Source organism: Scyliorhinus torazame, chromosome 8 (assembly GCF_047496885.1).
Source record: "Scyliorhinus torazame isolate Kashiwa2021f chromosome 8, sScyTor2.1, whole genome shotgun sequence".
Taxonomy (NCBI): Eukaryota; Metazoa; Chordata; class Chondrichthyes; order Carcharhiniformes; family Scyliorhinidae; genus Scyliorhinus; species Scyliorhinus torazame.
The window spans coordinates 145780269-145923995 of NC_092714.1; the positions used below are offsets into that span (position 1 = coordinate 145780269).

The following is a 143727-nucleotide window of genomic DNA, read 5'->3' on the forward strand; positions in this document are numbered from 1 at the left end:
AGGTGCTAGATAGCAACATCTGCTATAAGTGGGGGGAGGGACCGCCTGTTTGACAGCAGCACAGCTGATCATAAAGAGCAGGCATACACATAAGTAGATATGAAGTGTGGGCTCCAACAGTCCTCCAAGTACCGGCGATCTGATGTCCCTGTTTCTGCCTGCTGCGGACCAGATTGTGTGATGTGCTCTGCAGATTGTGAACCCAAACCTGCTCGAGATCTAGGTCCCCAGAGGTGTGTGTATTGCGCTGGTGGATGGTATGGTCGTATGCTCCGATGGGTCTCCAAGGCTACTTATTTCAATTTCTTATCTGGATCTCATTCTTGCATCTGGAGCTCAGGGCCTTGCTAGCAGGTCCCCTGGGCTGCTTTCCAGGTATACCTATAAACGGAATAGAGAAAATGAGTGCATGGCAGAGGATGTGAAAAGAGGACAATGCATACATAGTGTTGGTGTCTGTGGGATGAGCTTAATCAGGATCGATCCTCACTTGCGTGTGCATGCCCACTTTCTCATCGCCAGTCATGGTCACCAGCCAGCGCAATGACACAATCCTCAAAGGGAACGAGGAGTTTATGTCAGTTACTTCTCTCCTGGTCATATCTCACACTTGTTATGTGTGTGTTTGTCCTGCAGAAAGTCAGATGGAGAGATGGTAAGCAAGGCGCATGTTAAGGCAGATGGTAAGAATGCCTGATATGGCGGCATGTGGTGCAGTGGTTAGCACTGGGACTGCGGTGCTGAGGACGCGGGTTCAAATCCTGGCCCTTGGTCACTGTCCCGTGTGGAGTTTGCACATTCTCCATGTGTCTGCGTGGGTTTCACCCCCACAACCCAAAGATGTGCAGGTTAGGTGGATTGGCCACACTGGATTGCCCCTTATATGGAAAGAAAATGCCTGACCTATGTGTGTGGTGAGTGAAGCCATGGACAGGATGAGGACAGGATGGGGGCTGGAGAGGATATGAGGCTAATAGAGTTGTGACGGTGTGTATGTGAGAATGAGTGGTACTGTCCCTTGAACTGGTATCATGTGAGATCAATGTAGTTTGTGAGGTAAGAGTAATGACATGTTGGACTTACCCTGATGGCACGGTGAGATCATTAATCATCTTTCTGCACTGGGTGACGTACCGCTTGTGCGGTGAATTTGCACTGACCGCTATTGCCACCGCCTCCCAAATCAGAGTGGCGAGGTTGGTGAACTTGCGGCCGAAGCGAGGGCAGAGGGCATCACTGCAGACCTCAACTGCGTCCAGCAGGCAGTCCAGGGAGATGTCACTGAACTTGGGAGCAGCAGTATTCTTCAACTTTAGGACCATCTCCTTGTTGCGTATCAGTCCTGGTGCGCGCGATTGTCCTTTAAATATGGCCCCCGGGACAGAGCAGCAGTGAGGGTTCATAGTGTGGCGGGCGAATCAGAAGCTGCCCACCAGTGTTCTGACGTGTTTTTCATGGACTAATATTTAATGATTTCTGCACTGGACGATACAGCATGAAAACCCAACATTGTGGAGGGCAGGAAATTCACTGTTTGCACACCCACCACGGCACTTAGTGTGCGAATTGGACAACTCCTCCCTCAGTGTGATGTGCAAAATTATAGAAAAGTTAGTTGTGAAAGATGCAAAGCGAGAGTTCTGTATATTCAGGTTCCACCAAAGAACAGTATTATGAGCATAATTCCCCATTGGGTAGCTTGCCGTAAGACGTCTAGCACAGAGGAAAGATGGGACAATTAGTTAGCATGCAAAGTTCTTTTTTAAAAAATTTGTTTTCAGGATTTGGGTGGTTACTACCCATCTTAACTTGTTGTGAGGACAGAAGGAATATGGAACTGGAGTCGCATGTAGGCCACAGTGGAAAATGGAGACATATCTCTTTCCCTGAAGAATATTCATAAACCTTTGGATTTTACAACAATCTCGCAGCTTTGATGAACATTTCCCTGCTGCTACCCTGCTCTCAATGCCACTTGGTGGGGTTTGAAGTCACAGCTGGAGAGATGCCAGCCCAACACCTCCATCAGGTGGGCCGTATCTGTGAGAGGACTCCAGAGAAAGGAAGTGAATGTACTGCTCAGGGGAGTCAATCATGGTTGTTCTTTTGGGCCTTGTCAGGGCTGGTCATGGAGTACCATTTGTGGAGGTGTGGGAGAAATAAAATTCCATCTGTCCTCTGAGCCCTTTGGATTTAATGGCCTTAAAGGAAAAGAGAACAAATGAAAAACAGGCTCTGTGTGAATGGCCAAAGCAATTACAATTTACTCACTCTGGGATCAAAACCATCAGGCCCTGGGGTTTGTCAGTCTTTGATGCCATTATTTTCTTTTCAAACACTTACTTCCTTGAGCTTTAGCAAGTTCCAGTCCTTGATTCATTATTATTTTCATTGGAATATCAGGTATATTATCCTCTTCCTGTACTGCGAAGACTGACACAATCATTATTCATCAAGACTGCCATTTCCTTATTTTGATTTGCAATATTATCCACATTTGTCTTCAAAGGGCCCACATTACCATTGGCTACCATTTTTCTTCTAATCTAATTCCAAAAATCTATTTGTGCTAATCTTGATATCCTCAAAATCAACACACCCTCTGATTTCTTTTGGAATGGATGTGTGATTTATTTAAGTGTGCTACACCTTTCAATTTTTTGCAAGGACACAGTGATGGGGCTAACTTGTGTGAGGCCTGTGCATGGCCTGTTGGGTTGATGCAAGAGAGCATTGCCCACAAGTTTCAGTTTGTATTCCTTTTTGCAACTTTGGCAATCATCATTGTGTTTCTCAGCCGGCTGAATCTTTGTACTTTTAAATGCTCTTCCCTACAGTTTCCTGTCATTTCTTAGTTCTTTTGCCAACCATGGCTGTTTTATTTGATAACACCTTTGACCAGTTTGCTGTTGTGATTTCTTGTATCATCTTGTTAAAGCTAGCCATTGTTGTATTTGGTCCTTTGTACCTTACAAAGTAATCTGCCAAACACTTGGACTTGTCCGAACCAGAATCTTTTATTGAATCTCGAGTGGTAAGATAGCAATCTGTTACAGAGCACGTTATCATGGAGTCTGCTTATCACTCTGGAATCTGCACCTAGCACTGATCATTCACAAGTATGTCTGATTACCCTCTCTATCTTCTTCTCAAGATGGCCGAATGTGTCTCACCTTATATGGAAGTCACTGGTCACATGACCTTGGTCTAGAGACTGCATGGTGTGTCTGCACCTCCACCTGCTGGTTGGAGGTTGCCCACCATCCATCTATGATATAGCACATAGGCATATCACCCCAGCCATAAAATAACTCAAAATTTAAGAAACTATGTTCACTTTCTCCTTTTTAAACCTAACATTAAATTCAATTACATCAGAACCACTGTCAGTTAAATATTCCCTTACTATTAGGTTATAATTAAAGCTGACCCTATGCTAAAGCCAGTCTGCCCTCTTTTTAGTTCTGTAAAATATTGGAGGGATTGGGGGGCCTCCTGCCAGCAGAGAAAATCCTGATGGCTGAGTGAATCAGTCATCGGGTCAAAAACGGGTTTCATGCTGGTTATGAAACCCATTGAGGGTCTTCCAGCCCACCCCAACGAGCTTCCCGACGGCCCCAAAAAGGTTCCCACCCAGACTCAGGGTCTGGAAGTTCTCAAGAACATAGAGACAGCCTCTTAAAAAAAACAGTGCTTAGAAAAACAGTTGCTCTTCTGAGTTAATGGAACCCCTGCAGAACTAGATAAATAAACAACCTTAATCTTCCTTTTGCAACTGCCTGGACTTGTCAATCAAATTGCTTTTAAAAATTGAATCTGTGAAATTGACTGTAAACAATGCAGTTCAAAGCTTTTAGGCTTCTAGGCATGCAAACAGGCTTCAACACTTTTTTTAAATTAAGGGGCAATTCAGCATGGCCAATCCACCTACCCTGAACATTTTTGGGTTGTAGGGGTGAGACACATGCAGACACAGGGAGAATATGAAAGCTCCGCCTGGACAGTGATCCGGGGCTGGGATCGAACCTGGGTACTTGGTGCCGTGAGGCAGCAGTGCTAACCACTGCACCACTGCGCCACCCAGGCTGGAACGGATTGTGTAAAAAACACTTCAAAAGTTTCCATCACATTACAGAGAATACGTTTACCTTCATCCGGCATATCTTTGAAATTGACGTGCTGGGAGACCGTTTAAAGGTTCAGATGGCAATACTTTCATTTTATTGTAAGAGAACTGTATTTTTGAGATGCTGATAGACTGTTTAAAGAGTTTAATGGCTGCAGATAGGAAGAGCAGCCAAACGTCCACCCATCCCAGGACAGAGCCCAGAACTTAGCCCGACCTCCGATGAAGGATCCTCCTCAGTACCCCGGAGGAAATTGTAGGGAACGTACTCATCTCCTTGCCACCCCTTGGACTGCAAGGTGCCAGGGGCGGGATTCTCTCAGCCCAGGCTGGGCCGGAGAATCGCCGGGACAGGAGCGAATCGTGCGACGCCGCCCCGATGCCAGTCAGTCGATTCTCCAGAGAGCGGAGAATTGGTGCTGTCGGTGTGGCACTGGTCGGGGGCCATTCTACGTGCCCCCGCCCCGGCGATTCTCTGCCCGGGATGAGCCGAGCGGCCGGGCAAAAAATCGAAGTCCCGCCGGCGCCGTCTAAGTGCGCTCTTACCCGACGGGACCTCGGCGTGCATGCATCCGGGGATGGCCTGGTGGGTGGGGGAGGGGGGTCTGACCCGCTGAGGCCTGGCCCGCGATCGGGGCCTACCGATCGACGGGCCGGCCTCTCAGGGTGGGGGCCTCTTTTGTTCCGCGCCGACCCCTATAGCCTTACGCCATGTTGTGTCGGGGCAGGCGTGGAGAAGGAAGCCACTGCGCATGCGCGCATTGGCGCTGGTCCCACTGCGCATGCACAGACCCGCGGCGCCCATCTGAAGCCGGCATCGGCAGCTGGAGCGTCGTGGGTCGCTCCAGTTGGCTCTCTGTAGGGGTCAGAATCGCTGCTCCTGAGGGCAGGTTGGTGCCATCGTGAAACGCGACGGCGTTTATGACCGTGTCAACACTTAGCCTCAGGATCAGAGAATCCCGCCCCATTCCTGTCTCTCAAGACTTGTACCAATTCACGCCAGCGGGATCTCAGCTGCAGCCACTGGAGCATCCCAGAATGCTGGTGTTTGGGCGTCCTGCCCGTAAATTACATTTGAAACAGCCTTAATGAGCTATTTGCATGTTCTCGCTGGGTCTGGACGTGAACCTCATCAGGATAGGCGGGGTGGGCTGGGAGACTTGCAACGTTTTGCCCGACACCCGATTCACCAGGCCAGCAGGATTCCCTCCAATGGCAAGCAGCTCCAGAGAACCCCCCATTGTTTCTGAAAACTACCTTGAAAACACTAAAGAAATCTGCTACTTTTCTGATTTGAGTTACCTTGTCCTTCCCAAACTATATGAACATTTATGTCTACCATTAAAATAACACTGGTTTTACTAGAAGCCTCTCTAATCACTGAATTAATACATTTTGTCACCTCATTGTTGCTGTCAGGAGGCCTATAGACAACTGGCACTACAAATCCAAGTCCTCTCTTATTTCTCAATTCTAACCTTTGTCGCCGTTGTTTGCTTGCTCTTACTGACCAACTTTGACCTGGATGTAGTACCATAAGTCACATTTGTAATTTCTTTTAAAATGTGGAATCTGAAATTGTTTAAAAAGGTTTGACAAGGGCTCTTAAGAGTTTGTACCAATTATAAAGAGATCAACAGTAATTTCCTTGAATAATAAGAAATACTGGCCCATGTGACCTGATAGCACTTGTCCTTGAGCATCCTGAGGTCAGCACGTATCCTATCCCTGCCAACCCCGGCAGTCACTTTATGCTCAATTGAGTGTTCACTGGCAGAAGGCGCGACTTACATCCACACTTAGAAGTGGGTCCCGCCTTTGAGAGCTATCAGCCAATCAGATTAGCTGGCAGCCCTCCAGCACCTCCAGACACAGCGCTACAGTGGCCAGAGTAGGCACTACACCGCTATTCCTCAGCCTAAGTCCCAGGCAAGTGTCGGGGGCATCAGGTCAGGAGGTAAGCTGGGGGGTGGGAAGGGAGGGCTGAACCTCCCAGGTCCCGGAGGGAAAGTGCCCCAAATATGAAGGGGCCTTCAGATTGAAGCGCACTCCCATTTCCAGCCTGAGTTAGGGCTTTCTAACCTTTTCAGTTTTCCACCCTGCTTTCACAGATGGCCACCAGTCTAAAAATTGAGGCTGGATGGGAAAAGGCCCTAAGTGGTCGGTTAAGGGGCTTCCTGCCACAGGCCCTGGCCATCCCTGCCTATCCCACCATGAAATAGGTAAAATTCTGACCCTGGAAGAAGTACTAGAACTTGATTGATGGAAACCATGTGGCCAGAAAAAGAGAGAAGACAGACAAATAATCTACTGCATAAAGAACAAAGGAGAGCTGCAGAAGAGGGGTGAACAGAGAAGGCACATTTACAAGAAGCTCAGTGTGTGTATGTGTGTAATACAGTTACACAGGGGGGAAAACCTGAACATGGAGTTGGAGCTAGAATTGTGAATTGAACAATTTTACCGCTGCTGCTTCAGTTTGCCAGACCATTTTCAGGGGCAGGGATAAAGGAGTCTCTGGGGAAGTGGCATGCCATTTAGGGAACAGCCGTCTCAGACAGCTCGAATAGAGTGGAGCCTACCTATAATGCAGGTGACATGAGGACCAAATCCATTGAGTGGGTAAAGTAAAAGATCCTACTTTCTGAAGGCTGAGTTGGAAAGACAGTAAGATTACACATGGTGCAATATTAGTGTTGGGAATGATGCAAATATTTGTAATTAGTGAGGCAGTCTTTCTTGTACAATTCATGTACAAGTTATAGTTTGCACTGATTGTAATTTGACAGTTAATTTATGTTTAATATACATGGGTTTTGATTTGTGCTGAAGTAAAAGATAAAAAGTGGAATCTTGTTGTTAATTTGGGGGTCATTCTGTAAATTCGGTTATTTTGGTTGACGGTTCCCTCATCGGGAATGTAACATTACCTATATTCTCCCTTACAAATGTTGTTATTGCATCTTTAATCAATAAAGCTACGCCTCCTCAACTTGCAGCTTGCTGATTCTTTATAAAGATCTTATAAACAGTTACTATCGACACAATAAGATTCAAGTGATAGTCAGAGAAGAGGAAGTGTGGTTCCTCTGCAGAAGTGAAACAACTCCTTACCGTTTGACCTGGGTTCATCCTGTAAATAATTCTCTCTCTAGTTCCTCCCTGTGTTAACTTCTATACCTACACTGTTTAATACAATAAGAAGTCTTACAACACCAGGTTAAAGTCCAACAGGTTTGTTTCGATGTCACTAGCTTTCGGAGCGCTGCTCCCCTCACTTCTTACTGTGCTCACCGCAGTCCAACGCCGGCATCTCCACATCATGTTTAATACAAGGCAGCGAGAAGAAAAGATAAACAAATTAGAAAGCATGAAATGTTTAATTATAAGTCATAGATGACTTTGATGGATCAGTGTATTTAAAAATGAATATAACAGATATCGAGACTCTTACTAAAGCAGCAACTCTGTTGACAGAATGGACCAATTTCTAATGGAAATGCAAGGTGCTGAAGGCTTTGATATTTATTCCGATTCTCTCTCTGCGGCACTTTTATTGCTTCTGTCTTCTGTGGAAATAAGAGTCAGGAATACAACAGCCCGTACATTTACAACAGTGAGATGGGAAGGGAGTGCAGGAAAAACCCGACAACCTGGGGATGATAAGGCTTTGCCAAATTTAATGGGAGGCTCTCATTAGAAATGTTTCTTCTATTTCTTGTCTGACACTCATGGAAATTCACATCTGGAAAATCCAGCAGCTGGAGGCCACAGCGGAGCCATGTGAATGATCACTAGCATTTGGATGGCAGGAGGGAGTGAGAGATCAGGGGCGGGATTCTCTATTCCCGCGGCAGAGTGTCCACGCCATCGTAAACGCCGTCGTGTTTTACAACGGCGTGAACGGGCCGACCCCACGACTAATTCTGGCCCCTACAGGGGGGCCAGCATGGCACTGGAGCGGTTCACGCCGCTCCAGCTGCTGATCCCGGTGCGAACTGGGCGTCACGGGATCCGCGCATGCGCAGTGGCGCCGGCACAACGCTTGGATGCACAGTGGCTTCCTTCAACACGCCAGCCCCGACGCAACATTGCGCAGGACTACAGGGGCCGGCGCGTAGGAAAGGAGGCCCCCAGCCAGAGAGGCAGGCCCGCCGATTGGTGGGCCCCGATTGCGGGCCAGGCTACATCAGAGGCCCCCCCCCCCCCCCGGGGTCGCCCCCCCCCCCCCCCCCCCCGCAGAGGCTGCCCGAGAATCGGTGGGCCGGCCGCATAGAATGGCCCCCGACCGGCGCCAACAGCGGCGATACTCCCCCGGCGTAGGGGCGGCGTGGCGCGATTTGTGCCGGTCGCGGGGATTCTCCAGCCCGGCCACGGGCTGAGCGAATCCCACCCCAGAGCTTGTGAATGGGAGACTGTCAATCATGGGAGGGGGGAATGAGATTGAGGCTGGAAGCGGGTGATGGGAGATTGCATATTGTGGTTAGAGCAGAGAAAGGCCATGATCAGCAAGAGGAAAGGCTAAATGTTTTTGTCGGGGGCTTGGAAAGAGCAACCCTACACTTTCCTGACCCACAGAGAGTGCTAGAAATTCCACTCATCTCTATGATGAGCCAGCAGCTCCCATCTCCATCTCACTGCTGTCTTTCCTGAGCCTTGAAAAAACACTCAGCAAATGTTAAATTTAGATTGGCCTCCGAATTTCACAGTGAAAATCTGGTTTAATGTTAATAAAGAGACTCGACTCTCGACGGAGGGTCATTCACTTGAGACAAAACCTGTTCGTGGAAAATTAGCAACAGCAGCCTATAAGATAGCTGGGATTCCTGGTTTCTACTTTACCCTGCCATGTAGGCTGAAGTAAGGGCGTCCTCAGAGTACAAACCACAAAGATGAGAAACCATTTCTGACCTTTGATCATTACAATGGAGCACCAACCATCCGTGGGCTAGGACTCCCCTTCCAGCATAGGTGGAGACATTTAGGAACACAAAGAGGCCATTCCGCCCGTCAGGCATGTACTAGTGTAGCTGATGACACCCAGCATCCTAGTATTTGGAGGGGCTTATTTCCAATACCCTCAGTGTGAAGACATGGGGCGAAATTCTCCGGAAACGGCGCAATGTCCGCCGACTGACGCCCAAAACGGCGCAAATCAGACGGGCATCGCGCCGCCCCAAAGGTGCGGAATGCTCCGCAACTTTGGGGGCCGAGCCCCAACCTTAAGGAGCTAGGTCGGCGCCGGACGAATTTCCGCCCCGCCAGCTGGCGGAAAAGGCCTTTGGTGCCCCGCCAGCTGGCGCGGAAATGACATCTCCGGGCGGCACATGCGTGGGAGCGTTAGCGGGGTTCTCTGCTCCCGCCCCTGCCAATGGGAGTTCCCATTGACGCCAGCCCACGCCACCGGGACTGCTGGCAGGACCAGAGAATCCCACCACCAAAGAATTCCAAGCATATTAAATAAATGGCAGCTTGCAGACACCGCGCATGTCTTTACTAATCTTGCAGCATTTTTGCACTGTATCAGGTTGTGGCTCAATTGATAACATACTGGGGCGTCATTCTCCGCCGGCGGGAGACTCCGTTTTGCCGGCGCCCGGGGGTTTCCCGACGGCGTGGGGCTGCCCCACAATGGGAAACCCCATTGACCGGCCGGTGTTACGGAGACTCCTGCCGGCCGGTCGGGGCAGAAATGTGGCGGGGCGGGTAGGAGAATTTCGCCCCTGGTCTCTGGATCACAAGGTCCAGGTTCAAGTTGCAGCTGAGCACCAAAATCAGGGCTACTGCTCCAAAGGCACAATCTTTTGAAGAAAATATTTCACTGAAGTTTTGTATACTCTCTTGGGTGGATGTCAAAGATCACACGGCCGTATTTCGAAGAGGTAGGCAGAATGAGATTTACAAATGAGGGTAAAATCAGAGCAGACAAGAGGTATCCTGCTATTATGGATCACCTATTGTGTTCATTCTTTGAAGTTCTTAACCATCAAAACCAACTCAAGTCTGAAGTCAAAGAACATAAGAGCCTTGGAAGTGAGATATGTATCTGCTGCCTGATTGTAGATGGAATCATTTGCTGATGTCTGGGCCAAATAAAACATGTGTGCATTTGTTCATGCATTAATTCATTAACAGCCTGAGATTCGACTTAGATCTCTGCATTGAGTTAGGTGACTAGGTAGCTGATGTGTATGGTTGGATGTCGTTTAGCTGAATTGGAATCAGAATTTGAATCGTTCCGGATCAAGTGACAGTTCAAGTCTGAGAACAGAACCAACTACTGCAGAAAGACATACACTGTGCCAAAGAAAATTGTGGAGGGAGTTGGAATTGTATGGAGCATCTTAGACAAATGATCATGAGTCAAATTTGAATCCCAGTGAAATGTAATACTGTTTACAAAACAGTCCATTTTGCAAGTGTAGCAAAATGGCCAGATTACTGCCAATGTATAAGCAAAATATTACATTCTAAAGTATCAGCCCACAGCAAATGAGGTTGCAGGCACTGCTTTGGAAACAGAAGAACGCTGTTTACTTGCAGGAGACTTCCTGGAACTGCTTACCGACTGGCTCTAGTCCAAGGCTCCAACAGACACGCACAGTGCAACTCCAAAGGACTTAACTCTACAAAACACTGCAAGGCTCATTTGGAGGTTCTACCGTTTGGATCATGTGAAAAATCTGCAAAACAATGCTGCTGCTAAATGCAGAATAGGCAAACTGGGAAACTGCGTCATGCTCATGTTGCCGTTTGTTTGGGATTTGTTCTACTGTAAGGGTAACAAGTTGACATTGATCCAACATTTCTTTCTGAAGGCATTTGATTCTTTTTCCTCCAGTCTGCATTTACTTTATGAAACTCTGTCAATCATATTTGTGATTTGGGATATTACCACATTGTAGCATTATTTATGTATAGGTGACTGACCACTCAGCCAGTTAGTGTAATAGTTCTTTTTGCCTCCTACAACTCAAACCCCTACCTTTACTTCACCACTAGTTCTCTCGATCGGACTACAATAGGGCAGCAGGGTAGCACAGTGGTTAGCACAGTTGCTTCACAGCTCCAGGGTCCCAGGTTCAATTTCCGTCTTGGGTCACTGTCTATGCGGAGTCTGCACGTTCTCCCCGTGTGTGCGTGGGTTTCCTCCGGGTGCTCCGGTTTCCTCCCACAGTCCAAAGATGTGCAGGTTAGGTGGATTGGCCATGATAAATTGCCCTTAGCGTCCAAAAAGGTTAGCTTGGGTTACTGGGTTGTAGGGATAGGTTGGAAGTGTGGGTTTAAATGGGGCACTCTTTCCAAGGGCTGGTGCAGACACGATGGGCCTCCTTCTGCATTGTCAATTCTATGAAAACCTTGGTGTTATAATTGACCCCAAGATTAGTTTTTAACCACATATCCGTCGCTCAGATCGCTTAGTTCCATCTGCATAATATCATCCAACAACACTCCTACCTCAGCTTAGCTGCTGCTAAGGCCCTCATCCATGCCTTTGCTACCTCTAGACTTGACCATTGCAACACACTGCTTGCCAGCGTCCTACATTCTACCTTGAGGTCATCGAAAACTGACGCTCATGTGCTTCCTCGTACCAGGTCCAATTCATACCTCACTTCTGTTCTCACAACATTGATTAAGTGACACCACCATTTTAAAATTCTCATCCTTGTTTTCAAATCCCTCCATGGCCTTTCCCCTCCCTATCTCTGTAAATTTCTCCCACCCCACAACCCTCAGATATCTACAGCAATGTGAGGAAGGGTAAAAATGGTTCCCCTATTCTAGCATTCCAGGTCTGACTGAAACAGGGTTGCAGTGAATTTAGAGGGCTTGTGCTTTGCCAATACTGAAGGAGCTTTCAGATTGTAAAGAATTAGCCAATCAGGTTTTCTTAGGTTAAACACACACACAAAACACACAAACATACACGCACACACACAAGGCACACAAACAAACACACACAGAAACACACAAAGACGCACACACAGATAGAATAAAAGGACAGGCTTGCAGCTTGTCTTAGTGAGGTGGTTCCATGTTATGGTTGATTTGTTCACCAGTGATGGAGCACATTTGTCACTTTTTATTCCCCAAAGGTCTGTCTGTGGTAGATTTCTCTTCTCAGGGTGGTTGCTTTGCAAATCTAGGCACAATACTATTGAAAGAGAGAGCAAAAAGCTTCTTACAGCCTTTTTCATGCAACATTCTGATCTCCGAATCCTCTCCGGATTGGTAACAGTCTCTTAAATTACCCTTCTGAGGGGGTCACATGACGTGAGTGCGGGAGCGGCTGCGCTTTGCAAGCTCTGCTCATCTTGTAACCCTTATTTTGGAGCACATTCCATATTTGTCTTGTCTTGGGATTGTGGTGTTGGGTGCTCTGGTGCACAGATGAGCCAACACAGTTGTATGTGGTACAACTCTATTTTATTATAACTCTTATAATACAGTTCGTTCTGGATACTCTGCACGTGCTGTCTCCCTAAGTGTGTTTGGCAACAGATGTGTCCTGGTTCTCCTCTGCAGCTAATACTGACCACCGGGGGTCGTGTCTGTGCTTTTATATCTTTCTGTCATTGGTTGTGGTGTTGTGTGTTCTGATTTGTCTGTTGGTGTGTCTATCATGATGTGTGTGTTTGAATATCATGACATCCCCCCTTTTTACAAAGATATGTGCCTACGTGGTTATAAATATAATTGTGTCGTGAGTGCATCGAAGAGTGTGTGTGTGTGTTGTGTACAGCGTGTGTATATGACGTAACTATTTACATGGGGCGATGTCGGGTGCGTCACACTAACAAGGTTGTACCATAACAAAACTTGGATGCGAGAGAAAAAAAACTTGAACATTGGTCTGGTCAGACGATATCTGGAACAATAAACAACAACAGGTTATAATACAGAAGTGTTTGACTTTTTGAACGTATGAACAGCGTTATAAGTCCAGTCTAATGGGTGACCGCCTCAAGAATGGGCTGGTCCTCAAGCCGGTTCAGCTGTGGAGATTTGGGGTCACACTGGTTCACCTTGGACTGTTGGAGGTGATGCTGTTGCCGAAGTCTCTACTTTACCATTTGTTGTACTTCGTGCAGTGCTTGGTTTTTTCATTCGTGCAAATATAACATTCAACATCTTTGTTAGTGGTGCCTTGGCTGTGGTTTGGTTCTGGTGGCGATGGAAGGGGCATGATCCGTGGCATCTCCACGAAGTCATCCTTGGGAACCAGTGGAGGATCCGGCGTGTGCGTACGGTTCAGTTGCGAGCGTGGAAGGCGGCGCAAAGCTTGCTGATTGCGCCTACGCACCAATCCATCCGCCCTGCATGCCAGGAACAAGGTGGAGTCTTTTTCTTTTTATGTTTGTGGTGGACGGCATCTTGTAGCCAATGGGTCGTCGCCATCGAAGTAGCACCATCACTAATATCATGCAAGGCGATGACTGTGCCAGATGTGGAAGTTGGCCGAGACCGTGTACGCTGGTTCCGGCCACCTGCTGTGCCGGAAGGGCAACTCCGCAGAGAAACGTCGAAGCATGTCGCCTTGGAGAGAGAATTGTTGCTCGCATCAACGTCTGGCGATGGCGCGAATTGGTGTGTCCATCTTGGACCGCCGGTGCTGGTTGCCATTGCCGACCCAGTGGGACTGCCACGCGATCCATTCCCTGTCGCCGTGGCATCCGCCGTCACCCTGAGCGTGCCATCACCGAGGCCGCGACACCGCCCGTCCGGAGCAAGGTCTGGTGTGCGCGAATCAGAGTCGGCGCTTGGCTGCTCCCCATCTGGAGTCCGGTCTGCCTTCCGTCGATGCCCCCCGTCCGGAGTCCCAACAGGTTCACTGGAGGCAGCCGAGATTCCCTGAAGCTGCACTTCTGGAGTCGGAACATGCAGGAATGCACCAACCAGTGGAGAGGGTCGAGCCATCGAGGGTGGAAGCGGTGCGCTGCCACCGCAGTCGTCAGTGGTCCCACCGTGATCGTCGAGTGCCTCGGTACGCACTAGGCGAGGTCTGTCACCTTGCACCTTTTGCATGGGAAGTGGGATGCTGTCGTCACTCGTCTCACATCCCGTGGATAGATCCTCATTAGCAGCTTGTTGTTCACTAGGGTTGGGTAAATTGTCAGAGTTTTCATCTGGTGGTGCACACCATGTCGGTGGACTGTCATTGTCTTGCCGTTGTCCTTCATTTGGGCTTTTCTTCTTTGAAATTTTAAATCTTCCCCCAGACATTGCAGAACCTTGTTTATTACCCCCAAATTCTCCCATAGGTATGGTCTCGAATATAGGATCCAATGTTTCTATCGACATTGTACTATTTTCCAAAGAACATTCCGTTTCACTTTTCTTCTCAGGTGCCTCATATGTATCTTTGTCTAATGTACATGCCTTCATGGTCTCTGGGTCTGATTTTGCTGGGACTGGCATGGTCACAGTCTCTCTTTTACTGTTCTCAATTGCCCACATTATACTCCCCATACATAACTGCTTAATCACTGGGGTTAGTGTGGTACAATGGATAATCGGGTCGACCTTATCTGCATCTTCACCATTAGTGGAAAGCACACTTGGTTCACTTGAAACTGCTGTGGGTTTTAAATTCGTTATCTGGCTACTCGATGTCGGTGTCCTCAGGATTCTTGCTCCAATGTTCTGCTCAATAATCAGTGGAGCGTGTATAGGTTCAATGCAATTAATGTTCCCCTCAAGGTTTGAAGAGTCATTACTGACTAACTGCTGGTCTCCGAAGTTGGGATTTTGCGGTGTTGTGTTGAAGGGAGACATTTGTCCCTGCTGTAGATATGATTCAGGTTGTGTTATTTCCATTACCTGAGGATCAATGTCTTGTCCATTTTTTCGATCCGTACTAAAACACTGGCAATTCTCAGTCTGCTCCTTGCAAGTTAAACATTCAATTAATTTCGTTAGCAAATCCTCAGCATCCTTCTGTGGCCGTGCAGCATTATTAATCTCTGTTCGGCTATAATGATCCTGAAGGTCAGCGCATAAACCTTTTTTCTTCGGGCTTGGACGAGGCGATTCCTTTGGCTTGTCTTCAGTTGGGCTTGAACAGTCTTCAGCGCTGTGCCCTTCATTGTAGCATGAGAGACCGTCATGTTCATGCTGCTGTGTAGTGGAGCATGGTAGGCTGTTATAGCCTTCTTGCTGTTCACGTGAGCATGGCAGACTTGCATCGTCTGCCGCTGGTTGGTCAGGAGAGGTTGCTAGACCCTCATGGTCTTGTTCCTGCAAGGACTGCGCTCTGGAGTCTTGCGTTCCTTCCATCGTGGAGTCCGTCCACGAGCTCTCTGTGGAGGCTTGTGACACTGGAGTCACTTCTTGTTCGTGCAAGGACTGCGCTCTGGAGTCTTGCGTTGCTTCTATCGTGGAGGCTGTCCACGAGCTCTCTGTGGAGGCTTGTGACACTGGAGTCACTTCTTGTTCGTGCAAGGACTGCGCTCTGGAGTCTTGCATTTCTGCAATTGTGGAGTCTGTCCACGAGCTTGCTGTGGAAGCTTGTGACACTGGAGTCACTTCTGGTTCATGCGAGGACTGCACTCTGGAGTCTTGCATGTCTTCTTTCATAGAGTCGGGAACGTTGAGCGGGACGTGGACCACGCTCTGTGTGGCAGCAGGGCACTCTCCGTGTGCTTGCACCGCTCCCTGTCTGTTAATGTCAGGCTGCAGCATCATCCGGTACTGATAAGTTGGAACGTCATATCTGCTGGATTGAAGATCCTCAAATCCGAAAAATGAATCCGCATCTGCGTCGGATTCAATGTGGGGGCCGCCAATGTGCAACACGAAAGGTTCATCCGAGTCATAGTCATATAGGACCACGGAGCTATCATTGGGCTCGCGAGGTCCGGAAACACTGTAAAGATCGTCATCGAAGTATTCAAGGTCGGAATCATCGGCTTGTGCGTAGGTAACTGCTTGTCGGAGGGTTCTTCGGAGGTCAAATTCATCTCCTGGGTCAATTTGCGGCACTGTGCTGTCATTCCAGGTGAGGGAAGGTTGTTTTACAGCTTTAACAGATTTTTGTTTTTTTGATTTGGGACGTTTCCCTTTTAAATTGGATTTGGGACGTTTCCCTTTTAAACTGGTGCAGTCTGGGGCCTCTGACATCCTGACGCTCGGTATGTAGCACGTAGGAAGCGACTGCGCATGCTCAGATCGCTGTTCCTTTACCGATGGCCGTTTTCTGGACTGCGCATGCGCAGCATCTCGCGCATGCGCAAACGAAACTTCCGGTTCTGCGCACTGCTCGCGCAACTGTGCTAGCGTGTTACCTTTAGCAAGATGGCCGCCGACCTCGACCCAGCCTTCTCTCAGGCCCGGGATTTCGGCCTCTGGGAATTCGGGCTCCGGGATCCCAGCCACGAGGTGAGTACTGCCGCTTTTCTTACCTTTACTTGCCGATTGGATTGCGTTTTCTTCACAGTACTTGGAGAATTTGTCCAGGACTGCCTGGTAATCGTACCTTTGCTGCCTCCTGAAGAACCTGAACCTTCTGAATATTTCTCTTGCCCTTGCACCGGCGATGGTGAGGAGAAATTCAATTTTTTCCCTATCATCCAGGTCTTGGAGTTCAGCTGCCACCAGGAACAATTCGAACATTTGCCGGAATCGCCGCCAGTTTTCGCGGAGGTCGCCGTGGCACTGGAGCGGCTGCGGAACCGGGAGCTCGTACATCATGCCTGGGCACTGCTGGTTGTCTGTGTACACGGAGGTATGCCGGCAGGTATCGATCCACTCCTGTACCATGTGGTGTTGGGTGCTCTGGTGCACAGATGAGCCAACACAGTTGTATGTGGTACAACTCTATTTTATTATAACTCTTATAATACAGTTCGTTCTGGATACTCTGCACGTGCTGTCTCCCTAAGTGTGTTTGGCAACAGATGTGTCCTGGTTCTCCTCTGCAGCTAATACTGACCACCGGGGGTCGTGTCTGTGCTTTTATATCTTTCTGTCATTGGTTGTGGTGTTGTGTGTTGTGATTTGTCTGTTGGTGTGTCTATCATGATGTGTGTGTTTGAATATCATGACAGGGATAAAAGTCCTGAACGGTGTCCCTGGAGGATCCAGCTTGGTGTTTTGCAAAGAGGAGCCGAGATAAATGACAGATAATCCTTGTTTGACCATGGTGGTTGGAGTGGACTGTGGTAGGGCCCAGTTCGCAGTGGCGTTATTAATGATGAACGGGCTTTCACCTCGGTGATGCTGTGTGCATCCAGATGATGGCCGCAAGTGAAAATGTTGTTCTGGATGAAGATCTCAGCTCTGTGGTGCAGGTCTTTAGAGCTCACTTCGAAGATTTGTGAAGTATCCTTGGGAGAATGGTGGAGGCACATGAGAGTCCTTACATTTGGAACAGCAATTTCCCTGGTAAGGGCCCGCTTTCAAGACATTGAGATCCTGCTGCAAGGTATGTCATTTATCCTGATGGTTCCGGGAGATAGGGACCACGCAAGGTCCTTGAGCCCAGTCCCTGCGAGAAGTGGGAGCCGATTGCCCAATTGAGTTTGAAGATTGACTGCCATGCTTTTGTAATCTTGATTTGGGGGCTGGGTGCATCAGGTCTAACCAAGCACAGAGAAGCCGATCTTCAAGACCTGGGGTTGGGCCTCTTGGCTCAGGCCCTATATTATCCTATCCCCGATGTTCATCGCGAGGGGTTGGCGGTGGCTGAGTGGGTCGAGTCATTCCCCTGGCCAGGGCCTAGGCTGCGGATAGCTTGAACGCCGGCCTAATGGGAGTTAAGGTGCTTCATTTGTTGGAATCCTTGAGACATCCTGAGGAGTGTTCATTGATTTTGTCTTGGCGTCGGCCTTCTTGAGCAACTTAGATGGAGTCATTATCCTGCAACTCTTCGAGAATCCTGGACCTTACTCTCTTGTGATTATCTTGTTGATTGTTTATTAGTCTATTATCTCCTGCAAGGACGTGCGGGATATGAGGACGAGGGCGAATGTTGACTGTTATCCTGTTCAAGAAAAAAATCATATTGAGTCGATTATGTGAAATGTGGCCTGTGCACAGTTTTATTCCTTTTTGTCACTATGTGTTATAATCCTTGTGGATATGGGAGTGGAGTGCCTTATTGACACTCCTTATCTTGTTTACAATAAGTTTGCCACAAAGAGAAAAGGAATGAAGGTGACCACACTCTGGCTTCTTACGAACACAATGAGAGATTTTATTAGGGATCATAGAGGTTACAACAGTGCAGAAGGAGGTCATTCGGCCCATCGAGTCTTCACCGGTTCTAGGAAGGAGCACCCTACTTAAGCCCACACCTCCACTCTACCCTTTAACCCAGTAACCCAACCGTACTTTCTTGACACTGAGGGGCAATTTAACATGGCCAATCCACCTAACCTGCACATCTTTGGACTGTGGGAGGAAACTGGAGCACTCAGAGGAAACCTACGCAGACATGGAGAGAAAGGGCAAACTCTACATGGACATTCACCAGAGGCTGGAATTGAACCTGGGACCTTGGAGTTGTGAGGCAGCAGTGCTAACCACTGTGCCACCATGCCGGCATATGGGATTTGCTGATACAATCTAAGATGGATAAATGAAGCCTGCGCAAAAACTCTCTGCTGACGTTGCTACACATCACTTGACGCTTTATTCTCTGAGACATAACACCCCTCCCTTTCTGCCACTTTAATACAACAACAATGACTTGACATTTATACAAAAGGCCCACTTATGCATTCTCTCTACATATATATACAACTTAATGAGACAGTTTCTCAGATGGATGTCGATTCCTTTTGGGTTGTATTCAACGTTCTGGAACCTGGGGCGTCATTCTCCGACCCCCCGCCGGGTCGGAGAATGGCCGTTGGCCGCCGTGAATCCCGCCCCCACCCCCGCCGAAGTCTCCGGTACCGGAGATTGGGCGGGGGCGGGAATCGGGCCGCGCCGGTTGGCGGGACCCCCCGTTCAATTCTCCAGCCCGGATGGGCCGAAGTCCCGCCCAGAAATTGCCTGTCCCGCCGGCGTAAATCAAAGCTGGTATTTACCGGCAGGACCAGGCGGCATGGGCGGGCTCCGGGGTCCTGGGAGGGGCGTGGGGCGATCTGACCCCGGGGGTGCCCCCACGGTGGCCTGGCCTGCGATCGGGGCCCACCGATCCGCGGGCGGGCCTGTGCCATGGGGGCACTCTTTCCTTTCCGCCTCCGCTACGGCCTCCACCATGGCGGAGGCGGAAGAGACTCTCCCCACTGCGCATGCGCGGGAAACTTTCAGCGGCCGCTGATGCTCCCGCGCATGCGCCGGGAAACTGTCAGCGGCCGCTGATGTTCCCGCGCATGCGTCGCATTTCCGCGCCAGCTGGCGGGGCAACAAACGCCATTTCCGCCAGCTGGCGGGGCGGAAATCCCTCCGGCGTCGGCCTAGCCCCTCAATGTTGGGGCTAGGCCGCCAAAGATGCGGAGCATTCCGCACCTTTGGGCCGGCGCGATGCCCGTCTGATTGGCGCCGTTTTTGGCGCCAGTCGGCGGACATCGCGCCGTTGGGGGAGAATTTCGCCCCTGGTTACTCATGACCTTCGAAGTGTTCTCTGATCCTTCAGTAGGAAGAGGCATACAAATTGGCCAGGAAAAACAACAGACCTGAGAATTGGGAGCAGTTTAAAATTCAGCATCCAGGGTCACTTCCTGAAGTGCTCTGGGATTTAGATTATCAGGCCGTGGGGTTTTATCAGCCTCCAATCCCATCAAATTCCCCAACACCATTTCTCCATTAATACTGATTTCCTGCAGTTCCTCCCTCTCATTAAAACCCTGTGTTCCCCAACATTTCTGGTACATTATTTGTGCCCTCCTTTGTGAAGACAGAACCAAATTATGTATTCAGTTGGTCAGCCATTTCTTTGTTCTCCATTATAAATTGCCCTGTTTCTGATTGTACAGGACGTACATTTGTCTTCACCAATCTTTTTCTCTTCACATACCTATAGAAACTTTTACAATCAGTTTTTATGTTCCCCGCAAGCATACTCTCACACACTATTTCCCCGACTTAACAATCCCTTTGTCCTCCTTTGCTGAATTCTAACCTGCTCCCAATTCTCAGTTTGTTGTTTATCCTGGCCAATTTGTTTGGATCTAATACTATTTCGAATTTAACTTGGTAAGCCATGGTTTTGCCACCTTTCCAGTTTTATTTTTGCGCCAGATAGGAATAAACAATTGTTGCAGTTCATCCATGTGCTCTTTGAATGTTTGCAATTGCTTATTCACCGTAATCAACTACATCACTATCCATCTTGATAAAGAATTCTTATCATATTATGGTCGCTCTTAGGGCCTTGCAACTTTAGATTGACAATTATTCCTTTCTCAATGCACAATACTCAGTCTAGGCCTGTTGTCTAGTTAGTTCCTCAATGTATTAGTCCAGAAAACCATCCCGTATACACTCCAGGAATTTCTTCTCTACAATATTGTTACCAATTTGATTTGCTCAATCTATATACAGATTAAATTCGCCCATAATTACACATGTGTCTCTAATTTCCTGTTTAATGCCATTCCCAACATCAACATTACAGTTTGGGGGTCAATATACAACCCCACTAACAATTTTTGTCACTTAGTGTTTTTCAGCTATACCCTTACACATTCCATATTTTCAAAGCTAATATCCTTCCTCACTTCTGTGTTAACATCCTCTTTAACCAGCAATGCAACTCCTTTTTGACTGACCCTCCTAAATACTGAATGCCCCTGAATGTTGTTCCCATTCCTGTTCACCCTGCAGCCATGTCTCCATAATGCCACCGATATCATATCCGTTTACATCTATTTTCACACTTAATTCATCCACTTTATTGTGAATGCTTCATACATTAAGGCACAAAGCTTGGGCGTCATTCTCCGACCCCCCGCCGGGTCGGAGAATGGCCGTAGGCCGCCGTGAATCCCGCCCCCGCCCCCGCCAAAGTCTCCGGTACCGGAGATTGGGCAGGGGCGGGAATCGGGCCGCGCCAGTTGGCGGGACCCCCCGCTGGATTCTCCGGCCTGGATGGGCCGAAGTCCCGCCCAGAAATTGCCTGTCCCGCCGGCGTAAATCAAACCTGGTATTTACCGGCGGGACCAGGCGGCGTGGGCGGGCTCCGGGGTCCTGGGGGGAGCGCGGGGCGATCTGACCCCGGGGGGTACCCCCACGGTGGCCTGGCCCGCGATCGGGGCCCACCGATCCGCGGGCGGGCCTGTGCCGTGGGGGCACTCTTTCCCTTCCGCCTCCGCTACGGCCTGCACCATGGCGGAGGCGGAAGTGACTCTCCCCACTACGCATGCGCCGGGAAACTGACAGCGGCCGCTGACGCTCCCGCGCATGTGCCGCATTTCCGCGCCAGCTGGCGGGGCAACAAGCGCCATTTCCGCCAGCTGGCGGGGCGGAAATCCCTCCGGCGTCGGCCTAGCCCCTCAATGTTGGGGCTAGACCGCCTAAGATGTGGAGCATTCCGCACCTTTGGGCCGGCGCGATGCCCGTCTGATTGGCGCCGTGTTTGGCGCCAGTCGGCGGACATCGCGCCGTTGGGGGAGAATTTCGCCCCTGGTCATTTTAGCATTTCTTGTCCCATTCCCATTATTTTTCACTGTTTGATTCCAGCCCTTGATTTATCCATCTGTCCCTGATTCCCTTTTCTGTCTTTATTTTTTGTATTTGATTCCCCCACGTTTGACTCCTTGCATAGATTCCCATCCCCCTGCCATTTTAGTTTAAACTCTTGCCTACCACTCTAGCAAATACTCCCCCTAGGACATCAGTCCCAGTGTTGCCCAGATGTAATCCGTCCAGTTTGTACTGGTCTCACTTCCCCCAGAAACCAGTCCCAACGGGTGGGAAGACGGTGGCGTAGTGGTATTGTCACTGGACTAGTAAACCAGAGATCCAGAGCAATGCTCTGGAGACCCAGGTTCAAATCTTGCCAGGACAGATGATGGAATTTGAATTCAATAAAAATCTGGGGCGAGATTCTCCAACCCCCCCCGCCCTCCCCCCACTGGGTAGGAGAATCACCGGGGGCTGGTGCGAATTCCGCCCCCGCCGGTTGCCGAATTCTCCGGTACCGGATATTCGGCGGGGGCAGGAATCGCGCCACGCCGGTTGGCGGGCCCCACCCCCCCCCGCGATTCTCCGGCCCGGATTGGCCGATGTCCCGCTGCTAGGATGCCTGTCCTGCCGGCGTGGATTAAACCACCTCTCTTACCGGCGGGACAAGGCGGCGCGGGCGGGCTCCGGGGTCCTGGGGGTGCGCGGGGCGATCTGGCCCGCGATCGGGGCCCACCGATCCGCGGGCGGGCCTGTGCCGTGGGGGCACTCTTTTCCTTCCGCCTTCGCCACGGTCTCCACCATGGTGGAGGCGGAAGAGACTCCATCCACTGCGCATGCGCGGGGTGCCGTGAGCGGCCGCTAACGCTCCCGCGCATGCGCCGCCTGGCAATGTCATTTCCGCGCCAGCTGGCGGGGCACTTCCGCCAGCTGGCGGGGCGGAAATCTGTCGGCCGTGGGCCTAGCCCCTCAACGTTAGGGCTCGGCCCCCCAAGATGCGGAGGATTCCGCACCTTTGGGGTGGCGCGATGCCCGACTGATTTGCACCGTTTTTGGCGCCCGTCGGCGGACATCGCCCCGATACCGGAGAATTTTGCCCCTGGAATTAAAGTCTAATGATGACCATGACACAATTTTCGACTGTTGTAAAAACCCATCTGGTTCTAACGTCCTTACCTGGTCTGGCCTACATGTGACTCCAGACACACAGCAATGTGATTGACTCTTAACTGCCCCCTCAAGGGCAATTAGGTAATAAATGCTGGCACAGCCAGCGACGCCCACATCCCATTAATGAATAGAAAATGTCCATGGATTCAGAATCCCTTCCCCTTGCACCATCTCTTCAGCCACATATTCATCCGATATATCCTACTACACGGTAGCACAGTGGTTAGCACTGTTGCTTCACAGCTCCAGGGTCTCAGGTTCGATTCCCAGCTTGGGTCACTGTGCGGAGTCTGCACATTATCCCCGTGTCTGCGTGGGTTTCCTCAGGGTGCTCCGGTTTCCTCTCACAAGTCCCAAAAGAAGTGCTGTTAGGTAATTTGGACATTCTGAATTCTCCCTCCGTGTACCCAAACAGGGGGTGGAATTGGGCGACTTGGGACTTTTCACAGCAATGTCATTGCAGTGTTAATGTAAGCTTACTTGTGACAATTAAGATTATTATAAGATATATTCACTGACCTTGACAACATTGCAACATCATTAAACTAGGTCTAGGAACCACCGGCATTGACCTCCATTGCTAACTTGTCCTTTTCCCTTTTGACCATGGGCCTGAAGAACCTTTGTCGGCACAGGACAGCTCTCTCCTTTCCATCATCGTCATCCAGGCCTCAAGTGCAGTGTCAGAAAGCCGTAGAAATAATAATAATCTTTATTGTCACAAGTAGGCTACATTACCACTGCAATAAAGTTATTGTGAAAATTCCCTAGTCACCACATTCCGGCGCCTGTTCGGGTACAGAGAGAGAATTCAGAATGTCCAAATTACCTAACAGCACGTCTTTTGGGACCTTGATGCCTGTAGATTGACCTCCCCTCCCCCACCCGAATATTGGCATGTACAGAATTGGAAGACTTCTCGATCCCCATTCCCACAGCCTGTTTAGTTTTGCCACATGCGCGACTCCTGCAATCCAGATTCTACCCCTTCAATGGCAAGCAACTTTTCGAACTGTCATTCTTCTTTGCTCACGATTGTAGTCAATGTGTTTTTTAAAACCTTCAGCATTGGCGGTTGGCCTTGCCCGACGTGTGTATGTGAGTCCAGTCCCGAGAATCTTTCTTCGCTCTCAAAGTTGTCTTCACCGATGTAGTCGACAATTTTATTTTCTCTTTTGTCCCTGAGTTTGCTGCAAAGAGAAAACGTACCCGCGCTCTGGATTCTTACAAACACAATGAGAGGATTTATTTAGAATGTTACTCATACAATCTAAGATGGAGAACTGAAGGCCATGCAAACACTCTCTGCTGACGTCACTACAGATCGCGTGATGCTTCACCAGCAGGGATGTATTCTCTGATACATAACAGAAGGTGAGTGGAGCTAGGGCAGGGTGATGGGTGGATGGTGGTGCTGGAGTTGGATGATGGGGTTAGTTAAGTCCTCATTGAGATTGAGGATAGCCCCTCCCAGTTAGAGCTAACCGTATTGTATTTTATCATTTTGTTTTGTTATTTTGAAATTAAGAATCCATGCCTATCCATGCCGATGCAGATAATGTATCCTGGGAGAACTGGGTTCCTTCTGACTCTTCCTTGAGATTGGAGTTTTTTGGGGATCGTTTTTTTGGAGATATTAGAATAGGAGGATATGAGTGGTGGCGCACACTGAGGTGGGGCTGGTTAATCTTTGGCTGGTCTGTTGAACAGAGAGATTGTTCTTAGTATCCTTCCTGTGATAATGGACAGTGCTGGGTGATATTTTTAGATCAGTCCAGTGCGTTCTTCCCTTCGGGTTTTTTTTTCTCCTTTTTTCTTCTTCTTCCTTTCTTCATCCGGGTGAGCAGGGTACTGTTACTAATCCTGGTCCGAACCAGTGGTTCAGGGGAGGTTCCCTGGTTCTACCGAGGGAGAGGGACCTTTCTTGCTCAGGCCAATAAAAACAAGAGTCACATTTGATAGCGAGGTCGTTTTCGGCTCTGCAGGCGCAGAGAAAGACCCCGCTATACACGCCCAAAACGGGACTCTGTCTTTTGTGCGTTTAACCACGCCCCGTACCTTTAAAAAAAAACATCCTTGTACCAATGCTCATCTAATTCTGGTCTCATGAGTATTCCTGATTTTAGTCTCTCCATCAGTGGGGGCCATATCTTTTGGTGCCAAGACCCTAAGCTCTGGAATTCCCACTCTAAATCTTTCCATCATTACCTCTCTCTCTTCCCTTGAAACATTCCTTAAAACCTATCTCTTTGACCAAGCTTTTGGTAATTTGTCCGAATATTTCCTTATTTGGCTTAGTTTAAATTTTATTTGATAATGTTCTTGTTTCCTTGAGTTCTTTTTATCCCTTCCTGGGATGTAGGTGTCACTGGCTCGGCCAACATTTGTTTCCCATCCCTAACTGCCCTTGAGTATATGATGGTGAGCTGCCTTCTTGAACCCCTGCTGTCCATGTAGTTTAGGTTCACTGACTGCGCTGTTAGAGAGGGAGTTCCAGAATTTTGACCCAGCGCCAGTGAAAGATGCGATATATTCCCGAGTCAGGATGGTGTGTAGATGAGAGGGGAACTTCCAGGTGGTGGTGTTCTCATGCTTCTGTTGCTCTTGTCCTTCTAGATGGTGTGGTCACGAATTTGGAAGGTGCTGTTGAAGGAGCATTGGTGAGTTGCTGCAGTGCATCTTATATGTGGTACACATGGCTGTCACTGTGCGTTGGTGGTGGAGGGAGTGAATGTTGGAGGTGGTGGAGTGTGTGCTGATCACGTGGGCTGCTTTGTCCTGGATGGTGTCGAACCTCTTGAGTGTTTTTGGAACTGCACTCATCCAGGCAAGTGGAGAGTATTCCATCACACTCCTGATTTGTGCCTTCTGGATGGTGGACAGGCTTTGGGGAGTCAGGAGTGAGTTAGGCATCATAGAATTTCCAGCCTCTGGATTGCATTTATAGGCACTGTATTTATGTGGCCAGTCCAGTTCAGTTTCTGGTCAATGGTAACCCCCAGGATGTTGATAGTGGGGGATTTCAGTGATAGCAATATCATTGAATGTCAAGGGGCGATGGATAGATCCTCTCCTGTTGCAGGTGGTCATTCCCTAACATGTGTGACATGAATGTTACCTGCCACGTAAATAGCCCAGTCTGAATATTCTCCAGGTCTCGTTGCATGAACTGCTTCAGCATCAGAGGAGTCACACGTGGCACTGAACACTGTGCAATCATCAGTGAACATCCCCACTTATGATGGAAGAAAGGTCATTGATAAAACAGCAGAAGATGGTGGAGCCTCGGACACTACCCTGAGGAACTCCTGCAGTGATGTCCTATAACTGAGATGATTTACCTCCAATCACCACAGTCACCTTCCTTTGTGCCAGCTATGACTCTAATCAGTGGATGGTTTTCTCCCTGATTTCCATTGACTCCAGTTCTGGAGGTCCTTGATGCCATACTCAATCAAATACTGTATTGGTGTTAAGGGCAGTCACTCTCACCTCACCTCTGGCATTCAGTTCTTTTGTCCATGTTTGGACTAAGGCTGTAATGAGGTCAGGAGCTGAGTGACCCTGTCGGAACTGAAACTGAGCGTCAGCGAGCAGGTTATTGCCAAGCCTGTGCCGTTTAATAGCACTGTTTATATCCTCCATCTTTTCTGGTCAGGGGTAGACTGATAGGGCAGTAATTGGCTAGATTGGATTTGTCTGACTGAGGTTGTACCTGGGCAATTTTCCGCATTGTTGGGAAATACCATTTTTCTTGTGAAGCACCCTTGTACATTTTATTACATGAAGGCGTCATATAAATAAAAGTTGTTGTTTTTGTTATCATCAAGAAATTTCAATATCCCACTTCCTATCATCATAGAATTCCTACAGTGTAGAAGGAGACCATTCAGCCCAACGAGTCTGCACCGACCCTTCGAAAGAGCACCCCACCTAGGCCCAATCCCCTGCACCATTCCTGCAACCCCACCCAAAGGGGCAATTTAGCATGGCCAATCCACCTAATCTGCACATCTTTGGAGTGTGGGAAGAAACCGGAGCACCCGGAGGAACGGTAAGAATGTGCAAACTCCTCAGTCACCCAAGGTCAGAATCTAAGCTGGATCCTGGCGCTGTGAGGTAGCAGTGCTAACCACTGTGCCACCGTGCTGCCCTATGATCAAGTCGAAATCATGAAATATATTCAATTCCTATATCAGTATTGATCCCTGGCTAGTTCACTACCAACTTTTCCTCTGTTTGCCCTTTGCCATCCAACTGGCTCACTTCTTCCAAAGAAAAATCTCTTCTTGGCATTGTTCAGTGGAATTTACCTTTTACAAATCCATGCTGATTTTCCCTGTACTGAAAGTCTACTTAGTTGATTTTAAATAGTTTTCTCACAACTGGAGTTACACTAACTGGTCTACCCTAATTGTCCTTTACTACCTTCCTGAACAGAGATATTCTGCCAGTCCCTTGTACAACTTTCAAATAGTGATTGGAAAATTGTGGCCACAGCCTCTGTTACCTCATCTCTGACTTCCTTTAACAGAAACGTCAATGCCCACAGACGTAGCCAGTTTAAGCTGGGCAAATTGTTTCAGAAACAATTCCACTACTCTTTCACTCACAATTGTTTCTAATCCTCCTCGCGTCCACTTGCATTCTCACTTCCACTCTCACTTGTAAACTCTGGTGCAAATGGTTGAATTTTCGCCACAGATGTGAGAAACAGATTTATTTGGAGGGTCAGAAACCTGTGGGAAACTGATTTGAAGTTCATATTTTCATGTGGGTAAACCTTTAAATTGTTACAGAGGCAGCCAGGCTTCCTGTCCATTTGGAGCATGCGGAGGTGGGATCAGAAGTGGGTCAAATGGAGGGTGGGACTGATTTAGACACCCCATTGCAGCAACATCACCGATGCTGCTGGTTGTCCTTAGGGAGAAATCTGCTGATTGTGCCAAAACTAGAGGAAAGTGAGATGTTACAGGTGAGCTGGCGACCTGGAATACATGGCAGGGAAACCCCTCACTCTATTGATGCCGACCTGCATCTTATATTGGAGACCATGAGCAAGACGTGAGAGGCAGGAGGAGGCCACCATGCATGTAGCAGGGGCACTTCTCTATTGAATGTCATCTCCCCCTACTTCCCATTCCTCCTCCTCTCCTGCATTCTCCTGCTCCTTCCCCAATGAGCTACCTCCCACTAGGGCTTCACCGTCTTCAAGGCCTCACTCCTCTGGAGGGAAGTGAAATGGAGAATGGAACTCTGGCAGTGCCACTCTGCCCATGCCATGGTGCCAGGCCGGCAGTGTCGAGGTGTCCAGGTGCCGGGGAGTGGCAGAGTACCATCCTGCCCACTCCCCGACCACACGAGGAACTCAATTCCCCAGGGAGATGCCCTGAGGTGCCACCATGACTGGTTCACAACTTTGTGAACCAGTAGCAAACGGTGCTTGGTTGAGGCCTCGCTGGGGATGCTAGTGAATCCTGGGCCCTGGGTGAATTGGGCGGGCAGATATTTTAAAATATGCACACCTGGATCTTGCTCAGCGAGAGTGAGACCCTGATCATGACACGCTGCAAGATTCCATTAAATCTCGCAAGACGTTTCGAGCATCGCAATTCCTAATGGAGGCTTCTCGCCAGATTCAATGGCCCCATCCAGACACCAGGTTGGGCGCGATGAGGCTGCTGAATTGCACCCCTTATTTTAGGAAGTTATTTTAGGTGGTGAATTTGTGGAACTCGCTGCCCCAAAGTGCAGTGGAGTCTGAGTCAGTAAATGGTTTCAAGAAGGAGATAGATATATTTCTGATTTTAAAACGGATTCAAGGGATATGGGTAAAGGTGGGGCAGTTGATTTGAGACCAGGAAGAGATCAGCCATGATCTGATTGAATGGTGGAGCGGACACGAAGGGCTGAATTGCCTACTTCTGCTCCTAATTCCTATGTTCCTACTTTGGCACCTCCCCTCTGATGCTGTGGCTGCTGGTCTCTGAGGGCTGGAGGACCCTCTAGCCTCGGGTTCTCCCCCCCCATATCATCCAATTATACGATGAGTATGCATCCTGACTGTTTATTGGCCAGAAGTTCAAAAATTGCATTCCGGCCTCATGCTCTGACCCTTTGGGGTCGGGACCCAGAACTGGGCCCAACACCGGGGCCTCGACCCCCCGATCAATAATCCAGCTCAGTAAGTCTGGAACACACCGTAATGCAATCCAAAGTATGGAAACACTGATTTAGATTAAGATGTTTATTCTAACATATGTCTCAAAAGTTTCCTGAACTGATTACATTGTCATCTAACATGTGGACAGTGCCACATGCTGGAGAGGGAGCTTTGAATTGGTCGCAGTTTTGTGTCAAGGACATGTTTCAGTCACAGGGACAGAACCTGGAATGACTTGGGTTTCAGATCAGTCTGAAAATGAGTCAGAAACTCTTCCAAATTTTGCAAAAGCGTCATCACGCGGCTCTCTCCTGATCTCAGCCTGGCTATTCAACACCACGTATCTCCAGAAAGGCAGGGTGGGGGCAGGGCAATTGGTGCTGCAAAGCCATTCAATATGATGCTGATGTATCTCCCACTGGTCACACCCAGACTGACACTGATAAAACTCTGGAGGAGATTTTCTTTGGTGCCCAGTACAAGGGGTGAGGAAATTTAATTTGTTTAACTAGCATGATGCCACAACTGAAATCAAAGAAAACTGCAGCAAATGAGGAAGAACATCCAAAACAAGCTGGGAAACAGCTATTTACAAACATTGGGAGCTGAATGCATTCTCAGCTTTCAGTCCTTTCAACGCACTGCATGAAAAGACAAAAATATTCTCATGGTTATTAACAGTTCCAGCCGACAGGAAACCCAGTGAAGTCTAATCAGAACCAGAGACCCAGGCTTCAGGAAGTTCTAAAAATAGACTGTGTATGACTCACAGCAATCCGCCCAATTTCACCTGTCCTCTTGCCTGGCTCCCACACAATCTTATTGCAGTTCTGGGCTCCGAGTTTGCGGTGCTCAATCTTCCCCCACCTTGTTGAATAAACAGGAATCACAAATGGGCAGTTCTGCACAATAAAGACTGAGTTGTACTGCGAGTAAGCCCTTAAAGGGCCGTCATGATTTGTATTGAAATCATGGATGACTAAAAATGCTACAGAACATCACATTGTGTGTTTGACAGGAAACAGAAGACTGGAGCTACAAATTAGAAGTTCTCTTGTTAATTATTTAAAGGATTAGGCAGAAATTGTTTTGAGTCCACAAAGGTTTAAAGCAGCAATGCGTACTGTGTTGAAGTTCAGCACTTGGGTACAGCAGTATTCTAATGAGAGTGACCCACAGTTCTTCCCTGTCCAGTTTTTTAACTTCTCAAAAAATGGTTCGCCAGAAAAATATTCATCGCAACAGTTTCCCTTTAAAGGATGTGTGAATTCGGCACAGTCTAATTTCCCTGCAAGGCATTTTATTTTTGCTGAATGCTCTGAATTCATAATTCTACATGACGAGTTGAGACCATAAACACTGGGTATGAGTGAATGGTTTCCATTGTGAATTTATAGCCCTAACTATCTTATTATTAGCAGGACTTTATTTTCTTTATGTCTCATCTGTGAGCTAACATGAGGACATGAAAAAAGAGCTGACGTTTAATTGGTGGAAAATGGGCCGAGTGCCAGCAGTGACCCCTCCCTGCTCAACTCCCAGAGGAAGTACATTGAACACACAGCAAACTTACCAATAACATAGCCTGTGTCTGGGGCACAGAATGCAAGCTCTACCTCATGATTAGGCTAAAAATACCAGCCTTTAGTCTGTCACTTCTTTCTGGTTGTTCCTTCCTCCCATCGGATAAACATGTACAGCCCACATCAAAGTAGCAAGTCTTCTTATTATCCCTGGTGTAGCATTTTCATTGGGCCCAGTAGAACTGTCAGTGTCTGTGGCTCTTTGCCTTCTTCATTCGTGGCTCAACAATTACTATTTAAACCACGAGATCATGCAGTGTGTATAATGCCTTTCATAACTTCAGGATGGTCCACAGTGTTTCCCAGCCAATTAGTTAAATATGAGGTGAAGGATTTGTCTTTACCTTGCAATCGCTGCTTGAATATGTAGCGCTCGAACTTCGGTGATATCACTGACTACATGATCAGAGACCAAATTGTTTTTGGAGTTCACTCTGATCCTCTGAGAGAGCAGTTACTGAAGATCAAGCATATGACCCTGCCAGTCGCGATTGAAACATGCACAGTGCATGAGCACGCTAAAAATCGCTATTCCCAGTACAAAACGGCAGAAAATGATAGACTAGCCTCCCACGAGGCAGAGAGTGTGCAGGCCATCTCCCGGATGCAGCGCCTCAATGTTGACGAAAGCGGCCATTTCGCGTGCTCTTCCCGGGGCCCGACGCATGCGCGATGCGAACGGGATAACGAAGCTGCCGAAACCCGCACTGCGCAGGTGCAGACATCTGAGAACCGCACTGCGCAAGTGCAACGACACACGGAGTGTCAGGACGTGTTCGATCTGTGGCACCGCCCATTTAAAGAAACACTGCCCTGCAAGAGGCAGGCACTGTTTAAACTGTGGGAAGCCAGACCACTATGCAGCCCTGTGCAAATCTGCACCACCAGTCAGGAGCCAGCGCTCCAAATTCCGACGACGGCGCATCCGGAGTGTGCAACGGCGCCTACAGGATTCTGATCCCGGCAGTGCAACGGATTCAGATGCTGAATGCCTGGACAACGCCTACCTTGTGGGCATTATTACAAAGTGTGAATATGCCACACCAGACACATCACAAGTCCAATCCATCCTAGCTGTCGATTCCGAGGACGAATGGTGAGCAGTGATGAAGGTCAACCACTGCCCCATCCAGTTAAAGCTGGACACAGGTGCCTCTGCCAACCTCCTCTCACAGGCGGACTTTAAAAGAAGCAAGAAGCCCCCCACGGTCCTTCCAGCTGCCTGCAAGCTCCTGGATTACAACGGGAATGCCATCACGGCACTGGGATCCTGCCATCTGAAAGTATCCAACCGACACACACAAGCACGGTTACGCTTTGAAATTGTGAAGCCGGACAGGGCATCCCTACTAGGTGCGCACTCCTGCAAGCAGCTGAACCTCATTCAAAGGATTTACACCATGACATCCTCCCATGTGGATCTTCAGGCCGGCACCGACAACATCCTCACCCAGTATCCAGATGTGTTCGACGGTATTGGCACGCTGCCGTATTAATAAAAGATTCTGCTACGGCCTGATGCCAAGCCAGTGGTCCACACACCACGACGAGTCCCTGCTCCACTGAGAGAGCGGCTGAAGGCACAGCTCAATGATCTTCAGCAAAAAGGCATCATATCCAAGGTCAGTTCGAAGGTGTGCGTAAAGAAGCATTGATCCCAAGGATCTCAATAAGAACATCATGCGGGAACACTACCCCATCCCGAAGCGGGAGGAACTCACCAGTGAGATGGCACACGCGCACTTCTTCACCAAATTGGATGCATCACAGGGATTTTGGCAAATCCAGCTGGAAGAATCCAGCAGAAGGCTCTGCACCTGCAACACACCTTTTGGCAGATTCTGCTACAATTGCATACCATTTGGCATCATCTCGGCATCAGAGAAATTCCATCGCATCATGGAGCAGATGATGGAAGGCATTGAAGGGGAATGTGTGTATGTGGACGACATCATCATATGGTCCACGACACCTGAAGAACATGTGTCCCGTCTCCAGAAGGTATTCCGCCATGTACATGCCAACGGCCTAAAGTTAAACAGGTCCAAATGTTGTTTTGGCACATCGACGCTCAAGCTCCTAGGCGACCAGATCTCCCAGCATGGTGTGTGCCTGGACACAGACAAAATCAAGGCCATCGAGGCGATTAAGGTCCCTGAGGACAAAAAGGCGGTGCTGCGCTTCTTGGGTATGGTCAATTTTCTGGGCAAGTTCATTCCAGACATGGCCACACACACCACGGCCCTACGCAACCTGGTGAAAAGGTCAACTGCCTTTGAGTGGAAGGCGGCAAACCAGACAGAGTAGCTGGAGCTGAAAGCGAAGCTCACTACTGCACCAGTCCTGGCATTCTTCGACCCGGACCGGGAGACAAAGATATCCACAGATGCGAGTCAGGATGGCATTGGTGCGGTGTTGTTTCAATGAGATGACACATAATCCTGGGCACCAGTAGCCTACGCATCAAGGGCGATGACGCCCACTGAAGCCAGATATGCACAGATTGAGAAGGAGTGCTTGGGTCTTCTCACCGGCATCCTCAATTTTCATGATTATGTCTACGGCCTGCCGACATTCACTGTCGAGTCGGATCATAGGCCTCTGGTCCACACCATCCACAAGCACCTGAACGACATAGAACAAAGAACATTACAGCACAGTACAGGCCCTTCGGCCCTCGATGTTGCGCCGACCTGTGAAACCACTCTAAGGCCCATCTACACTATTCCCTTATCGTCCATATGTCTATCCAATGACCATTTGAATGCCCTTAATGTTGGCGAGTCCACTACTGTTGCAGGCAGGGCATTCCACACCCTTACTACTCTCTGAGTAAAGAACCTACCTCTGACATCTGTCCTATATCCATCTCCCCTCAATTTAAAGCTATGTCCCCTCGTGCTAGACATGACCATCCGAGGAAAAAGGCTCTCACTGTCCACTCTATCTAATCCTCTGATCATCTTGTATGCCTCAATTAAGTCACCTCTTAACCTTCTTCTCTCTAACGAAAACAGCCTCAAGTCCCTCAGCCTTTCCTCATAAGATCTTCCCTCCATACCAGGCAACATTCTGGTAAATCTCCTCTGAACCCTTTCCAATGTTTCCACATCCTTCCTATAATGCGGCGACCAGAATTGCATGCAATACTCCAAATGCGGCCGCACCAGAGTTTTGTACAGCTGCAACATGGCCTCATGGCTCCAAAACTCAATCTCTGACGCCTTGGTTGCAGAGAATCCTGCTTAAACTTAGGAGGTATGACTTCAACTTGGTGTACACACCTGGCAAGGAGGTCATCATCGCTGATGCGTTGTCCCGCTCCGTCACCTCGCCCAGTGAGCCGCTGGAGATCATCCAGCACATCGAATCGCAGGTGCAGCTGTGTGCTAGCACTCTCCCGGCAACAGATGAGAAGGTAGTTCTCATCCGTGATGAGACAGCCAAGGCCCCCTCTTGCAGTGCGTCATCCACAACCTCCCAATGGCTGGCAGAATGGGCAGTGCCCACAATTTTACAATGTGAAGGATGACCTGACGGTGATTGATGGTATCCTCCTCAAGCTGGACAGGATTGTCATTCCGTTCAGTCTCCAGAGCTTGGTGCTGCGCCAGATTCATGAGGGACACCTGGGTGTTGAGAAGTGCAGACGCAGAGCCCGGCAAGCTGTCTACTGGCCCGGCATCAGCCAGGACATCACGAAAATGGTCCTGAACTGTGCTACCTGTCAGCGGTTCCAGCCAGCGCAGAGCAAGGAGACGCTCCAACAGCATGACATAGTGACTTCTCCATGGTCCAAGGTTGGCATCGACCTCTTTAATGCGAATGGTCGCGACTACGTATTGATCATCGACTATTTCTCGAATTACGCTGAGGTGCTGAAGCTCCCGGACCTCACCTCTCGGACCGTCATCAAAGCCTGTAAGGAGAAGTTCTCAAGGCATGGCATCCTAATCACCGTCATGAATGACAATGGCCCGTGCTTTAACAGTCGAGAACGGTCCATGACAATTTCCAGCATGTCACCTCCAGTCCGCACTATCCGCAGTCCAATGGAAAAGTTGAGAAAGAGGTGCACATTGTTAAACAGCTCATCTGCAAGGCCGCGGACTCTGCTTCCGACATACACCTTGCACTGCTCGCGTGCAGGGCGACTCCATTGTCTACTGGTATGTTGCCGGCTCAACTCCTGATGAAAGGGACCTGCGGACGACGCTTCCAGTCATACACCTGCCCAACCTGGATCACCTCCCGGTGCTGCAGAAGATGCAGCAGCTCAGAGACCATCAAAAGCAGGGCTATGATGCCCATGCCACCAATCTGGCCGTGCTATCCCCGGCAGACACTGTCAGGATCCAGATACCGGATGGAGGGTGGTCTGCCCCGGCTGTCGTTGTTCGACAGGCCGCGCCCCACTCTTATGTTGTACGTATGGCTGATGGCTTCATCTTGCGAAGGAATCGACGGGCACTGCGCAAAGTTGCCTGCCCGCAACACTTTCTCCACCATTTCTATACGTTCAATTGCCACCTCCTGATACCTCACACCACGAGGTCACCAGTCAGGCTTCCATCCCGCCTTCAAGGCACCATCGTTCCCTCCGCCACCTCTCCGGCGGTCGACCAGGATCAGACGCAAGCCTCAGAGACTGGACTTGTGAACATTTGTTTTGTTTGCTCTGTTCTGTTCTGTCCTCCGGCAGTCACGTTCACATGTAAATACATTCACATATGCCAACTAAACATAAAAAAAAGGGGCGATGTCATGATATGCAAACATGTAGCTAATGAACACATAGAATAGGACACGACCAATGAGCAGTCAGGACACTCAGCGGTGGTATCTCACTATAAAAGGGATGAGGCACTCACACCCCGCCTCTTTCCACAGACCAACATCTACAGAGTGAGACAGGGTGTATCCTCAGCATCACACCCAGCACGTGGCTCAGAGCAAGGCTGGTTCAGTTAGACTGAGTTACTGCATTTAGATTAGCAGACAGTCGAACTCATTGAGAACTGTGCTAATAGTTCAATAAAACACATTGAACTCACTTCAAAGTCTGGAGCATCTTTTACTCAAAACTGCATCAAGTAGCTATACTCATCCAGGCAAATGAACAGTATCCCACCACACTCCTGACTTGTGCCTTATCTTTGCCCTGACAGCACTGCGGGTGTATCTAAAACCACATGGACTGCAGTGGTTCAAGAAGGCAGCTCACCACCACATTCTCAATGGAAATTAGGAATGGGAAATAACTGCTGGTCTGGCCAGCAATGCTTAATCCCAAGAATGAATAACATTTTTTAAAAAACTTGGTTAACAGGGAAGACTCCCAACGGTGAGCAAACAAATTCGCTGATAGCCTCAATCCCCTCCACCTACCTACCTTCTCTATCTGGACCTATCTTCCTCTGGTAGGATCTTAGCTATGCTGCCTTTGGTAAAATGAATGGTTTGATAATTCAGTGGGTCGGATACCATGGTGACATGACAATGAAATGGATTGGAAGAAAATTAGTTTAGTAAGGTGTCAAGGGGCAGTCAAACCATAACGCTCACCAATCTGAATTGTTAACATTGTGGCCTCGCCATTACTATTTGTAGACTCTGCAGCATTGTTCTCACTGAGCATGAAGGGAGTGCACAGTCCAGGTACAGTAACATCCTCACTGCGCAGTTATGTCCCGCCTTGCTTTGCTTTGTAAGGGGAAACATTGTGGATTCATTTGGTGCGAGATTCCATCACTGCTGCTTATTCTCCCAACACGAAGCTCATGGGCGTCATTCTCCGCCGGCGGGAGTCTCCGTTTTGCCGGCGCCCGGGGGTTTCCCGACGGCGTGGGGCTGCCCCACAATGGGAAACCCCATTGACCGGCCGGTGTTACGGAGACTCCCGCCAGCCGGTCGGAGCAGAAATGTGGCGGGGCGGGTAGGAGAATTTCGCCCCATATTTTCCAACTGGGATTTAGAAGCCTGTTGCTGTTTCAGACTGGTCTCCAGAGATTTCCTTCCATACATGTACAAGTTTTACCTGAGGGAAGTTGTGGATTCAGAATGTAGAATTCCTTCCTCTTGCTCAGACTCTCCATTTTAGGAAAGGGAATTTTTCAGATTTAGATTGCATTAACATGCTGGGACTCAATGTGACACTTCACCCAGGCATAACTGTGAGGAGTGATATAGATACTTTTATTTTGTAAATACATATTTGATTCACAAAGATTCAGAACATACTCTTTCAGTTGTTCATTAATGTTTCTTGATCACACATTATGCAATTTATCTGCAGTACTTACAGTTTAGAGGAACGTAGGTCAAAGAAATGGACTGTAGCTCCTCATCAGTGATTTAATTTCAGATTCAGTGGTGTAGTCACTGGACTAGTAATCCAGAGGCCCAAGCCTCTGGGGACAGGGGTTCAAATCCCACTAGGATTTAAAATTCAATCAATTATCGAAATTTTTTTCCATGAAAATCATTCTTATTAAGAGTGACTGTGGAAACATGAATGTTGTTAAAAACCCATCTGGTTCACTCATGTTATTTAAGGGAAGGAAATATGCAAAATATGCCATACCTACTGAGCTGCCCTACCTGTGACTCTAGACCCACAGCAATGTGGTTGACTATAAACTGCCAACAAAAGGGCAATTAGGAACGGGCAACAAATGATGACATTGCCAGCGGCCCGCATCCCATGAAAGAATACATTTTTAAAAATATATTTGATTCATGGCGTATTGGTTGTAGCCTTGAAGTTATCGTTGGTGATATTAACTGATAAATACTCAATCCATTCACACAAAGTTTCATTTGAGAGACTTGCGCACTGAATCCAGTCGGACACTCTACTGCAGTACTGAGGGAGTCCAGCACTGCCGGAGGTGCTGGCTTTCAGAAGAGACGTTAGACTGAGGCTGCATCTATCCTCTCATGTGGATATCAAAGATCCCCATGACACTGAAGGGCCATGAAGTTCTCTGGATGTCCTGGTCAATATTTACCCCTCAACCAACATGACATGACTGAAACAGATTAACATATAGCTGATTGGGAGCTTGATTTGCATGTGATATTCCCTGCATTATAGCAGTGACTAAACTCCAAAAAACTACTTCATTGGCTGCAGAGTGCTTTTGGATATTCTGAAGTTGTGAAAGGTGCTTTAGAAATGCAAATTTTCCTTTTAATATTCACCTATCAGCTACTTTAGTGGAGGTATTAATTTAGTTAAAATAAGGAGCGGACTAGGAATGCGTGAGATAATTCCAGGAAGTGTGGGCTTTAAATAGAGTCGCGCCACCATATTCCTGATTTTCCAGTTGGGAGTTACATACATAGAAGATAGGAGCAGGAGGAGGCCTTTTGGCCCTTCGAGCCTGCTCCGCCATTCATCACGATCATGGCTGATCATCCAACTCAATAGCCTAATCCTGCTTTCTCCCCATAGCCTTTGATCCCATTCTCCCCAGTGCCATATCCAGTCGCCTCTTGAATATAGTCAATGATTTAGCATCAACTACTTCCTGTGGTAATGAATTCCACAAGCTCACCACTCTTTGAGTGAAGAAGTGTCTCCTTATCTCTGTCCAAAATGGTTTACCCTGAATCCTCAGACTGTGACCCCTGGTTCTGGACACACCCACCATTGTTAACATCTTCCCTGCATCTACCCTGTCTAGTCCTGTTAGAATTCTGCAGTAAACCCAATTCCCTGCCAAGAGCCCAGGTTTAGGGAACTTGGCCTATTTTGTCAGTACTTTTGCCTGGCAACGTCACTTGCCAGTCATGGTTAAGCTCCCGATTTTAAATGTAACATGGTTTTAGGAGGTGAAATAAGATTAATGTATCTTGAATATAAAAAACCTGGGCTGGATTTTCCGATTTTGAGAGTCAGTGCTGACGCCGGCGTGGGAAAGCTGGTGTTTTCCCACCGAAAAAATGGCACAAAACGGCCACCGATCCTCCGCCTGGTGGGGGGCTAACAGGCATACAGCATAGAGCCACCTGCTCTAGCTGCGGATACGGCTGGAGAATTCCCGGGTCCGTGGCCGCTCATGCGCACTGCGACGGCCTGCAGTGGCCGTGCCGTGCAACATGGCGCCGGCCGCGTGCGGACCCGGCCTCTCAAATAGTGACCCCCTTTGGTCAGGCTTGCCTCCACCGGACCACACCCACCAGTGCCCCCAGACCCCGCCAAAGTTCCCCCTGCCCGCGGATCGGCTCTCCCCCCCACTGTTGCGGCACTGGACTTAATCTGCAGCTGCCATGCCGAGTTCCCGGGGATGGAGCACGGGGGAGGAGGGCCTCAGGTAATGTCCTGAGGCCGTCCCGACGGCGTGTGCCATACTCTGCGAGTACGGCGTTTTGGAGGGGGCAGAGCATCGCAAAAGCGGCGCCGGCTCCGATTTTGGCACCAATGTGGATTCTCCGGCCGATTGCCGAACACGATTTCGGAGTCCGAGACTGGAGAATCCCGCTCCCTGCCTTGATGACAAATTCGTACCAGATTGGTGTAAAATGTGTAAATCAGCTTACATGTCCCTTTACGATGTCAGAGTTAATTATGACCACAAAACGTTCTTCTCCGACCCCCCGCTGGGTCGGAGAATCGCCGGGGGCTGGCGTGAATCCCGCCCCCGCCGGTTGCCGCATTCTCCAGCACCGGATATTCGGCGGGGGTGGGAATCGCGCTGCGCCGGTTGGCGGGCCCCCCTCCGGCGATTCTCCGGCCGCGATGGGCCGAAGTCCCGCTGCTGGAATACCTGTCCCGCCGGCGAGAATCAAACCACCTCTCTTACCGGCGGGACAAGGCGGCGCGGGCGGGCTGCGAGGTCCTGGGGGGGGGGGGGGCGCGGTGCGATCTGGCCCCAGGGGGTGCCCCCGCGATCAGGGCCCATCGATCCGCGGGCAGGCCTGTGCCATGGGGGCACTCTTTTCCTTCCGCCTTCGCCATGGTCTCCACTATGGCGGAGGCGGAAGAGACCCCCTCCACTGCGCATGCGCGGGGATGCCATGAGCGGCCGCTGACGCTCCCTCGCATGCGCTGCATGGCAAAGTCAGTTTTGCGCCAGCTGGCAGAGCACCAAAGGTCTTTCCCCGCCAGCTGGCGGGGCGGAAATCAGTCCGGCGAGGGCCTAGCCCCTCAAGGTTAGGGCTGGGCCGTTCAAGATGCGGAGGATTCCGCACCTTTGGGGTGGCGCAATGCCCGACTGATTCGCGCCGTTTTTGGCGCCGGTCGGCGGACATCGCGCCGATTGCGGAGAATCCCGCGAAGAGTTTTAAATGTTCAAGTTTTTACATTTTTGTACTCTGGATGTGGATAAGACTGGCATTGGTAAGGCTATACCTGCTGACTAACCCTAGTCATCCCTGAAAAAGCTGGTACCTTTGAACCACTGCTGCCATGCTGCTGATTGGATTCCCACTATGGTAAGAAATTCCAGGATATTGAGCCAGCAATGATGAGCACCAACATATGTCCGGATCAGGATGGTGTGTAATTGGAGATGTTGGTGTTCCCAGGACATTTTTGCTCCCGTCCTAGATGGTCATGTGGGACTTAAGTATCAAGCAAAAATATTTCAATTTGAGTGAGATGCTCCCAGTGAATCAGTTGGGGATGATGCTGCCCATTGTGAAAGAGGGTAATGCTGCGGCGAAATACCAGACGCAGTTCCTGTTTCGCGTTGACCGATTTTCTTGTGGGTTGAGGTGACAATCAGTTTTCTCTTGGTCCCTGATGCATTGGGTTATGAAAAGGGGAAATCATTCCATGTTCCTGCTCCTGATCCCTGTCAACTAATCCTGCTAAAAAGCAGCTATATACCGTCTGTATATTAACAATCCTGTGTAGCTGGCAGGAGTCAGAACTCTATTTCCTCAGGTTTGTTACACCAAAAGTTCTCTTGTCAGTTGAATGCCCTTCCAACCACACTCACTTTGTAAGCTCAGACATGTAAAGTCATTGGACTACCACGGGTGCCAGCACAAGTGCCCCTGTGTTAGTCAATGCCTATATAGGGCAGCAGAGTTAAGATTTTGGGATGATATGTACATTGACCTTTCATAATATTTGTCCGAATCATTATAAAAGAACACGGTGTACCCTTTTTAAAAGCCAAAATAACACCCAAATAATTGACATATCTCTGGAAACAAAACAACCAATCTTTCCCGAAGGAATTTTCTGTGTAGATTCCCCTTTCATTTCCATTTATAGCCCTGTTTGCAAAAGGCAATTACCTCAGGTGAGAAGGCACTTATTTCATTTATTTTCACCTCCGGTTAAAGATGTATCCACCTTGACGTGGCCCAGCAGAGAACTCAACAAATATATCCGACTCAAAGTTGGCAGATTTGCATGCCCTGCAGTCTTGACTTTGTGTGATGTGTGTGTCATTATCAGTGAGCTTTACTGGAATCTATGTTAAGGCCGCTGAAAGCACTGTCCTTTATTATCTATCTGCTAGTAATTTACCAGGATACTGCTGATCTGGGGGTCTTGGCGCTTCAGTATTTTAGAAATTAGTTGTGCATCGTGATAACTGCAATGATGCTGGAACTGTGGAGTTTTAAACAGCATAATTCACCATTAAGGATAAAGTACTTAAATGTAACCCATGAGTTAGACTCTGCGCCTGGGTTACAGCATCACTGAATTTATCTGAGTGTTTCATCATCTAGGCATATTTAGCTGAAGTGCACCATCTTGTGGCACAGGATTTAATTTGGTGCAAAAGATAATACTGGGTGTTGCTGTGTTTTCAATACAAACTGGGAGATTAAAGAGAGAAAATAAGTGATTCATTGCATGAATACCTCATCAGGAGACTTGTTATAGGAAGGTTTATAAATAATGTTTTCTCCAAAACCAGTGCCATTGAGCAAGATGAGTAAATAGCTCAGATTTGGGCTTCCCCTTTTTTATTGAGGCAAGTCCTTTGATTGTGGTTTTGATCTCCTCTGCACGCATGTCTACTTTCCAAAAGCAGAAGTATTGCCGTATTATTTTTGTTTAATTCCCCCTGTCCTCTCCCTTCCAATGTTGGGGTAAAGTTTTGAAGGGCACAGTGAGCTGTATCCAAGTGAAGCTAAGGATAAAGTTGCACTTTTGCACATCTGGCTCAGCGCAAATAATCTTCTCCAAGAGTCTGTATTTTCAATAGAGGTAAGTGAGCACTTGCTGCCAGTATTGCCTTGTTGCATTATTTTAGCCAGTATGGGGATGGGGAGGGCAGTTGCCTGAAGACTTATTCGATCCCCTCACACTGAAGGGTGAATATTACGATTGCTCTGTCCTGGTGCAAAAGAGCAGAATGTGCACCTGGCATGCACATATAGTTTTCCTCAGGGTGAGGCCCAAGTAGGCGTGCCTCACTGATGGTTATGCAATGGGAAGATTTACTCTTTCACAACCGCATACAGGAATCACTGGCTCAGCACTCTTTTCACTATCCTTGCCTGTGAATTTATTTTGACCATCCTTTAATGTCCTTAACTTACAATAGCAATGTTTTACGATTCTGTTACACTTACAGTACTACTGACCAATCAGGAATTCCATATCATCGGCTCAGTAAATTCTTAACCTGCAGGAACAGCTCGAATGGATTCTGTCATTGGTTTCCATGGCAACACTTGTTGCTCTCCACATCTAGAGAAAGTAGTCCCTGGGGAATAAAATGGTCAGAAAATAATTTTGAAAATAAATAGTGTGAGAATGTGAAGGTCTTTTGGGGCAGTGGCTAGCCAGAAGCTAGGTTCAAATCCCACCCCAGGGCTTGATTGCCACAGATGTGTTCATAACGTGTCCAAACAGAGTTCAACGCCAATTTGTAAATTCTACATTGGTGGCAGTCTGGTTTCTGGGCAGCCACGTGATGGGAAGAAATTGGAGCCTCTACCAACACTATTCATAACTACACTGTGACATGCAAATTAAAGTGCAGCAACTTGGGTTTGTTGGCTCAGTTGGTAGGATGACTGGTGAGGGTCAGATTGACTGGGATGGGTTCGGGACCTGCCTCCTTGCCCTGTCCATGGTGGAGCTCAAGGCACTGTGGGTCGGACCTGTAGAGAACTCAAGAAGTGAAAAAGAAATGCAAGAATGGCTTAGAGAAGGATTTGTGGGTGGACCATAACTCAAAATTAACATGGGAATGCTTTGACTCTGTCCCTGTTGCCAGTAGCAGGTGGCAAGACCCAAAAAGCACCTTCACAATGAGACAGAAATCAGAAGATATTAAGGATATCATGGTGCTCCTCAACATTGTTATAACTTTACCCATGGCTAGAGACTGCTTTCCCCTCTATAATGTTCCAGTAGAACGACCTGTGTAGGTCTTGTTACCCTGTATTGAGGTGCCACTGACCACTCCAAAAATTATTAATTTATTTCTGAAAAATGTCATTGGTCAAATATCTGCTAATTTTTGATTTAAAGGTAAAAATGAAAGTTACCTTGTCCAAAAAATTGCTCTACTCAAATAGCAGGTAGAGATTAACCTGTAATTGTTCATTTTGTGTGTAGCACAGGTATGCTTGTTCAGGGCTAATTGCACCATCAATGATATCATAGATTTTATCATAGAATTCACAGTGCAGAAGGAGGCCATTCGGCCCATCGAGTCTGCCCCGGCTCTTGGAAAGAGCACCCTACACAAGGTCAACACCTCCACCCTACCCCCATAACCCAGCAACACCACCCAACACTAACGGCAATTTTGGACACTAAGGGCAATTCATCATGGCCAATCCACCTAACCTGCACATCTTTGGACTGTGGGAGGAAACCGGAGCACCCGGAGGAAACCCACGCATACACGGGGAGGATGTGCAGACTCCGCACAGACAGTGACCCAAGCCGGAATCGAACCTGGGACCCTGGAGCTGTGAAGCAATTGTGCTATCCACAATGCTACCGTGCTGCCCTACATAGAATCCCTACAGTGCATAAGGAGACCATTCAACCTACTGGGTTTGCACTGACCCTCTGAAAGAGCACCCTATCTAGGCCCACTTCTCCCGCCCTATCACCGTAAACCACGGGCGCAATTCTCCCATCGGGAGACGAAGTCCCGATGCTGGAGTGAAAACCGGAGTGTTTCACTCCAGCGTCGGAGGTCGTTCGCAGCCCCCTATTCTCCCGCCCCCGGGGGGCTAGGAGCGGCGCTGCGTCATTTCCGTGCGCCGGGCCTTTGAGCCCCCCGCGTAAATGACGCGATCGGAGCCGCGTAAAGGACGTCACCGGTTGCCATCCTCCCCGCGGCTGCCCCGCATGAAGATGGCGGATCGATCTTGCAGGGCAGCGGAGGAAAGGAGGTCCTCCTTCAGAGAGGCCGGCCCGCCGATCGGTGGGCACCGATCGCGGGCCAGACCCCTTTTGAGCACACACCCCCCCTTGTAGGAACCCCCCCTTCGTCCGCCCCACAACCGCCACCCCCAGCGTTCCCGCGCTGTTCCCACCGTCAGCGACCAGGAGCGAAATTCTCCCCCAACGGCGCGATGTCCGCCGACTGGCGCCAAAAACGGCGCCAATCAGACGGGCATCGCGCCGGCCCAAAGGTGCGGAATGCTCCGCATCTTTGGGGGCCGAGCCCCAACATTGAGGGGCTAGGCCGGCGGCGGAGGGATTTCCGCCCCGCCAGCTGGCGGAAATGGCGTTTGTTGCCCCGCCAGCTGGCGCGGAAATGCGGCGCATGCGCGGGAGCGTCAGCGGCCGCCGACAGTTTCCCACGCATGCGCAGTGGGGAGAGTCTCTTCCGCCTCCGCCATGGTGGAGGCCGTGGCGGAGGCGGAAGGGAAAGAGTGCCCCCACGGCACAGGCCCGCCCGCGGATCGGTGGGCCCCGATCATGGGCCAGGCCACCGTGGGGGCACCCCCCGGCGGGGGGTCGGAGAATGACGCCCCAGGTGTGGATGGCGCCGGCGGGAACCTGTCGTGTTGGGCAGGCCGCTCGGCCATTAGATCTCCTAGCCCAACCAGGCCGGAGAATCGCTGCTCGCCCATTACCAACGGCAAGCGCGATACTCCCAGCGGCCAGCCGTGATTCGTGCCACGCCGGTTTGGGGGGGGGGGTAGGAGAATCGTGTGCGGGCGTCGGGATGGCATGGCGGCACCCCGGCGATTCTCCCACCCGGCGTGGGGGGGGGGGGGGGAGAATTCCGCCCCACATCTTTGGACACTCTGAGAAAACCCACGCAGACACGGGGAGAACAGTCACCCAAGCCTGGAATTAAACACGTGTCCCTGGCTCTGTGCTGCCCCGATATGGTTAAGTTTCCTCATGTGCAAGTTCCACCTAAATCAGAATGATTTACAGTCTAATTAAATATTCAAAACTCTTACGAAGAGTTGTACCCAGACTCAAAACATTAACTCTGTTTCTCTCTCCACAGATGCGTCCTGACCTGCTGAGTTTATCCAGCATTTTCTGTTTTTATTAAAAGTTAGTTCCCTGGTTTTTTTACACCAGCCCCTCCTGGACTTAACAGAAACATCTTGGGGATTTCCAGTGTTGTCCTGGCTTGTTCCAAAGGGAATTGATGGATCTGTTTTACTCCTATCCATAAATGTATTCTCGAATTCCTCGGCAATGGAGCATGTCAAATTGTTAGAAGTAAAAATTATACTTACCCTCCATTGTCGAGAAAATACTGTAAGTACTTTGGAGGCATTTTTCGATGTTAAAGGTGATCCTGCCCAAGGAATCTTACTCTGCCCCTTGTGATTCAGGATTAAGATACTACTTTAATCCATAGAATTCCTACAATGCAGAAGGAGGCCATTCGGCCCTAGAGTCTGCACTGACCCTCCGAAAGAGCACCCTACTGAGGCCCACCCCCAACCCTATCTCTGGAACCCTACCTAACCTGTACATCTTTGGATTGTGGGAGGAAACCGGAGCACCTGGAGGAAACCCACGCAGACACAGGGAGAACGCGCAAACTCCCCGCAGTCACCCAAGGCCGGAAGTGAACCTGTGTCCCTGGCGCTGTGAAGCAGCAGTGCTAACCATTCTTCCGCCCTTTAATATAGGAGTAAAGGAGAAATTGATACACACTGACATCTCAACCATGCAGTCTCCATTCAATAATCAGTCACCAAAAACTCACTTAATTAAAAATCTCATTTAAATTAAAGACTGAAAATGATGCAACAACCCAGGAGGAAGAAACACAGCATTAGCATTTTGGATCAATGACCTTTCATTGTTTCATGATTTTTTTCTTCACCATTCACCATTTCCTAATTATGAGTTTCTTTGGAGACAAAATTAAGATGAAGAAATAGTATAAACGGGGCTGGTTTAGCACAGTGGGCTAAACAGCTGGCTTGTAATGCAGAACAAGGCCAGCAGCGCGGGTTCAATTCCCGTACCGGCCTCCCCGAACAGGCGCCGGAATGTGGTGACGAGGGGCTTTTCACAGTAACTTCATTGAAGCCTACTTGTGACAATAAGCGATTATTATTATTATTATGTTACTGGTGGGTGGGGAAACTGAGCACACAGATTTTAAGTACCCACATAGAACCTGAAGGGAGTTGAGCAGAATTTTTTCACACTGAGTTGTAATGAACTGGATTGAAAAGGCAGCAAAAGCAGATTCGGTAAGAACTTTCAACGGGGAATTGGATCAACACTTAGAAAGGTAAAAATAAATTGCAGGGTTTAGGGAAAAGAGCGGGGGAATGGGACAAATGGGTTAGCTTTATCAGAGTGCCAGCACAACCACAATGGGCTGAATTACCTCCTTCTGTGCTAATTGGGTCAATGGGCGAAATTCTCCGGAAACGGCGCGATGTCCGCCGACTGGCGCCCAAAACGGCGCAAATCAGACGGGCATCGCGCCGCCCCAAAGGTGCGGAATGCTCCGCATCTTTGGGGGCCGAGCCCCAACATTGAGGGGCTAGGTCGGCGCCGGACGAATTTCCGCCCTGCCAGCTGGCATAAAAGGCCTTTGGTGCCCCGCCAGCTGGCGTAGAAATGACATCTCCGGGCGGCGCATGCGCGGGAGCATCAGCGGCCGCTGACAGTTTCCCACGCATGCGCAGTGGAGGGAGTCTCTTCTGCTTCCGCCATGGTGGAGACTGTGGCGGAGGCGGAAGGGAAAGAGTGCCCCCACGGCACAGGCCCGCCCGCGGATCGGTGGGCCCCGATCACGGAGCCCCGATCGGGGGCCAGGTCACCGTGGGGGCACTCCCCGGGGCCAGATCGGCCCGCGCCCCCCCCAGGACCCCGGAGCCCGCCCGCACCGCCTTGTCCCGCCGGTAAGGTAGGTGGTTTAATTTACGCTGGCGGGACAGGCATTTTAGCGGCGGGACTTTGGCCCATCCGGGCTGGAGAATTGCGCGGGGGTGCCCGCCAACCGGCGTGGCGCGATTCCTGCCCCCGCCGAATCTCCGGTGCCGGAGACTTCGGCAACCGGTGGGGGCGGGATTCACGCCAGCCCCCGGCGATTCTCCGACCCGGCGGGGGTTCGGAGAATCTTGCCCAATGATTCAGTATGGTTCAGGCAGCACGGTGGCACAGTGGTTAGCACTGCTGCCTCATGGCACCGAGGTCCCAGGTTCGATCCCGGCCCTGGGTCACTGCCCATGTGGAGTTTGCATAATCTTCCTGTGTTTGTGTAGGTTTCGCCCCCACAACCCAGTTTGCAGGTTAGGTGGATCGGCCATGCTAAATTGCCCCTTAATTGGAAAAAAATGAATTGGGTACTCTAAATTTTAAAAAACTGATTCAGTGGGTGAAATTCTTCGTTATCGGTGCAAAGTCCGACGATCGGCGCCAAAAACGGTGCAAATCCGACTTTCATCACGCCGCCCAAAACGTCGCAAAGTCTCCGGCCCGGAATGGGCTAGCAGCGATGTGACGGGATCCGTGCTTGCTCACGTGCTTCACGCCGTGCGGCGTCATAGACGGCTCATCAGGACACGTGTATGACGCCGCACGGCGTGACGGCTCATCAGGACGTGCTGCTCCCTCCCACCCGACCGGAACACCCGACCAGAACACCCGACCGGATGGCCGCCCGCCACTCAGCCCCGAGGTTCCAGTCACGGGATGTGGAGGCGCTCCTGGACGCGGTGGAGCAGAGGAGGGACGCCCTGTATCCCGGACACGGCCGCAGAGTTGCCCCACGCCACAGCCGGCGTCTGTTGAGGGAGGTGGCAGAGGCCGTCACCGCTGCGGCCCTGACACCACGGACAGGCACCCAGTGCCACAAGAAGGTGAACGACCTTGTCAGAGCAGCCAGGGTGAGCCTCCCCCCCTGCCCGATATCCATATACCCCATATCCCCCCTCCCCCATATCCCCACTCTCCATATCCCCCATATCCCCCCTCACCCATATCCCCGCTCCCCATATACCCCTCCCCCATATTCCCCATATCCCCCCTCCCCCACATCCCCCCTCCCCCATATCCCCCATATTCCCCCTCCCCCATATCCCCCCCCCATATCCGCCTTCCCCCATTTCCCCAAGTGAATCCAGCCCTAACCTTAACCTCTGCAATGCACGCGCAACCGATGGCGTGCATTCATATACCTGTCTAACACTGTTGCCTTTTACCCCTGCCACCCGCCGCCCCCCCCCCCCCCCCCACAAGAGAAACGCGCACACAACACCAGGGAGCATGTGAGGACTGGAGGAGGCCCCGCTGATGAGAGGCCACTGACCGAACACGAGGAAAGGGCCCTGGAACTGGCTGGCGGACCTGAGGACCGGGAGGTTGCTGATGCAGAGGTCGGGGGCGTACTAGCAAGTGAGCCACCGACAGCCCGTCCCCATATCCCCCCTCCCCTATATCCCCCTCCCCCATATCACCTGATCACTGCCTGCGTGTCTAACCATGCATGCTTCATTGTGTATCGCAGGACCAAACGTTGAGGCACCCATCCCCGCAGATGCAGACCGCCCGCATGATGCCCCTCGCACACCACGGGAGACGGAGAGACCCGGACCCTCCGACATGCGACGCCCGCATGATGCCCCTCGGAGGCCACGGGAGACGGAGAGACCCGGACCCTCCGGCATGCGACGCCCGCAGGATGCCCCTCGGAGACCACGGGAGACGGAGAGACCCGGACCCTCCGGCATGCGACGCCCGCAGGATGTCCCTTGGAGACCACTGGAGACGGAGAGACCTGGAGCAACAGGGAGACGTCGCCCCCATCTCGTGCGGGTGCGACGACGCAGGCGTGTGCCACCCAGCGACGAGAGGGGCAGCCACAGGCCCCCGTCACAGCCGAGCCAGGACACCACTCCCCAGGACACCACTACCCAGGACACCACTACTCAGGACACCCCTACCCGGGACAGCACTACCCAGGAAAACGAAATACCGGACAGTGACACAGAGTGGATGGGTGGAGACGAACCCCCACCCCAAAGTGCCATGGACTCAGAGTGGGACGAAGAGCACGACACAATGCCACTGCTGTCACCAACACCCTCCACCATCGCAGAAACACTCACCTCGGTTGGGCACTTTAGTGATGAGGCGTCTGGTACACTCACTGGTGTGCACAACACAGCCGTCCCGGTACAGTAGGTGGAGGTAGGAGCAGCAGAGGGGCCGGGCGGTCGGAGGGCAGCCCAGTCCAAGCGAACATCTGCCGCCCAGATGGATCCCGGGTTCCTGGAGTTACCACACCCACCCATAGATCCGATGCAAACACCAAACCGGAGACGAGCGAAGAGGGTGACGGGCGGCTTGTGGCGGCTGCAGTTGCAGGTGGAGGAGTCCACCCGCATCCAGGAGCTGGGAGTGGTGCCGGTCATGCGTGCCACCCAGGCCGACACCGCACGGGTGGCGTCCGCGGTGGAGGCAATGGGTGTGACGGTGTCAGACATGGGGAACGGTTTGCGAGGCCTTGGGCTTTCCGTGCAGGCGCCGTCTGTGGCCCAGGACATGGCTGCCCTCTCACAGGAGGCCATGAGCCAGTGCCAGCGCCAGATGGCAGAGGCGCTCAATGCCATGGCCCAGTCTCAGCAGTCCATAGCCCAGTCTCTGCAGTCCATGGCCCAGTCTCAGCAGGCCATGGCCCAGTCTCTGCAGGCCATCGCTGAGGGCATCGGCGCCAGTGGCCATGTGCGAGCCGGCGTCGCACAGTCACAGACAGGGTTTGCCAATCCCCTGAGCCCCATGGCTGCAAACCTGCAGACCCCTGTCGATACTAGCACGGGCCTCCAGGACTGGCAGCGCCAGATGTCGGGGGGGGCGTCAGATGGCCAGTCCGTTCGCATCCCCCACCCATGGAGAGGCCTGGGGGCCATCGGGCACCCCGAGCGAGGAGGAGGTGCTGTGGTCCGTCCCGGGTCCCCCTGTAGGGGAGGTCCCGGAACACCGCGACACCTCGGACTCCCCCCCATCCGTCCCAGGTTCATCGGGTGGGCAACGGGCAGGACAGGCTGGCAGCTTGCCATCCCAGTCGCCCGGGCCGCAGCCTGGCCCATCTAGACCAGGACGCCCCAGGAAACGGCCGCCAAAGGGATCCCGTGTCAGAGGGCAGGGATTACAGGAGTCCACCTCCAGTTCTGCTGTGCCGTCTGGGGAACCACGTAGAGGTAGTCAAAGGGCCCGTAAGGCCAAACAATTAGGCACTGAGCAAGTTAGCACGGGTGCAGGGCACAGATGAGTTTTAGGGGCTAGGGCACGTGCATGAACTCCTTTGGTTATTAAAGTCAATGTTACACCTACAGAAGCTGCCTTTGTGCTCTGTCCAAAGCGTGCAGGGGTGTCATGTATGTTGAGCGCAAGTGTGTGTGTGAGGGGTGGTCTTACCTCAGCCCCAGGTGAGTCTGCCCCCTTCCCCCTGGGCCACCATCAACATCCCCCCGGGCAGAGGACGGGACCGTGCGCTGCAGTGTCACAGCCGCATGCAGGGATGGTCCGGGTGGATGGTGGTACTGTGGCCATGGGTCAGACATAGTCCAACGATGTGGAGCCAGGAGGTCACCGCAGGGCGGGTTGTCATCATCCTCCATGGCTTGCGATAGACTCGTGTCTACCGGCAACTGTGTGAGCCCGGCCGTTGTACCGCAGGTGGATCGGCAATGGGGGGGTGGTGTGCATGCGGGTGGGGTGGGTGGGGTTGGGGAGGAGGGTGAGGGTGCTGGGTGGGTGGATGGGTGGGGGTTGTGGGCGGTCGGCTGTTGCCATGGTGTGCGGTCTGTGGCCATACTACACGATTCCCACGCCCATCTAGTCAGTGAAGCGGGCGTCTATCAGCCTGCCCCGTGCCCGCTGGCCCAGCCGGTAACGGTGGACAGCCACCCGCCTGTGTCTAGCCCGTCTGCCCTGACCATTGCCCCCATACCCCTCATCTGGGGAGGACTGTGCCTCTTCCTGCTGCTCCTCCACTCCGCCCTCCTCTGCCTGCGGCACATCGTCCCTCTGCTGGGCTATATTGTGCAGGACGCAGCACACCACAATGATGCGGCCGACCCTATCTGACCGATACTGGAGGGCGCCCCCAGAGCGGTCCAGGCACCTGAAACGCATCTTCAGCACGCCAAAGCACCTCTCTATCACTCCCCTTGTCGCTACATGGGCATCATTGTAGCGGTTCTCCGCCTCATTGTGTGGCCTCCGTACAGGCGTCATCAGCCACGATCGCCCAGCAACCAGCCCCTCAGCCGGGGATAGCGTCCCTCGTACATGCCAGTGATGGATGACCGCGACAACACATATAAGTCGTGTACACTGCCCGGGTAACGGGCGCAGACGTGCAGGATCATCATGCGGTGGTCACAGACCACCTGTATGTTCATCAAATAGGTCCCCTTCCTCTTGGTGAACACGGCCCTGTTATCTGCAGGTGGCCGCACAGCGACGTTCATCCCATCAATCGCGCCCTGGACCATGGGGAACCCGGCCACGGCAGAGAAGCCCACGGCCCGGGCATCTTGGCTGGCCCGGTCCACAGGGAAGCGGATGTAGCGGTGCGCCATGTCATATAGGGCATCTGTCACTGCCCGGATGCACCGATGCACCGATGTCTGCGATATGCCGGACAGGTCCCCACTCGGTGCCTGGAATGACCCCGTTGCATAAAAGTTCAGGGCCACCGTAACCTTGACGGATACGGGGAGAGGGTGTCCCCCGCCAGTGCCACGCGGTGACAGGTGTGCCAGCAGGTGGCAGATGTGTGCCACGGTTTCCCGCCTCATCCGGAGTCTCCTCCTGCATTCCCGGTCCGTGAGGTCCTGGTATGACTGCCGGGGCCGGTACACACGGGGCGCCCTCGGGTGCCTCCGTTGCCGTGGGGCCGCAACGTCCTCCTCCCCCTCCTCGTCCTGTCGGTCAGGTGTCCCTCCAGCCTGGGCGGCTGCCGCCTGCCCCTCTGCGGCAGCCTGCGCCGCCTCTCTGGCACGCTCCTCCTCCTCCTCCTCATCCAGGGCAACATAGACATTAGCGACTGCCGCCACGGCGGCCAACATCACTGGATGATCGGAAAACATGACGGCCTGGTTGGGGGGGGGGGAATGACGACGTCATCATTGCCCATACCCCCTCCTCCCCCCAGTCAGGTGGCATGGACCGCATGGGTCCAACTGTTGGAGGCTGGCACCTGGCCAGGTGGACCAACTTACTTGCCCTCGCACCCGCCCTCCCCGGCACGGACCCCCCCATCCTCCTCCCCGGCACGGACCCCCCCATCCTCCTCCCCGGCACGGACCCCCCCATCCCCCCTCCCCGGCACGGACCCCCCCATCCTCCTCTCCGGCACAGACCCCCCCATCCTCCTCCCTGGCACCGACCCCCCCATCCTCCTCCCCGGCACGGACCCCCCCATTCCCCCTCCCCGGCACGGACTCCATTCTCCTCCCCGGCACGGACCCCCCCATCCTCCTCCCCGGCACGGGCCCCCCCATCCCCCCTCCCCGGCATGGACCCCCCCATCCCCCCTCCCCGGCACGGACCCCCCCACCCCCCCTCCTCGGCACGGACCCCCCCCCCATCCCCCCTCCCCGGCACTCATCCTCCCGTCCCCGACACTCAACCCCCCTCCCGGCACTCCCCCGGAGCCCAGCCCACTCTAACCAACCCCCCCCCCCCCGCCCCCGCCGCACACACACACACAAAACCCTGCACACACCTCTCCCCAACACATTCAGACTGCGGCCACGCCATCACCTGTCCAGCGGCCAACCCCCCAGGCCGTCACCCACCTCCACGCTGGTCGGCGTAAACCTTGAGCACAGGTTGACGCCGATTGAAAGGAGGTTTGATTTACGCCGACGTGACCCGTCATCACGTCGACGGGCCTTCGGCCCATCTGGACGGGAGAATATCGGCGGGCCCAAAATCGATTGCCTTGCGCCCACCCGTGCCATTCTCCGTGGTTTGCGGCGCCATTGACGCCCCGCCGACCTTTCTCCCTTCGGAGACTTCGGCGGGCGGCGGGGGCGGAATTCACGGCGGCCAACGGCGATTCTCCGACCCGGTGGTCGGAGAATCTCGCCCAGTATGGTGAAGGCTACTGCCACTGAGCTGCAGTACAACACTGACCTCTTCAGGCAAAGCTTATACCTGCGCGATAGCTGCGGCTTTTGTTTTCAGTGCTGCTTCGGGAAGGTGTGATACATGGATACCCTCACACTTTTAGGAATAATATTAAAAAGGTATCGCAAAAATTATGTGCATAAATCTCTTCAAATAAGCCATTTATTTTGAATTACAGGCAAAAATAATATCTGTAAATGCAAAGTCAGAAATAGAAAAACTTTACAGGCTGATGCACCTAAAATACATCCAGAAAATATTGGAAATGCACAGTTGATAACTGAAAGGGAAGAAACCAATTATTGTTTTGAGATGATGTCTGATTTCCAGCGGATTGATTTCTGTATACGTGTCTCACGATTATGATGAAATAGGACAATAAATATACACTGGGATTGGAAATGCTGCATCGTGCAACATCACGAGTGAGAGTCTCCGGTGAACTTTGCAGAGCTGGTTTCAAAGTTTCTGATGATATTTCCAAATGAATTCAATGTCACATTTGTTTATTTTTGCTGTGATTTTTCCAAGGATGTTTTTGGGGAGCTTTCCACCAGTAATATGGAAAACGGGTACATCTTCATAGCATCATGTAACAAAACCCCAATGGACTCAACCTGCGGAACAACGTCATGCTGCTCGCTGCACAGTGCACCCTGTTATGTACCTTACTACTGGCTTGTACAGTCTTCTGGGGACTGTTTATGGAAAATCTGGATCTCTTCTTCCATATACTCCCAGTGTTTTTGCACCTATTATTATTGCTTTGTATCTTCATAGTCCAGGAAAGAAAGAGAAACATTGGGCGGGATTCTTCATTGGCTGATACCGAAACCGCATGAAACGTGGCGGAGAAATAGGTTCGGACGCCAAACTCGCGGCGGGCGCCGATTTGACGCCAAATCACAATTCTCCATCACCTCGACAGCGGTCCGGAACGCACGTACAGGAAACACCTTTAGTGTGTCATTAGCGGGCCTGACCTGGTATTCTCCGCCTCCAATGGACCGAGTTTCCCTGGTTCATTTGTGCTTTTAAAAATCGTGAAACTGGCATTGTGGCTGATGAGGGAGAGAGTGAGAAAGGAGGTGGGACATAGAAAGGCGCGACTGTGGGCTGTCGGGCTGGACGCTGACCACACTAGCTGGGGTGGGGTGAGGGGGGGTGGTGGTGGTGGTGAGAGGGAACAGGCCAGCTGGCTGGAGTGAGCCCCCATGGGACTGGGGCAGTGTCCAGTCACTGACCGCCATTGCCGCAGCCCGCAAGGCAGCCGTCTTGCTGCGCACCCCACAGACCACCCACTTTGGCCCCTGGTTCTGCAAAGTGACAGCGGCCATAAGGGTGCCTCCACCCAACCCTCCGCCATACCCCTTCCCCCCTCCCTGGCCACCATCTGCCGGCGGTCCACCCTAGCCAACGGCCCCTATAGCCCCTACAGGGGCGCGGGCGGGGTCCGCGGAGCGCACCGCTGGCAAAGGCAGTGCTATCCAATGGTACCTCTGGCAGCAGGAACAGGCGCCAGGGCCAGAGGCCCCCATGGTGCCCAGTAACAACGGGGTCAGGGGTGCAGAGATGGGGGGGGGGGGTACATGTGGGGGCGGAACCTGCAGTGCCAACGGGGCCACCATGTCGCCCGGTGGACCTGGTTGGGCACGGGTGTATGCACCATGCTAACATGTCGGCTTTCACCCTTTGCAGACAATGGATATTGGAATTCAACCAGCAATGGTGGTCTTCCTGCTGGTCGCTGCAGCCCTGGGGGATGCCCTGCAGCTGTATGAGTTGGAGCTGCTCGAGGAGGAGGAAGCTGCAGCAGTGGAGCGGGCAGCAGCAGAGCATGCAGCAGCTGAGCGTATCCCAGAAGAATAGGTGGCAGCCTCCCAGGATGAGATATCAAGGAGACGCCGCATGAGGCCTTGTGTGTACCGGCAGTGCCTGTCATTTGAGGAGCTGCCGGACCGGGCATGGCTCTGACTGAGCAGGGAGACAGTGTGACATATCTGCCAGGCCATGGCGCACGGGGGAATGGGGGTGGTGTGGTAGTCACCACTGATGTACATATTGCATATAGAGGATGTCGGTGTAGGTGCTTTACGGTAAGGCCCCTGTACTACAGGTACGGGGGTAGTTCCCTGCCTGCTGGCTCCGCCCAGTCGGCGGAGTATAAATATGTGTGCTCCTCGTACAGCAGCCATTTCGCCAGCTGCTGTAGGAGGCCACACATCTCAGTGTAATAAAGCCTTGATTGCATCCAACTCTCGTCTTTGTGTAATTGATCGTTCATCAATTTATTACACTAACGTTTTCAGAAGCTGGACCTCCGCATCAAGCCGGATCGCCTGCAGCTGGATCCGCAATCAGACAACGCCAAAAAGGACTTTGAACATTGGCTAGCCTGTTTTGAAGTGTACATCGGGTCTGCGGCAGAAGATTCAGATCCTTTACACCCGACTGAGCCCCAACGTCAACTTGCTCATAAGAGACGCTTTTGTTACGGGGAAAGGGTCCGATTACATCCACAAGCGCCTCTTAGAAGGGGCCACGCCCGACCTCGCGGAAACCAAAAAGCTAGCGCTCTTGCTTCCGGTCGCTTTGCGCTACATCCAGGCCTACGCCCCTGACCGCGCGGCCCACCCCTCCTGTGCATCGTGAATTCCGCCGTCGGCCGCCCCATCGTGGACCCCACCAGTGACCGCCCTCAGCCAGCCCCACGCCTGTGCCGCGGGGCAGCCAACCAACGGCGGGGGCCCCAAATGTTACTTCTGTGGGCAGTCCAAACACCCCCGACAGCGCTGACCGGCCCGGAGCACCTTTTGCAAGGCCTGTGGCAAGAAGGGGCACTTCGCTGCGGTGTGCCAGGCCCGCTCAGTCGCCGCTATTGTTCCAGCTCCCCCCACGTGCGGCCAGTGGGCGCCGCCATTTTCCCCTCCCCGGACCACGTGCGGCCCGTGGCCACCGCCATCTTGTTCGACCCCCACCACCACGTGTGGCCCGTGGGTGCCGCCATCTTGTTCTCCCCAGGATCGTCATGCGCCACCATCTTGTTTCCCCCATGACACTTGCGGCCCATGGCCGCCGCCATCTTATCAGGACCTATGCCCCCCCCCGGGCACCTCATCTGGCCATGCGCCGCCCGCAACCGCCGCCGACCAGCCGCGTCTCACTCGGTCACGATTGACCAGTCTCGCCCACACAACCTGGCAACGGCTTCTACCAACGTGAAGATCGATGGGCACGAGATCTCCTGTCTGCTGGACTCCGGGAGCACCGAGAGCTTCATTCACCCCGATACGGTAAGACGCTGCTCCCTCGCGGTACACCCCGCTAACCAGAGAATCTCCCTGGCCTCCGGGTCCCACTCCGTGGCGATCCGGGGGTAATGCATCGCTACTCTCACTGTCCAGGGCGTGGAGTTCAGCGGCTTCCGCCTCTACGTCCTCCCCAACCTCTGCGCTGCCTGCTACTCGGCCTGGACCTCCAGTGCAACCTCCAGAGCCTAACACTGAAATTCGGCGGGACCCTACCACCCCTTACTGTATGCGGCCTCGCGACCCTAAAGGTCACCCGACCTTCCCTATTTGCAAACTTAACCCCGGATTGCAAACCCGTCGCCACCAGGAGCAGATGGTACAGCGCCAAGGACAGGACCTTCATCAGGTCCAGGGTCCAGCGACTGCTTCGGGAAGGCATCATCGAGGCCAGCAACAGCCCCTGGAGAGCCCAAGTGGTCGTTGTGAAAACTGGGGAGAAACACAAGGTGGTCATGGACTACAGCCAGACCATCAATAGGTACATGCAGCTCGACGCGTACCCCCCTCCCACGCATATCTGATATGATCAATCAGATTGCACAGTACCGGGTCTTCTCAACTGTGGATCTGAAATCCGCCTACCACCAGCTCCCCATCCATACGGTGGACCGCCCATACACTGCCTTTGAGGCAGACGGCCGTCTTTACCACTTTCTCAGGGTTCCCTTTGGCGTAACCAACGGGGTCTCGGTTTTCCAACGGGAAATGGACCAAATGGTTGACCGGTACGGGCTGTGGGCCACTTTCCCGTACCTGGACAATGTCACCATCTGCGGCCACGATCAGCAGGACCATGACGGCAACCTTGCCAAATTTCTCCACAACGCCACTCTCCTCAACCTAACCTATAACAAGGAGAAGTGCGTGTTCAGCACAAACCGCTTAGCCATCCTCGGCGATGTGGTCCAGAACGGAGTTCTGGGGCCCGATCCTGACCGCATGCGCCCCCTCATGGAACTCCCCCTCCCCCACTGCCCCAAGGTCCTCAAACGCAGTGCTGGCGGCGATTCTGGTGTCGGTCTGATCTTCAGTGGCTCTGGGAGCATGTTGAAGTCCTCTTCATCCCCAGGTGTGGGCAGGGGCAGCACGGATTGTCCTGGGCCATGTGGGTTGCGTCTGGGTGCGCCGGGGGAATGGGGGGTGGCGCCGGGCCGAGGGGGTGTGACTGTGTGGAACCAGCTGGTGCCAGGTCCCTGAGGGAGACTGTATCTTGGCGGCTGTCGGGGATTCGCTACGTAGGCGTACTGTGGGTTGGCGTGGAGTAGCTGTACCCTCTCAACCAACGGGTCCGCCTTGTGGAGTCGAACGTGTTTACGGAGGAGTACGGGTCCTGGAGCATCGAGCCAAGTGGGGAGTGACACCCCAGAGGTGGACTTCCTAGGGAAGGCAAAGAGACGTTCATGGGGGGTTTAGTTGGTCGCGGTTCACAGGATCGACCGAATGGAGTGAAATGCGTCGGGGAGGACCTACTGCCAGCGGGAGGCCGGGAGATTTCTAGACCATAGGGCCAGCTGGACGGCCCTCCAGACCGTCCCATTCTCCCTCTCCTCCTGCCCGTTTCCCCGGGGGTTGTAGCTGGTCATCCTGCCCGAGGTGATACCCCTGTTGAGCAGGAGCTGACGCAACTCATCGCTCATGAATGAGGATCCCCTGTCGCTGTAGACGTAAACGGGGAAGCCGAACAGAACGAAGATGGTGTTGAGGGCTTTGATGACGGTGGCAGACGTCATGTCGGGGCATGGGATGGCGAAGGGGAATCTGGAATATTCATCGACCACACTGAGGAAGTACGTGTTACGGTCGGTGGAGGGGATTCGCCCGCCCTCTGGGTTGGGGGTAGGATTACGGGACAGGGGTTGGTGCCAGGGGCATAGTGTTGCCTACTCACCCTGGCCGCCCTGAGGAGATTGTGCAGTTTTTTCTGGCACTGCTGGTCGGTCCGGACGGTGTTACCCACGACGCTGACCACCTTTGCCACCTGCACCCAGGCATGGCGAACGGCGGGGGCTAGCAACCTCCTTCCCGGCCGGGGTACAGGGTCATCCACCTCGTCTCCACGGCATCCAGGAGGGTCACAAACCATGCATCTTGCTGCCATCTTGTTGGCTGGGATGATGTGTGTGTGGGGAGTGCAGTGTGTATCTGTGGCAGCAGCTTGTCAGCCTCCCGAGTGTCAATCGCGAAACCGGCGAATCCGGCACCATTTGTCATTGGAATCAATTATTCCACGCGGCGCCGGTGCTAGCCCCTTAACGGTAGCTGAATTGGTGGACCGGTGGAGGTTTGGGAGGTCAAAGGAATTTTCATATTACTCTCACGTGCACAGGATGTACACCTGGATTGACTTTTTTGTGTTAGCCGTTGCTGGCAGGGGTGGTTGACTTGGAGCATTGGATGGATTTGCGCATGGCCCAGGGGAGGGGGGGGAGGGGAGGGGGGGAGGGTCATTTCCTGCATGGAGATTTGATGTGGGGTTGTTGGCAGATGAGGAGGTTCGCGAGCGGGCGAGGGCTGCCATTCAGGGGTACGTGGAACTAAATGACACGGGGGAGGTCACGGCCACCACACTGTGGGAGGTGCTCAAGGCAGTGGTCAGGAGGGGGGCTTATCTCAATTCAGGCGCACAGGGAGAAAGCAGAGCGGGCGGAGATGGCAAGGCTGGTAGATGAGATTTTTAGGGTAGACAGGAGGTATTCAGTGGCCCCGGGGGCAGATCTGTTGAAGGAGAGGCAAAGGCTCCAGATGGAGTTTGGGCTAGTATCCACGGGGAAGACCGTTGGGCAGATAAGAAGGGGCAGTGTACGAGTACAGAGAGAAGGCAAGTTGGATGTTGGCCTACCAGTTGAGGAAGCAAGAGGCAGTGAGGGAGATTGTCAGAGTAAGAGATGATAAGGGCAGGGGGGTGTTGGACCCAGAGGGGGGAATGGCGTGTTTGAGGTGTTTTATAGAAGGTTATATGAGTCTACGGTCCCTGGCCGAGGGGGAGGGGATGCGGCAGGTTTTGGACAGGTTGGGGTTTCCCATGGAAAGGAGGAGCTGGTTCAGGGATTGGGAACCCCCAATTGGGCTGAGGGAGGTGATGGACAGTAGGAGGGCGATGGCTAAGGTGCTGGCCTCGCGCGTCAAGGGCTGCGTCCTGAGGATGGAAGGTGAGGACCAACTGGCTTTTGCTAAGGGGAGACTCCTCAATGTAATTATGATGCATTCGGAGGGGAAGAAAGTGGAGGTATTGGTGGCGATGGACGCAGAGAAGGCGTTTGATCGGGTAGAGTGGGAGCTATTGTGAGCGATGTTGGGGCTGTTCAGGCAGGGGCTTTTGGACTGGGTCCGGCTGCTTCCGAGGCGCCGGTCGCAAGTGTGCGGACAAACCGAATGAGTCCGGGATATTATGGGCTGCATCGGGACAAGACAGAGGTGCCCGCTCTCCCGGTTACTCTTCGCTTTGGTGGTAGAGCCACTGGCAATGGCGCTTAGGGACTGGAGAGGGATTGTGCGGGGGAGGGGGGACGAGCACAGGGTCTCACTGTGTAAGGACGACCTGCTGCTATATATCACAGAGCCATTGGGCAGTATCAGGCACATGATGGGCATTTTGTAGGAATTTGGCCAATTCTCTGGGTACCAATTGAAAATGGGAAAGAGCGAGGTGTTCCCAATTGAGACTAGAGGGCAGGAGAGGAGGTTAGGGATGCTGCCGTTCAAGGTGGTGGGGGTGAGCTTTTTATATTTGGGCATCCAGGTGACTCAGGGTTGGGCACAGCTGCACAAGTTTAACCTGACTCAACTGGTGGAGCAGATGAAGGTGGATTTTAAGAGGTGGGACGGTTTGCTGCTGTGGGGCGGGTGTAGGCAGTAAAAATGACAGTGCTACCTAGGTTTCTGTTTGTGTTTGAGAACCTCCCAAAGTCGTTTTTTAAGAAGGTCTGCCCAGAGGGCCCACCCCTGGCACTGCCTCACAATGACCATGGTTAGAATAATCTATTATTACCCTCCCCAGTGGAAACTCTTTGGTGTTCTGGCCATACTGTTGATATTGCACCTGATCTTGGCTGAACTGAGAAAGGAGGCATAGTTAGTACTTGGTTTGGACATGAACTGAGAAACCAGTGCAGTAATGTTCCATCCTTTGAACAAGACATTGGTGTCTGGCCTGTTTTCTCAGGGATTTTGGTGAATGCTAAATGCACTATAGGAACAGGAAATTCTCCTGTGGTCCTGGAATGCTGCAGATTGTGAGTAACCTATTAGTCATTGTTAGCTTTGATTTTTTCGTCAGTCTCAAAATAGATAAAAGCTGCTTCCCACATCATTACCTTTGGTGTCCTCCAAGGATCTATCCTTGACTCCCTCCTACTTTTCGTTCATTGTTGTTCCTCGGCAGCATCATCCAAAAACGTATAAATGCTGATCCTAGATCCATCTTGGCAATATCTCTCTCGAACCCTCCACTGCCCGGATCAGTCACACGGCATGTTCAAAATCCAGTGTTGGATGAGTAGAAATCTATTCCAATTCAGCACAGTATTTGGAAGACCAGTCCCATTCTCTTCAGTCCCAATCACAAACTCCATTCACCAGCCACCAATGGCATTCCTTTCCTTGCCCGCTGTCTGTGGCTGAACCAGACAATTTGCAACCTCAGTGTGACATCTGACCCTGAGAAGAGCTTCCAATCTGACATTCACTCCACTTCAGTTACATCACCTGTCCCAACCCCTCCTTCAGTTGAATTCCTCATCTGTGCCTTTGTTACTTCTGGACTCAGCTATTTCGATAGTCTCCTGTCTCTTTCCCACCTTGCACCCTCTGTAAACTGTACTCCAAACTTCTATTGTCCTTGCTCTATTTCACACCAAGTGCTCGTCTCCCATCACTCCTGTGCTCTATAACCTACATTGACTCCCAGTTAAGCAATGCTTCAACTTTGTTTTCAACTTCCTCCTTGGCTTCACATCTTTCGATCTTTCTAACCTCCTCAACCCTACAACGCTTCAATTCAGGCCTCTGAAGCATTCCTAATTGTCTTTGCTCCACCATTGGTACAGTTACCTCAATTGCAGAGGCTCTAAGCTCTGGAATTCCCTTCCTAAAGCTCTCCACCATTCTCAACTCCTTTAAAATACTCCTTAAAAGTGACTTCCCCTTTCCTAATGCCTCCATATGCAGTCTGGTATCACATTCTGTTTGATAACACTCGTATAAAGGACCTTGAGATGTTTTGCTCTGTTAAAGACATTATATAAATGAAAGACCCGGCGGGGGGTCGGAGAATGTCGCCCCAGATCTTGGTCAGTCACACAAAATAGACAATTACAATCTGATTTGATTCACCTTCTGACTCCACCCCCCCTCCCGAAGCCCCCCTCTCACCCTCGAATATTTACATTGATTGCCACCAGGTTTGGGGAGGTGGGGGGAACCATTCAAAAGAAGTCAGCCACATACCCTTCTGATCTCACTGCCTTGCTGCTGTATAAACCTGATAATTAGAACAATGAGAGGGATATGTGCAAAAAGGCAATGGATCTTCTTTAACTATCCAGATTGAGACCTGCGTGATCACAGGATGCACAGCAGACAAGTGTGACAATTATTGCTTTAGGTTCCTTTACTGGCCAGGTGCTTGTGTAAGAGTCCATTACAATAGTGACTCCACTTCAAAAATACTTGGTTTGGCTGTGAAGTGTTTTGCGATGGCCCATACAAATACATATCTTACTTCTTCTGAAAACATGAACATCTCTACTAAAATGGGAACTTTTTGTATGAATATGATTCCATTAGCCAATTTGCAGAAGCTTCTTTGTGGGAAAGGACATCTCTCGAAGGCAGCAAGGATATTTTGTGTTCCTCCTGAATTCAGTGCAGTGTGTTGTGGTTACCAGAAGGGGGCCCTGCTGCACACCTATCCATTCTATAACACGACTTCTGGAAGACAAACCTTTGGTTTCAGTCTTGGGAGAACTAGTATTAAAAACTTAAAATAATGCATCTCATAACTGTCTGTCTGCAGAAAGATAAACTAATTACCTGCACGGGATGCGAGGTTTACGGTGAGTCTCTGGCAGCGATAAATCCAATTTGACATCCAAAGTTACTTCCATCCCGATTGTATGAAAAGAACATGTCCGGATGGCAGGTGGTGCAAAGGGTCACTTCCCCACATTTACTGCTTGTGCAATCATCACTGATGTTTTCAGAGAGAATCCCTCCACATTCCAGTAAAACTCTTAGGAAGAAAAAGTTCAACATTTTGTACAATGCTTCCCTCCTGCATTCCCCATTTTTAAAATAGCCATATTAAATATTTTATTGTATATATTCTCATCTTAGATCATTCAAGCAATAAAATCAGAAAAAAACCTCTGACAAAGACCTGTGCTTTTCTACTTTAGAAGGTCATCTGAAGTGGTAACAAATTGCAGTTTCTACATTTACCTTGTGGCACATCTAAGGTCAATAGATGGACGGGGAGTGTTGACCCCTTTCACACAGCTGGTATCGATCTTCATAAACTCTCCAGCTGTCTCTTGGTGAAGTGTGAAGCAACATGGGCCTACACAAGGACCCATCACCACCAGGATATCTCTTGCACTGCAGCCAAATTCAGTCATCATCACGCTCACTGTAGTCATAACAACTCCTGCCAGCGTACCCTTCCACCCTGAGAGAAATGAGCAAACACCATGCCAGTTCATTAGAACAAATGCCAGGTTGGCGAGGGGAGGTGATCAGAGGGTGGGGAGGGAATGGGAATAGAGAGGATTAGAAAGTGGGGGAGTGAATTGTAATGGAGGGAAATGTTCATAAAAAATTCACCAGGCAGCAGTTGACCATTCATGAAGACGTTTTGCGTCAAATATAATCATCTTTTTGTTCAGACGCCAACTATGAAAACAGAGGGCGTGATCTAACGGCCTCGTTGTGCTGGATGTGAAAATGAGCGGGCCGGTTAGATAGTGGAAGAGGCCAAAATCGAAATCCGGTGGGGTGGGCTGGTGTGCCTTTCCGCTGATGAGGTGGGGTGAGGGGATGGTGAGTGTGTTCTGGGTGCCAAGTGATTGGTATCCTCACTGTATTGTCTTCTGTACTTTTGATACTGTCAATAAACTAAAATATTTGCAGGTTGTGTTTGCAGCTTGCTCCTGCTGGTGGCTGCAGATGCCTGGAGGCTGCTGCTGCTGTTTCCCTCTTTTCTGTAGCTGGAAAGGACAATTTTTTCCAGGTTTCCTGGGTCCTGGAAAACCAGGCACAGAGGGACATTTGAGTTCAGAAGGCAATCCGGTTTGGAGCAAGAAGACGCTGTCCCAAAAGGGCCAGCTGCTAACACCGCTGAAGAAATGCTTTTGCAGATTGCTAATGCTTTTGTTACTGGTGTGGTGAATGCTGCATGTAACTGGAATGTCACCGCAGGTTAAACACGCTTGAAGTCAATAATGTTCAACTGCATAGTATAGTGTTCAATTCTGGTCGCCACACTACCAGAAGGATGTGGAGGCTTTAGAGAGGGTGCAGAAGAGATTTACCAGAATGTTGCCTGGTATGGAGGGCATTAGCTATGAGGAGCGGTTGAATAAACTCGGTTTGTTCTCACTGGAACGAAGGAAGTTGAGGGGAGACCTGATAGAGGTATACAAAATTATGAGGGGCATAGACAGAGTGGATAGTCAGAGGCTTTTCCCCAGGGTAGAGGGGTCAATTACTAGGGGGCATAGGTTTAAGGTGAGAGGGGCAAGGTTTAGAGTAGATGTACGAGGCAAGTTTTTTACGCAGAGGGTAGTGGGTGCCTGGAACTCGCTACCGGAGGAGGTAGTGGAAGCAGGGACGATAGTGACATTTAAGGGGCATCTTGACAAATATATGAATAGGATGGGAATAGAGGGATACGGACCCAGGAAGTGTAGAAGATTGTAGTTTAGTCGGGCAGCATGGTCGGCACGGGCTTGGAGGGCCGAAGGGCCTGTTCCTGTGCTGTACATTTCTTTGTTCTTTGTTGCATCTTGAGCGTCAGTGGAACATGTGGATGCCAGGATTTGGTTCCGGTGAGATTGGGCTGTATGGGATGGCCTGCACAGCTGTGACTCCTGGACGGAGAATGGCACTGATACGTGGAACAAGTCACACATTGATGGACAGATCATTTCTCCAACAAGGTTCTGGGCATGATATTATATTCTCAGGCTTATCCTCCATTTCTGGTGAGGAACCTGCGAGGGTGATCCAGTGTGTTTGTTTTATTTGTGAAAATGAACCGATGGAGCTTTCTGTTGGTACCAATATGGAACGGTATTTACTGGTTAGTGTAATTTGTGGAATGTTGCGTCATTGATTTTCAAATCTTTGTTACCGCTGAGTGTTTAATAAACAAAATATTCCCAAGTGGCTGCAGGTTGCGTGTGCACTCTGCTCCTTGCTTTTGGGTGCAAAACTTGAATACCCAGCATTTTGTTTGCTGCTGCCTTTTCTGAAGGCTGGAATGAGGCAAAGGAAGGCTGTGAACAATCCTACTACCAGTCTGAAAAAGGGGCAGGGAGATTTCTCACTCCTTTACTATGCTTTGTGTTACTGTGGCTTTCAGATCCTGACTGTTCCTGTTTTGCGATTCTACTACTGGAAGCTGACAGAGGGGGAGAGAAAGAAGGAAGACTGCCTGCTACTGCAATGCCTGGGGCTGTGTTTCTGCTTGCAGCTTGAAAATGTGGTATCATGTCCAGAACTTTGTCGGAGAAATGATCTGTCCATCAATGTGTGACTTATCAGTGTTTCTGCTTGCAGCTGCCTCTTCTGCTTCTTTGACCTGAAATGAGGTATAGGAGGATTTTGGTTGGCCAGCTATCTGGCTGAATATGGAGGAGGGTTGCTTTTGCAGTTTGTTGCTATCTTCGTTGGAACTGATGTGTTGGGTGTTCTGGATCACAAAGAGGTCACCAACACTTGAAGTGGTGCAACTCTATTTTATTATAAGGTTAACTATATTAACATACTTGAACTGTGGGTAAATGCAATGCCAGCTTTAACTGTTGACCCTTGCCTAGTCCTAACCAGGTGATGCGCTCAGCACATGGTGAATGTCTGTGTTGTAGGCTGTGAGCTCTGTGCTCCGAGCTGGCTGCGACTAGAATGTGCGGGAACTCTCCTGTCCCCTGTCTTTATAGTGCGTGTGCTCTCACTGGTGATTGGCTGCGGTGTTGTGTATGCTGATTGGTCCCACTGCATGGCCATCAGTGTGTGTGTGTGTGTGTCTGCACCATAATATACTGGTGTATATTATGACAGGAACATTTTGTTTCTTGACTTTTGACTGTTTATTGACTTAAGTCTGGAACTGTCTGTCACTTGTTAATGCCCCCTGTGTTCCTGTGGCCCAGTCCTGGAACTGGGTGGTGTTGGGAGATCAGATGCTGCTACTGCAGGAGAGGAGGGGCGGTGGCCTGATTCGACTGAGCAACTCGAAGGTTGTGTTGGGATGCTTTTGTGGACTTTGGGTGACTTTTTGTGTTAGTGGCTATCTGCTGCTCCCAATTTAGGAGCCATGCAAGTTGGTGGAGTTTTTTCATTTCCTTTTGTACTGTTGGTGTTTTCTGTTTAACCGGTGGGGAATTGTATGCTGTTTATTGTTTCTCGCCTAGTGGCTGTTTCTCGCCTTGCCCCTCCTGCTTCTTTAGCCTGGGGTTTGGCCAGTTACCCGTGGTGAGGGGGAGAGATGTTCTCTCTCTCCCTTCTGCCTTGCTACATGGCAACATTTGGTGCCCTTCCACTGATGTGGGGCTGCGGGTAGGGCCCGGGTGTAGTGGGCAGGTTGGGGGGGGGGGGGGGGGGGGCGGAGGGCGGGGAGTGTGGGCTGCTTCAGGTGCTGGTGGCTTAGTTTTCCTATTGATCGTTTATTGGTTTTGTTGATGGTGTAAAGTTGGTATTTTCATTGTACTGTTACCTGTTTTGTGATTTGTGTGTTTGCTCTGTAATTTGTCTTGACTTTTGTACTATGACACTGTTCTGGGTCTGAACCGAGCCCTTTCTTGGGAGGAGAGGGGTATTTTCTTTCTCTCTTCCGCCATGCCCCATGTCAGTGTGTCCTTTTCCAGTGGACTGTGCTGCTCATTTTTACATGTGCACTCAGGCATGCACATGTAAACATTCGCTCATATACTCCTTCACACACGCACACTCTCGTCGACATGCACACGCTACATGCATGCATTCCTATCCACGAATTGGCTGCCTTTCCACTGATGTGGGGCTGCTGCTGGGGCGGGGGGGGAGGGGGGTTGCTGGCTTGGATGCTGGTGGTTTTGCTTTTTGTTGTGTCATGTGAATGTACCTTTAAGACATGGAGTTTAATCAATGTACCTTTAAGAAAATAGTGATGTCAAAGAGTGGGTGGGTCTGAGCTCAGGTCAGTCATTTTGCAGTTTAGTTTTGAAGTTTCAGTTTGGAAAAGTGCATGGCTGGTTTTGCTGAGAGCAGTTTAAAAGTGCCTGGCTGGTTTTGCTGAGAGCAGTTTAAAAGTGCCTGGCTGTTTTGCTGGAGCTGAAGTCAACCAAACTAATATATCTCGGCCATTCTACAGAAAAAATATATATCCTTTACCCTGATGTGATACTGTTTAAAGGTGTTAAGTCTCTTGGAAGTTTGAAGGAACATTTTAAGGAGTTATTTACTGTTGCAATATTTTCTGAGTTATCTTTGAAGTAAGGGGTGTTAAGAGATCCAATGTTTATTTAAGATGTTAAGTTGAGTTCATGGAATAAACAGTGTTTTGTGTTTAAAAACCCACATGTCCATAATTGTAATCCCACACCTAGGGAAAAAGCCGTGTGCTAGGAAAAGCAACAAATCCATTCAAGGGAGAGGTTGATTGAACTCCATGATGCATTTGGGGGTTCTGAAAACGCCTGGCCCATAACAATTGGGGGCTCGTCCGGGATAAAAGTCTATCTATTGGATTGGCTTTTGTGAACTTAAAGACAGTGAAGGATTGTTGCTCTTCTGGTGTGGTATTTTAGTTTAAGTGGGGAGAGTGTTGTGAACAATGGCTCTTTCAGAGGCTCAGAAGTTTTTGGGGTTGGACGCGGTGACATGTGATACCTTACGGACAGAGACTAAACGCAGACTTTTGGGTCTGGCAAAAACTTTGCAGTTAACATTACCTGACAAAATGCGAAAAGATGAGGTAATTATGGCGGTGGTTAAGCATTTAAAGTTGCCTGAGATAGAGTTCGACCCATTGGAAATGGCAAAAATTCAGTTGCAAATTAAACAAATGGAACATGAGAAAGAATTAAAGCAGCTTGCATACGAGAGTGAGAGAGAGAGAGGGAAAAGAAAGAGAAAGGGAGAGCGAGGAAAAAGAAAGAGAAAGAGAGAGAGAGGAAAAAGAAAAAGGAGAGAGAAGAAAGGAGAAAAGAAAGAATAGCCCTAGCAGAACAAAAAGAAAAAGAAAGGGAGATACAGATCAGGGAAAAAGATAAAGAGAGAGAGTTTGAACTTCAGAAAATGGCCATGAAACATGACAATCAGTTAAAATTGGCAGACATAAAAGGAAACGTGCAGTTGGATGATAGTGATGAGGATAGTGAGAAAGAGCGTCAAAGTCAAAGGCTTGGTGGGAATCTATTTAAATATGTCCAAGCATTGCCAAGGTTTGACGAGAAGGAAGTGGAAGCCTTTTTCATTTAATTTGAGAAGGTAGCTAAACAAATGAAATGGCCACAGGACATGTGGGTGTTACTGATTCAAACAAAGCTGGTAGGTAGAGCCAGTGAAGTGTTTGCATCACTACTGGAGGAGATATCTGGAACGTATGAGGAGGTGAAGAAATCCATCTTAAGTGCATATGAGCTAGTGCCTGAAGCTTACAGACAAAGGTTAGAAATTTCAAGAAAGAATTTGGTCAAACATACATGGAGTTTGAAAGACTCAAACAGAGTAATTTTGATAGGTGGATAAGGGCTTTGAAAATAGACCAAACGTATGAAGCTCTCAGAGAAATTATACTTTTGGAGGAGTTTCAAAATTCAATTCCTGATGTAGTGAGAACTCATGTGGAAGAGCAGAGGGTTAAAACTGTGCGGTTAGCACCAGAAAGGGCAGATGATTATGAATTAGTTCCTAAGTCAAAGCTTGGTTCCCGACATCAGTTTCAGCCGGTGAAGGATAGAAACTGGGGACATGAGAAATACTCAAGTGGTAAAGGTAAAGGTGATCTGATAGGTGATAATAAATAGAGTGTACCTCAGATTAAAAAACAGATCCAGGAGGGTGGAAAAGAAATGAAAAGTTTCAGATGTTTTCACTGTAATAAACTAGGCCATGTAAAGTCACAGTGTTGGTGGTTGAAGAAAAGCACTGGGAAGGCTGATGTGGTAAAACAGGATAAGACAGTGGGGTTTGTTAAAGTGGTAAAGGAAAGCCCAAGGGAAGCGACGGAGGTGCAAACGAATGTACAGCCTGTTCAAGAAGTAATTGTTAAGAAGGTGCCAGATGTCTTTAAAGAATTTACTTGTGTGGGTAAAGTTTACGCATGTGTATCAGGAGGAGCAGATAAAGAAGTCACAATTTTAAGAGATACAGGAGTTGGTCAATCTTTAATGGTAAGAGATGAGGAATTATGTAGTTTGGGAAGAATGTTGCCAGAAAAGGTGGTGATATGTGGAATTCAGGGAGAGAGGAGTAGCGTTCCATTATACAAGGCAAGGTTGGAAAGTCCAGTGAAGAGTGGTGAAGTGGTAGTAGGAGTAATAGATAAACTATCTTGTCCAGGAATACAGTTTATCTTGGGTAATGATATAGCTGGATCGCAAGTGGGAGTGATGCCTACTGTGGTTGATAAGACAGTGGAAAATCAGACAACTGAAGTGTTGAAGGACGAATATCCTGGGATTTTCCCGGATTGTGTAGTAACAAGGTTGCAAAGTCACAGGTTAAGACAAGAGGAGAAATCAAAGAGTGAAGATGAAGTTGAAGTGCAATTTTCAGAAACGATTTTTGATCAGATGGTTGAAAAAGAACAAGAACAGGTGGAGGATGAGGCGGATATTTTTAGTTCAGGAAAATTGGCGGAGTTACAACAGAAAGATGTAGAAATATTACGGATATATCAGAAAGCATATATGGAAGAGGAATCTGAGAGTATACCAGAGTGTTTTTACTGCAAAAATGATGTCGTGATGAGAAAATGGAGACCTGTACATATGCAGGCGGATGAAAAGTGGGCAGAAGTTCACAAGTAGTATTGCCGGTAGGGTATAGAAAGGAGGTGTTGCGAGTTGCACATGAGGTACCAGTGGGAGGTCATTTGGGAATAAGGAAAACTCAAGCTAAAATCCAGAAACATTTTTATTGGCCTGGACTACATAAAGATGTAGTTAAATTTTGTCAATCATGTCACACATGCCAAGTGATAGGGAAACCTCAAGCAGTAATAAAACCAGCACCCTTAATACCCATTCCAGCATTTGAGGAACCTTTTACAAGGGTCCTAATCGATTGTGTAGGACCACTTCCAAAACCAAAAAGTGGGAATCAATATCTTTTGACTATAATGGATATGTCTACTAGGTTTCCAGAGGCCATTCCAGTACGTAATATTACAGCTAAAAGGATTGTGAAAGAGTTACTTAAATTCTTTACTAGATATGGACTACCCACAGAAATTCAATTGGATCAAGGAACAAATTTTACTTCAAAGTTATTCAAAGAAGTTATGGATAGCTTAGGAATAAAACAATTTAAATGAACTGCGTACCATCCAGAATCGCAGGCAGCATTAGAAAGGTGGCATCAGACATTCAAGACAAGGTTGAGGGCGTATTGTCAAGATCATCCAGAGGATTGGGATAAAGGAATCCCATTCGTATTGTTTGCAATTAGGGATGCACCTAATGAGTCAACCAAATTTAGTCCTTTTGAACTAATTTTTGGTCATGAGGTAAGAGGACCACTTAATTTGAATGAGGAAAAATTGGTGGGTAAGAAATCGGAAACTATACTATTGGATTACTTGTGAAATTTTAGGGAATGATTAAATAGAGCAGGTGAATTGGCTAGACAACATTTCAAAGTGCAGAAAATGTGATGAAACGGATAGCGGACAAGAAATCCAAAGTTCGTAGTTTTGCCAGTGGGGATAAAGTTTTAGTGTTGTTACCAGTGGTAGGTGAACCTTTAAAAGCTAGGTTTTGTGGACCATATCAGATTGAAAGGAAATTAAGTGAGGTGAATTATGTGGTAAAAACGCCAGATAAAAGGAAGACTCACCGAGTGTGTCATGTGAATATGCTTAAAAGGTACTTTGAAAGGGAAGGAGAGAAAAAGTAGGTTTTAATGATTCTAACTCAAAGTGACGAACCAAATCCAGATGACTGTCAATTTGACATACCTCAAATTAAATTGGAAAATGAGGATGTTCTTAAAAATTGGGATGAATTGTTAAGTTACCTTCCAGAGGAAAAACTAACTGACCTGAAAGAGTTATTGATATCACATGGGCAAGTTTGGGAATAAATTGGGAAGTACTAAAATGGCTATACATGATGTAGACGTGGGAAATGCTGTTCCTATCAGACAACATCCATATAGACTTAACCCTTTAATTTTGGCACACGTTAACAGAGTGATTGAGAGTATGCTGAAGAATGGCATAATTGAAGTGGGTTGCAGCCAATGGAACTCACCCATAGTGATGGTACCTAAACCAGACGGTACCCAATGGTTGTGTGTGGACTATAGAAAGGAGAATGCAGTTACAAGAACGGACTCTTATCCTGTCCCACCATTGAAGGATTGCATGGAGAAAGTGGGAATAACTGCTTTTTTTCCCCAACTTCCAGACATGGAAAGAACTTTTAATACATCGTATGGAGTTCTTCGATCGACTTCAGGTGGCGGGTTTGGTGAAGCCCAAATCACTTTCCTTGCGGAGTTTCCGATACCCCCAAGATGAAGGGAAATAATGCGATTTCTTAGCATGAGTGGATTTGATCAAACAGTTGTGCTAAAGTTTTGTGGCGTGATTACTCCACTGATGGAATTGCTAAAGAAACCTAAAAAATTTCAATGGACAGCGGACTTTCAACAGACATTTGACTGCCTGAACGCTGTGATCACCAATGTTCCTGTATTGGAGAATTGCAAGGGACTCTGTGGTCAGATTGAACTAAAGTATCTGATTCTAAAGAGAAATGCCGAGGAGTAGAGGAATGGATGGATCGTGCAGAGACTTTGTTCAAAGAGACTGTCAATCGAGAAGGATTTCGGTTGGAGGGAGACGAACAAAGAAAAATGGACTATATTATTATACCTGTTTGCATGCGTTTTTTCTTTAAAAAACAAAACGGTATATTTACTGTGTACATTTCTTAGTGGATGGTGCAAAAGTGCAAAAGGAAAAGCAACAAATCCATTCAAGGGAGAGGTTGATTGAAGTTGATGGTTTATTTTTTTTTCTTGGGGGGGAGGTGTCATGTGAGGGTACCTTTAAGACATGGATGTTTAACCCATGTACTTTTAAGAAAACAGTGAGGTCAGAGAGTGGGTGGGGCTGACCTCAGGTCAGCCATTTTGCAGTTTAGATTTGAAGTTTCAGTTTGGAAAAGTGCATGGCTGGTTTTGCTGAGAGCAGTTTAAAAGTGCCTGGCTGGTTTTGCTGAGAGCAGTTTAAAAGTGCCTGTCTGGTTTTGCTGAGAGCAGTTTAAAAGTGCCTGGCTGTTTTGCTGGAGCTGAAGTCAACCAAGCTAATATATCTCTGCCATTCTACAGAAAATATATATATCCTTTACCCTGATGTGATACTGCTAAAAGGTGTTAAGTCTCTTGGAAGTTTGAAGGAACATTTTAAGGAGTTATTTACTGTTGCAATATTTTCTGAGTTATCTTTGAAGTAAGGGGTGTTAAGAGATCCAATGTTTATTTAAGATGTTTATTTTAGATGTTAAGTTGAGTTCATGGAATAAACAGTGTTTTGTGTTTAAAAACCCACGTGTCCATAATTGTAATCCCACACCTAGGGAAAAAGCCGTGTGCTAGGAAAAGCAACAAATCCATTCAAGGGAGAGGTTGATTGAACTCCATGATGCATTTTAGGGTTCTGTAAACCCCTCGCCCATAACAGTTGATTGTTTATTGGGTTTTGTCCATGGTGTATAGTGGGTAATTCAGTGCATTGCTGTTTGCTCTGTCTTCCGATTTAATTTTTTACATTATGGAATTATTATTAAACTAAACTATATCCAAGTGAAGTTCCGTGGGTACACTTGCCATGAAACAGGGGGTTGTAACTGCCTGGCATTCCAAGCATCTGTGAGGCCTGGGGACTTTGCCTGAACTCCAGAGGGAGCAACACCATAGAGGCAGCAGTCAACATTTCAACACCCAAGAGCTGGGCCACAGCTCTGGCGACATCCCGCAACCAATGGGTGTTTGTGGGACCGAGGGAGCGAACCAGCACCTGGTCCAGATAACATTACAGGATCTGGGGTCCGGCGCCCAGGGGCCCCTGCTGCGGCTGGGGGGGTTACATGTGCAGGGTGTGTTGGATGGCACCATGAGTGATGGAAGGAGGACGTCTGGGGGACCCGCCGGTCCTGGGTGGAAGCCGTAGCTGATTGTCTGTCCCTCACCCTCTCCCATGCCCTCTCCAATTCTTTACAGGTCTCATATGATGGATGACATTGTGGACTCCACGGAAGCTGCCCTCACGGTGACATTGGCAGGCTAGGCGGCCAGATGCTGGAGAAGGCAGTGGCAGAAGCTTTGGTCGTCGGTATTAGAGTTATTACGGTACCGTGTAATGCTGTAATACCATTGGTGTAGGAGGTACTGTTTTCATTGGTTAAGCCTGCCTGTTGGTTCCGCCCAGTAAGGCGGAGTATAAGAGCCCGTGTCTCCCCAGCAGCTGCCTTCTGTATCTGTGCTGCTGGGGGAAACATCGAGTGTAATAAAGCCTTCAATTGTCTCCAATATCGCTTCTGGAGTTATTGATCGAGCATCAATTTATTACACTAGATTTAAGAAATGGCGCTCCGAATCAAGCCGGAGTGTCTGCAACTCAGCCCCCACGTGGCAAACTCAGCGGCAACCTTCAAGCACTGGCCGCCGTGTTTCAATGGATATCTCAGGACAGCCACAATTACACCCACGGAGGACCAGAAAATGCAAGCTCTGCACTCGAGGGTGAGCCCAGAGATCTACACTCTCATCGAGGACGCGGACGATTTCGAGGCCGCAATGAATCTGCTGAAAGGACACTATATTCGCCCTGTAAACCAGGCCTATGCCTGACATCTACTAGCGACGAGGCGACAAATCCCTGGGGAATCGCTAGAGGAGTTCTACCATGCGCTCCTGGTGTTGGGGAGGAACTGCAACTGCCCGCAAGTTTCGGCCAGCGACCACACAGAACATTTGATCCAGGACGCATTTGTTACAGGTATGCTGTCCTCCCAAATCCAGCGATTGCTGGAGAAAGAGACACTAGGCCTCAAGGAGGCACAGGCCCTTGCTTGCTCCCTGGATGTGGCCTCCCGAAATGCCAGCGCTTACGTCCCCGACTGCGCGGCTGCCCCTTGGGCAGCGTGGAACTCCCCCCGCGACCGACTCCGATGCATCCCCCGTCCCCCCACAAGCTTGTGCTGCGAGACTGCCAGGCAACTCCAGGGGGCCCCGCTGCTATTTATGCAGGCAAGCCAAGCACCCCCGACAGCGCTGCCCAGCCTGCTCATCCCTCTGCAAAAGATGCGGCAAAAAGGGCCACTTCGAGGCGGTATGCCAGGCCCAGGCGGTCGCTGCGGTCTCCGGAGGCGAATCGGGACTGCCACCACAACCCCTCCACGGGCAACGTGCAGCCAGCAGGCACCGCCATCTTCCTCCTTCAGGGCCACGTGTGGCCTCCAGGCAGCGCCATCTTGTCTCTCGGACACCACGTGATGGATGGGCGCCGCCATCTTGTGCACCCCCAGCCATGTGCGACCAGTGGGCGCTGCCATCTTGGCTAGAATCTCAGGACCCCAACTCGGATGACCACACGCCGCCCGAGGAGAACATCCAACTTCTGCCACGACTAGCCGCGGTGACCCTGGACCAGTCTCAGCCCCGAACACTCTCGACTGCAACGGCGACCGTGCTCATCAATGGGCATGAAACATCCTGTCTGATCGATTCTGGGAGCACGGAGAGCTTCATACACCCCAACACGGTAAGGCGCTGTTCTCTCCCCGTTCACCCAGTTAACCAAAAAATCTCCCTGACCTCTGGGTCTCATTCAGTGGAGATCAAGGGGTTCTGCATAGCGAACCTCACGGTCCAGGCAAGGGAGTTTAAAAATTACCGGCTCTACGTCCTTCCCCAGCTCTGCGCTGCCACACTCCTAGGGTTAGATTTTCAATGTAACCGCCAAAGCGTAACTTTAAATTTGGCGGCCCTATACCCCCCTCACTGTCTGCAGCCTTGCGACCTTCAAGGTCGATCCGCCTTCCCTGTTTGCGAACTTCACCCCGGATTGCAAACCCATCCCCACCAGGAGCAGACGGGACAGTGCTCAGGACTGGACCTTTATTAGGTCGGAGGTCCAGCGATTACTGAGGGAAGGTGTCATTGAAGCCAGCAACAGTCCCTGAAGAGCTCAAGTAGTGGTTGTAAAGACCGGGGAGAAGCATAGGATGGTCATCGATTATAGACAGACCATCATCAGGTGTACGCAGCTTGACGCGTACCCTCTCCCTCGCATAGCCGATCTGGTCAACAGGATTGCACAATACAAGGTCTTTTCTACGGTGGATCTAAAGTCCGCTTACCACCAGCTCCCCATCCGCCCTAGCGACCGTAAATACACTGCTTTCGAGGCAGATGGCCGGCTCTACCACTTCCTCAGGGTTCCCTTTGGTGTCACTAATGGAGTCTCGATTTTCCAATGAGAGATGGACCGAATGGTTGACCGGTACGTTTGCAGGCCACGTTTCCGTATCTCGATAATGTCACCATCTGCGGCCATGACCAGCAGGACCACGACACTTTGGCGTGCTCAAAATGCGTTTCAGGTGCCTGGACCTCTCAGGGGGCGCCCTCCAGTATCAGTCAGATAGGGTGGGCCGCATCATTGTGGTGTGCTGCGTCCTGCACAATATAGCCCAGCAGAGGGGCAATGTGCTGCAGGCAGAGGACGGCGGAGTGGAGGAGCAGCAGGAAGAGGCGCAGTCCTCACCAGATGAGGGGGATGGGGGCAATGGTTGCTGGGCGACAGGGGCTACCCATTGCGATCGTGGCTGATGACGCCTATACGGAGGCCACACTATGAGGCGGAGAACCGCTACAATGATGCCCATGTAGCGACAAGGTGCTTTGAGAGGTGCTTTGACGTGCTCAAAATACGTTTCAGGTGCCTGGACCACTCAGGGGGCGCCCTCCAGTATCAGTCAGATAGGGTGGGCCGGATCATTGTAGTGTGCTGCGTTCTGCACAATATAGCGCAGCAGAGGGGCGATATGCTGCAGGCAGAGGACGGCGGAGTGGAGGAGCAGCAGGAAGAGGCACAGTCCTCCCCAGATGAGGGCGGGATGGGGGCAATGGTCAGGGAAGACGGGCTAGACATGGGCGGGTGGCTGTCCACCGTTACCGGCTGGGCCAGCGGGCACGGGACAGGCCGATAAGACGCCCGCTTCACTGACTAGATGGGCATCGGGTAGTATGGCCACAGACCGCACACCATGGCAACACCCGACCACCCTCATCCCCCCATCCATCCACCCACCCAGCACCCTCACCCCCCTCCCAACCCCACCCACCCCACCCGCATGCACACCACCCCCCCCTTGCCAATCCACCTGCGGCACAACGGCCGGGCTCACACAGTTGTCGGTGGACGCGTGTCTATCGCAGGCCATGGAGGATGATGACAACCCGCCCTGCGGTGAGCTCCTGGCTCCACATCGTTGGACGATGTCTGACCCATGGCCACAGTACCAGCCGGACCATCCCTGCATGTGGCTGTGACACTGCAGCACACGGTCCCATCCTCTGCCCGGGGGGATGTTGAGGGCGGCCCAGGAGGAAGGGGACAGACTCACCTGGGGCTGAGGTAAGACCACCCCTCACACACACACTTGCGCTCAACGTATATGACACCCCCGCACGCTTTGGACAGAGCACAAAGGCAGCTTCTGTAGGTGTAACATTGACTTTAATAACGAAAGCAGTTCATGGACGTGCCCTAGCCCCTAAAACTCATCTGTGCCCTGCACCCGTGCCAACCTACTCAGTGTCTAATTGTTTGGCCTTACGGGCCCTTTGACTACGCCGAGGTGTTTCCCAAGACGGTACAGCAGAACTGGAGGTGGACTCCTGTGATTCCTGCCCTCTGACACGGGATTCCTTTAGCGGCCGTTTCCTGGGGCGTCCTGGCCTAGATGGGCCAGGCTGCGGCCCGGGCGACTGGGATGTCGAGCTGCCAGCCTGTCCTGCCCGTTGCCCACGGACGGAAAGGGGGGAGCCCGAGGTGGTGAGGTGTTCCTGGACCTCCCCGACAATGGGACCCGGAACGGGCCCCAGCACCTCCTCCTCCCTCGTGGTGCCCGATGACCCTCGGGCCTCTACATGGGTGGGGGATGCGAACGGACTGGCCATCCGACGCCCCCCCGACATCTGGCGCTGCCAGTCCCGGAGGCCCGTGCTGGTATCGACAAGGGTCTGCAGGTTTGCAGCCATGGAGCTCAGGGAGTTGGCAATCCCTGTCTGTGGCTGTGCGACGCCGGCTAGCACATGGGCAATGGTGCCGATGCCCTCAGCGATGGCCTGCATGGATTGGACCATTGCCTGCTGTGACTGGGCCACAGAGTTGAGCGCCTCTGCCATCTGCCGCTGGTGCTGGCTCATGGCCTCCTGTGAGAGGGCAGCCATATCCTGGGCCACAGACGCCGCCTGCACGGAAAGCCCCAGGCCTCGCAAACCGCTCCCCATGTCTGACACCGTCGCATCCATTGCCTCCACCGCGGACGACACCGTGCGGTGTCGGCCTGGGTGGCACGCATGACCGGCACCACTGCCAGCTCCTGGACGCGGGTGGACTCCTCCACCTGCGACTGCAGCCGCCGCAAGCCGCCCGTCACCCTCTTCGCTCGTCCCCGGTTCGGTGGTTGCATCGGACCTATGGGTGGGTGTGGTAACTCCAGGAACCCGGGATCCATCTGGGCGGCAGATGTTCGCATGCACCGGGCTGCCCTCCGACCACCCGGCCCCTCTGCTGTTCCTACCTCCACCTGCTGTACCGGGACGGCTGTGTTGTGCGCACAAGTGAGTGTACCAGACGCCTCATCACTAAAGTGCCCAACCAAAGTGAGCGTCTCTGCGATGGTGGAGGGTGTTGGTGACAGCAGTGGCGTTGTGTCGTGCGCATCGTCCGACTCTGAGTCCATGGCACTTTGGGGTGGGGGTTCGTCTCCACCCATCCAATCTGTGTCACTGTCCTGTATTTCAGTTTCCTGGGTAGGGGTGTCCTGGGTAGTGATCTCCTGGGTAGGGGTGTCCTGGGTAGCGGTGTCCTGGGGATATGGGGGAGGGGGATATGGGAGATATGGGGAGTGGGGATATGGGGGATGGAGATATGGGGGAGGGGGGTATGGGGAGGGGGATATGGGGGAGGGGGATATGGGGGAGGGGGATATGGGAGAGGGGGGATATGGGGGAGGGGGGATATGGGGGAGGGGGGATATGGGGGAGGGGTGATATGGGGGAGGGGGGATATGGGGAGGGGGGATATGGGGGATATGGGAGGGGGGGATATGGGGGAGGGGAATATGGGGGAGGGGAATATGGGGGAGGGGGATATGGGGGAGGGGGATATGGGGGGTATGGGGGAGGAGGTGTAACCACCTAAAATGGCTGATTCCTGATTAGTTTGGCCAAACCCCGATCTAAAATGGCGAACTGAAAAGGCTAATGGGAAATGCAGCCAACAGGACACAAACGGACAGCTGCAGACAGAATAGCGTATTCGGCTCTGGGAAGTCGGCCCAGATCGATACCTGCAACCATTAGTAGCACATCAACCCATCCATCTGCAGTTTAATCGGATATCCGGGAATAATTGCAACAAATTAGCAATTGAAAGATGATCCAGACCTCTCGGCGCCTGCAGTGGCCGAGACAAAGAAAGGTGAACGACCACCCCCGATCAAGGAATCGCCCCATTATTGGAGCATATCGAACCAAGTGATTGGGACCAAGTCCAATCACTTGGAACCAGGGTCACGGTCTGCCCCGAGAGGCGGGAAGCCCCTGGGTAATATAAGAGTAAGGAGCCAAGTTCAGATCGATCCTTCTCTTCCTGCTCGCAACCTTCGCAAGAACCATCGACAAGAAACCGTAAGTTTGACTCCAGCGATCGCTACCCGATAGAGACTCCTAGCCATCGACCTGTATCAGCCTTTGAATCCCGCAGGTTCAGACCAATTCGAAAGACCATTCGTTTCCCTGACCTGGTGGGTCATTCCCAAAGTTAAGTATTGGCCTGTAGTGGTAGGTAGTAGTCTAGAAAGTAGAATTATTGCATAAGTATTTATTGCTGTATATAATAAATGACCGTTGAGTTCAATCTTCCTAAGCGGTGTGCTGCCTTATTAATCATAACTTGAACTTGAACCACGTGGCGGTATCAGAAAGATACCTGGCGACTCATGAGCAAAGGTGACAGAATTAGAGCTAATAAAACTAAGGCTAATAAGAGCAACAGGAGGATATGGGGGAAGGGGGATATGGGGAGGGGGGATATGGGGAGGGGGGATATGGGGGAGGGGGGATATGGGGAGGGGGGATAAGGGGGAGGGGGGTATGGGGAGGGGTGATATGGGGAGGGGGATATGGGGAGGGGGGACATGGGGGATATGGGATATGGGGGAGGGGGTATGAGGAAGGGGATATGGGGAGGGGGGATATGGGGGAGAGGGTATAAGGGGGAGGGGGGATATGGGGGAGGTGGGATATGGGGATGGGGATATGGGGAGGGGGAATATGGGGGAGGGGGGATATGGGGAGGGAGATATGGGGAGGGAGGATATGGGGAGGGGGGATATGGGGAGGGGGGAGATGGGGGAGGTGGGATATGGGGATATGGGGTAGGGGGATATGGGGAGGGGGGATATGGGGAGGGGGGATATGGGGGATGGGAGATATGGGGATGGGGACTATGGGGAGGGGGCTATGGGGGAGGGGGGATATGGGGGAGGGGGCTATAGGGGAGGGGGATATGGGGAGGGGGATATGGGGGAGGGAGATATAGGGGAGGGGGGATATGGGGGATATGGGAGAGGGGGATATGGGGGATATGGGGGAGGGGGGATTTGGATATCAGGCGGGGGGGGGGTTCACCCTGGCTGCCCTGACGAGGTCGTTCACTTTCTTGCGGCACTGTGTGCCTGTCCGTGGTGTCAGAGCCACAGCGCTGACGGCCTCTGCCACCTCCCTCCACAGACGCTGGCTGTGGCGTGGGGCAACTCTGCGGCCGTGCCCGGGATACAGGGCCTCCCTCCTCTGCTCCACTGCGTCCAGGAGCGCCTCGATGTCGCGGGACTGGAACCTCGGGGCTGAGCGGCGGGCGGCCATCTGGTCGGGTCTTCTGGTCGGGTGGGGGAGCAGCGCGTCTTTTGAGTCGTCACGCCGTACGGCGTGAATGACGCCGCACGGCGTGAACCACGTGAGCCAGCGCGGTTAACGTCACGTCGCTGCTAGCCCATTCCGGGCCGGAGAATTAGCGACGTTTGGGGCGGCTCGATGCAGGTGTGATTTGCGCCATTTTGGGCGCCGGTCGGCGGTCATTGCGCCGATATCGGAGAATCCCGCCCCAGATTCCTGACAGAGAAAGGTGCCAGACGGGGATCAGCACTTGGAATTAAGAATCACAGGACATGGAATTTATAACTTTCAGTACCTGCATGAGCTACTCCACACACTTTCTGGACAGGATCAGCAAACAGTAGTGTGGTGTTGGGTGTTCTGACACACAGATGAGCCAACACAGTTGCATATGGTACAACGCTTCTTTATTTAAACTTACTATTTACAGTTTGGTCTTTGCACTCTGCACGTGGGGGGCTCCCTGCTTGTGGTGTTTTAACAGCTCTTTCTTGTTCCCTTCTCCCCAGACCTACTGACCACCAGGTGTCGTGCTCGTGCTTTTTATGTGGTTGGTGTTCTTGTCTGTGATTGGTTGTGGTGTTGTGTACTCTGATTTGCCTGTTAGTGTGTCCATCATGATGTGTGTGTTTGAATATCATGACATCCCCCCTTTTTACAAAGATATGTGCCTACGTGGTAATAAATATGATCGTGACGTGGGTGCATCAAAAGTGTGTGTGTGTGTGTGCCGTGTGCAGCATGTGCATATGACGGAACTATGTACATGGGGCGATGTCGGGTGCGTCACATGAATCAAGTTGTACCATAACATAACAGAAATGTGAACGAGAGAAGAAGAAAAAAAAACTTGAACAGTTGTCCAGTCAGACGACATCTGGAACGATAAACAACAACAGGTTATCATGTAAAATTGTGCAACTTGTTCAACATATGAACTGTATTATAAGTCCAGTCTAATGGGCTTGCGACGAATTTGGGTTGACCGCCTCAAGGGTGGATCAAGAACCACCGGCTGCTGTGCAGGCATGGCCATGGGTGGCGATGGAAAGGGCGTGATGTGCGGCAGCTCCACAAAGTCATCCTCGGAAGCCTGTTGAGGATCTGGCGTGCTGTGTGGCTGTGAGCGTGGAAGTCGGCGAAGGGCGCGCCGATTGCGGCGACGCACGGAACCATCCGGCATGCGAACCAGGAACGAGCGAGGAGCCACTTGTCGGAGGACTTCGGCCGCTGCTGACCAGCCACCATACGGTTGATGGACGCGTACTTTGTCTCCGGAGGACAGGGGGGGCAGGTCCGTCGCTCGTGTGTCGTACCGACCTTTCTGGCGATCACGCTGCAGTTGCATGTTCCGAAGAACCGCCTCATGGTCTGTTGTCGGTGCCAGGATGGAAGGTACCGTCGTCCTGAGGGAGCGACCCATTAGTAGCTGCGCTGGCGAGAGGCCCGTGGATAACGGGGCCGATCGATAGGCCAGCAAGGCAAGGTTAAAGTCCGATCCGGCATCAGCCGCCTTGCACAGGAGCCGCTTGGCGATGTGGACACCCTTTTCAGCCTTCCCGTTCGATTGTGGATGCATAGGGCTGGATGTCACATGAGTGAAACCATATGCTGCGGCAAAGGACGACCATTCACGGCTGGCAAAACAAGGTCCATTGTCTGACATGACAGTCCTTGGAATGCCATGGCGAGCAAACGTTTCCTTGCAGGCCCCAATGACTGCGGACGACGTCAGATCATGGAGAGGCATGACTTCCGGGTAGTTTGAGAAGTAGTCTATAATAACAATGTAATCTCTGCCGAGCGCGTGAAATAGGTCAACACCCACCTTCGCCCAGGGGGACGTCACCATCTCGTGTGGTAGAAGTGTTTCCGGAGGTTGCGCCGGCTGAAACCTCTGACAGGTTGTGCAGTTGAGCACCATGTTGGCTATGTCTTCATTAATACCCGGCCAATATACCGCCTCCCGGGCCCTTCGTCTGCATTTTTCGACGCCCAAGTGGCCTTCGTGTAGTTGATGAAGAATCATCTGGCGCACGCTGTGCGGAATAATGATCCTGTGCGATTTCATAAGGACCCCGTCTATATTGGTGAGATCATCTCGCACATTATAAAACTGGGGGCACTGCCCTTTTAGCCACCCTTCCGTCATGTGGCGCATCACTCGCTGCAGAAGGGGGTCAGTCGCCGTCTCTGCGCGTATGTGGGCCAGACTAGGATCATCAGCTGGCAGATTTGCTGCTGTCAGAGTCACGTGTGCCTCAATTTGACGCACGAACCCCTCTGCATCTGGTGGTGTGCTCACTGCTCGGGAAAGAGTGTCCGCCACGATGAGTTCCTTCCCCGGAGTGTAGATCAGTTCAAAATCGTACCTCCTGAGTTTAAGTAAGATGCGCTGGAGGCGAGGAGTCATGTCGTTCAGGTCTTTGTTAATGATGTTGACCAGGGGGCGGTGGTCAGTTTCGACCGTGAATCGTGGCAGGCCATACACATAGTCGTGGAACTTGTCCAGTCCAGTTAACAAGCCCAGGCATTCTTTTTCGATTTGCGCGTAGCACTGTTCGGTAGGGGTCATGGCTCGTGAGGCATACGCAACCGGGGCCCATGATGACGTGCTGTCTTTCTGCAGGAGTACCGCTCCAATACCAGATTGGCTGGCGTCTGTTGAGATCTTTGTAGGGCGAGTCGTGTCAAAGAAGGCCAGCACTGGTGCCGTGACCAGTTTGTGCTTGAGCTCCTCCCATTCCCGCTGATGCGATTGGTGCCAGTTGAATTCCGTCGATTTTTTTACGAGATGGCGCATATTTGTTGTATGAGAAGCCAGGTTGGGAATGAACTTCCCAAGGAAGTTGACCATGCCCAGGAATCTTAAGACAGCCTTCTTGTCAGCCGGTCGTGGCATGGCTGTGATGGCGCTAACCTTGTCTGCATCGGGACGGACCCCGGACCTTGAGATGTGGTCCCCGAGGAATTTCAGCTCCGTCTGGCCGAAGGCACACTTCGCACGGTTGAGACGCAGGCCATTTTGTCGTATGCGGGTAAAGACACGTCGTAGACGATGCATGTGTTCCTGCGGAGTGGTGGACCAAATGATGATATCGTCCACATATACACGTACCCCTTCGATGCCTTCCATCATCTGCTCCATAATGCGGTGGAATACTTCAGATGCCGAAATGATGCCGAATGGCATCCGGTTGTAGCAGAATCTGCCAAAAGGGGTGTTGAATGTGCATAGTCTTCGGCTGGCCGGGTCCAGTTGGATCTGCCAGAATCCTTTGGACGCATCCAATTTAGTGAATATCTTGGCTCGCGCCATCTCGCTGGTGAGGTCTTCTCGTTTCGGGATGGGATAGTGTTCCCGCATGATGTTGTTATTCAGATCTTTAGGATCTATACATATACGGAGCTCGCCAGAGGGCTTCTTTACACAGACCATGGAGCTGACCCATGGCGTGGGCTCCGTGACCTTGGATAGGACCCCTTGGTCCTGAAGAATCTGCAGTTGTGCCTTGAGGCGGTCTTTGAGAGGCGCAGGAACCCTGCGAGGTGCGTGAACGACAGGGATGGCGTCCGGTCTGAGTCGAATCTTGTACGTGTGTGGCAGTGTCCCCATGCCTTCAAAAACCTCCTGGTTGTGAGCGAGGAGGGAATGGAGATTTGCGTGGAACTCAGCATCCGGGAAGTCGGATATCTCATCTGGAGAGAGAGACATAATGCGCTGTACCAGGTGAAGGACCTTACACGCCTGTGCGCCCAGTAACGAGTCCTTTGATGAGCCAACAACTTCGAAGGGGAGTGTGGCCGTGTACCTCTTGTGAGTCACCTGTAGCTGGCAAGATCCTATGGACGGGATGACGTTCCCGTTATAGTCAACCATCTTAAGCCGGGATGGTGTGATGGGTGGTTTGACCTTCATGGCCTGGACTGCAGAGTAAGCAATCAGGTTGGCGGATGCGCCGGTGTCCAGACGGAAGGCGACGCGCGATCGGTTGACCGTCAGGGTGGCACACCACTCATCGGCTGGATTGATGGCATTGACCTTGTTGACATCAATGACGGCAACTCGGAAGGCATCCTGGTCATCTGCATCACTTAACTGGAAGTCTTGATGCGTGGGCTGGACGGTCCTGACTCGTCTGCGAGGTTGTCGAGGATGCGCCGGATCCATGGGTTGAGCCGCACGACAGCGGGCTGCGTAGTGGCCCATCGTGGCACATCTGTGGCACTGTCGGTTTTTTGCAGGACATTGCCCTTTTAAGTGTAGACCTCCACAATTGCTGCACGTCATGACGTCACGGCGTTCGTTGCGCCACTGCGCATGCGCAGTGCGATCTTGCGGTGGGCGCGCCTGCGCAGTGCGTCCCTCGTTGTGGCCGTTATTTTTGGCGCGCACCTGCGCGGGAGACCGCGAAAAGCGCGGGAAGCGGCCGCTGTCGTCCGGGCCGTGGGTCGGGAAGTACTCGACGGCCTGGATGCGTTCAACGTCGTGGGCGGCCTGGCTTGCCGATTCGACGGCTGGGGACCCCCTCCGTGCCAACTCGGACGCCTGAAATCGGGCAAAACGGCAGGTAGCATTTTCATGGAGGACACAGGCTTCCACAGCAGACGCTAAGGTGAGGCTTTTCATTTTAAGAAGCTGCTGGCGTAGGCCAGTAGAGGCAACGCCAAAAACAATCTGGTCCCTGATCATGGACTCTGTAGTGGTGCCGTAACCGCAGGACTGCGCTAGAATCCGGAGGTGCGTCAAAAAGGGTTGAAAAAGCTCCTCCTTACCTTGCAGGCGTTGCTGAAAGATGTATCTTTCAAAACTTTCATTTACTTCAACTTGAAAGTGCTGGTCCAGTTTGAGGATGACCGTGTCATATTTGGCCTGGTTTTCGCCTTCTTCGAACACCAGTGAGTTAAAGACATCGGTTGCGTGCGGGCCTGCGTAGAAGAGGAGCATTGCAATCTTCGAGTCATCCGAGATATTCTGTTTTTCGGTGGCACGGATGTACAGGTCAAATCGCTGCCTGTAGAGCTTCCAGTTGGTGCCTAGGTTCCCCGTGACTTGCATCGGCTGCGGTTTGCCGGTGTGGTCCATGTCCAGAATGGCAGGTTAGTAGGCAGGTATCGATCCACTCCTGTACCATGTGGTGTTGGGTGTTCTGACACACAGATGAGCCAACACAGTTGCATATGGTACAACGCTTCTTTATTTAAACTTACTATTTACAGTTTGGTCTTTGCACTCTGCACGTGGGGGGCTCCCTGCTTGTGGTGTTTTAACAGCTCTTTCTTGTTCCCTTCTCCCCAGACCTACTGACCACCAGGTGTCGTGCTCGTGCTTTTTATGTGGTTGGTGTTCTTGTCTGTGATTGGTTGTGGTGTTGTGTACTCTGATTTGCCTGTTAGTGTGTCCATCATGATGTGTGTGTTTGAATATCATGACAAGTAGAGGAATGCAATCTGCTCCTGGCGCTGCTATGGTAACGCCTTTCCAATTTGTCACAATTCCATCATAGTATTCAGGCTCCAGTTTTCCCAAAGTCCAGACGGTGTTTCCATGGCTTACCTGTTACCAAGTGAGCAAAGGTAATAAGCACACAGCAACCAACTTCTCACAGTGCATATACAACATCAGACATCAGTCTGGTGCAGAAGTTAAGATTCCAGTTGGATCACAAAATCTCTATTTACAATGAAGAGTGACTATCACAGTTATAATGCCCGACAGTGATGGGGGAAAACAGCAGATTTAACTTTAATATAATGATAGAAACCGCTTACTGGGACCTTTTGATATTGCGTTGATTAATTCTTCTGCTCACATCAGTGAGTAAGTGTTTATTTGTCTCAATTGGGCCTCAATTGAAATTATGCCATTTTATCAGCCTAAGAAAAGAGCTAATATTTTGTGGTGTAGAGGTCAGTGCCTGATCTGCACGGGCATTTAAACCACTGAGAAACTGGTCAAGGTTTTCACTTTAGACAGCACTGGTGTAGAGGCCCCATTTTAACCCCAGATTGTTAAATTAGCTTGGAATAGTCAGAGTAGCTGACCACCAACAGACAATTAAGTGCATTTTGAAGTGTAGTTACTGTTGTAATGTAGGAAATGTGGCAGCCAATTTGTGCACAGGAAGCTCCCACAAACAGCAATGTGACCAGATAATTTGTTTTTGTGATGCTGATAGAGGGATAAAATAGTGCCATGGGATGGCCATGTGAGGTGGCAGATGGAACCTCAGTTTAGTCCCTTTTCCAAAAGGCAGCACTGAAAGGATTGCACTCCCTCAGTGCCAGTGTAGATCAGTGTGCTCTGGCCCTTGGCTCTGACTCAGAGCCGAGGCTGCTCCAACTGAACGTGCAGTACCTAAGAGCTGGAGAAAGTTGGTGTGTTTTTTCCGGTTTTAAATGACAACTGCAGGTTGGTCTCTCACCTTGCCTGTTACTCTCCTAACGTAGACTTAAGCAGTGTGAAACTGGTAAGGTCCAGATAGGCAAATTGCATCAAGGCAGTGGATTGGTGTCCAAGGTTTGCCTGAATTATTGTGATGCAGCCCAAGACTAATTTGGTTTGGCCCTCAGGCTGATCCATCCCCAGTGCTGTTGCTGTACATTGTCAGAATTATGCCAGGCATGCGGTGATCACAAATTTAGAACCGCACCGTCAGGATGTCAAAGCACTGCTCGATCACGCCCCTGCTTGCTGCATGGGCGTCGTTGTAGCGGATCTCCACGTCGATCTGTCGCCTTCATATAGGTATCATCAGCCACAATGGCAGTGGATAGCCGCTGCCGCCCAGGAGCCAACCCCCTAGTCGGGTGGGGGGGGTCTCGAAGAGGCTGGGAAACATCGAGTGTGCCAGGATGAATCTGTCGTGCACACTGCCCGGGGATCGGGCGCAGAAGTGCATGATTCTCATCTGATTCTCATCAGGGGTACGTTGGCTGGCGCCCCTGTATGGCTATAGTGGGCGTTGCCCTGTGTGGGTTGCTTATTGCCTCGCCAGTGGGTGGCATCCAGTTGGAGGGGTTATGGAGTATGGGGTGCAAGGGTGGTAGGGTGGGCTGGTGTACGGGGTGTGGTAGGGTGGGGGCTGGGGTGGGGGCACCCATACGCCGTTGTCACTTTGCTGAACCAGGGTGCACGTTGGGTGGTCAGTGGGGTGCAGGCCGTAGCAATGGTGATCGGTGCCTGGGCACCGCCCCAGGCACGTGAGGGGGGTCACGGTGGCCTCACTGCTCATTCCCCCCTCACTACCATCTGCCCCAGCGCAATATTGGAGGGCCCTTGAACCGCATCTTCAGGATGCCAAAGCACTACTTGACCATGCCCCTGGTCACGGCCTGGGTGTTGTTGTAGCAGGTCTCCTCGTCGGTCTGTGGCCTCCGGATCGGCGTCACCAGCCACGAATGCAGTGGGTAACCCCTGTCGCTCAAGAGCCAAACCCACAGCTGGGGGTGCGCCTCGAAGAGGCTAGGATTGTCTAGTGTGCAGGATGAAAGCATTGTGCACACTGCCTGGGTATCGGGCGCAGATGTGCATGATGTTAACTGGCACTGCCCTTGCCAGCGGATGCGCCGCGGCCCCCGTCTGGCGCCCCCCCCTGTAGGGGCTACAGTGGGCAATTTCCTTGGGTGGGCTGCGTGCTGCTCCGCCGGCAAGAGGCAGCCGGTCTGGGGGGCTGGTATGGCGGAGGATGGGGTGTGTGGCTGGGATGCAGGGGCTGATGGGGTGGGGGCACCCATTAATCAGGTATCACTCTGCAAAACCACGTGCCACAGTGCGTGGTCAGTGTGGTACACAGTAAGATGGCTGCCTTGCAGGTTACGGCAATGGCCACCCGTGCCTGGTGACCCCGATTCTGTAGGGAGTCACCCCAGCTCCACGGCCAGTCTCCTGGTCACCCCCCGTCAATTCACCTACACCCCCCACCTGGCAGCACATGGTCGCGCCTTTGCGTGTCCTACCTCCTTTCTCTCTCATTAGCCATAACGCCTGTTTCCTGATTTATAGAAGCACAAGTGAACCTCCCCATCAAGAATTCCCCCTGGCGGAGCTGGACGATCGCGTAGGTTTTGGGGAATACTGGGTCAGGCCCGCTAAAGATAGGTAAACTGCATTAACTATATGTGCGTTCCGGAACACATTGTCAGCGCTATCGAGGCGCCGGAGAATTAAGATGCAGTGTGAACCCAGCGTCCGCTACAATTTTGGTGTCGGGACCGATTTTCCGCCCAATCGTGCATTGTGATTCCGGCATCGGCTGTCGGAGAATCCCACCCGCTATATTTCTCACTGCGGTGAACCACTGTATTAGGGGATGTAAGGTAGGACCTGCACTACAGGTTCGCCGGTAGCCCTGGCCGGCTGGCTCCGCCCACTAAGAACTGTATAAATATGCATGACCTCCAGTGCCCTGCCATTTTGCCAGCTGCAGCAGGAGGCCACGCATCTGACTGCAATAAAGCCACAGTTGTACACAATCTGCGTCTTTGTGCAATTGATTGATCGTCAATTTATTACAGTCAGATTTTTCCACAGAATGGACATCAGAATTAAGCCCGATAGCCTGCAGCTGGATCCGCACTCGCACAACGCCAGAAAAGACTTTACTCACTGGCTAGCATGTTTTGAGGCCTAAATCAACGCTGTGGACTCCAAGCCAACGGAGGCTCAGAAGATAAAGGTCCTGTACTCCAGACTGAGCTCCAGCGTGTTACCGTTGATCCAAGACGCCACGAATTACACAAAAGCAATGGACTCCTTAAGGAACACTACGCGCAGAAGGCGAACACGCTCTTCGCCAGGCATGTACTCGCCACCCGCTCGCAACTACCTGGTGGGTCCATCGAAGACTTGCGCGGGAGCAGAGAGAGCCGGGACAGCGAAAACAGCGCGGGAGCAGAGAGAGCCGGGACAGCGAAAACAGCGCCGGAGGAGAGAGCCGGGAGATTTAAAAAGCGCGGGAGGAGAGAGCTGGGACAGCGAAAACAGCGCCGGAGGAGAGAGCCGGGAGATTTAAAAAGCGCGGGAGGAGAGAGCCGGGACAGCGAAAACAGCGCGGGAGCAGAGAGAGCCGGGACAGCGAAAACAGCGCCGGAGGAGAGAGCCGGGAGATTTTAAAAGCGCGGGAGGAGAGAGCCGGGACAGCGAAAACAGCGCGGCAGCAGAGAGAGCCGGGACAGCGAAAACAGCGCCGGAGGAGAGAGCCGGGAGATTTAAAAAGCGCGGGAGGAGAGAGCCGGGACATCGAAAACAGCGCGAGAGGAGAGAGAGCCGGGACAGCGAAATCAGCGCCGGAGGAGAGAGCCAGGAGATTTAAAAAGCGCGTGAGGAGAGAGCCGGGACAGCGAAAACAGCGCGGGAGCAGAGAGAGCCGGGACAGCGAAAACAGCGCCGGAGGAGAGAGCCGGGAGATTTAAAAAGCGCGGGATGAGAGAGCCGGGACAGCGAAAACAGCGCGAGAGGAGAGAGAGCCGGGACAGCGAAAACAGCGCCGGAGGAGAGAGCCGGGAGATTTAAAAAGCGCGTGAGGAGAGAGCCGGGACAGCGAAAACAGCGCCGGAGGAGAGAGCCGGGAGATTTAAAAAGCGCGGGAGGAGAGAGCCGGGACAGCGAAAACAGCGCGGGAGCAGAGAGAGCCGGGACAGCGAAAACAGCGCCGGAGGAGAGAGCCGGGAGATTTAAAAAGCGCGGGAGGAGAGAGCCGGGACATCGAAACAGCGCGAGAGGAGAGAGAGCCGGGACAGCGAAAACAGCGCCGGAGGAGAGAGCCGGGAGATTTAAAAAGCGCGGGAGGAGAGAGCCGGGACAGCGAAAACAGCGCGGGAGCAGAGAGAGCCGGGACAGCGAAAACAGCGCCGGAGGAGAGAGCCGGGAGATTTAAAATGCGCGGGAGGAGAGAGCCGGGACAGCGAAAACAGTGCGGGAGCAGAGAGAGCCGGGACAGCGAAAACAGTGCCGGAGGAGAGAGCCGGGAGATTTAAAAAGCGCGGGAGGAGAGAGCCGGGACAGCGAAAACAGCACGGGAGCAGAGAGAGCCGGGACAGTGAAAACAGCGCCGGAGGAGAGAGCCGGGAGATTTAAAAAGCGCGGGAGGAGAGAGCCGGGACAGCGAAAACAGCGCGGGAGCAGAGAGAGCCGGGACAGCGAAAACAGCGCCGGAGGAGAGAGCCGGGAGATTTAAAATGCGCGGGAGGAGAGAGCCGGGACAGCGAAAACAGTGCGGGAGCAGAGAGAGCCGGGACAGCGAAAACAGTGCCGGAGGAGAGAGCCGGGAGATTTAAAAAGCGCGGGAGGAGAGAGCCGGGACAGCGAAAACAGCACGGGAGCAGAGAGAGCCGGGACAGCGAAAACAGCGCCGGAGGAGAGTGCCGGGAGATTTAAAAAGCGCGGGAGGAGAGAGCCGGGACAGCGAAAACAGCGCGGGAACAGAGAGAGCCGGGACAGCGAAAACAGCGCCGGAGGAGAGAGCCAGGAGATTTAAAAAGCGCGGGATGAGAGAGCCTGGACAGCGAAAACAGCGCGGGAGCAGAGAGAGCCGGGACAGCAAAAACAGCGCCAGAGGAGAGAGCCGGGAGATTTAAAAAGCGTGGGAGGAGAGAGACGGGACAGTGCTGGGAGAGGTGAGTGCACAAAAGGTGTGGCAGGAGTGCCTTCAGACACGTAGTGCTGATTGGAACAGAGTGCATCTGAGTTTAGGTGAGTGACTGAGTTTGGGTGAGTGGCGAGAGAGGGCTGTGTTTTTGTTGGTGTTCGGGTTTATCCTTGAGGTTCTATAAATAATTTTTTTTTAAAAATATTTAAATTAATTAACTAGTTGAATATGGTTGGACAGGTGATGTGCTGTTGCTGTATGATGATGGAACTGGTGGATTCCATTGAGACCGTCAGTGACCACATCTGCAGCAAGTGTTGGCTGCCCGAGGAACTTCGGCTCAGAATTGATGAGCTGGAGACCGAGCTGCACACACTGTGGCACATCAGGGAGGGGGAACATTACCTGGACGCTTTGTTTCAGGAGGCAGTCACACCCGGTAGAATAAGTTCTGTTAATTCGGACAGTGGTCAGGGACAGAGTGGTGTGACTGCAAGGGAGGCAGGTAGGGGGATCCTGAGTTTAGGAGTTGAGGAGCCTCAGCCCGTGACCTTGTCCAACAGGTATGAGGTATTTGCTCCCTGTGTGGATGAGGAAGAGGGCTGTAGGGAGGATGCGTTGACTGACCACTGCACTGTGGTACAGGAAGCCATTCAAGAGGGGGGAGCAAAAAGACAAGTGGTAGTTGTAGGGGATTCTATAATTAGGGGGATTGATGGCATCCTTTGTAAGCCAGATCGAGAGTCCCGCATGGTATGTTGCCTGCCCGGTGCCAGGGTGAGGGACATCTCTGATCGGCTTGAAAGGATTTGGGAGAGGGAGGGGGAGGATCCAGTTGTTGTGGTCCACGTTGGGACTAACAACATAGGTAAGACTAGGAAAGAGGACCTGTTTGGAGATTATCAAACACTAGGGACTAAATTAAACAACAGGTCCTCCAGGGTTATAATCTCTGGATTACTACCCGAGCCACGTGCCAATTGGCATAGGGTTGAGAAAATTAGGGAAGTTAACACGTGGCTAAAGGAGTGGTGCGGGAAAGAGGGATTCCATTTCATGGGGCATTGGCATCAGTACTGGGGCAGGAGGGACCTGTACCATTGGGACGGTCTTCACCTGAACCATTCTGGGATCAGTGTTCTAGCGAATAGGATAAATAGGTTGGTCACAAGGACTTTAAACTAGCAAGTTGGGGGGAAGGGAAGGGTAAAGCTATGGATAGTATAATGGTTAATGGAGAGCAAGGCAGCAGGTTACGTGACAGGTTATTATGTAGAGATATGGATTCAAAGACAAGGAAAATTAGGAGAAAGGGTAAGAGGAAAAATAATTTGCGAAAAGTTACTGATCAAGGTGTTAGGATTCATAACAAAGACATAAAAAACAGCATAAGTGTACTTTACCTGAATGCTCGTAGTATACGAAATAAGGTAAATGAGTTGATGGCGCAAATCATCATGAATGACTATGATTTAGTGGCCATTACTGAAACATGGTTAAAAGATGGTCACGACTGGGAGTTAAATATCCAAGGGTATCAGACTATACGAAAGGATAGAATGGACGGTAAGGGCGGTGGTGTAGCTTTGTTGTTTAAGGATGGCATCCAGGCAATAGTAAGGAATGATATTGGTGCTATGGAGGACAATGTTGAATCAATTTGGGCGGAAATCAGGAATAGTATGGCAAAAAGGTCACTGATAGGAGTAGTCTATAGGCCACCAAATAGTAATAGGATGGTAGGGCAGGCAATAAGCAAAGAAATAACGGATGCATGTAGAAATGGTACAGCGGTTATCATGGGAGATTTTAATCTGCATATCGATTGGTTTAACCAGGTTGGTAAAGGCAGCCTTGAGGAGGGGTTTATAGAATGTGCCCGGGATAATTTCCTGGAACAGTATGTAATGGAACCTACAAGGGAACAAGCGGTCTTAGATCTGGTCCTGTGTAATGAGGCAGGATTGATTAATGATCTCATAGTTCGGGATCCTCTTGGAAGGAGCGACCACAATATGGTGGAATTTAAAATACAGTTGGAGGATGACAAGGTAAAATCAAACACTAGTGTTTTGTGCTTAAACAAAGGCGATTACAATGGGATGAGAGCAGAACTAGCTAAGGTAGACTGGGAGCAAAGACTTCATGGTGAAGCAGTTGAGGAACAGTGGAGAACCTTCCGAGCGATCTTTCACAGTGTTCAGGAAAGGTTCATACCGACAAAAAAGAAAGACGGTAGAAAGGGGAACAATCGACCGTGGATATCTAAGGAGGTGAGGGAGAGTATCAAATTGAAGGAAAAAACATACAAAGTGGCAAAAATTAGTGGGAGACTAGAGGACTGGGAAGTCTTTAGGGGACAACAGAAAGCTACTAAAAAAGCTATAAAGAAGAGTAAGGTAGACTATGAAAGTAAACTGGCTCAGAACATAAAAGCAGATAGTAAAAGCTTCTACAAATATATAAGACAAAAAAGAGTGGCTAAGGTAAATATTGGTCCTTTGGAAGATGAGAAGGGAGATTTAATAATAGGAGACGGGGAAATGGCTGAGGAGCTGAACAGCTGTTTTGGGTCAGTTTTCACAGTGCAGGACACAAATAACATGCCAGTGACTGATGGAAATAAAGATATGATAGGTGAGGACCTTGAGATTATTGTAATCACTAAGGAGGCAGAATTGGGCAAGCTAATGGGGCTAAAGGTAGACAAGTCTCCTGGCCCTGAGTGTTAAAAGAGATGGCTAGGGAAATTGTAAACGCACTAGTGATAATTTATCAAAATTCACTAGACTCTGGGGTGGTCCCAGAGGATTGGAAAGTAGCAAACGTGACACCACTGTTTAAAAAAGGAGGTTGTCAGAAAGCGGGTAATTACAGGCTGGTAAGCTTAACTTCGGTTGTAGGGAAAATGCTGGAATCTATCATTAAGGAGGAAATAGTGGGGCACCTGGAGGGAAATTGTCCCATTGGGCAGACACAGCATGGGTTCACAAAGGATAGGTCGGGTGACTAATTTGGTAGAATTTTTTGACGACGTTACCAGTGCAGTAGATAACGGGGGGTCAATGGATGTGGTATATCTGGATTTCCAGAAAGCTTTTGACAAGGTGCCACACAAAAGGTTGCTGCATAAACTAAAGATGCATGGCATTGAGGGTAAAGTGGTAGCATGGGTAGAGGATTGGTTAACTAACAGAAAGCAGAGAGTGGGGATAAATGGGTGTTCCTCTGGTTGGCAACCTGTAACTAGTGGGGTCCCTCAAGGATCAGTGTTGGGCCCGCAGTTGTTCACAATTTACATAGACGATTTGGAGTTGGGGACCAAGGGCAATGTGTCAAAGTTTGCAGACGACACTAAGATGAGTAGTAAAGCAAAAAGTGCAGAGGATACCGGAAGTCTGCAGAAGGATTTGGATAGGTTAGGCGAATGGGCTAGGGTCTGGCAGATGGAATTCAATGTTGACAAGTGTGAGGCTATCCATTTTGGGAGGAATAACAGCAGAATGGATTATTATTTAAACGGTAAGATGTTAAAACATGCTGCTGTGCAGAGGGACCTGGGTGTGCTGGTTCACGAGTCGCAAAAAGTTGGTGTGCAGGTGCAACAGGTGATTAAGAAGGCTAATCGAGTTTTGTCTTTCGTTGCTAGAGTGATAGAGTTCAAGACTAGTGAGGTTATGCTGCAATTGTATAGGGTGTTGGTGAGGCCGCATCTGGAGTATTGTGTTCAGTTTTGGTCTCCTTACCTGAGAAAGGACATATTGGCACTGGAGGGAGTGCAGAGGAGATTCACTAGGTTGATCCCAGAGTTGAGGGGATTAGATTATGACAAGAGGTTGAGTAGACTGGGACTGTACTCATTGGAGTTTAGAAGGATGCGGGGGGATCTTATTGAGACATATAAAATTATGAAGGGAATAGATAGGATAGATGCGGGCAGGTTGTTTCCACTGGTCGGGGACAGCAGAACTAGGGGGCATAGCCTCAAAATAAGGGGAAGTAGATTTAGGACGGAGTGTAGGAGGAACTTCTTCACCCAGAGGGTTGTGAATCTCTGGAATTCCTTGCCCAGTGAAGCAGTTGAGGCTCCTTCTTTAAACGTTTTTAAGAAAAAGATAGATACCTTTCTAAAGAATAAAGGGATTCGGGGATATGGTGTACGGGCCGGAGTGTGGAGCTGAGTCCACAAAGATCAGCCATGATCTCATTAAATGGCGGAGCAGGCTCGAGGGGCCAGATGGCCTACTCCTGTTCCTAGTTCTTATGTTCTTATGTTATTATGTATACAGGGCTGTAAATATGGGTAAAGAATGTTTCATGGGTGGGACGATGGATGGGGATGGGGGAAGAGTTTTTGAAGGGGGTCAGCGAGGAAAGTGGGCGTCAGTGCTGGAGGGAGGTGAGACTCGGGGATGGGGGAATTGGGATAAGACCGCAACAGGAGCTGTGCCACAGGGGGCGGGGCTGGCTCAGGAAAGCACGTGCTTTTTCCCGCATTAGGGGGGGCAGGGAGGAGCGCAAGGAGGAGGCGGGATTTCCACACAGGGGGGGGTCAACGGGAAGGCGGGGGAAGCCGGGGTCAGCAGGAGTCAGCTGACTTACGGAAGTATTATGGGGGGAGCAAAAGAGCTAGATTCGGATCTAGCGGGGGAGGGGGGGAGAGGGGGGGGGGACAATAGGGTCGCTGCTGCATTGACCGAGGGGGAACTGAAAATGGAAGAGGTGGTCAGGGCGGGGGTTCCCCGTCTGGGGGACCGGAGGGTGCGGGAGACGCGGGCACGGGACTGGCCTAAAATAGGAGATGGCTAGTCGGCAGGGGGGGTTGGGGTGGGTAGCCCCCCAATCCAGCTGATCACCTGGAATGTGAGAGGCCTAACTGGGCCGGTTAAGAGGGCCCGAGTGTTCGCAGACTTAAAGGGACTGAAGGCAGATGTGGTCATGCTTCAGGAGACACATCTGAAGGTGGCAGATCAGGTTAAGAAAGGGATGGGTAGGACAGGTGTTCCATTCGGGGCTGGATGCGAAGAATAGAGGGATGGCAATACTGGTGGGGAAGCGGGTGTCGTTTGAGGCCAAGAACATAGTAGCGGACAATGGAGGCCGATACGTGATGGTGAGCGGTAGGTTGCAGGGGGTGGGGGTGGTATTGGTAAATGTATACGCCCCAAATTGGGTCGATGCTGGATTCATGAAACGGATGTTGGGGCGTATTCCGGACCTGGAGGTAGGAAGCTTGATAATGGGTGGGGATTTTAACACGGTGTTGGACCCAGCACTGGATCGCTCCAGATCTAGGACCGGAAAGAGGCCGGCTGCGGCCAAGGTGCTCAGGGGGTTTATGGACCAGATGGGGGGAGTAGATCCGCGGAGATTTGCCAGGCGTCAGGCCAGAGAATTTTCTTTTTTCTCCCATGCACACAAGGCCTACTCCCGGATAGATTTTTTTGTTCTGGGCAGGGCATTGATCCCGAAAGTGGAGGGAACGGAGTATTCGGCCATAGCCATTTTGGACCACAGCCCGCACTGGGTGGAACTAGAGCTGGGGGAGGAGAGGGACCAACGCCCGCTGTGGCGGTTGGATGTGGGACGGTCACCTCAGCACTTCGCTTTACCGCAAACCCACAGATAACCTCATGATGCTCCACTTCTCCAGCTTCCACCCTAAACACATTAAAGAAGCCATCCCCTATGGACAAGCGCTCCGTATACACAGGATCTGCTCAGACGAGGAGGAGCGTAACAGACATCTACAGACATTGAAAGATGCCCTCGTACGAACGGGATATGGCACTCGACTCATCGAGCGACAGTTCCAACGCGCCACAGCGAAAAACCGCACCGACCTCCTCAGAAGACAAACATGGGACACAACCGACAGAATACCCTTCGTCGTCCAGTACTTCCCCGGAGCGGAGAAACTACGTCATCTTCTTCACAGCCTTCAACACGGCATTGATGAAGATGAACATCTTGCCAAGGTCATCCCCACACCCCCACTACTTGCCTTCAAACAACCGCGCAACCTCAAACGAACCATTGTTTGCAGCAAACTACCCAGTCTTCAGAACAGTGACCACGACACCACACAACCCTGTCATGGCAATCTCTGCAAGACGTGCCAGATCATTGACATGGATACCACTATTACACGTGAGAACACCACCCACCAGGTACGCGGTACATACTCGTGCGACTCGGCCAACGTTGTCTACCTCATACGCTGCAGGAAAGGATGTCCCGAAGCGTGGTACATTGGCGAGACCATGCAGACGCTGCGACAACGAATGAACGGACATCGCGCAACAATCACCAGGCAGGAATGTTCCCTTCCAGTCGGGGAACACTTCAGCAGTCAAGGGCATTCAGCCTCTGATCTCCGGGTAAGCGTTCTCCAAGGCGGCCTTCAGGACCCGCGACAACGCAGAATCGCCGAGCAGAAACTTATAGCCAAGTTCCGCACACATGAGTGCGGCCTCAACCGGGACCTGGGATTCATGTCGCATTACATTCATCCCCCACCATCTGGCCTGCGAAATCCTACCAACTGTCCTGGCTTGATACAATTCACACCTCTTTAACCTGGGGTTACCCCATCTCTGGATCTGTAAAGATTTAATCACCTGCTAATGGTCGCATTCCTAGCATTGTTTGGCATCTTTAAATTTGTCTATATATGTGTTTCTGGAACAGACCTCTTCATTCACCTGAGGAAGGAGCAGCGCTCCGAAAGCTAGTGACATCGAAACAAACCTGTTGGACTTTAACCTGGTGTTGTAAAACTTCGTACTGTGCTCAACCTGCATGAGCGTGACAGCCGCCCACATCCGCATTGTTGCGCTGAGTAACTTCAGTGTGGTTTACGACAGAGAAGGACTGAATGTGCGGAAAAGCTTTTTCCACGAGTACGGAAGAAGCAGAAGATGTAAAAATATAAGATGCTGGAAGCACTCTGGTGGTTCTTGATTTATGCAAGTTTGAAAAATGTTTTTCTGTTGTCTTTACAATATGATTGCTTGTAAAGTGTAGCGTCAGCAGCAGACTTTTCTGCTTCGTCAGACTGTTGCAGTTACAAAGTACCCAAAACTCTGCAGGTCCACAGGTCCCCCCCAATCCGCTTCGGAACCCCCATGGAAGTTCCAACGCAAGGACATTTGCAGGAATTGTCTGGCAAGTTACAACTTACCGATGGGCAATTAATTTCACTGCGTCCAGAACCCGAGACTTTGGCCAATTCTGATTCATTTACCTGAATAAAAATGTTAGATAGAAAAATTGTCCAACTCCTGGGCAACTATACAACTGAACCCTCCCACCTCACCACCCCGCCCCCCCCCCCCCCCCCCCCCCCCCAGGGTTGCACAGTAGTAGTGGTTAGCACTGCTGCCTCACTGTGTCAGGGTCTCGGGTTCGATGTCAGCCTCGGGTGTCTGTGCGGAGTCTGCACGTTCTCCCCGTGTCTGCACGGGTTTCCTCCCGGCCCTCTGGTTTTCTCCCACAGTCCAAAGATGTGCAGGTAGGTAGATTGGCCATGATAAATTGCCCCTTACGGCAGCAACTTTTAAGATGGTCAAACACTAACATAGCTGTACTCTACAAATTTCAAAGCCATTTTATTTGAGCCAGAATGTTTAGAAGAACCCATCAGAGAACGCCACCTTAGAGGGATGTGAATGGCTAATCTCAACTATTCCGGAGATGAACCATTCACAAAACATCCAGACAATCGCCTGTACATTCAACTGGGTGTGGAACAAGCCATTAGATACAATCACATTGAACGGTGGACCCTGGCTAAGAAGGGAATTCTTCCAGCCATAACCTGATCATGTCTAAACCTGGAATCGATTTGCTATGAGTCTCTTGAAGTCAGCTGCATAATTGGGCAGCACGGTAGCATGGTGGTTAGCATAATTGCTTCACAGCTCCAGGGTCCCAGGTTCGATTCCCGGCTTGGGTCACTGTCTGTGCGGAGTCTGCACGCTCTCCCCATGTGTGCGTGGGTTTCCTCCGGGTACTCCGGTTTCCTCCCACAGTCCAAAGATGTGCGGGTTAGGTGGATTGGCCATGATAAATTGCCCTTAGTGTCCAAAAGTGCCCTTAGTGTTGGGTGGGGTTACTGGGTTATGGGGATAGGGTGGAGGTGTGGGCTTGGGTAGGGTGCTCTTTCAAAGAGCCGGTGCAGACTTGATGGGCCGAATGGCCTCCTTCTGCACTGTAGATTCTATGATTCTATTCTATGATAATGAATGCAAGAGATGGACTGTCTGCCAGACTATGTAAACGTATGTTTCAGGTACCTGGATCGGGTGCAAGGTGGGGGCCGTATTCTGCATCACACAGTGCAATAGCAAAGATCAGCATAGGGGGGTGAAGTGCTGAGTGTGGTTATCCATGTATCAGTTACAGCAGATAGTCAAGTCAGTCAGGGATCAGTGCTGTGTGACATGGTTTGTCCTATGGATTAGTGATGGGACAATGAATTAAGTAGGATTTTCCAGGGATGAGTGTAAGCAGATATCTTGAGTGCATTGTCCAGGGATCAGTGCTGGGAGATGTACTGAGTGCAGTGTCCCAGGGACTGAGGCTGGGAGATGTACTGAGTGCAGTGTCCCAGGGACCAGTGCTCGGAGATGTACTGAGTGCAGTGTCCCAGGGATCAGTGCTGGGAGATGTACTGAGTGCAGTGTCTCAGAGATCGGTGCTGGGAGATGTACTGAGTGCAGTGTCCCAGGGATCAGTGCTGTGAGATGTACTGAGTGCATTGTCCCAGGGATCAGTGCTGGGAGATGTACTGAGTGCAGTGTCCCAGCGATCAGCGCTGGGAGATGTACTGAGTGCAGTGTCCCAGGTGTCAGTGCTGTGAGATGTACTGAGTGCAGTGTCCCAGGGACTGGAGCTGGGAGATGTACTGAGTGCAGTGTCCCAGGGACTGGAGCTGGGAGATGTACTGAGTGCAGTGTCCCAGGGACTGGAGCTGGGAGATGTACTGAATGCAGTGTCCGAGGGTTCAGTGCTGGGAGATGTACTGAGTGCAGTGCCCCAGGGATCGGTGCTGGGAGGTGTACTGAGTGCAGTGTCCAGGGATCAGTGCTGGGAGATGTACTGAATGCAGTGTCCCAGGGATCAGTGCTGGGAGATGTACTGAGTGCAGTGTCCCAGGGATCAGTGCTGGGTGGTGTACTGAGTGCAGTGTCCCAGGGACTGGAGCTGGGAGATGTACTGATTGCAGTGTCCCAGGGATTGGTGCTGGGAGATGTACTGAGTGCAGTGTCCCAGGGATCAGTGCTGGGAGATGTACTGAGTGCAGTGTCCGAGGGATCAGTGCTGAGAGATGTAGCGAGCACAGTGTCCATGGGATCAGTGCTGGGAGATATCCTGAGTGCAGTGTCCCAGGGATTGGTGCTGGGAGATGTACTGAGTGCAGTGTCCCAGGGACCGGGGCTGGGAGATATACAGAGTGCAGTGTCCCAGGGATCAGTACTGGGAGATGTACTGAGTGCAGTACCCCAGGGATCGGTGCTGGGAGATGTACTGAGTGCAGTGTCTCAGGGATCGGTGGTGGGAGATGTACTGAGTGCAGTGTCCCAGGGATCAGTGCTGGGAGATGTACTGAGTGCAGTGTCCCAGGGACTGGTGCTGGGAGATGTACTGAGTGCAGTGTCCCAGGGATCAGTGCTGGAAGATGTACTGAGTGCAGTGTCCCAGGGACTGGTGCTGGGAGATGTACTGAGTGCAGTGTCCCAGGGATCAGTGCTGGAAGATGTACTGAGTGCAGTGTCCCAGGGACTGGAGCTGGGAGATGTACTGAGTGCAGTGTCCCAGGGATTGGTGCTGGGAGATGTACTGAGTGCATTGTCCCAGGGATCAGTGCTGGGAGATGTACTGAGTGCAGTGTCCCAGGGACTGGAGCTGGGAGATGTACTGAGTGCAGTGTCCCAGGGACTGGAGCTGGGAGATGTACTGAGTGCAGTGTCCCAGGGATCAGTGCTGGGAGATGTACTGAGTGCAGTGTCCCATGGATCGGTGCTGGGAGATGTACTGAGTGCAGTGTCCCAGGGACTGGAGCTGGGAGATGTACTGAGTGCAGTGTCCCAAGGATCAGTGCTGTGAGATGTACTGAGTGCAGTGTCCCAGGGATTGGTGCTGGGAGATGTACTGAGTGCAGTGTCCCAGGGACTGGAGCTGGGAGATGTATTGAGAGCAGTGTCCCAGGGATCAGTGCTGTGAGATGTACTGAGTGCAGTGTCCCAGGGATTGGTGCTGGGAGATGTACTGAGTGCTGTGGTGGTATGTATTAGGAGTAATACCGTACACCACGTGCCGACAGGCTATTGGTGGAGGGATGCTGGGGCCTGATAGGATCGGCCGCCTACTGGGCTCCGCCCAGAAATGCCGTTTTAAGACCCGGCATTTCCCCCAGCAGCTGCATTCTGTAACCAAGCTGCTGGGGATCAAGTTCTGCTTAATAAAGCCTTTAATTGACGGTACTTCAACCTGCCTTGTGTCATATTGACGGTACAACAATTTATTAAGCAGACTTAAATTAAAGAAAAAAACAACGTAGGAATATGGAGCTCCGCATCGCCCCGGAGTGCCTGCGCATCGCACCCCAAGCAGCTAACTCGACCTCTATCTTCAAACACTGGCTGGCATGCTTTGAGGGCTATCTCCGAACGGCCCCCGGCAAACCAACAGACGAACAAAAAATGCAGGTCCTCTATTCCAGGGTGAGTCTACTCCCTTATCGAGGACGAGGACGATTTCCCCGATGCCATCGCCACGCTGAAGGATATCTACATCTGGCCCGCCAACCAGGTTTTTGCTCGCCACCAGCTCGCCCCACAACATCAATTTCCAGGGGAATCGCTGGATGAGTTCTATAACGCCCTGCAGATCCTGGGTAGGAGCTGCAACTGCCCGGCGGTAACGGCAAATGAACACACAGAGCTCCTGGTCCGCGATGCATACGTGGCAGGTTTGGCTTCTTCCCAGATCCGCCAGAGGCTTCTGGAGAAAGAATCTCTGGGTCTCTCAGAAGCTCGGGCCCTGGCGACATCCCTCGATGTGGCCTCGCGTAACGCCCGCGCCTACGCCCCGACCGCACTGCAGCCCCTTGGGCTCCGTGGACCCCCGCTGTGATCGGCTCTCCGGCAACCCCCCCCCACCCCCGCAAACCTGCACAGCCAAAACACCAGACCAACCAGGGGGGCCCCGCTGCTATTTTTACGGCCAGTCGAAACACCATCGGCAGCGCTGCCCGGCCCGCGCGGCTACCTGCAAAAGCTGCGGAAAGAAGGGCCACTACGCAACGGCGTGCAAGTCCCGCGGGGTCGCCGCTATCTCCGGGGAAGAAATGGGACCACAGACCCAGCCCCCCCAGCGATCCACGTGCGACCAACGGATGCCGCCATTTTGGACCCCGGACGCCACGAGGGAGAGATGGGCGCCGCCATTTTGTACACCCCCGACCGCGTTCGATCCGAGGACAGGAAAGGACCCCGACACAGACGGCCCCAGACTGCCTGACTACGATGATCAACTTCGACAACCACGTTTGGCTTCGATGACCCTCGACCAGTCGCGACCCCGGACACTCCAGGCTGCAACCACTACAGTCCTGGTGAATGGCTACGAGACGCTGTGTCTTATCGACTCTGGGAGCACAGAGAGTTTCATTCATCCGGACACGGTAAGGCGCTGTTCCCTCATAATTCGGCCAAGCACCCAGAAAATCTTCCTGGCGGCGTGATCCCACTCTGTTCAGATCAAAGGGTTCTGCATCGCTAACCTAACGGTGCAGGGGAGGGAGTTCCAAAATTACCAGCTGTATGCCCTCCCCCATCTCTGTGCGCCCACACTCCTGGGGTTAGACTTCCAATGCAACCTCCAGAGTTTAACATTTAAATTTGGCGGCCCTATACCCCCACTGACTGTCTGCAGCCTCACGACCCTCAAGGTTGAACCGCCTTCCTTATTTGCGAACCTCACCCCGGATTGCAAACCCGTCGCCACAAGGAGCAGACGGTACAGGGCCCAGGACAGAGCATTCATCCGGTCCGAAGTCCAGAGGCTGCTGAAGGAAGGCATCATCCAGGCTAGCAACAGTCCCTGGAGAGCCCAGGTGGTAGTCGTTAAGACCGGGGAGAAACAGAGGATGGTCATCGACTACAGTCAGACCATCAACAGGTACTCTCAACTAGATGCGTACCCTCTCCCCCGCATATCCGACATGGTCAATCGGATTGCACAGTACAAGGTCTTTTCCACCATGGACCTCAAGTCCGCCTACCACCAGCTCCCCATCCGCCCCGGTGACTGCAACTATACTGCCTTCGAAGCAGACGGGCGGTTATAACACTTTTTAAGGGTTCCATTCGGCGTCACGAACGGAGTCTCGGTCTTCCAATGAGAGATGGACTGAATGGTTGACCAGCGCGGTTTACGGGCCACGTTCCCGTATCTCGACAACGTCACCATCTGCGGCCACGACCAGCAGGACCACGACGCCAACCTCCAAAAATTCCTCCAGACCGCTAATGCCCTGAACCTCACTTACAACAAGGAAAAATGCGTGTTCCGCACCGACTGTCTAGCCATCCTGGGCTACGTAGTGCGTAATGGAGTGATAGGCCCCGACCCTGAATGCATGCGCCCCCTCATGGAGTTCCCTCTCCCCCACTGTGCCAAAGCCCTGAAACGTTGCCTGGGCTTCTTTTCTTATTACGCCCAGTGGGTTCCACAATACGCCGACAAGGCCCGTGCACTAATCCAGTCCACTACTTTTCCCCTGTCGACAGAGGCATGCCAGGCCTTCAGCCGCATCAAGGAAGATATCGCAAAGGCCACGATGCGCGCCATTGACGAGTCCCTCCCCTTCCAGGTCGAGAGCGACGCATCAGGTGTAGCTCTGGCGGCCACCCTCAACCAAGCAGGCAGACCCGTGGCCTTCTTCTCCCGAACCCTCCACGCTTCAGAAATCCGCCACTCCTCAGTGGAAAAGGAGGCACAAGCAATAGTGGAAGCTGTGCGACACTGGAGGCATTACCTGGCCGATAGAACATAGAACATAGAACGATACAGCGCAGTACAGGCCCTTCGGCCCACGATGTTGCACCGAAACAAAAGCCATCTAACCTACACTATGCCATTATCATCCATATGTTTATCCAATAAACTTTTAAATGCCCTCAATGTTGGCGAGTTCACTACTGTAGCAGGTAGGGCATTCCACGGCCTCACTACTCTTTGCGTAAAGAAGCTACCTCTGACCTCTGTCCTATATCTATTACCCCTCAGTTTAAAGCTATGTCCCCTCGTGCCAGCCATTTCCATCCGCGGGAGAAGGCTCTCACTGTCCACCCTATCCAACCCCCTGATCATTTTGTATGCCTCTATTAAGTCTCCTCTTAACCTTCTTCTCTCCAACGAAAACAACCTCAAGTCCATCAGCCTTTCCTCATAAGATTTTCCCTCCATACCAGGCAACATCCTGGTAAATCTCCTCTGCACCCGCTCCAAAGCCTCCACGTCCTTCCTATAATGCGGTGACCAGAACTGTATGCAATATTCCAAATGCGGCCGTACCAGAGTTCTGTACAGCTGCAACATGACCTCCTGACTCCGGAACTCAATCCCTCTACCAATAAAGGCCAACACTCCACAGGCCTTCTTCACAACCCTATCAACCTGGGTGGAAACTTTCAGGGATCTATGTACATGGACACCTAGATCCCTCTGCTCATCCACACTTCCAAGAACTTTACCATTAGCCAAATATTCCGCATTTCTGTTATTCCTTCCAAAGTGAATCACCTCACACTTCTCTACATTAAACTCCATTTGCCACCTCTCAGCCCAGCTCCGCAGCTTATCTATATCCCTCTGTAACCTGCTACATCCTTCCACACTATCAACAACACCACCGACTTTAGTATCGTCTGCAAATTTACTCACCCACCCTTCTGCGCCTTCCTCTAGGTCATTGATAAAAATGACAAACAGCAACGGCCCCAGAACAGATCCTTGTGGTACTCCACTTGTAACTGAACTCCATTCTGAACATTTCCCATCAGCCACCACCCTCTGTCTTCTTTCAGCTAGCCAATTTCTGATCCACATCTCTAAATCACCCTCAATCCCCAGCCTCCGTATTTTCTGCAATAGCCTACTGTGGGGAACCTTATCAAACGCTTTGCTGAAATCCATATACACCACATCAACTGCTCTACCCTCGTCTACCTGTTCAGTCACCTTCTCAAAGAACTCAATAAGGTTTGTGAGGCATGACCTACCTTTCACAAAGCTATGCTGACTATCCCTGATCATATTATTCCTATCTAGATGATTATAAATCTTGTCTCTTATAATCCCCTCCAAGACTTTACCCACTACAGACGTGAGGCTCACCGGTCTATAGTTGCCGGGGTTGTCTCTGCTCCCCTTTTTGAACAAAGGGACCACATTTGCTATCCTCCAGTCCTCTGGCACTATTCCTGTAGCCAATGATGACATAAAAATCAAAGCCAAAGGCCCAGCAATCTCTTCCCTGGCCTCCCAGAGAATCCTAGGATAAATCCCATCAGGACCCAGGGACTTATCTATTTTCAGCCTGTCCAGAATTGCCAACACCTCTTCCCTACGCACCTCAATGCCATCTATTCTATTAGCCTGGGTCTCAGCATTCTCCTCCACAACATTATCTTTTTCCTGAGTGAGTACGGACGAAAAATATTCATTTAGTATCTCGCCTATCTCTTCAGACTCCACACACAACTTCCCATCCCTGTCCTTGACTGGTCCTACTCTTTCCCTAGTCATTCGCTTATTCCTGACATACCTATAGAAAGCTTTTGGGTTTTCCTTGATCCTACCTGCCAAATACTTCTCATGTCCCCTCCTTGCTCGTCTTAGCTCTCTCTTTAGATCCTTCCTCGCTACCTTGTAACTATCCATCGCCCCAACTGAAACTTCACACCTCATCTTCACATAGGCCTCCTTCTTCCTCTTAACAAGAGATTCCACTTCTTTGGTAAACCACGGTTCCCTCGCTCGACGCCTTCCTCCCTGCCTGACCGGTACATACTTATCAAGAACACGCAGTAGCTGATCCTTGAACAAGCTCCACTTATCCAGTGTGCCCAACACTTGCAGCCTACTTCTCCACCTTATCCCCCCCAAGTCACGTCTAATGGCATCATAATTGCCCTTCCCCCAGCTATAACTCTTGCCCTGCGGTGTATACTTATCCCTTTCCATCATTAACGTAAACGTCACCGAATTGTGGTCACTGTCCCCAAAGTGCTCTCCTACCTCCAAATCCAACACCTGGCCTGGTTCATTACCCAAAACCAAATCCAACGTGGCCTCGCCTCTTGTTGGCCTGTCAACATATTGTGTCAGGAAACCCTCCTGCTCACACTGTACAAAAAATGACCCATCTAATGTACTCGAACTATATCTTTTCCAGTCAATATTTGGAAAGTTAAAGTCTCCCATAATAACTACCCTGTTACTTTCGCTCTTATCCAGGATCATCCTCGCCATCCTTTCCTCTACATCCCTAGAACTATTTGGAGGCCTATAGAAGACTCCCAACAGTGTGACCTCTCCTTTCCTGTTTCTAACCTCAGCCCATACTACCTCGGAAGATGAGTCCCCATCTAGCATCCTCTCCGCCACCGTAATACTGCTCTTGACTAGCAGCGCCACACCTCCCCCTCTTTTGCCTCCTTCTCTGAGCTTACTAAAACACCTAAACCCCGGAACCTGCAACATCCATTCCTGTCCCTGCTCTATCCATGTCTCTGAAATGGCCACAACATCGAAGTCCCAGGTACCAACCCATGCTGCCAGTTCCCCTACCTTATTTCGTATACTCCTGGCATTGAAGTAGATACACTTCAAACCACCTACCTGAACACTGGCCCCCTCCTGCAACGTCAAATCTGTGCTCCTGACCTCTATACTCTCATTCTCCCTTACCCTAAAACTACAATCCAGGTTCCCATGCCCTGCTGCATTAGTTTAAACCCCCCCAAAGAGCACTAACAAATCTCCCCCCCAGGATATTTGTGCCCCTCAGGTTCAGATGTAGACCATCCTGTCTGTAGAGGTCCCACCTTCCCCAGAAAGAGCCCCAGTTATCCAGAAATCTGAATCCCTCCCGCCTGCACCATCCCTGTAGCCACGTGTTTAATTGCTCTCTCTCCCTATTCCTCATCTCACTATCACGTGGCACGGGCAACAACCCAGAGATAACAACTCTGTTTGTTCTAGTTCTGAGCTTCCATCCTAGCTCCCTGAAAGCCTGCCTGACATCCTTGTCCCCTTTCCTACCTATGTCGTTAGTGCCAATGTGGACCACGACTTGGGGCTGCTCCCCCTCCCCCCTAAGGAACCGGAAAACACGATCCGAGACATCACGTACCCTTGCACCTGGGAGGCAACATACCAAACGTGAGTCTCTCACGCTCCCACAAAATCTCCTATCTGTGCCCCTGACTATCGAGTCCCCAATTACTAATGCTCTGCTCCTCTCCCCCCTTCCCTTCTGAGCAACAGGGACAGACTCCGTGCCAGAGGCCCGTACCCCATGGCTTACCCCTGGTAAGTCGTCCCCCCCACAAGTATCCAAAGCGGTATACTTGTTTCTCAGGGGAATGTCCGCAGGGGATCCCTGCACTGACTGCTTTTTCCCAGTCCCTCTTACAGTTACCCATCTATCTCCAATCTTTGGTGTAACTAATTCCCTGAAGCTGCTATCTATGACCCCCTCTGCCTCCCGAATGATCCGAAGTTCTTCCAACTCCAGCTCCAGTTCCCTAACTCGGTCTTGGAGGAGCTGGAGATGGCAGCACTTCCTGCAGGTAAAATCAGCAGGGACACTAACGGCATCCCTCACCTCAAACATCCTGCAGGAGGAACATTGCACTCCCTTCCCTGCCATCCCTCTAACTTTCTACCAAGATCTGGCTAACAACTAAATTAAATTTAAAAAATAATAATAATAATAAAATATGGTACTTACCTCACACCAATGGGTTTTATTATTAGGTTAGAGGAGGAGGGCGGGTGGGAGACACTACACGTGTAGTGTCTCGGGTTTCCTCTCCACCAGAATTTATTGGTGAGGGTCTTCCCAGAAGTCCGCGGGTCGAACTTCCTGTTCCCGCCTTAAACACTAAAATTTTAAAAAAAAACAGCAAAGAGGGACCGAAAACGGGACCAGGTAAGTGTTTACCGCTGAAATTGACTAGCCTGCTCCTGTGAAGGTCTCCCAGAAATCACTAACGCACCGCTCCCGCTGAAATCGACTGGCCTGCTCCTGCAAAGACAAGTGTTTTTAAAGGAGAGACTTACCTCCCAGAAATCACTTGCGCACTGCTCCCGCTGAAATTGACTAACCTGCTCCGCTCCCGCTGAAATCGACTGGCCTGCTCCTGCAAAGACAAGTGTTTTTAAAGGAGAGACTTACCTCCCAGAAATCACTTGCGCACTGCTCCCGCTGAAATTGACTAACCTGCTCCGCTCCCGCTGAAATCGACTGGCCTGCTCCTGCAAAGACAAGTGTTTTTAAAGGAGAGACTTACCTCCCAGAAATCACTTGCGCACTGCTCCCGCTGAAATTGACTAACCTGCTCCGCTCCCGCTGAAATCGATAGGAGATTCACTCTCCTCACTGACCAACGGTCGGTTGCCTTCATGTTCGATAATGCACAGTGGGGCAAGATCAAGAACGACAAGATCTTGCGGTGGAGGATCGAACTCTCCACCTTCAATTATGAGACCTCGTACCGTCCCGGAAAGCCGAACGAGCCATCCGATGCCCTATCTAGCGGCACATGTGCCAACGTACAAGTGGACCGTCTACAAGCCCTCCACGAGGACCTCTGCCACCCGGGGGTCACTCGTTTCTACCACTTCCTCAAGGCCCGCAACCTCCCTTACTCCGTCGAGGACGTCCGAACAGTCACCAGGAACTGCCAGATCGGCGCTGAGTGCAAACCGCACTTTTTCACGCCAGATAGAGCACACCTGATTAAGGCCTCTCGACCCTTTGAACGCCTCAGTTTGGATTTCAAAGGCCCCCTCCCCTCCACCGATCGCAAGACGTACTTTCTGAACGTCGTTGACGAATACTCCCGTTTCCCCTTCGCCATCCCCTGCCCCGACATGACAGCGGCCACGGTCATTAAAGCCCTCGGTACCATTTTTACACTGTTCGGTTTCCCCGCCTATGTCCATAGCGACAGGAGGTCCTCCTTTATGAGTGACGAACTGCGTCAATTCCTGCTCAGCAAGGGAATAGCCTTGAGCAGGACGACCAGTTACAACCCCCGGGGGAACGGGCAGGTAGAAAGGGAGAATGGAACGGTCTGGAAGGCCGTCCTGCTGGCCCTCCGGTCTAGGAGTCTCCCAATTTCCCGCTGGCAGGAAGTCCTCCCGGATGCCCTTCACTCTATCCGGTCCCTGCTGTGCACCGCCACGAACCAGACGCCTCACGTTTCCTAGGAGGTCCTCCTCTGGAACGCCACTTCCCACCTGGCTAGCAACCCCGGGACCCATCCTGCTCCGGAAACATGTGCGGGCGCACAAGTCAGATCCGTTGGTGGAAAGGGTGCATCTCCTTCACGCCAACCCGCAATACGCCTATGTGGAGTACCCCGATGGCCGACAGGACACGGTCTCCCTGCGAGACCTGGCGCCCGCCGGAGCTACCCACACCCCCCCAACACCAATCACCACCCCCTCACTCCCGCCGGCTCATCCCGCAGCCACCCCCTTCCCGGGGGATTCGGTTCTCCTCCCAGACCCGCCCAGGAGTAAGGAAACAGGGGACAGCGCTACGCTCCCAGAGACGACAGGACCCGAGCCAGCGGCATCACCACCACGCCCGAGACGATCGAAAAGGACGACCAGGGGACCCATCCGGCTCATCGAATCACTTTAATTCATCTCAACGTTTTCAGTTATTGTGTATTGTCGTAGTTATGGCACAATGCCGACCCTGTTTAGCCCTTGTTGCCCGGTAAATGCAGCATTATTGTAGACAGTTTCTAGTTATGGCATCATGCCGACCCTGTTTGGCCCATTGGCTGGTTAAAGTGATGATTTTGTTTATAGTTTGGAGTTACGGCACAATGCCGACCCTGTTTGGCACGTTGGCCCAGTTAAAGCGACAATTTTGTTTCTTGTTCAGAGTTACGGCACAGTACCGACCCTGTAAACCCCTACCACCATGCGAACCACCATCCCGCCGGGTTCTTTTTCAACAAGGGGTGAATGTGGTGGTATGTATTTGGGGTAATACGGTACACCACGTGTCGACAGGCTATTGGTGGAGGGATGCCGGGTCCTGATAGGATCGGCCGCCTACAGGACTCCGCCCAGAAATGCCGGACTAAGAACCCGGCATTTCCCCCAGCAGCTGCATTCTGTAACCAAGCTGCTGGGGATCGAGTTCTGCTTAATAAAGCCTTTAATTGACGTTACTTCAACCTGCCTTGTGTCATATTGACGGTACAACAAGTGCAGTGTCCCAGGGACCGGGGCTGTGAGATGTACTGAGTGCAGTGTCCCAGGGACTGGGGCTGGGAGATGTACTGAGTGCAGTGACCCAGGGATCGGTGCTGGGAGATTTACTGAGTGCAGTGTCCCAGGGATCAGTGCTGGGAGATGTGCTGAGTGCTGTGGTGGTATGTATTTGGGGTAATACGGTACACCACGTGTCGACAGGCTATTGGTGGAGCGATGCTGGGACCTGATAGGATCGGCCTCCTACTGGGCTCCGCCCAGAAATGCCGTTTTAAGACCCGGCATTTCCCCCAGCAGCTGCATTCTGTAACCAAGCTGCTGGGGATCAAGTTCTGCTTAATAAAGCCTTTAAATGATGTTACTTCAACCTGCCTTGCGTCTTATTGACGGTACAACAAGTGCTGTGTCCCAGGGAACGGGGCTGTGAGATGTACTGAGTGCAGTGTCCCAGGGATCGGTGCTGGGAGATGTACTGAGTGCAGTGTCCCAGGGATCGGTGCTGGGAGATGTACTGAGTGCAGTGTCCCAGGGATCAGTGCTGGGAAGTGTACTGAGTGCAGTGTCCCAGGGATCAGTGCTGGGAGATGTACTGAGTGTAGTGTTCCAGGGACTGGCGCTGGGAGATGTACTGAGTGCAGTGCCCCAGGGATCAGTGCTGGGAGATGTACTGAGTGTAGTATTCCAGGGACTGGCGCTGGGAGATGTACTGAGTGCAGTGTCCCAGGGATCAGTGCTGGGAGATGTACTGAGTGCAGTGTCCCAGGGATCAGTGCTGGCAGATGTACTGAGTGCAGTGTCCCAGGGATCAGTGCTGTGAGATGTACTGAGTGCATTGTCCCAGGGATCAGTACTGGGAGATGTACTGAGTGCAGTGTCCCAGGGATCAGTACTGGGAGATGTACTGAGTGCAGTGTCCCAGGGATCAGTGCTGTGAGATGTACTGAGTGCATTGTCCCAGGGATCGATGTTGCGAGATGTACTGAGTGCAGTGTCTCAGGGATCGGTGCTGGGAGATGTACTGAGTGCAGTGTCCCAGGAATCGGTGCTGGGAGATGTTCTGAGTGCAGTGTCCCAGGGATCAGTGCTGGGAGATGTACGGAGAGCAGTGTCCCAGGGACTGGAGCTGGGAGATGTACTGAGTGCAGTGTCCCAGGGATCAGTGCTGGGAGATGTACTGAGTGCAGTATCTCAGGGATCGGTGCTGGGAGATGTACTGAGTGGAGCGTACCAGGGACTGGGGCTGGGAGATGTACTGAGTGCAGTGTCCCAGGGACCGGGGCTCGGTGATGTACTGAATGCAGTGTCCCAGGAACTGGAGCTGGGAGATGTACTGAGTGCAGTCTCTCAGGGATCGGTGCTGGGAGATGTACTGAGTGCAGTGTCCCAGGGATCAGTGCTGGCAGATGTACTGAGTGCAGTGTTCCAGGGAATGGCGCTGGGAGATGTACTGAGTGCAGTGTCCCAGGGATCCGTGCTGGGAGATGTACTGAGTGCAGTGTCCCAGGGATCAGTGCTGGGAGATGTACTGAGTGCAGTGTTCCAGGGACTGGCGCTGGGAGATGTACTGAGTGCAGTGTCCCAGAGATCAGTGCTGGCAGATGTACTGAGTGCAGTGTCCCAGGGATCAGTGCTGGGAGATGTTCTGAGTGCAGTGTCCCAGGGATCAGTGCTGGGTGATGTACTGAGTGCAGTGTCCCAGGGATCAGTACTGGGAGATGTACTGAGTGCAGTGTCCCAGGGATCGGTGCTGGGAGATGTACTGAGTGCAGTATCCCAGGAATCGGTGCTGGGAGATGTTCTGAGTGCAGTGTCCCAGGGATCAGTGCTGGGAGATGTACTGAGAGCAGTGTCCCAGGGACTGGAGCTGGGAGATGTTCTGAGTGCAGTGTCCCAGGGATCAGTGCTGGGAGATGTACTGAATCCAGTGTCCCAGGGACTGGTGCTGGGAGATGTTCTGAGTGCAGTGTCCCAGGGATCAGTGCTGGGAGATGTACTGAGAGCAGTGTCCCAGGGACTGGAGCTGGGAGATGTACTGAGTGCAGTGTCCCAGGGACCGGGGCTGGGAGATGTACTGAGTGGAGCGTCCCAGGGACTGGGGCTGGGAGATGTACTGAGTGCAGTGTCCCAGGGACCGGGGCTGGGTGATGTACTGAATGCAGTGTCCTAGGGACTGGAGCTGGGAGATGTACTGAGTGCAGTATCCCAGGAATCGGTGCTGGGAGATGTTCTGAGTGCAGTGTCCCAGGGATCAGTGCTGGGAGATGTACTGAGAGCAGTGTCCCAGGGACTGGAGCTGGGAGATGTACTGAGTGCAGTGTCCCAGGGATCAGTGTTGGGAGATGTACTGAGTGCAGTGTCCCTGGGATCAGTGCTGGGAGATGAACTGAGTGCAGTGTCCCAGGGATCGGTGATGGGAGATGAGCTGAGTGCAGTGTCCGAGGGATCAGTGCTGGGAGATGTACTGAGTGCAGTGTCCCAGGGATCGGTGCTGGGAGATGTTCTGAGTGCAGTGTCCCAGGGATCAGATCTGGGAGATGTACTGAGAGCAGTGTCCCAGGGACTGGAGCTGGGAGATGTACTGAGTGCAGTGTCCCAGGGATCAGTGCTGGGAGTGTACTGAGTGCAGTGTCCCAGGGATCAGTGCTGGGTGATGTACTGAGTGCAGTGTCCCAGGGACCGGGGCTGGGTGATGTACTGAATGCAGTGTCCCAGGGATCGGTGCTGGGAGATGTACTGAATGCCGTGTCCTAGGGACTGGAGCTGGGAGATGTACTGAGTGCAGTCTCTCAGGGATCGGTGCTGGGAGATGTATTGAGTTCAGTGTCCCAGGGATCAGTGCTCGGAGATGTACTGAGTGCAGTGTCCCAGGGATCGGTGCTGGGAGATGTACTGAGTGCAGTGTCCCAGGGATCGGTGCTGGGAGATGTACTGAATGCAGTGCCCCAGGGATCAGTGCTGGGAGATGTACTGAGTGCAGTGTCCCAGGGATCAGTGCTGGGAGATGTACTGAGTGCAGTGTTCCAGGGACTGGCGCTGGGAGATGTTCTGAGTGCAGTGTCCCAGGGATCAGTGCTGGGTGATGTACTGAGTGCAGTGTCCCAGGGATCAGTACTGGGAGATATACTGAGTGCAGTGTCCCAGGGATCGGTGCTGGGAGATGTACTGAGTGCAGTATCCCAGGAATCGGTGCTGGGAGATGTTCTGAGTGCAGTGTCCCAGGGATCAGTGCTGGGAGATGTACTGAGAGCAGTGTCCCAGGGACTGGAGCTGGGAGATGTACTGAGTGCAGTGTCCCAGGGATCAGTGTTGGGAGATGTACTGAGTGCAGTGTCCCTGGGATCAGTGCTGGGAGATGAACTGAGTGCAGTGTCCCAGGGATCGGTGATGGGAGATGTGCTGAGTGCAGTGTCCGAGGGATCAGTGCTGGGAGATGTACTGAGTGCAGTGTCCCAGGGATCGGTGCTGGGAGATGTACTGAGTGCATTGTCCCAGGGATCAGTACTGGGAGATGTACTGAGTGCAGTGTCCCAGGGATCAGTACTGGGAGATGTACTGAGTGCAGTGTCCCAGGGATCAGTGCTGTGAGATGTACTAAGTGCATTGTCCCAGGGATCGATGTTGCGAGATGTACTGAGTGCAGTGTCTCAGGGATCGGTGCTGGGAGATGTACTGAGTGCAGTGTCCCAGGAATCGGTGCTGGGAGATGTTCTGAGTGCAGTGTCCCAGGGATCAGTGCTGGGAGATGTACGGAGAGCAGTGTCCCAGGGACTGGAGCTGGGAGATGTACTGAGTGCAGTGTCCCAGGGATCAGTGCTGGGAGATGTACTGAGTGCAGTATCTCAGGGATCGGTGCTGGGAGATGTACTGAGTGGAGCGTACCAGGGACTGGGGCTGGGAGATGTACTGAGTGCAGTGTCCCAGGGACCGGGGCTCGGTGATGTACTGAATGCAGTGTCCCAGGAACTGGAGCTGGGAGATGTACTGAGTGCAGTCTCTCAGGGATCGGTGCTGGGAGATGTACTGAGTGCAGTGTCCCAGGGATCAGTGCTGGCAGATGTACTGAGTGCAGTGTTCCAGGGAATGGCGCTGGGAGATGTACTGAGTGCAGTGTCCCAGGGATCCGTGCTGGGAGATGTACTGAGTGCAGTGTCCCAGGGATCAGTGCTGGGAGATGTACTGAGTGCAGTGTTCCAGGGACTGGCGCTGGGAGATGTACTGAGTGCAGTGTCCCAGAGATCAGTGCTGGCAGATGTACTGAGTGCAGTGTCCCAGGGATCAGTGCTGGGAGATGTTCTGAGTGCAGTGTCCCAGGGATCAGTGCTGGGTGATGTACTGAGTGCAGTGTCCCAGGGATCAGTACTGGGAGATGTACTGAGTGCAGTGTCCCAGGGATCGGTGCTGGGAGATGTACTGAGTGCAGTATCCCAGGAATCGGTGCTGGGAGATGTTCTGAGTGCAGTGTCCCAGGGATCAGTGCTGGGAGATGTACTGAGAGCAGTGTCCCAGGGACTGGAGCTGGGAGATGTTCTGAGTGCAGTGTCCCAGGGATCAGTGCTGGGAGATGTACTGAATCCAGTGTCCCAGGGACTGGTGCTGGGAGATGTTCTGAGTGCAGTGTCCCAGGGATCAGTGCTGGGAGATGTACTGAGAGCAGTGTCCCAGGGACTGGAGCTGGGAGTGTACTGAGTGCAGTGTCCCAGGGACCGGGGCTGGGAGATGTACTGAGTGGAGCGTCCCAGGGACTGGGGCTGGGAGATGTACTGAGTGCAGTGTCCCAGGGACCGGGGCTGGGTGATGTACTGAATGCAGTGTCCTAGGGACTGGAGCTGGGAGATGTACTGAGTGCAGTATCCCAGGAATCGGTGCTGGGAGATGTTCTGAGTGCAGTGTCCCAGGGATCAGTGCTGGGAGATGTACTGAGAGCAGTGTCCCAGGGACTGGAGCTGGGAGATGTACTGAGTGCAGTGTCCCAGGGATCAGTGTTGGGAGATGTACTGAGTGCAGTGTCCCTGGGATCAGTGCTGGGAGATGAACTGAGTGCAGTGTCCCAGGGATCGGTGATGGGAGATGAGCTGAGTGCAGTGTCCGAGGGATCAGTGCTGGGAGATGTACTGAGTGCAGTGTCCCAGGGATCGGTGCTGGGAGATGTTCTGAGTGCAGTGTCCCAGGGATCAGTGCTGGGAGATGTACTGAGAGCAGTGTCCCAGGGACTGGAGCTGGGAGATGTACTGAGTGCAGTGTCCCAGGGATCAGTGCTGGGAGTGTACTGAGTGCAGTGTCCCAGGGACCGGGGCTGGGAGATGTACTGAGTGGAGCGTCCCAGGGACTGGGGCTGGGAGATGTACTGAGTGCAGTGTCCCAGGGACCGGGGCTGGGTGATGTACTGAATGCCGTGTCCTAGGGACTGGAGCTGGGAGATGTACTGAGTGCAGTCTCTCAGGGATCGGTGCTGGGAGATGTATTGAGTTCAGTGTCCCAGGGATCAGTGCTCGGAGATGTACTGAGTGCAGTGTCCCAGGGATCGGTGCTGGGAGATGTACTGAGTGCAGTGTCCCAGGGATCGGTGCTGGGAGATGTACTGAATGCAGTGCCCCAGGGATCAGTGCTGGGAGATGTACTGAGTGCAGTGTCCCAGGGATCAGTGCTGGGAGATGTACTGAGTGCAGTGTTCCAGGGACTGGCGCTGGGAGATGTTCTGAGTGCAGTGTCCCAGGGATCAGTGCTGGGTGATGTACTGAGTGCAGTGTCCCAGGGATCAGTACTGGGAGATATACTGAGTGCAGTGTCCCAGGGATCGGTGCTGGGAGATGTACTGAGTGCAGTATCCCAGGAATCGGTGCTGGGAGATGTTCTGAGTGCAGTGTCCCAGGGATCAGTGCTGGGAGATGTACTGAGAGCAGTGTCCCAGGGACTGGAGCTGGGAGATGTACTGAGTGCAGTGTCCCAGGGATCAGTGTTGGGAGATGTACTGAGTGCAGTGTCCCTGGGATCAGTGCTGGGAGATGAACTGAGTGCAGTGTCCCAGGGATCGGTGATGGGAGATGTGCTGAGTGCAGTGTCCGAGGGATCAGTGCTGGGAGATGTACTGAGTGCAGTGTCCCAGGGATCGGTGCTGGGAGATGTTCTGAGTGCAGTGTCCCAGGGATCAGTGCTGGGAGATGTACTGAGAGCAGTGTCCCAGGGACTGGAGCTGGGAGATGTACTGAGTGCAGTGTCCCAGGGACCGGGGCTGGGAGATGTACTGAGTGGAGCGTCCCAGGGACTGGGGCTGGGAGATGTACTGAGTGCAGTGTCCCAGGGACCGGGGCTGGGTGATGTACTGAATGCAGTGTCCTAGGGACTGGAGCTGGGAGATGTACTGAGTGCAGTATCCCAGGAATCGGTGCTGGGTGATGTTCTGAGTGCAGTGTCCCAGGGACTGGAGCTGGGAGATGTACTGAGTGCAGTGTCCCAGGGATCGGTGATGGGAGATGAGCTGAGTGCAGTGTCCCAGGGATCGGTGATGGGAGATGAGCTGAGTGCAGTGTCCGAGGGATCAGTGCTGGGAGATGTACTGAGTGCAGTGTCCCAGGGATCGGTGCTGGGAGATGTTCTGAGTGCAGTGTCCCAGGAATCAGTGCTGGGAGATGTACTGAGAGCAGTGTCCCAGGGACTGGAGCTGGGAGATGTACTGAGTGCAGTGTCCCAGGGATCAGTGCTGGGAGTGTACTGAGTGCAGTGTCCCAGGGACCGGGGCTGGGAGATGTACTGAGTGGAGCGTCCCAGGGACTGGGGCTGGGAGATGTACTGAGTGCAGTGTCCCAGGGACCGGGGCTGGGTGATGTACTGAATGCCGTATCCTATGGACTGGAGCTGGGAGATGTACTGAGTGCAGTCTCTCAGGGATCGGTGCTGGGAGATGTATTGAGTTCAGTGTCCCAGGGTTCAGTGCTCGGAGATGTACTGAGTGCAGTGTCCCAGGGATCGGTGCTGGGAGATGTACTGAGTGCAGTGTCCCAGGGATCGGTGCTGGGAGATGTACTGAATGCAGTGCCCCAGGGATTGGTGCTGGGAGATGTGCTGAGTGCAGTGTCCGAGGGATCAGTGCAGGGAGATGTACTGAGTGCAGTGTCCCAGGGATCGGTGCTGAGAGATGAACTGAGTACAGTGTCCCAGTGATCGGTCCTGGGAGATGTACTGAGTGCAGTGTCCCAGGGATCAGTGCTGAGAGATGTTCTAAGTGTAGCGACCCAGGGACTGGGGCTGGGAGATATACCCTGTGCAGTGTCCCAGGGACCGGGGCTGGGAGATGTACTGAGTGTAGCATCCCAGGGACTTGGGCTGGGAGATGTACTGAGTGCAGGGTGCCAAGGATCAGTGCTGGGAGATGTACTGAGTGCAGTGTCCCAGGGACCGGGGCTGGGAGACGTACTGAGTGCAGTGTCCCAGAGATCGATGTTGCGAGATGTACTGAGTTCAGTGTCCCTGGGACCGGGGATGGGAGACGTACTGAGTGCAGTGTCCCAGAGATCGATGTTGCGAGATGTACTGAGTGCAGTGTCCCAGGAATCGGTGCTGGGAGATGTACTGAGTGCAGTGTCCCAGGGATCAGTGCTGTGAGATGTACAGAGTGCAGTGTCCCAGGGACCAGTGCTGGGAGATGTACTGAGTGCAGTGTCCCAGGCATCGGTGCTGGGAGATGTTCTGAGTGCAGTGTCCCAGGGATCAATGCTGGGAGATGTACTGAGAGCAGTGTCCCAGGGACTGGAGCTGGGAGATGTACTGAGTGCAGTCTCCCAGGGATCAGTGCTGGGAGATGTACTGAGTGCAGTGTCCCAGGGACCGGGGCTGGGAGATGTACTGAGTGGAGCGTCCCAGGGACTGGGGCTGGGAGATGTACTGAGTGCAGTGTCCCAGGGACCGGGGCTGGGAGATGTACTGAATGCAGTGTCCCAGGGACAGGAGCTGGGAGATGTACTGGGTGCAGTGTCCCAGGGATCAGTGCTGTGAGATGTACTGAGTGCAGTTCTCTCAGCGATCGGTGCTGGGAGATGTACTGAGTGCAGTGTCCCAGGGATCAGTGCTGGGAGATGTACTGAGTGCAGTGTCCCAGGGATCGATGCTGGGAGATGTACTGAGTGCAGTGTCCCAGGGATCGGTGCTGGGAGATTTACTGAATGCAGTGCCCCAGGGATTGGTGCTGGGAGCTGTACTGAGTGCAGTGTCCCAGGGATCAGTGCTGGGAGATGTTCTGAGTGTAGCGTCCCAGGGACTGGGACTGGGAGATGTACTGTGTGCAGTGTCCCAGGGACTGGAGCTGAGAGATGTACTGAGTGCAGTGTGCCAGGGATCAGTGCTGGGAGATGTACTGAGTGCAGTGTCCCAGGGGCCGTGGCTGGGAGATGTACTGAGTGTAGCATCCCAGGGACTGGGGCTGGGAGATGTACTGAGTGCAGTGTCCCAGGGAACGGGGCTGCGTGATGTACTGAATGCAGTGTCCCAGGGACTGGAGCTGGGAGATGTACTGAGTGCAGTGTCCCAGGGACGGGGGATGGGAGATGTACTGAGTGCAGTGTCCCAGGGATCAGTGCTGGGAGATGTACTGAGTGCAGTGTTCCAGGGACTGGCGCTGGGAGATGTACTGAGTGCAGTGTCCCAGGGATCAGTACTGGGTGATGTACTGAGTGCAGTGTCCCAGGGATCAGTGCTGGCAGATGTACTGAGAGCAGTGTCCCAGTGATCAGTGCTGGGAAATGTTCTGAGTGCAGTGTCCCACGGATCAGTGCTGGGAGATGTACTGAGTGCAGTGTCCCAGGGATCAGTGCTGGGAGATGTACTGAGTGCAGTGTTCCAGGGATCGGTGCTGGGAGAAGTACTGAGTGCAGAGTCCCAGGAATCAGTGCTGGGAGATGTTCTGAGTGCAGTGTCCTAGGGATCAGTGCTGGGAGATGTACTGAGAGCAGTGTGCCAGGGACTGGAGCTGGGAGATGTACTGAGTGCAGTGTCCCAGGGATCAGTGCTGGGAGATGTACTGAGTGCATGTCCCAGGGACCGGGGCTGGGAGATGTACTGAGTGGAGCGTCCCAGGGACTGGGGCTGGTAGATGTACTGAATGCAGTGTCCCAGGGACTAGGCTGGGAGATGTACTGAGTGCAGTCTCTCAGGGATCTGTGCTGGGAGATGTACTGAGTGCAGTCTCCCAGGAATCGGTGCTGGCAGATTTTCTGAGTGCAGTGTCCCAGGGATCAGTGCTGGGAGATGTACTGAGAGCAGTGTCCCAGGGACTGGAGCTGGGAGATGTCCTGAGTGCAGTCTCCCAGGGATCAGTGCTGGGAGATGTACTGAGTGCAGTATCTCAGGGATCGGTGCTGGGAGATGTACTGAGTGGAGCGTCCCAGGGACTGGGGCTGGGAGATGTACTGAGTGCAGTGTCCCAGGGACCGGGGCTCGGTGATGTACTGAATGCACTGTCGCAGGGACTGGAGCTGGGAGATGTACTGAGTGCAGTCTGTCAGGGATCGGTGCTGGGAGATGTACTGAGTGCAGTGTCCCAGTGATCAGTGCTGGGAGATGGACTGAGTGCAGTGTTCCAGGGACTGGCGCTGGGAGATGTACTGAGTACAGTGTCCCAGGGATCGGTGCTGGGAGATGTACTGAGTGCAGTCTCTCAGGGATCGGCGCTGGGAGATGTACTGAGTGCAGTGTCCCAGGGATCAGTGCTGGGAGATGTACTGAGTGCAGTGTCCCAGGGATCAGTGCTGGGAGATGTACTGAGTGCAGTGTCCCAGGGATCGATGCTGGGAGATGTACTGAGTGCAGTGTCCCAGGGATCGGTGCTGGGAGATTTACTGAATGCAGTGCCCCAGGGATTGGTGCTGGGAGATGTGCTGAGTGCAGTGCCCGAGGGATCAGTGCTGGGAGATATACAGAGTGCAGTGTCCCAGGGATCGGTGCTGAGAGATGGACTGAGTGCACTGTCCCAGGGATCGGTGCTGGGAGCTCTACTGAGTGCAGTGTCCCAGGGATCAGTGCTGGGAGATGTTCTGAGTGTAGCGTCCCAGGGACTGGGGCTGGGAGATGTACTGTGTGCAGTGTCCCAGGGACTGGAGCTGAGAGATGTACTGAGTGCAGTGTGCCAGGGATCAGTGCTGGGAGATGTACTGAGTGCAGTGTCCCAGGGACCGTGGCTGGGAGATGTACTGAGTGTAGCATCCCAGGGACTGGGGCTGGGAGATGTACTGAGTGCAGTGTCCCAGGGAGCGGGGCTGCGTGATGTACTGAATGCAGTGTCCCAGGGACTGGAGCTGGGAGATGTACTGAGTGCAGTGTCCCAGGGATCAGCGCTGGGAGATGTACAGAGTGCAGTGTTCCAGGGACTGGCGCTGGGAGATGTACTGAGTGCAGTGTCCCAGGGATCAGTACTGGGTGATGTACTGAGTGCAGTGTCCCAGGGATCAGTGCTGGCAGTTGTACTGAGAGCAGTGTCCCAGGGATCAGTGCTGGGAAATGTTCTGAGTGCAGTGTCCCAGGGATCAGTGCTGGGAGATGTACTGAGTGCAGTGTCCCAGGGATCAGTGCTGGGAGATGTACTGAGTGCAGTGTTCCAGGGATCGGTGCTGGGAGAAGTACTGAGTGCAGTGTCCCAGGAATCGGTGCTGGCAGATGTTCTGAGTGCAGTGTCCTAGGGATCAGTGCTGGGAGATGTACTGAGAGCAGTGTCCCAGGGACTGGAGCTGGGAGATGTACTGAGTGCAGTGTCCCAGGGATCAGTGCTGGGAGATGTACTGAGTGCATGTCCCAGGGACCGGGGCTGGGAGATGTACTGAGTGGAGCGTCCCAGGGACTGGGGCTGGTAGATGTACTGAATGCAGTGTCCCAGGGACTAGGCTGGGAGATGTACTGAGTGCAGTCTCTCAGGGATCTGTGCTGGGAGATGTACTGAGTGCAGTGTCCCAGGAATCGGTGCTGGGAGATGTTCTGAGTGCAGTGTCCCAGGGATCAGTGCTGGGAGATGTACTGAGAGCAGTGTCCCAGGGACTGGAGCTGGGAGATGTCCTGAGTGCAGTCTCCCAGGGATCAGTGCTGGGAGATGTACTGAGTGCAGTATCTCAGGGATCGGTGCTGGGAGATGTACTGAGTGGAGCGTCCCAGGGACTGGGGCTGGGAGATGTACTGAGTGCAGTGTCCCAGGGACCGGGGCTCGTTGATGTACTGAATGCACTGTCGCAGGGACTGGAGCTGGGAGATGTACTGAGTGCAGTCTGTCAGGAATCGGTGCTGGGAGATGTACTGAGTGCAGTGTCCCAGTGATCAGTGCTGGGAGATGTACTGAGTGCAGTGTTCCAGGGACTGGCGCTGGGAGATGTACTGAGTGCAGTGTCCCAGGGATCGGTGCTGGGAGATGTACTGAGTGCAGTCTCTCAGGGATCGGCGCTGGGAGATGTACTGAGTGCAGTGTCCCAGGGATCAGTGCTGGGAGATGTACTGAGTGCAGTGTCCCAGGGATCAGTGCTGGGAGATGTACTGAGTGCAGTGTTCCAGGGACTGGCGCTGGGAGATGTACTGAGTGCAGTGTCCCAGGGATCAGTGCTGGCAGATGCACTGAGTGCAGTGTCCCAGGGATCCGTGCTGGGAGATGTTCTGAGTGCAGTGTCCCAGGGATCAGTGCTGGGAGATGTACTGAGAGCAGTGTCCCAGCGACTGGAGCTGGGAGATGTACTGAGTGCAGTGTCCCAGGGATCAGTGCTGGGAGATGGACTGAGTGCAGTGTCCCTGGGATCAGTGCTGGCAGATGTACTGAGTGCAGTGTCCCAGGGATCAGTGCTGGGAGATGGACTGAGTGCAGTGTCCGAGGGATCAGTGCTGGGAGATGTACTGAGTGCAGTGTCCCAGGGATCGGTGCTGGGAGATGTACTGAGTGCAGTGTCCCAGGAATCGGTGCTGGGAGATGTTCTGAGTGCAGTGTCCCAGGGATCAGTGCTGGGAGATGTACTGAGAGCAGTGTCCCAGGGATTGGAGCTGGGAGATGTACTGAGTGCAGTGTCCCAGGGATCAGTGCTGGGTGATGTACTGAGTGCAGTGTCCCAGGGACCGGGGCTGGGAGATGTACTGAGTGGAGCGTCCCAGGGACTGGGGCTGGGAGATGTACTGAATGCAGTGTCCCAGGAACTGGAGCTGGGAGATGTACTGAGTGCAGTCTCTCAGGGATCGGTGCTGGGAGATGTACTGAGTGCAGTGTCCCAGGGATCAGTGCTGGCAGATGTACTGAGTGCAGTGTTCCAGGGAATGGCGCTGGGAGATGTACTGAGTGCAGTGTCCCAGAGATCAGTGCTGGCAGATGTACTGAGTGCAGTGTCCCAGGGATCAGTGCTGGGAGATGTACTGAGTGCAGTGTTCCAGGGACTGGCGCTGGGAGATGTATTTAGTGCAGTGTCCCAGAGACCAGTGCTGGCAGATGTACTGAGTGCAGTGTCCCAGGGATCAGTGCTGGGAGATGTTCTGAGTGCAGTCTCCCAGGGATCAGTGCTGGGTGATGTACTGAGTGCAGTGTCCCAGGGATCAGTACTGGGAGATGTACTGAGTGCTGTGTCCCAGGGATCGGTGCTGGGAGATGTACTGAGTGCAGTATCCCAGGAATCGGTGCTGGGAGATGTTCTGAGTGCAGTGTCCCAGGGATCAGTGCTGGGAGATGTACTGAGAGCAGTGTCCCAGGGACTGGAGCTGGGAGATGTACTTAGTGCAGTGTCCCAGGGATCAGTGTTGGGAGATGTACTGAGTGCAGTGTCCCTGGGATCAGTGCTGGGAGATGAACTGAGTGCAGTGTCCCAGGGATCGGTGATGGGAGATGTGCTGAGTGCAGTGTCCGAGGGATCAGTGCTGGGAGATGTACTGAGTGCAGTGTCCCAGGGATCGGTGCTGGGAGATGTTCTGAGTGCAGTGTCCCAGGGATCAGTGCTGGGAGATGTACTGAGAGCAGTGTCCCAGGGACTGGAGCTGGGAGATGTACTGAGTGCAGTGTCCCAGGGATCACTGCTGGGAGTGTACTGAGTGCAGTGTCCCAGGGACCGGGGCTGGGAGATGTACTGAGTGGAGCGTCCCAGGGACTGGGGCTGGGAGATGTACTGAGTGCAGTGTCCCAGGGACCGGGGCTGGGTGATGTACTGAATGCAGTGTCCTAGGGACTGGAGCTGGGAGATGTACTGAGTGCAGTATCCCAGGAATCGGTGCTGGGAGATGTTCTGAGTGCAGTGTCCCAGGGATCAGTGCTGGGAGATGTACTGAGAGCAGTGTCCCAGGGACTGGAGCTGGGAGATGTACTGAGTGCAGTGTCCCAGGGATCGGTGATGGGAGATGAGCTGAGTGCAGTGTCCCTGGGATCAGTGCTGGGAGATGTACTGAGTGCAGTGTCCCAGGGATCGGTGCTGGGAGATGTTCTGAGTGCAGTGTCCCAGGGATCAGTGCTGGGAGATGTACTGAGAGCAGTGTCCCAGGGACTGGAGCTGGGAGATGTACTGAGTGCAGTGTCCCAGGGATCAGTGCTGGGAGTGTACTGAGTGCAGTGTCCCAGGGACCGGGGCTGGGAGATGTACTGAGTGGAGCGTCCCAGGGACTGGGGCTGGGAGATGTACTGAGTGCAGTGTCCCAGGGACCGGGGCTGGGAGATGTACTGAATGCCGTGTCCCAGGGACTGGGGCTGGGAGATGTACTGAGTGGAGCGTCCCAGGGACCGGGGCTGGGAGATGTACTGAGTGCAGTGTCCCAGGGACTGGGGCTGGGAGATGTACTGAGTGGAGCGTCCCAGGGACCGGGGCTGGGTGATGTACTGAATGCCGTGTCCTAGGGACTGGAGCTGGGAGATGTACTGAGTGCAGTCTCTCAGGGATCGGTGCTGGGAGATGTATTGAGTTCAGTGTCCCAGGGATCAGTGCTGGGAGATGTACTGAGTGCAGTGTCCCAGGGACCGGGGCTGGGTGATGTACTGAATGCAGTGTCCCAGGGATCCGTGCTGGGAGATGTACTGAGTGCAGTGTCCCAGGGATTGGTGCTGGGAAATGTGCTGAGTGCAGTGTCCGAGGGATCAGTGCAGGGAGTTGTACTGAGTGCAGTGTCCCAGGGATCGGTGCTGAGAGATGAACTGAGTACAGTGTCACAGTGATCGGTCCTGGGAGATGTACTGAGTGCAGTGTCCCAGGGATCAGTGCTGAGAGATGTTCTAAGTGTAGCGACCCAGGGACTGGGGCTGGGAGATGTACCCTGTGCAGTGTCCCAGGGACCGGGGCTGGGAGATGTACTGAGTGTAGCATCCCAGGGACTGGGGCTGGGAGATGTACTGAGTGCAGTGTGCCAAGGATCAGTGCTGGGAGATGTACTGAGTGCAGTGTCCCAGGGACCGGGGCTGGGAGATGTACTGAGTGTAGCATCCCAGGGACTGAGGCTGGGAGATGTACTGAGTGCAGTGTCCCTGGGACCGGGGATGGGAGACGTACTGAGTGCAGTGTCCCAGAGATCGATGTTGCGAGATGTACTGAGTGCAGTGTCCCAGGAATCGGTGCTGGGAGATGTACTGAGTGCAGTGTCCCAGGGATCAGTGCTGTGAGATGTACAGAGTGCAGTGTCCCAGGGACCAGTGCTGGGAGATGTACTGAGTGCAGTGTCCCAGGCATCGGTGCTGGGAGATGTTCTGAGTGCAGTGTCCCAGGGATCAATGCTGGGAGATGTACTGAGAGCAGTGTCCCAGGGACTGGAGCTGGGAGATGTACTGAGTGCAGTCTCCCAGGGATCAGTGCTGGGAGATGTACTGAGTGCAGTGTCCCAGGGACCGGGGCTGGGAGATGTACTGAGTGGAGCGTCCCAGGGACTGGGGCTGGGAGATGTACTGAGTGCAGTGTCCCAGGGACCGGGGCTGGGAGATGTACTGAATGCAGTGTCCCAGGGACAGGAGCTGGGAGATGTACTGGGTGCAGTTCTCTCAGCGATCGGTGCTGGGAGATGTATTGAGTGCAGTGTCCCAGGGATCAGTGCTGGGAGATGTACTGAGTGCAGTGTCCCAGGGATCGATGCTGGGAGATGTACTGAGTGCAGTGTCCCAGGGATCGGTGCTGGGAGATTTACTGAATGCAGTGCCCCAGGGATTGGTGCTGGGAGCTGCACTGAGTGCAGTGTCCCAGGGATCAGTGCTGGGAGATGTTCTGAGTGTAGCGTCCCAGGGACTGGGGCTGGGAGATGTACTGTGTGCAGTGTCCCAGGGACTGGAGCTGAGAGATGTACTGAGTGCAGTGTGCCAGGGATCAGTGCTGGGAGATGTACTGAGTGCAGTGTCCCAGGTGCCGTGGCTGGGAGATGTACTGAGTGTAGCATCCCAGGGACTGGGGCTGGGAGATGTACTGAGTGCAGTGTCCCAGGGAACGGGGCTGCGTGATGTACTGAATGCAGTGTCCCAGGGACTGGAGCTGGGAGATGTACTGAGTGCAGTGTCCCAGGGACGGGGGATGGGAGATGTACTGAGTGCAGAGTCCCAGGGATCAGTGCTGGGAGATGTACTGAGTGCAGTGTTCCAGGGACTGGCGCTGGGAGATGTACTGAGTGCAGTGTCCCAGGGATCAGTACTGGGTGATGTACTGAGTGCAGTGTCCCAGGGATCAGTGCTGGCAGATGTACTGAGAGCAGTGTCCCAGTGATCAGTGCTGGGAAATGTTCTGAGTGCAGTGTCCCAGGGATCAGTGATGGGAGATGTGCTGAGTGCAATGTCCCAGGGATCAGTGCTGGGAGATGTACTGAGTGCAGTGTCCCAGGGATCAGTGCTGGGAGATGTACTGAGAGCAGTGTCCCAGCGACTGGAGCTGGGAGATGTACTGAGTGCAGTGTCCCAGGGATCAGTGCTGGGAGATGTACTGAGTGCAGTGTCCCAGGGATCAGTGCTGGGAGATGTACTGAGTGCAGTGTTCCAGGGATCGGTGCTGGGAGAAGTACTGAGTGCAGTGTCCCAGGAATCGGTGCTGGGAGATGTACTGAGTGCAGTATCTCAGGGATCGGTGCTGGGAGATGTACTGAGTGGAGCGTCCCAGGGACTGGGGCTGGGAGATGTACTGAGTGCAGTGTCCCAGGGACCGGGGCTCGGTGATGTACTGAATGCACTGTCGCAGGGACTGGAGCTGGGAGATGTACTGAGTGCAGTCTGTCAGGAATCGGTGCTGGGAGATGTACTGAGTGCAGTGTCCCAGTGATCAGTGCTGGGAGATGTACTGAGTGCAGTGTTCCAGGGACTGGCGCTGGGAGATGTACTGAGTGCAGTGTCCCAGGGATCGGTGCTGGGAGATGTACTGAGTGCAGTCTCTCAGGGATCGGCGCTGGGAGATGTACTGAGTGCAGTGTCCCAGGGATCAGTGCTGGGAGATGTACTGAGTGCAGTGTCCCAGGGATCAGTGCTGGGAGATGTACTGAGTGCAGTGTTCCAGGGACTGGCGCTGGGAGATGTACTGAGTGCAGTGTCCCAGGGATCAGTGCTGGCAGATGCACTGAGTGCAGTGTCCCAGGGATCCGTGCTGGGAGATGTTCTGAGTGCAGTGTCCCAGGGATCAGTGCTGGCAGATGTACTGAGTGCAGTGTCCCAGGGATCAGTACTGGGAGATGTACTGAGTGCAGTGTCCCAGGGATCGGTGCTGGGAGATGTACTGAGTGCAGTGTCCCAGCGACTGGAGCTGGGAGATGTACTGAGTGCAGTGTCCCAGGGATCAGTGCTGGGAGATGGACTGAGTGCAGTGTCCCTGGGATCAGTGCTGGCAGATGTACTGAGTGCAGTGTCCCAGGGATCAGTGCTGGGAGATGGACTGAGTGCAGTGTCCGAGGGATCAGTGCTGGGAGATGTACTGAGTGCAGTGTCCCAGGGATCGGTGCTGGGAGATGTACTGAGTGCAGTGTCCCAGGAATCGGTGCTGGGAGATGTTCTGAGTGCAGTGTCCCAGGGATCAGTGCTGGGAGATGTACTGAGAGCAGTGTCCCAGGGACTGGAGCTGGGAGATGTACTGAGTGCAGTGTCCCAGGGATCAGTGCTGGGTGATGTACTGAGTGCAGTGTCCCAGGGACCGGGGCTGGGAGATGTACTGAGTGGAGCGTCCCAGGGACTGGGGCTGGGAGATGTACTGAATGCAGTGTCCCAGGAACTGGAGCTGGGAGATGTACTGAGTGCAGTCTCTCAGGGATCGGTGCTGGGAGATGTACTGAGTGCAGTGTCCCAGGGATCAGTGCTGGCAGATGTACTGAGTGCAGTGTTCCAGGGAATGGCGCTGGGAGATGTACTGAGTGCAGTGTCCCAGGGATCCGTGCTGGGAGATGTACTGAGTGCAGTGTCCCAGGGATCAGTGCTGGGAGATGTACTGAGTGCAGTGTTCCAGGGACTGGCGCTGGGAGATGTATTGAGTGCAGTGTCCCAGAGATCAGTGCTGGCCGATGTACTGAGTGCAGTGTCCCAGGGATCAGTGCTGGGAGATGTTCTGAGTGCAGTGTCCCAGGGATCAATGCTGGGTGATGTACTGAGTGCAGTGTCCCAGGGATCAGTACTGGGAGATGTACTGAGTGCAGTGTCCCAGGGATCGGTGCTGGGAGATGTACTGAGTGCAGTATCCCAGGAATCGGTGCTGGGAGATGTTCTGAGTGCAGTGTCCCAGGGATCAGTGCTGGGAGATGTACTGAGAGCAGTGTCCCAGGGACTGGAGCTGGGAGATGTACTTAGTGCAGTGTCCCAGGGATCAGTGTTGGGAGATGTACTGAGTGCAGTGTCCCTGGGATCAGTGCTGGGAGATGAACTGAGTGCAGTGTCCCAGGGATCGGTGATGGGAGATGTGCTGAGTGCAGTGTCCGAGGGATCAGTGCTGGGAGATGTACTGAGTGCAGTGTCCCAGGGATCGGTGCTGGGAGATGTTCTGAGTGCAGTGTCCCAGGGATCAGTGCTGGGAGATGTACTGAGAGCAGTGTCCCAGTGACTGGAGCTGGGAGATGTACTGAGTGCAGTGTCCCAGGGATCGGTGATGGGAGATGAGCTCAGTGCAGTGTCCCTGGGATCAGTGCTGGGAGATGTACTGAGTGCAGTGTCCCAGGGATCGGTGCTGGGAGATGTTCTGAGTGCAGTGTCCCAGGGATCAGTGCTGGGAGATGTACTGAGAGCAGTGTCCCAGGGACTGGAGCTGGGAGATGTACTGAGTGCAGTGTCCCAGGGATCAGTGCTGGGAGTGTACTGAGTGCAGTGTCGCAGGGACCGGGGCTGGGAGATGTACTGAGTGCAGTGTCCCAGGGATCAGTGCTGGGAGATGGACTGAGTGCAGTGTCCCTGGGATCAGTGCTGGCAGATGTACTGAGTGCAGTGTCCCAGGGATCAGTGCTGGGAGATGGACTGAGTGCAGTGTCCGAGGGATCAGTGCTGGGAGATGTACTGAGTGCAGTGTCCCAGGGATCGGTGCTGGGAGATGTACTGAGTGCAGTGTCCCAGGAATCGGTGCTGGGAGATGTTCTGAGTGCAGTGTCCCAGGGATCAGTGCTGGGAGATGTACTGAGAGCAGTGTCCCAGGGACTGGAGCTGGGAGATGTACTGAGTGCAGTGTCCCAGGGATCAGTGCTGGGTGATGTACTGAGTGCAGTGTCCCAGGGACCGGGGCTGGGAGATGTACTGAGTGGAGCGTCCCAGGGACTGGGGCTGGGAGATGTACTGAATGCAGTGTCCCAGGAACTGGAGCTGGGAGATGTACTGAGTGCAGTCTCTCAGGGATCGGTGCTGGGAGATGTACTGAGTGCAGTGTCCCAGGGATCAGTGCTGGCAGATGTACTGAGTGCAGTGTTCCAGGGAATGGCGCTGGGAGATGTACTGAGTGCAGTGTCCCAGGGATCCGTGCTGGGAGATGTACTGAGTGCAGTGTCCCAGGGATCCGTGCTGGGAGATGTACTGAGTGCAGTGTTCCAGGGACTGGCGCTGGGAGATGTATTGAGTGCAGTGTCCCAGAGATCAGTGCTGGCAGATGTACTGAGTGCAGTGTCCCAGGGATCAGTGCTGGGAGATGTTCTGAGTGCAGTGTCCCAGGGATCAGTGCTGGGTGATGTACTGAGTGCAGTGTCCCAGGGATCAGTACTGGGAGATGTACTGAGTGCAGTGTCCCAGGGATCGGTGCTGGGAGATGTACTGAGTGCAGTATCCCAGGAATCGGTGCTGGGAGATGTTCTGAGTGCAGTGTCCCAGGGATCAGTGCTGGGAGATGTACTGAGAGCAGTGTCCCAGGGACTGGAGCTGGGAGATGTACTTAGTGCAGTGTCCCAGGGATCAGTGTTGGGAGATGTACTGAGTGCAGTGTCCCTGGGATCAGTGCTGGGAGATGAACTGAGTGCAGTGTCCCAGGGATCGGTGATGGGAGATGTGCTGAGTGCAGTGTCCCAGGGATCAGTGCTGGGAGATGTACTGAGTGCAGTGTCCCAGGGATCGGTGCTGGGAGATGTTCTGAGTGCAGTGTCCCAGGGATCAGTGCTGGGAGATGTACTGAGAGCAGTGTCCCAGGGACTGGAGCTGGGAGATGTACTGAGTGCAGTGTCCCAGGGATCACTGCTGGGAATGTACTGAGTGCAGTGTCCCAGGGACCGGGGCTGGGAGATGTACTGAGTGGAGCGTCCCAGGGACTGGGGCTGGGAGATGTACTGAGTGCAGTGTCCCAGGGATCCGTGCTGGGAGATGTTCTGAGTGCAGTGTCCCAGGGATCAGTGCTGGCAGATGTACTGAGTGCAGTGTCCCAGGGATCAGTACTGGGAGATGTACTGAGTGCAGTGTCCCAGGGATCGGTGCTGGGAGATGTACTGAGTGCAGTGTCCCAGCGACTGGAGCTGGGAGATGTACTGAGTGCAGTGTCCCAGGGATCAGTGCTGGGAGATGTACTGAGTGCAGTGGCCCTGGGATCAGTGCTGGCAGATGTACTGAGTGCAGTGTCCCAGGGATCAGTGCTGGGAGATGGACTGAGTGCAGTGTCCGAGGGATCAGTGCTGGGAGATGTACTGAGTGCAGTGTCCCAGGGATCGGTGCTGGGAGATGTACTGAGTGCAGTGTCCCAGGAATCGGTGCTGGGAGATGTTCTGAGTGCAGTGTCCCAGGGATCAGTGCTGGGAGATGTACTGAGAGCAGTGTCCCAGGGACTGGAGCTGGGAGATGTACTGAGTGCAGTGTCCCAGGGATCAGTGCTGGGTGATGTACTGAGTGCAGTGTCGCCAGGGACCGGGGCTGGGAGATGTACTGAGTGGAGCGTCCCAGGAACTGGAGCTGGGAGATGTACTGAGTGCAGTCTCTCAGGGATCGGTGCTGGGAGATGTACTGAGTGCAGTGTCCCAGGGATCAGTGCTGGCAGATGTACTGAGTGCAGTGTTCCAGGGAATGGCGCTGGGAGATGTACTGAGTGCAGTGTCCCAGGGATCCGTGCTGGGAGATGTACTGAGTGCAGTGTCCCAGGGATCAGTGCTGGGAGATGTACTGAGTGCAGTGTTCCAGGGACTGGCGCTGGGAGATGTATTGAGTGCAGTGTCCCAGAGATCAGTGCTGGCCGATGTACTGAGTGCAGTGTCCCAGGGATCAGTGCTGGGAGATGTTCTGAGTGCAGTGTCCCAGGGATCAGTGCTGGGTGATGTACTGAGTGCAGTGTCCCAGGGATCAGTACTGGGAGATGTACTGAGTGCAGTGTCCCAGGGATCGGTGCTGGGAGATGTACTGAGTGCAGTATCCCAGGAATCGGTGCTGGGAGATGTTCTGAGTGCAGTGTCCCAGGGATCAGTGCTGGGAGATGTACTGAGAGCAGTGTCCCAGGGACTGGAGCTGGGAGATGTACTTAGTGCAGTGTCCCAGGGATCAGTGTTGGGAGATGTACTGAGTGCAGTGTCCCTGGGATCAGTGCTGGGAGATGAACTGAGTGCAGTGTCCCAGGGATCGGTGATGGGAGATGTGCTGAGTGCAGTGTCCGAGGGATCAGTGCTGGGAGATGTACTGAGTGCAGTGTCCCAGGGATCGGTGCTGGGAGATGTTCTGAGTGCAGTGTCCCAGGGATCAGTGCTGGGAGATGTACTGAGAGCAGTGTCCCAGGGACTGGAGCTGGGAGATGTACTGAGTGCAGTGTCCCAGGGATCACTGCTGGGAGTGTACTGAGTGCAGTGTCCCAGGGACCGGGGCTGGGAGATGTACTGAGTGGAGCGTCCCAGGGACTGGGGCTGGGAGATGTACTGAGTGCAGTGTCCTAGGGACTGGAGCTGGGAGATGTACTGAGTGCAGTGTCCCAGGGACCGGGGCTGGGTGATGTACTGAATGCAGTGTCCTAGGGACTGGAGCTGGGAGATGTACTGAGTGCAGTATCCCAGGAATCGGTGCTGGGAGATGTTCTGAGTGCAGTGTCCCAGGGATCAGTGCTGGGAGATGTACTGAGAGCAGTGTCCCAGGGACTGGAGCTGGGAGATGTACTGAGTGCAGTGTCCCAGGGATCGGTGATGGGAGATGAGCTGAGTGCAGTGTCCCTGGGATCAGTGCTGGGAGATGTACTGAGTGCAGTGTCCCAGGGATCGGTGCTGGGAGATGTTCTGAGTGCAGTGTCCCAGGGATCAGTGCTGGGAGATGTACTGAGAGCAGTGTCCCAGGGACTGGAGCTGGGAGATGTACTGAGTGCAGTGTCCCAGGGATCAGTGCTGGGAGTGTACTGAGTGCAGTGTCGCAGGGACCGGGGCTGGGAGATGTACTGAGTGGAGCGTCCCAGGGACTGGGGCTGGGAGATGTACTGAGTGCAGTGTCCCAGGGACCGGGGCTGGGTGATGTACTGAATGCCGTGTCCTAGGGACTGGAGCTGGGAGATGTACTGAGTGCAGTCTCTCAGGGATCGGTGCTGGGAGATGTATTGAGTTCAGTGTCCCAGGGATCAGTGCTGGGAGATGTACTGAGTGCAGTGTCCCAGGGACCGGGGCTGGTTGATGTACTGAATGCAGTGTCCCAGGGATCCGTGCTGGGAGATGTACTGAGTGCAGTGTCCCAGGGATTGGTGCTGGGAGATGTGCTGAGTGCAGTGTCCCAGGGATCGGTGCTGAGAGATGAACTGAGTACAGTGTCCCAGTGATCGGTCCTGGGAGATGTACTGAGTGCAGTGTCCCAGGGATCAGTGCTGAGAGATGTTCTAAGTGTAGCGACCCAGGGACTGGGGCTGGGAGATGTACCCTGTGCAGTGTCCCAGGGACCGGGGCTGGGAGATGTACTGAGTGTAGCATCCCAGGGACTGGGGCTGGGAGATGTACTGAGTGCAGTGTGCCAAGGATCAGTGCTGGGAGATGTACTGAGTGCAGTGTCCCAGGGACCGGGGCTGGGAGATGTACTGAGTGTAGCATCCCAGGGACTGAGGCTGGGAGATGTACTGAGTGCAGTGTCCCTGGGACCGGGGATGGGAGACGTACTGAGTGCAGTGTCCCAGAGATCGATGTTGCGAGATGTACTGACTGCAGTGTCCCAGGAATCGGTGCTGGGAGATGTACTGAGTGCAGTGTCCCAGGGATCAGTGCTGTGAGATGTACAGAGTGCAGTGTCCCAGGGACCAGTGCTGGGAGATGTACTGAGTGCAGTGTCCCAGGCATCGGTGCTGGGAGATGTTCTGAGTGCAGTGTCCCAGGGATCAATGCTGGGAGATGTACTGAGAGCAGTGTCCCAGGGACTGGAGCTGGGAGATGTACTGAGTGCAGTCTCCCAGGGATCAGTGCTGGGAGATGTACTGAGTGCAGTGTCCCAGGGACCGGGGCTGGGAGATGTACTGAGTGGAGCGTCCCAGGGACTGGGGCTGGGAGATGTACTGAGTGCAGTGTCCCAGGGACCGGGGCTGGGAGATGTACTGAATGCAGTGTCCCAGGGACAGGAGCTGGGAGATGTACTGGGTGCAGTTCTCTCAGCGATCGGTGCTGGGAGATGTACTGAGTGCAGTGTCCCAGGGATCAGTGCTGGGAGATGTACTGAGTGCAGTGTCCCAGGGATTGATGCTGGGAGATGTACTGAGTGCAGTGTCCCAGGGATCGGTGCTGGGAGATTTACTGAATGCAGTGCCCCAGGGATTGGTGCTGGGAGCTGCACTGAGTGCAGTGTCCCAGGGATCAGTGCTGGGAGATGTTCTGAGTGTAGCGTCCCAGGGACTGGGGCTGGGAGATGTACTGTGTGCAGTGTCCCAGGGACTGGAGCTGAGAGATGTACTGAGTGCAGTGTGCCAGGGATCAGTGCTGGGAGATGTACTGAGTGCAGTGTCCCAGGTGCCGTGGCTGGGAGATGTACTGAGTGTAGCATCCCAGGGACTGGGGCTGGGAGATGTACTGAGTGCAGTGTCCCAGGGAACGGGGCTGCGTGATGTACTGAATGCAGTGTCCCAGGGAATGGAGCTGGGAGATGTACTGAGTGCAGTGTCCCAGGGACGGGGGATGGGAGATGTACTGAGTGCAGTGTCCCAGGGATCAGTGCTGGGAGATGTACTGAGTGCAGTGTTCCAGGGACTGGCGCTGGGAGATGTACTGAGTGGATGTCCAAGGGATCAGTACTGGGTGATGTACTGAGTGCAGTGTCCCAGGGATCAGTGCTGGCAGATGTACTGAGAGCAGTGTCCCAGTGATCAGTGCTGGGAAATGTTCTGAGTGCAGTGTCCCAGGGATCAGTGCTGGGAGATGTGCTGAGTGCAATGTCCCAGGGATCAGTGCTGGGAGATGTACTGAGTGCAGTGTCCCAGGGATCAGTGCTGGGAGATGTACTGAGAGCAGTGTCCCAGCGACTGGAGCTGGGAGATGTACTGAGTGCAGTGTCCCAGGGATCAGTGCTGGGAGATGTACTGAGTGTAGTGTCCCAGGGATCAGTGCTGGGAGATGTACTGAGTGCAGTGTTCCAGGGATCGGTGCTGGGAGAAGTACTGAGTGCAGTGTCCCAGGAATCGGTGCTGGGAGATGTACTGAGTGCAGTGTTCCAGGGACTGGCGCTGGGAGATGTACTGAGTGCAGTGTCTCAGGGATCGGTGCTGGGAGATGAACTGAGTGCAGTCTCTCAGGGATCGGCGCTGGGAGATGTACTGAGTGCAGTGTCCCAGGGATCAGTGCTGGGAGATGTACTGAGTGCAGTGTCCCAGGGATCAGTGCTGGGAGATGTACTGAGTGCAGTGTCCCAGGGATCGATGCTGGGAGATGTACTGAGTGCAGTGTCCCAGGGATCGGTGCTGGGAGATTTACTGAATGCAGTGCCCCAGGGATTGGTGCTGGGAGATGTGCTGAGTGCAGTGCCCGAGGGATCAGTGCTGGGAGATATACAGAGTGCAGTGTCCCAGGGATCGGTGCTGAGAGATGGACTGAGTGCACTGTCCCAGGGATCGGTGCTGGGAGCTCTACTGAGTGCAGTGTCCCAGGGATCAGTGCTGGGAGATGTTCTGAGTGTAGCGTCCCAGGGACTGGGGCTGGGAGATGTACTGTGTGCAGTGTCCCAGGGACTGGAGCTGAGAGATGTACTGAGTGCAGTGTGCCAGGGATCAGTGCTGGGAGATGTACTGAGTGCAGTGTCCCAGGGACCGTGGCTGGGAGATGTACTGAGTGTAGCATCCCAGGGACTGGGGCTGGGAGATGTACTGAGTGCAGTGTCCCAGGGAGCGGGGCTGCGTGATGTACTGAATGCAGTGTCCCAGGGACTGGAGCTGGGAGATGTACTGAGTGCAGTGTCCCAGGGACGGGGGATGGGAGATGTACTGAGTGCAGTGTCCCAGGGATCAGCGCTGGGAGATGTACAGAGTGCAGTGTTCCAGGGACTGGCGCTGGGAGATGTACTGAGTGCAGTGTCCCAGGGATCAGTACTGGGTGATGTACTGATTGCAGTGTCCCAGGGATCAGTGCTGGCAGATGTACTGAGAGCAGTGTCCCAGGGATCAGTGCTGGGAAATGTTCTGAGTGCAGTGTCCCAGGGATCAGTGCTGGGAGATGTACTGAGTGCAGTGTCCCAGGGATCAGTGCTGGGAGATGTACTGAGTGCAGTGTTCCAGGGATCGGTGCTGGGAGAAGTACTGAGTGCAGTGTCCCAGGAATCGGTGCTGGGAGATGTTCTGAGTGCAGTGTCCTAGGGATCAGTGCTGGGAGATGTACTGAGAGCAGTGTGCCAGGGACTGGAGCTGGGAGATGTACTGAGTGCAGTGTCCCAGGGATCAGTGCTGGGAGATGTACTGAGTGCATGTCCCAGGGACCGGGGCTGGGAGATGTACTGAGTGGAGCGTCCCAGGGACTGGGGCTGGTAGATGTACTGAATGCAGTGTCCCAGGGACTAGGCTGGGAGATGTACTGAGTGCAGTCTCTCAGGGATCTGTGCTGGGAGATGTACTGAGTGCAGTGTCCCAGGAATCGGTGCTGGCAGATTTTCTGAGTGCAGTGTCCCAGGGATCAGTGCTGGGAGATGTACTGAGAGCAGTGTCCCAGGGACTGGAGCTGGGAGATGTCCTGAGTGCAGTCTCCCAGGGATCAGTGCTGGGAGATGTACTGAGTGCAGTATCTCAGGGATCGGTGCTGGGAGATGTACTGAGTGGAGCGTCCCAGGGACTGGGGCTGGGAGATGTACTGAGTGCAGTGTCCCAGGGACCGGGGCTCGGTGATGTACTGAATGCACTGTCGCAGGGACTGGAGCTGGGAGATGTACTGAGTGCAGTCTGTCAGGGATCGGTGCTGGGAGATGTACTGAGTGCAGTGTCCCAGTGATCAGTGCTGGGAGATGTACTGAGTGCAGTGTTCCAGGGACTGGCGCTGGGAGATGTACTGAGTGCAGTGTCCCAGGGATCGGTGCTGGGAGATGTACTGAGTGCAGTCTCTCAGGGATCGGCGCTCGGAGAAGTACTGAGTGCAGTGTCCCAGGGATCAGTGCTGGGAGATGTACTGAGTGCAGTGTCCCAGGGATCAGTGCTGGGAGATGTACTGAGTGCAGTGTCCCAGGGATCGATGCTGGGAGATGTACTGAGTGCAGTGTCCCAGGGATCGGTGCTGGGAGATTTATTGAATGCAGTGCCCCAGGGATTGGTGCTGGGAGATGTGCTGAGTGCAGTGCCCGAGGGATCAGTGCTGGGAGATGTACTGAGTGCAGTGTCCCAGGGATCAGTACTGGGAGATGTACTGAGTGCAGTGTCCCAGGGATCGGTGCTGGGAGATGTACTGAGTGCAGTGTCCCAGGAATCGGTGCTGGGAGATGTTCTGAGTGCAGTGTCCCAGGGATCAGTGCTGGGAGATGTACTGAGAGCAGTGTCCCAGCGACTGGAGCTGGGAGATGTACTGAGTGCAGTGTCCCAGGGATCAGTGCTGGGAGATGGACTGAGTGCAGTGTCCCTGGGATCAGTGCTGGCAGATGTACTGAGTGCAGTGTCCCAGGGATCGGTGCTGGGAGATGTGCTGAGTGCAGTGTCCGAGGGATCAGTGCTGGGAGATGTACTGAGTGCAGTGTCCCAGGGATCGGTGCTGGGAGATGTACTGAGTGCAGTGTCCCAGGAATCGGTGCTGGGAGATGTTCTGAGTGCAGTGTCCCAGGGATCAGTGCTGGGAGATGTACTGAGAGCAGTGTCCCAGGGACTGGAGCTGGGAGATGTACTGAGTGCAGTGTCCCAGGGATCAGTGCTGGGTGATGTACTGAGTGCAGTGTCCCAGGGACCGGGGCTGGGAGATGTACTGAGTGGAGCGTCCCAGGGACTGGGGCTGGGAGATGTACTGAATGCAGTGTCCCAGGAATTGGAGCTGGGAGATGTACTGAGTGCAGTCTCTCAGGGATCGGTGCTGGGAGATGTACTGAGTGCAGTGTCCCAGGGATCAGTGCTGGCAGATGTACTGAGTGCAGTGTCCCAGGGATCGGCGCTGGGAGATGTACTGAGTGCAGTGTCCCAGGGATCCGTGCTGGGAGATGTACTGAGTGCAGTGTCCCAGGGATCAGTGCTGGGAGATGTACTGAGTGCAGTGTTCCAGGGACTGGCGCTGGGAGATGTACTGAGTGCAGTGTCCCAGAGATCAGTGCTGGCAGATGTACTGAGTGCAGTGTCCCAGGGATCAGTGCTGGGAGATGTTCTGAGTGCAGTGTCCCAGGGATCAGTGCTGGGAGATTTACTGAGAGCAGTGTCCCAGGGACTGGAGCTGGGAGATGTACTGAGTGCAGTGTCCCAGGGATCAGTGTTGGGAGATGTACTGAGTGCAGTGTCCCTGGGATCAGTGCTGGGAGATGAACTGAGTGCAGTGTCCCAGGGATCAGTGTTGGGAGATGTACTGAGTGCAGTGTCCCAGGGATCAGTGTTGGGAGATGTACTGAGTGCAGTGTCCCAGGGATCGGTGATGGGAGATGTGCTGAGGGCAGTGTCCGAGGGATCAGTGCTGGGAGATGTACTGAGTGCAGTGTCCCAGGGATCGGTGCTGGGAGATGTTCTGAGTGCAGTGTCCCAGGGATCAGTGCTGGGAGATGTACTGAGAGCAGTGTCCCAGGGACTGGAGCTGGGAGATGTACTGAGTGCAGTGTCCCAGGGATCACTGCTGGGAGATGTACTGAGAGCAGTGTCCCAGGGACCGGGGCTGAGAGATGTACTGAGTGGAGCGTCCCAGGGACTGGGGCTGGGAGATGTACTGAGTGCAGTGTCCCAGGGACCGGGGCTGGGTGATGTACTGAATGCAGTGTCCTAGGGACTGGAGCTGGGAGATGTACTGAGTGCAGTATCCCAGGAATCGGTGCTGGGAGATGTTCTGAGTGCAGTGTCCCAGGGATCAGTGCTGGGAGATGTACTGAGAGCAGTGTCCCAGGGACTGGAGCTGGGAGATGTACTGAGTGCAGTGTCCCAGGGATCGGTGATGGGAGATGAGCTGAGTGCAGTGTCCGAGGGATCAGTGCTGGGAGATGTACTGAGTGCAGTGTCCCAGGGATCGGTGCTGGGAGATGTTCTGAGTGCAGTGTCCCAGGGATCAGTGCTGGGAGTGTACTGAGTGCAGTGTCCCAGGGACCGGGGCTGGGAGATGTACTGAGTGGAGCGTCCCAGGGACTGGGGCTGGGAGATGTACTGAGTGCAGTGTCCCAGGGACCGGGGCTGGGTGATGTACTGAATGCCGTGTCCTAGGGACTGGAGCTGGGAGATGTACTGAGTGCAGTCTCTCAGGGATCGGTGCTGGGAGATGTATTGAGTTCAGTGTCCCAGGGATCAGTGCTCGGAGATGTACTGAGTGCAGTGTCCCAGGGATCGGTGCTGGGAGATGTACTGAGTGCAGTGTCCCAGGGATCGGTGCTGGGAGATGTACTGAATGCAGTGCCCCAGGGATTGGTGCTGGGAGATGTGCTGAGTGCATTGTCCGAGGGATCAGTGCAGGGAGATGTACTGAGTGCAGTGTCCCAGGGATCGGTGCTGAGAAATGAACTGAGTACAGTGTCCCAGTGATCGGTCCTGGGAGATGTACTGAGTGCAGTGTCCCAGGGATCAGTGCTGAGAGATGTTCTAAGTGTAGCGACCCAGGGACTGGGGCTGGGAGATGTACCCTGTGCAGTGTCCCAGGGACCGGGGCTGGGAGATGTACTGAGTGTAGCATCCCAGGGACTGGGGCTGGGAGATGTACTGAGTGCAGTGTGCCAAGGATCAGTGCTGGGAGATGTACTGAGTGCAGTGTCCCAGGGACCGGGGCTGGGAGATGTACTGAGTGTAGCATCCCAGGGACTAGCTGGGAGATGTACTGAGTGCAGTGTCCCTGGGACCGGGGATGGGAGACGTACTGAGTGCAGTGTCCCAGAGATCGATGTTGCGAGATGTACTGAGTGCAGTGTCCCAGGAATCGGTGCTGGGAGATGTACTGAGTGCAGTGTCCCAGGGATCAGTGCTGTGAGATGTACAGAGTGCAGTGTCCCAGGGACCAGTGCTGGGAGATGTACTGAGTGCAGTGTCCCAGGCATCGGTGCTGGGAGATGTTCTGAGTGCAGTGTCCCAGGGATCAATGCTGGGAGATGTACTGAGAGCAGTGTCCCAGGGACTGGAGCTGGGAGATGTACTGAGTGCAGTGTCCCAGGGACCGGGGCTGAGAGATGTACTGAATGCAGTGTCCCAGGGACAGGAGCTGGGAGATGTACTGGGGGCAGTTCTCTCAGCGATCGGTGCTGGGAGATGTACTGAGTGCAGTGTCCCAGGGATCAGTGCTGGCAGATGTACTGAGAGCAGTATCCCAGGGATCAGTGCTGGGAAATGTTCTGAGTGCAGTGTCCCAGGGATCAGTGCTGGGAGATGTACTGAGTGCAGTGTCCCAGGGATCAGTGCTGGGAGATGTACTGAGTGCAGTGTTCCAGGGATCGGTGCTGGGAGAAGTACTGAGTGCAGTGTCCCAGGAATCGGTGCTGGGAGATGTTCTGAGTGCAGTGTCCTAGGGATCAGTGCTGGGAGATGTCCTGAGAGCAGTGTCCCAGGGACTGGAGCTGGGAGATGTACTGAGTGCAGTGTCCCAGGGATCAGTGCTGGGAGATGTACTGAGTGCATGTCCCAGGGACCGGGGCTGGGAGATGTACTGAGTGGAGCGTCCCAGGGACTGGGGCTGGTAGATGTACTGAATGCAGTGTCCCAGGGACTAGGCTGGGAGATGTACTGAGTGCAGTCTCTCAGGGATCTGTGCTGGGAGATGTACTGAGTGCAGTGTCCCAGGAATCGGTGCTGGGAGATGTTCTGAGTGCAGTGTCCCAGGGATCAGTGCTGGGAGATGTACTGAGAGCAGTGTCCCAGGGACTGGAGCTGGGAGATGTCCTGAGTGCAGTCTCCCAGGGATCAGTGCTGGGAGATGTACTGAGTGCAGTATCTCAGGGATCGGTGCTGGGAGATGTACTGAGTGGAGCGTCCCAGGGACTGGGGCTGGGAGATGTACTGAGTGCAGTGTCCCAGGGACCGGGGCTCGGTGATGTACTGAATGCACTGTCGCAGGGACTGGAGCTGGGAGATGTACTGAGTGCAGTCTGTCAGGGATCGGTGCTGGGAGATGTACTGAGTGCAGTGTCCCAGGGATCAGTGCTGTGAGATGTACAGAGTGCAGTGTCCCAGGGACGAGTGCTGGGAGATGTACTGAGTGCAGTGTCCCAGGCATCGGTGCTGGGAGATGTTCTGAGTGCAGTGTCCCAGGGATCAATGCTGGGAGATGTACTGAGAGCAGTGTCCCAGGGACTGGAGCTGGGAGATGTACTGAGTGCAGTGTCCCAGGAACTGGAGCTGGGAGATGTACTGAGTGCAGTCTCCCAGGGATCAGTGCTGGGAGATGTACTGAGTGCAGTGTCCCAGGGACCGGGGCTGGGAGATGTACTGAGTGGAGCGTCCCAGGGACTGGGGCTGGGAGATGTACTGAGTGCAGTGTCCCAGGGACCGGGGCTGGGAGATGTACTGAATGCAGTGTCCCAGGGACAGGAGCTGGGAGATGTGCTGGGGGCAGTTCTCTCAGCGATCGGTGCTGGGAGATGTACTGAGTGCAGTGTCCCAGGGATCAGTGCTGGGAGATGTACTGAGTGCAGTGTCCCAGGGATCGATGCTGGGAGATGTACTGAGTGCAGTGTCCCAGGGATCGGTGCTGGGAGATTTACTGAATGCAGTGCCCCAGGGATTGGTGCTGGGAGCTGTACTGAGTGCAGTGTCCCAGGGATCAGTGCTGGGAGATGTTCTGAGTGTAGCGTCCCAGGGACTGGGGCTGGGAGATGTACTGTGTGCAGTGTCCCAGGGACTGGAGCTGAGAGATGTACTGAGTGCAGTGTGCCAAGGATCAGTGCTGGGAGATGTACTGAGTGCAGTGTCCCAGGGGCCGTGGCTGGGAGATGTCCTGAGTGTAGCATCCCAGGGACTGGGGCTGGGAGATGTACTGAGTGCAGTGTCCCAGGGAGCGGGGCTGCGTGATGTACTGAATGCAGTGTCCCAGGGCCTGGAGCTGGGAGATGTACTGAGTGCAGTGTCCCAGGGACGGGGGATGGTAGATGTATTGAGTTCAGTGTCCCAGGGATCAGTGCTCGGAGATGTACTGAGTGCAGTGTCCCAGGGATCGGTGCTGGGAGATGTACTGAGTGCAGTGTCCCAGGGATCGGTGCTGGGAGATGTACTGAATGCAGTGCCCCAGGGATTGGTGCTGGGAGATGTGCTGAGTGCAGTGTCCGAGGGATCAGTGCAGGGAGATGTACTGAGTGCAGTGTCCCAGGGATCGGTGCTGAGAGATGAACTGAGTACAGTGTCCCAGTGATCGGTCCTGGGAGATGTACTGAGTGCAGTGTCCCAGGGATCAGTGCTGAGAGATGTTCTAAGTGTAGCGACCCAGGGACTGGGGCTGGGAGATGTACCCTGTGCAGTGTCCCAGGGACCGGGGCTGGGAGATGTACTGAGTGTAGCATCCCAGGGACTGGGGCTGGGAGATGTACTGAGTGCAGTGTCCCAGGGACTGGGGCTGGGAGATGTACTGAGTGCAGTGTGCCAAGGATCAGTGCTGGGAGATGTACTGAGTGCAGTGTCCCAGGGACCGGGGCTGGGAGATGTACTGAGTGTAGCATCCCAGGGACTAGCTGGGAGATGTACTGAGTGCAGTGTCCCTGGGACCGGGGATGGGAGACGTACTGAGTGCAGTGTCCCAGAGATCGATGTTGCGAGATGTACTGAGTGCAGTGTCCCAGGAATCGGTGCTGGGAGATGTACTGAGTGCAGTGTCCCAGGGATCAGTGCTGTGAGATGTACAGAGTGCAGTGTCCCAGGGACCAGTGCTGGGAGATGTACTGAGTGCAGTGTCCCAGGCATCGGTGCTGGGAGATGTTCTGAGTGCAGTGTCCCAGGGATCAATGCTGGGAGATGTACTGAGAGCAGTGTCCCAGGGACTGGAGCTGGGAGATGTACTGAGTGCAGTGTCCCAGGAACTGGAGCTGGGAGATGTACTGAGTGCAGTCTCCCAGGGATCAGTGCTGGGAGATGTACTGAGTGCAGTGTCCCAGGGACCGGGGCTGGGAGATGTACTGAGTGGAGCGTCCCATGGACTGGGGCTGGGAGATGTACTGAGTGCAGTGTCCCAGGGACCGGGGCTGGGAGATGTACTGAATGCAGTGTCCCAGGGACAGGAGCTGGGAGATGTACTGGGGGCAGTTCTCTCAGCGATCGGTGCTGGGAGATGTACTGAGTGCAGTGTCCCAGGGATCAGTGCTGGGAGATGTACTGAGTGCAGTGTCCCAGGGATCGATGCTGGGAGATGTACTGAGTGCAGTGTCCCAGGGATCGGTGCTGGGAGATTTACTGAATGCAGTGCCCCAGGGATTGGTGCTGGGAGCTGTACTGAGTGCAGTGTCCCAGGGATCAGTGCTGGGAGATGTTCTGAGTGTAGCGTCCCAGGGACTGGGGCTGGGAGATGTACTGTGTGCAGTGTCCCAGGGACTGGAGCTGAGAGATGTACTGAGTGCAGTGTGCCAAGGATCAGTGCTGGGAGATGTACTGAGTGCAGTGTCCCAGGGGCCGTGGCTGGGAGATGTACTGAGTGTAGCATCCCAGGGACTGGGGCTGGGAGATGTACTGAGTGCAGTGTCCCAGGGAGCGGGGCTGCGTGATGTACTGAATGCAGTGTCCCAGGGACTGGAGCTGGGAGATGTACTGAGTGCAGTGTCCCAGGGACGGGGGATGGGAGATGTACTGAGTGCAGTGTCCCAGGGATCAGTGCTGGGAGATGTACTGAGTGCAGTGTTCCAGGGACTGGCGCTGGGAGATGTTCTGAGTGTAGCGTCCCAGGGACTGGGGCTGGGAGATGTACTGTGTGCAGTGTCCCAGGGACTGGAGCTGAGAGATGTACTGAGTGCAGTGTGCCAAGGATCAGTGCTGGGAGATGTACTGAGTGCAGTGTCCCAGGGGCCGTGGCTGGGAGATGTCCTGAGTGTAGCATCCCAGGGACTGGGGCTGGGAGATGTACTGAGTGCAGTGTCCCAGGGAGCGGGGCTGCGTGATGTACTGAATGCAGTGTCCCAGGGACTGGAGCTGGGAGATGTACTGAGTGCAGTGTCCCAGGGACGGGGGATGGTAGATGTATTGAGTTCAGTGTCCCAGGGATCAGTGCTCGGAGATGTACTGAGTGCAGTGTCCCAGGGATCGGTGCTGGGAGATGTACTGAGTGCAGTGTCCCAGGGATCGGTGCTGGGAGATGTACTGAATGCAGTGCCCCAGGGATTGGTGCTGGGAGATGTGCTGAGTGCAGTGTCCGAGGGATCAGTGCAGGGAGATGTACTGAGTGCAGTGTCCCAGGGATCGGTGCTGAGAGATGAACTGAGTACAGTGTCCCAGTGATCGGTCCTGGGAGATGTACTGAGTGCAGTGTCCCAGGGATCAGTGCTGAGAGATGTTCTAAGTGTAGCGACCCAGGGACTGGGGCTGGGAGATGTACCCTGTGCAGTGTCCCAGGGACCGGGGCTGGGAGATGTACTGAGTGTAGCATCCCAGGGACTGGGGCTGGGAGATGTACTGAGTGCAGTGTCCCAGGGACTGGGGCTGGGAGATGTACTGAGTGCAGTGTGCCAAGGATCAGTGCTGGGAGATGTACTGAGTGCAGTGTCCC

General features: G+C 52.8%; 1 protein-coding gene across 1 annotated transcript; it reads right to left on the bottom strand.

Moving 5' to 3' along the window:
• Positions 1 to 17968: 17968 nt before the first annotated feature.
• On the bottom strand, positions 17969 to 88865 carry lacc1 (laccase (multicopper oxidoreductase) domain containing 1). Its single transcript, XM_072515534.1, has 6 exons — positions 88833 to 88865; positions 85505 to 85619; positions 80358 to 80408; positions 62885 to 63110; positions 62499 to 62675; positions 17969 to 18110 (listed from the first exon to the last, which is right to left on the bottom strand). The coding sequence occupies exons 1-6, from the start codon at positions 88863 to 88865 to the stop codon at positions 17969 to 17971; spliced, it is 744 nt and encodes a 247-aa protein (XP_072371635.1).
• Positions 88866 to 143727: the final 54862 nt, after the last annotated feature.

Coding starts and splice junctions, on each gene's coding strand:
- lacc1 (XM_072515534.1), bottom strand. CDS start 88,865: ATGCCTGGCGAAGAGCGTGTTCGCCTTCTGCGC. Junction 80,409..85,504: donor GCCAGGAGCAGATTGCATTC/CTCTACTTGTCA, acceptor CACCCAACACCA/CACTACTGTTTGCTGATCCT. Junction 18,111..62,498: donor ATCGCTGCCAGAGACTCACC/GTAAACCTCGCA, acceptor TTTCTTGAACAG/GATAACAGTCAACATTCGCC.